General features: G+C 41.5%; 4 protein-coding genes across 5 annotated transcripts in view; 3 read left to right on the forward strand and 1 right to left on the reverse strand.

Annotated features, from left to right (window-relative positions):
• Window positions 1-36,426: 36,426 nt before the first annotated feature.
• On the forward strand, window positions 36,427-83,924 carry pus3 (pseudouridylate synthase 3). Of its 2 annotated transcripts, none has more exons than XM_061909729.1 (7): window positions 36,427-36,583; window positions 36,654-37,080; window positions 37,143-37,417; window positions 39,988-40,165; window positions 40,242-40,351; window positions 83,422-83,597; window positions 83,664-83,924. In XM_061909729.1, exons 1-7 carry the CDS (start codon window positions 36,576-36,578, stop codon window positions 83,909-83,911), a joined length of 1,422 nt encoding a protein of 473 aa, XP_061765713.1. In that variant the 5' UTR covers window positions 36,427-36,575; the 3' UTR covers window positions 83,912-83,924. The 2 variants fall into 2 exon arrangements, with proteins under 2 accessions (XP_061765713.1, XP_061765712.1); XM_061909728.1 differs by lacking the exons at window positions 83,422-83,597; window positions 83,664-83,924 and adding exons at window positions 45,574-45,749; window positions 45,816-46,076.
• On the forward strand, window positions 48,276-61,593 carry LOC133558381 (dephospho-CoA kinase domain-containing protein-like). The gene is made up of 5 exons (XM_061909726.1): window positions 48,276-48,565; window positions 53,889-54,003; window positions 54,083-54,286; window positions 57,898-57,985; window positions 59,541-61,593. Exons 2-5 carry the CDS (start codon window positions 53,892-53,894, stop codon window positions 59,824-59,826), a joined length of 690 nt encoding a protein of 229 aa, XP_061765710.1. The 5' UTR covers window positions 48,276-48,565; window positions 53,889-53,891; the 3' UTR covers window positions 59,827-61,593.
• Window positions 83,925-86,135: 2,211 nt separating the features above from the next.
• LOC133558382 (dephospho-CoA kinase domain-containing protein-like) lies at window positions 86,136-99,491 on the forward strand. The gene is made up of 5 exons (XM_061909727.1): window positions 86,136-86,406; window positions 91,726-91,840; window positions 91,920-92,123; window positions 95,781-95,868; window positions 97,428-99,491. The coding sequence occupies exons 2-5, from the start codon at window positions 91,729-91,731 to the stop codon at window positions 97,711-97,713; spliced, it is 690 nt and encodes a 229-aa protein (XP_061765711.1). The 5' UTR covers window positions 86,136-86,406; window positions 91,726-91,728; the 3' UTR covers window positions 97,714-99,491.
• Window positions 99,492-130,921: 31,430 nt separating this feature from the next.
• The window catches only part of LOC133557130 (C1q-related factor-like), a 17,195-nt gene continuing 3,937 nt past the window's right edge, over window positions 130,922-144,179 (reverse strand). Inside the window, exon 2 of the mRNA XM_061907374.1 lies at window positions 130,922-131,964. Within this exon, the coding sequence (XP_061763358.1) occupies window positions 131,785-131,964 (180 nt within the window). The 3' untranslated portion in view covers window positions 130,922-131,784. The remainder of the gene's footprint in view (window positions 131,965-144,179) is intronic.

A 144,179-nucleotide genomic window follows, 5' to 3' on the forward strand; every position in this document is an offset into this window, starting at 1 on the left:
GGGATGTTGTTACTGCTGGGGTGTTGCTTCATGCGAATACAAAAATAGAGTTGTTGTTCGACAAGGCAAAACTGTCGTCTTTTTACACGAGTCGAATCAGCGGTATCACAGACGCTCCGACAGTGGGTATTGGCGGATGGTGAAGCCCGGAGACATTCCATGGTATTGCCATTCAGACGCCGTTATGTTTCCCAAAGAAAACTATGAAAACATTTCACGGTCAGCTGGAACATTAACAGGTACTCGAGTCGCATCGAACCATTTACTGTAGCTATTCAGTCTACCATTCTCAGTTATGGTTTAGTTATGGTATCTTTGTAGTCCCACTGCTGTCTGGGGATTCAAACGGTGCCTTAAGTAACCTTGTATGTAGCTTTAGAAAGCCTAAGATCATTAAATGTTTTTATTCACAATGTGCAAAAAAAGGTCTTGTTTTTTTTTATATTCTGCAACGCAAAATGTATATCAATCAATAAATCAATGTTTACTTATATAGCCCTAAATCACTAGTGTCTCAAAGGGCTGCACAAACCACCACGACATCCTCGGTAGGCCCACATAAGGGCAAGGAAAACTCACACCCAGTGGGACGTCGGTGACAATAATGATTATGAGAACCTTGGAGAGGAGGAAAGCAATGGATGTCGAGCGGGTCTAACATGATACTGTGAAAGTTCAATCCACAATGGATCCAACACAGTCGCAAGAGTCCAGTCCAAAGCGGGTCCAACTCAGCAGCGAGAGTCCCGTTCACAGCGGAGCCACCAGGAAACCATCCCAAGCGGAGGCGGATCAGCAGCGCAGAGATGTCCCCAGCCGATACACAGGCAAGCAGTACATGGCCATTGGAATATAATATGAATTAGGGATGTCCCGATCCAGGTTTTGGCACTTCCGATCCGATACCGATACTGGCCTATCCGAGCATGTATTGAAGTTTAAAGTTATTTAGCCTACTTAGTTGTCAGATTGGGGCTTCACGGTGGCAGAGGGGTTAGTGCGTCTGCCTCACAATACGAAGTTCCTGCAGTCCCGGGTTCAAATCCAGGCTCGGGATCTTTCTGTGTGGAGTTTGCATGTTCTCCCCGTGAATGCGTGGGTTCCCTCCGGGTACTCCGGCTTCCTCCCACTTCCAAAGACATGCACCCGGGGATAGGTTGATTGGCAACACTAAATTGGCCCTAGTGTGTGAATGTGAGTGTGAATGTTGTCTGTCTATCTGTGTTGGCCCTGCGATGAGGTGGCGACTTGTCCAGGGTGTACCCTGCCTTCCGCCCGATTGTAGCTGAGATAGGGAATAAGGGCTAGAAAATGGATGGATGGATGGAGTTGTCAGATTCATGCTGAAAAAGAATTTTAGTACTCTTGATAACAACTAGCCAGCTGAATTAGGCGAGTTTGGATAATACACAATAGTTGGTATTCAAGGATAAACACAAAATATCAAAAAATTATACATGACAAACAGAAATGGCATCATTAAACAGTAAAAAAGTGAACAGTATAAAGTGCAAATAATGTGAAGTGAATTGTATTTATATAGCGCTTTTCCTCTAGTGACTCAAAGCGCTTTACATAGTGAAACCCAATATCTAAGTTACATTCAAACCAGTGTGGGTGGCACTGGAAGCAGGTGGGTAAAGTGTCTTGCCCAAGGACACAACGGCAGTGACTAGGATGGCGGAAGCGGGAATCGAACCTGCAACCCTCAAGTTGCTGGCACGGCCACTCTACCAACCGAGCTATGCCGCTGTAAACATTCAATCAATCAATCAATGTTTATTTATATAGCCCCAAATCACAAATGTCTCAAAGGACTGTACAAATCATTACGACTACAACATCCTCGGAAGAACCCACAAAAGGGCAAGGAAAACTCACACCCAGTGGGCAGGGAGAATTCACATCCAGTGGGACACCAGTGACAATGCTGACTATGAGAAACCTTGGAGAGGACTTCAGATGTGGGCAACCCCCCCCCTCTAGGGGACCGAAAGCAATGGATGTCGAGCGGGTCTAACATGATACTGTGAAAGTTCAATCCATAGTGGCTCCAAGACAGCAGCGAGAGTCCCGTCCACAGGAAACCATCTCAAGCGGATCAGCAGCGTAGAGATGTCCCCAACCGATACAGGCGAGCGGTCCATCCTGGGTCCCGAGGAGCGGTCCATCCTGGGTCTCGACTCTGGACAGTCAGTACTTCATCCATGGTCATCGGACCGGACCCCCTCCACAAGGGAGGGGGGGGACATAGGAGAAAGAAAAGAAGCGGCAGATCAACTGGTCTAAAAAGGAGGTCTATTTAAAGGCTAGAGTATACAGATGAGTTTTAAGATGAGACATTAAAAAAAAAAAGCAAAACACACAAACAACCTGAGTGGGATAAAATGTCTATAACCCAGCATCAATACTTGCTCTTGAACAAGTGTAAAGTTTAAAAAAAAAACTACACACTCCCTTCAATTGTTTGCCCCAGTCATGGGGGGCAAACAATCGAAGTCCAAGCATAATGGGGAGGTTCTTTCCAACAAAGACGAGCACTTCAAGATGCTCAGGTGTCAGCCTGCTCCTGTGTTCATCTATGATGAGTGCTAAAAAGCCTCTCACTCTCAAAAGTCATTAAAATGTCTTACAACTTTACCACCACGCTTGACTTAATTGTGGCATGTTTTGCACTCCACCTCTTCATCTTTTTCGTTTTGTAGGGTAAAATAATCCCACACAGCTGACATTTTTTACCGTAACTTTTAATTCACACGGCCGACTGAACGGTTAGAACGCAGACCTGTGGATGTTTCAAAGGTGTGCTGGAAAATGCGGAACGGAGTTTAGGGAGCAGCAGAAGAGTGGAATGTATTATTTAAATCGGTGCATTGGAAAACAAGGATCGGAGTTTTTTTTAAAACTGGATCTGGATCGGCATTTTACTATGCCTTGCCGATACGCATTTTTTGGCAAATATCGGCGGCCGATCCGATCCAAATATCGGATTGGGACAACCCTAATATGAATAGCTAGTTTTTTAAATGACCACATATAACAAACACAGCGCTACCAAACTAAGAATTGTCTAACATGATTCTTGTGACGGTTTGCTGGCATCGTGGTGCGGGTTCGTTCTCTCTATGATGCAGTCGGATTGGACACAGCGTGAAGGTAAGAAATTAAGATTTATTTATACTACAAAACACAGACTAGGAACATAAACACTTGCACAAGGTACTAAAGGCAAAACAAACAGAACTAGAAAGAACTAAAAGCGCTAGCATGTGAGCTGGGGAACCAACAAAGGAGTAGCGTGGAAGCTAGCAAGTACAAAACAGTTCTTTACCACAAACGGGAATCAGCGAGAGCGAATGAACAGAAAGGGCAGGCTTAAATAAGGTGATAATCATGAAGCAGGTGCGCGTAAAAAACAAGAGACAGGTAATAATAATAATAATAATAATGGATTAGATTTATATCGCGCTTTTCTATTGTTAGATACTCAAATCGCTCACAGAGAAGTGGGAACCCATCATTCATTCACACCTGGTGGTGGTAAGCTACGTCTGTAGCCACAGCTGCCCTGGGATAGACTGACGGAAGCGTGGCTGCCAGTTTGCGCCTACGGCCCCTCCGACCACCACCAATCATTCATTCATCAATCATTCACATGTGTTAGCGGCATCGGGGGCAAGGGTAAAGTGTCCTGCCCAAGGACACAACGGCAGCGATTTGGATGTTAATAGGTGGGAAGCAGACCTGCAACCCTCAGGCTTCTGGCACGGCCGCTCTACCCACTACGCCATTAGGTGACACTAATGCGTGCCTATGGCAACGGAAACAAACAGGAAGTGCCACCAGGAACTAAGGAAGACAAATACCAAACAGGATGTGATACAAAAACAGAACAAAACCAGATAATGACATGATCCGAGCAGCTGATCATGATAATTCCTAATGTTTTGTGATCATGCTTTGTTTAGTTGTGCTTTGTTACATCAAAACTCCATTAGTTCCTGTTTTTTGACTCCCTTGTTTTGTTTCCATGACAACTCATTGGTTTCACCTGTACTCCTCTGGACTCACGCACCTGATTTGTTTAGGACTCACGCACCTGTGTTAATCATGTCACTATTATTTAAGCTTGTAGTTGCCAGGCAGTCGGCCTGGCGTCATCACCCTGTTTATGATCACTCTGTTTCATGATTAGTTCACGCTGCTTGTTTCATGCAATTTTTTTAGTCCATGCTGCCCTACCCACGTCACCGCAAATAATTTTTTGTTTATTGTTGCCTCTGTTTGTATATTTTGTTTCTTGCCTATAGTTTACGTCAAAGTGCGAGTTTTGTTTCCAGGGTTAAATTTTGTGTCTCCGCTGTACACTTTTTGTAGTAAAAATTAAAAACCAAGTATTTACCTTCACGCCATGTCCCTTCACCTTCCCTTGCATTCCGGGAAAACAAACTGTTGGGAAACCGCATGACTGCCGTCTTTTTACCCCGGTGATGCGAGAACCAGGAGAGGTGAGAGCAGGTAAGATGACTTTAATACTCATCAAAAACAGAAAATAAAGTAGTCTAGCAAAATTGTTCCAAACATAGGTTTATCATCGCACACTGAGGAGTGCTCGAGTGAAAACATAAATAGACCTATGTTGATTGGCAGCAGGTGTGGACCGGCTGCCAATCCGCGGAACAAACAGGAAATATTACAAAATAAGAGCACTGAATTAAATACAAAAACCAGGAGACACACAGAAATTAAGTGACAGATCGTCACCTGAACCTGTTTCTATTTTGATTACTGCCTCATATAAGCCTGCCCCTTTTCGTTATTCCGCCTCGGATCCTAATTTGCCTTCGCGTAACAAGTGACTGTGAGGACTGGTGGGCATTGTGATGCCGGGTTCGATTCCCTCGAGGATGCGTTGACGTGAACACAACAAAGGTAGGATCTTAAAATATTTATTTAACAAAAAGGGAGCTCTGAACAGAAATACAGGAGCTAATAAAAAGGCAAACCAAAAACGCTAGTATGAAAACTAGGAAGTAAAAATAGACAAACTTAAATAGCACGTTGGCACAAAAGAGAAAACAAATCATCAGTACGTAAACTGGACAAAACAAGTGGCTTAGCGTGAGAAGCAAATGATCAAAATCCAGACGTGCAGTGGCGTGAAAGCAAACTATGAACCCAGACCGAATGAACAGAGAAGACTGGCTTAATTAGTAGCAGGTGTGCGGGGCGAGACTAGCAGGTGGACTGATGAGTGACCATGGTGACAAAGCAAACAGGAAATAAGGAGTCGGAGAAATATACAAAATGGAAAAATAAATAGTGTGGATCTGAGCAGCAGATCGCAACAGTGACGACTGTTTCAGACGTATCTTCTCGCTAGGTTACACGCTACGCCTTTGTTTTTTCCTAGCTCTCATGCTAATGGTTTTGTTTTCCCTTTTTGTGCCTTCACGCCAAATTTAGTGTATCCGTCCGTTTTTTCCTAGCTTCCATGCTAGCGCCATTTGTTTGCCTTTCTGTTTAGCTCCAGTGTTTCTGTTTCTAGTCTGTTTTATTAGTTTAATAATTCTTTAATTTCTTACCTCACGCTGTGTCCTTGCCCGACGCATCCCTGGAGGAACAAATCCGGCATCGTTATGCCGCACACAAACCACACCATAGCCCCCGTTCTGACAGATTCATTGCTTTGTTTCAAAGTTTCGCAAACCTTTTTCACATAAAAACTAAAATAGTAATATGGTCTTAAACATGCAATTGTGCCTCAAGATTGATGAAAAATATTCAGCCCAACATTTTCAGTTACAGCATCCTTGTACTCTCACTGCTACCCGGGTCTTTAAACGGTACCAGGAGTCAAAGTAACCTTGAGTATAGCTTTAAAAAGCCTAATAACTAACTATGTGCATTTGTTCCATCTCAATTGATGTTAAGTAAGGAATGATAGATAATTAGATAGCATCGATAATTTAGGAATGAGCTCCACTTTCACCTTGTCTTCTGAATGTGCTCTTGTTTATCTTCGACCCAACTCTCTCCTTTGAGGCACACATTAAAAGCGTTACTAAAACGGCCTTCTTTCATCTCCGTAATATCGCTAAAATTCGCTCCATTCTGTCCACTAAAGACGCTGAGATCATTATCCATGCGTTTGTTACGTCTCGTCTCGATTACTGTAACGTATTATTTTCGGGTCTCCCCATGTCTAGCATTAAAAGATTACAGTTGGTACAAAATGCGGCTGCTAGACTTTTGACAAGAACAAGAAAGTTTGATCACATTACGCCTGTACTGGCTCACCTGCACTGGCTTCCTGTGCACTTAAGATGTGACTTTAAGGTTTTACTACTTACGTATAAAATACTACACGGTCTAGCTCCATCCTATCTTGCCGATTGTATTGTACCATATGTCCCGGCAAGAAATCTGCCTTCAAAGGACTACGGCTTGTTAGTGATTCCCAAAGCCCAAAAAAAGTCTGCGGGCTATAGAGCGTTTTCCGTTCGGGCTCCAGTACTCTGGAATGCCCTCCCGGTAACAGTTCGAGATGCCACCTCAGTGGAAGCATTTAAGTCTCACCTTAAAACTAATTTGTATACTCTAGCCTTTAAATAGACTCCCTTTTTAGACCAGTTGATCTGCCGTTTCTTTTCTTTTTCTTCTATGTCCCACTCTCCCTTGTGGAGGGGGTCCGGTCCGATCCGGTGGCCATGTACTGCTTGCCTGTGTATCGGCTGGGGACATCGCTGCGCTGCTGATCCGCCTCCGCTTGGGATGGTTTCCTGCTGGCTCCGCTGTGAACGGGACTCTCGCTGCTGTGTTGGATCCGCTTTGGACTGGACTCTCGCAACTGTGTTGGATCCATTGTGGATTGAACTTTCACAGTATCATGTTAGACCCGCTCGACATCCATTGCTTTCCTGCTCTCCAAGGTTCTCATAGTCATTATTGTCACCGATGTCCCACTGGGTGTGAGTTTTCCTTGCCCTTATGTGGGCCTACCGAGGATGTCGTGGTGGTTTGTGCAGCCCTTTGAGACACTAGTGATTTAGGGCTATATAAGTAAACATTGATTGATTGATTGATTGTTTATGTTCCTAAACTGTTACACATATGTAGTACAGGCTGAATGTTTGGACGCAAAAACTCTTTGAGCATTCAGTGGAGCACATGTGAGCAACATCAGACGTGCACATTGAGGCCACACCTGCAGCACACCTGTGCCAAACCTGACTAAATAACAGGTTACATTTCTTATTGTTATAATCAAATGACAGCAGTCACTTCCATGTGATCATTTTCTAATAGAAGTGTTTTGGCCCATTTACAATGACAAGAACAACAAATATTGTTTTTCATGAGCTGTATACTAGTATTGTATGTCTGGGTGGGGTCCTGCTTTGGAAATCATTTATACCCCTCTCAGATATCGCATTTAGTTCCCATTAAAACATTCACATGTTGCACAATGAGATGTAAGCACTGTACATTCCTGTAACTTTCCGTTTGTAAAATATATATCTTTTTATTTGTATTTCTTTAATATAATTGCCAGGCTTGCGCCTGACAGTTTGTTTGTGTTTTAGTTTTTCCTCTGTGTGTGTTTAGTATTTCCTGTTTTTAGTTCCTGTCAGCGCTCTTATTTTGTTGGTTTCCTGTCTTTCTCCCTGAGCGCTGTTCCACACCTGGTGTCAATCAGCCCGCTCCTATTTGTACCTGCTTTTGTCCTCCAGTCAGTGCTGGATTATTGTCATGTCTTGTCGATGTCGCTCTTGTCGTGTCGTGTCGTGTCTTGTAGTTGCAGCGTATGTTGTTAGCTTACTGTTTTTTGTTCCCTGCTTTCAGTTTGTTTTATACTACACATACAACTTCTGTTTTCCTGCTCGCTACCCCCTAGCTTCCACGCTAGACCCTTTTTGTTTTTGCTAGCTTCCATGTTAAGCTCCTTTTATTTTCTAGCTCCCATGCTAGCTCCCTTAGTTTGTTATCCACCTATTTCGCGCTTTTGGTTGTACCCTTTTGGTTTGTTTCTTGTTCTGATATTTTAATTAAATCATGTTTTCCTGTTCAATGCCTGCCTCCGTCTCTGCATCTTGGGGTTCGTCACAAACCAATTCTGACAATAATAACAGAGTTTCATGATTAATATTTATAAATTAAGATTCTTAATAAATGGCAGTAGAATGAGCACACATTTAATTTGCAAATCATAGTGGAACGACCGGCTTCATGGTGGCAGAGGGGTTAGTGCGTCTGCCTCACAATACGAAGTTCCTGCAGTCCTGGGTTCAAATCCAGGCTCGGGATCTTTCTGTGTGGAGTTTGCATGTTCTCCCCGTGAATGCGTGGGTTCCCTCCGGGTACTCCGGCTTCCTCCCACTTCCAAAGACATGCACCTGGGGATAGGTTGATTGGCAACACTAAATTGGCCCTAGTGTGTGAATGTGAGTGTGAATGTTGTCTGTCTATCTGTGTTGGCCCTGCGATGAGGTGGCGACTTGTCCAGGGTGTACCCTGCCTTCCGCCCGATTGTAGCTGAGATAGGCGCCAGCGCCCCCCGCGACCCCGAAAGGGAATAAGCGGTAGAAAATGGATGGATGGATGGAGTGGAACGACCTGGAATTACACATAATGTGCGGTGTCGGAAATGTCCAACTTTTTGTGTGGTTGTAAACGCATCACAGTGACAAAATGAGGGCTGCTGCAGCCGAGTGGAGACTGTGGAGATTGAAACTTGGTAAGCTTAACAAAACAAAAAAAAATAGCTTATGGCAATAGCGCCGCCGTTATTAATGCTTTAAACTTAAATACTAGAAAAAGTACCTCATAGTACCTGCTTTAGCCAATGGAAAAGCATGGAAGCTAGGAAGCACCAGATGCTTTTGAAACATTTGCAGATTTTTGTATGCCATTTAAATACAGTACAGGCCAAAAAAATGTGGTCGCACCTTCTCATTTCAATGTTTTCTTTATTTTCATGATTATATTGTAGATAGTCACAAAAGGCATCAAAACTATGACACCTGTGAAGTGAAAACCATTTCAGGTGACTACCTCTTGAAGCTCATGGAGAGAATGCCAAGAGTGTGCAAAGCAGTAATCAGAGCAAAAGGTGGCTATTTTGAAGAAACTCCAATATAAAACATGTTTTTAGTTATATTTTTTTGTTAAGTACATAACCCCACATGTGTTCATTCATAGTTTTGATGCCTTCAGTGACAATCTACCATGTAAATAGTCATGAAAATAAAGAAAAACACATTGAATGAGTGTCACGTGTGGGTCGCATTTTACTGCGGGATCGTTCCTCCAGTGCAAACAACGTAAAGGTAAGGTGATTTAATAACAAAAACACTGGTGCAAAAACAGACGAAAAGAACAAAAGAAATGCGTGCCGAAACGCACAGAAGCTAATGCTAACATTAGCACAGGATCAGGGAACAAGAAATCCAGAACAAACCAAGGCAACAGTTGCTTACCACAAACAAGGGACCAAGACCGACTGACGGGACAAGGCAGGCTTAAATAAGAAAGTAATGAACACAAACAGGTGTGCGTCTGGAACCCGCAGCAGGTGAAATTAATACGTTACCATGGTGACCAAACTAACTCACAAGGTGCACAAACAACAAAGGGAGTCCAAACTAACAGAAAATTACTGAACTAAACATGATCCAGACCACGGATCCTGACAATGAGGAGAAGGTGTGTACTAAGTTTGGGCCTGTACTGTATGTATATCAATCAATCAATCAATCAATGATTATTTATATAGCCCTAAATCACTAGTGTCTCAAAGGGCTGCACAAACCACAACGACATCCTCGGTAGGCAAGGAAAATTCACACCCAGTGGGACGTCGGTGACAGTGACAATGATGACTATGAGATACCTTAGAGAGGACCGCATATGTGGGCAACAACCCCGCCCCCAGGGGACCGAAAGCAATGGATGACGATCGGGTCTAACATGATACTGTGAAAGTTCAATCCATACTGGATCCAACACAGCTGTGAGAGTCCAGTCCAAAGTGGATCCAACACAGTAGCGAGAGTCCCGTCCAAAGTGGAGCCAACAGGAAACCGTCCCAAGCGGAGGCGGATCAGCAGCGTAGAGATGTCTCCAGCCAATATACAAGCGAGCGGTCCATACTGGGTCCCGACTCTGGACGAGCGGTCCATCCTGGGTCCCGACTTTGGACAGCCAGTACTTTATCCATGGCCACCGGACCGGACCCCCTCCACAAGGGAGAGTGGGACAGAGGAGAAAAATATTAGAAGTGGCAGATCAACTGGTCTAAAAAGGGCTCTATTTAAAGGTTAGAGTATACAAATGAGTTTTAAGATGAGACTTAAATGCTTCTACTGAGGTAGCATCTCGAACTGTTACCGGGAGGGCATTCCAGAGTACTGGAGCCCGAACGGAAAGCGCTCTATAGCCCGCAGACTTTTTTTGGGCTGTGGGAATCACTAATAAGCCGGAGTTCTTTGAACGCAGATTTCTTGCCGGGACATATGGTACAATACAATCGGCAAGATAGGCTGGAGCTAGACCGTGTAGTATTTTATACGTAAGTAGTAAAACCTTAAAGTCACATCTCAAGTGCACAGGAAGCCAGTGCTGGTGAGCCAGTATAGGCATATATTACTAATGTTGAAATATACAATGCAACGCTAGTTTTAAAATTAATATATAGCCTATATATATCAAACATGTGCAGCACTGCCGAATAAAGAAATGTCTAATATAATCATAACTTTATTTCAATGTTTCCTAAAACTTTTGCAACAGGTACCACCTCGGAAAAATCCTTGCTTCATTTGATGTTTTTAGCTACATTCCATGGTAGAATGTGTTAGTACTTTATCGCTTTGAACAAGTTTGGTGGTTATTGTTTCACACAATTACTGTAATTTGCAACAGAGGTAGATTTCCATTATGAAGTACCAAATGTGATCTTAATGTTATCAATGCGTGTATGTAAGAGTAAACTGATTTACTCAACTCTAAACAGTATCGCATTGTGCATACTTACTTCGCACCGGGAGTTGTTTTTAATGCTTTATGTGAAGTGAAGTGAATTATATTTATATAGCGCTTTTTCTCTAGTGACTCAAAGCGCTTTACATAGGGAAACCCAATATTTCAATCAATCAATCAATCAATGTTTACTTATATAGCCCTAAAGTATGATGTCACCTAGCGGCAGCATGTAGATGCTGAAGAGTGCAGGGCCAAGGACCGAACCCTGGGGAACTCCACACGTTACCTTAATGTAGTCCGAGGTCACATTGTTATGGGAGACACACTGCATCCTATCAGTAAGATAAGAGTTAAACCAAGACAGGGCTAAGTCAGACATACCAATTCGTGTTGTGATACGTTCTAATAAAATATTATGATCGACAGTATCGAAAGCAGCGCTAAGATCGAGGAGCAGCAACATAGATGACGCATCAGAATCCATCGTTAGCAAAAGATCATTAGTCATTTTTGCGAGGGCTGTCTCCGTGGAGTGATTTGCCCTGAAACCGGATTGAAAGGTTTCACATAGATTGTTAGACGCTAAGTGTTCATTTAACTGTTCCGCAACAATTTTTTCGAGGATTTTTGAAATAAAGGGAAGGTGAGACACCGGTCGGTAGTTTACCATGAGGTCAGGATCGAGGTTAGGTCTTTTAAGAAGAGGATGAATAACCGCTTTTTTGAATGCTAGGGGAACAGTGCCCGAGGAAAGTGATAAGTTTATAATATTTAGCACTGATGGACCTAATAATACAAAGAGCTCCTTGGTCAGTTTCCCAGGAAGAGGGTCAAGTAAACATGTTGTCTGTTTTATTCCATTTACACGTTGTAACAATTCCTCTAATGTTATTTCATCAAAACGAGAGAAACTATTTTGGAGGGCAGTATCCGCCGTATATACCATCGTGGTGGGACGGCGTGGCGCAGTGGAAGAGTGGCCGTGCGCAACCCGAGGGGCCCTGGTTCAAATCCCACCTAGTACCAACCTCGTCACGTCCGTTGTGTCCTGAGCAAGACACTTCACCCTTGCTCCTGATGGGTGCTGGTTGGCGCCTTGCATGGCAGCTCCCTCCATCAGTGTGTGAATGTGTGTGTGAATGGGTAAATGTGGAAGTAGTGTCAAAGCGCTTTGAGTACCTTGAAGGTAGAAAAGCGCTATACAAGTACAACCCATTTATCATTTATCAGTGTTAATAGAACCCCGTTGTAGCTGGGACGCATTGTCTTTAATCTCCTTTCTAATGACGGAGCAGGTGGGTAAAGTGTCTTGCCCAAGGACACAACGGCAGTGACTAGGATGGCGGATGCGGGAATCGAACCTGCAACCCTCAAGTTGCTGGCACGGCCGCTCTACTAACTGAGCTAAACCGCCTCCGTCAAAAGATGACACAATGTTAAAAAATAAAGTCAGGGCAAAGTGACTCAGTAGCTTACTTACCACAATCACGGTTTCATCAATGATTGACCTAAAACTAAACATTGATAGGAAACAATCAGGTCATGTATTTTTATAAAGAAAAAAACCTTCAGTGAATTGACCCCCCAAAATTAGCTTGAGGTGCCTTTGTACTTTCTGCATTTCAACACTGGTATAATTTTAACTCGGCACCCCCAACTTCAATGCGTGGATTTTTCAATATAAAGTTAATTTTGGAATAGTGCTGTATACAGTAAAAGCCATTCATTCATCAAATTTCACTTATGTAACATGAAGCAGGTAAGTGTTGCTTCTGACTTTTTTTTAAAACTTTTTGCATCTTCAGTTCGAGCCGATTTTGCAGAAGAGGCATATGTACACACAGCTAGCCTAAATAGCATGTTAGCATTCGATTTGTCCACTAAAGACGCCGAGATCATTATCCATGCGTTTGTTACGTCTCGTCTCGACTACTGTAACGTATTATTTTCGGGTCTCCCCATGTCTAGCATTAAAAGATTACAGTTGGTACAAAATGCGGCTGCTAGACTTTTGACAAGAACAAGAAAGTTTGATCACATTACGCCTGTACTGGCTCACCTGCACTGGCTTCCTGTGCACTTAAGATGTGACTTTAAGGTTTTACTACTTACGTATAAAATACTACACGGTCTAGCTCCATCCTATCTTGCCGATTGTATTGTACCATATGTCCCGGCAAGAAATCTGCGTTCAAAGGACTCCGGCTTATTAGTGATTCCTAGAGCTCAAAAAAAGTCTGCGGGCTATAGAGCGTTTTCCGTTCGGGCTCCAGTACTCTGGAATGCCCTCCCGGTAACAGTTCGAGATGCCACCTCAGTAGAAGCATTTAAGTCTCACCTTAAAACTCATCTGTATACTCTAGCCTTTAAATAGACCTCCTTTTTAGACCAGTTGATCTGCCGCTTCTTTTCTTTCTCCTATGTCCCCCCCTCCCTTGTGGAGGGGGTCCGGTCCGATGACCATGGATGAAGTACTGGCTGTCCAGAGTCGAGACCCAGGATGGACCGCTCGTCGGGACCCAGGATGGACCGCTCGCCTGTATCGGTTGGGGACATCTCCACGCTGCTGATCCGCTTGAGATGGTTTCCTGTGGACGGGACTCTCGCTGCTGTCTTGGAGCCACTATGGATTGAACTTTCACAGTATCATGTTAGACCCGCTCGACATCCATTGCTTTCGGTCCCCTAGAGGGGGGGGTTGCCCACATCTGAGGTCCTCTCCAAGGTTTCTCATAGTCAGTTATTGTCACTGGCGTCCCACTGGATGTGAATTCTCCCTGCCCACTGGGTGTGAGTTTTCCTTGCCCTTTTGTGGGTTCTTCCGAGGATGTTGTAGTCGTAATGACTTGTGCAGTCCTTTGAGACATTTGTGATTTGGGGCTATATAAATAAACATTGATTGATTGATTGATTGATTAGCTTGCAGTCATGCAGTGACCAAATATGCCTGACTAGCACTCCAACAAGTCAATAACATCAACAAAGTTCACCTTTGTGCATTCACGCACAGCATACAAAGTTTGGTGGACAAAATGAGATAAAGAAGGAGCGGGATAAAACGCATCTTTCCGTGGCAGCATCGGAGAAAGTTGTACTTGTGAATAAACTATGGTTAGTTCATGGACCGCGAAATTAGTAGGGCAAAATGACACTCGCCAAATAGTTTTTATTAGTGAAGCATGTTTCATATAAACAGTAGGATTTCTAACAATTAAGAAGATTTGTGTCATGTTCGTCCTCCTACAGAAACCATATTGAAACAAAAATATATATTTTACCTCATCTTTTTCCATTTTCATAAAGGCAGCAAAACACCTTAAATTCATATAACATGATACTTGACGCATGCTAACTTTAAAATGCTAACTTCTTTAGCTATTTTGACAGCGGTTCACGTCAGGGTCAAAAAACTTGCTACTTGACGTATGCTAACTTTTTGTAAATAAATAAATGATTTATTTGATTTGATTTGACAACATGACTATAGAACTGTTTATCACGAAAAATTGTTCTGAAGAAAAAAGTAAATAAAAAATTAAATTTTGTTCTCATAACATTACCACCTTTTTCTAAAAAAAAAGAAAAAAATTATATTTTTTGCTTAACGTTCCAACTTTTTTCTGGGACAAATGCTACATTATTGTCATAACATAAAGACATCATGGTCAAATTAAATAATCTAGTAACATTTTGACTTTTAAATTCATATAACATGATACTTGACACATGCTATTAGCATGCTAACTTTAACATGCTAACTTGTTTAGCTATTTTGACAGCGGTTCACGTCAGGGTCAAAAAACTTGCTACTTGACGTATGCTAACTTTTTGTAAATAAATAAATGATTTATTTGATTTGATTTGACAACATGACTATAGAACTGTTTATCACGAAAAATTGTTCTGAAGAAAAAAGTAAATAAAAAATTAAATTTTGTTCTCATAACATTACCACCTTTTTCTAAAAAAAAGAAAAAAATTATATTTTTTGCTTAACGTTCCAACTTTTTTCTGGGACAAATGCTACATTATTGTCATAACATAAAGACATCATGGTCAAATTAAATAATCTAGTAACATTCTGACTTTTTATTCCAAAATATACAGTACTATTATGCTGGAAAAATGTAACCGTTTATTGAAATTATTCCTGTAACATTACCACTTTTTTTTTCTAAAAAACAAATTTTTTTTTGCTGAACATTACTAGTTTTTGGGGGGAAAAAATACTACATCATTTTCACAACATTTAACGTCATGGTCAGATAAAAAATATATTTTATGGTAATATTATAATGTTTCAACACTTTTTTAAGAAAGTATACAAAATTATGCCTGCAACACTACTAATTTTTTATAAAAAAAATAAAAAAAGAAAACAAAAAAAATAACTCAAAAGACTAACATTTTTGCTTAACATTACAACTCTTTACTTGGAAAAAAAAAAAAAACATTATGCTTTTTACATCACGTCATGTTCAAATTAAATATTCTAATGACATTACGATTTTCTGCGATGAGGTGACGAAGGAAATAAGCGGTAGAAAATTGATGGATAGATTACGATTTTTTATCATAAATTGTTCTGAAAAAAAACATGTTTTAAACCAAATTTTTCTTGTAATATAACAGGTATTTCTAAAAATAAAAAAAAAATACATAAAATAAAGTTGTCTTTTATTAATACGTTTTCTGGAAAATACTACACTATTCTAACAACATCACAACAACGACTTTTTATCACAGAGAATACAACATTGTTTTGAAAAAATTGTAACCCTTTTTTTTTTTTTAAATACAACTGTCAAAGTTAGTTGGTGACGAACCCCAAGATGCAAGGAAGGAGACAGGGATGGAGTGAGAAAACATGATTTAATCAAAATAATAGAACAAGAACGAACAAAAGGGTACTAACACAAAGCGCGCACGAGGCGGATAACAAACTAAAAGAGCTAGCATGGGAGCTAGAAAACAAAAAGAAACTTAGCATGGAAGCTAGCAAAAAACAAAAGGGGCCTAGCGTGGAAGCTAGCGGGTAGCGAACAGTAAAACAGAAGTCGGAGGCGGTATAGCTCGGTTGGTAGAGCGGCTGTGCCAACAACTTGAGGGTTGCAGGTTCGATCCCCGCTTCCGCCATCCTAGTCACTGCCGTTGTGTCCTTGGGCAAGACACTTTACCCACCTGCTCCCAGTGCCACCCACACTGGTTTAAATGTAAAAATTAGATATCGGGTTTCACTATGTAAAGCGCTTTGAGTCACTAGAGAAAAAGCGCTATATAAATATAATTCACTTCACTACTTGTAGAATGAAAACAAAACGGAAGCAGGGAACAAAAGACAGTAAGCTACAAACAAACGAATATAGCTGCAATGAAACGACACGACAGGTAGCAACGACAAGAGCGACATCGACAATACAATAATCCAGCCCTGACTGGAAGACAAAGCAGGTACAAATTGGATTGGGCTGATTGACACCAGGTGTGGCCAGGTGCCAATCAGCCGCATCTGAGGGGAAACAAAGTACTCAGGAAGCTGAACCAAAATAGGAGTGCTGACAGGAACTAAGGACAGGAAATACTAATACACACAGAGGAAAAACTAAAACACAAACAAACTGTCAGTGGCAAGCCTTTGAGACATTTGTGATTTAGGGCTATACAAATAAACATTGATTGATTGAAGCTTGAATACAACATTATTCCCACTTCATTAAGACTTAAAAAAAAACATGTTTTGATTCGCGAAACAAACTTTTTTTTGCTATTCCCTCCCCCCCCCCCCCAAATAATACTGCATTATTTAATTTCTATACAACATTTTTCGAAAAATAATTACCCAAAAAATATTTAAAAATACAATAGTATTCCTGTAACATCAGTACTTTTTTCAAAAAAAAAAAAAAAGAATATTCATTTTCCACTTAACATTACCTCCTCTCTGAGCTGCAACCTTATCGTGGTAGAGGAGTTTGCGTGTCCCAATGATCCTAGGAGCTATGTTGTCCGGGGGCATAAAGCCCCCTGGTAGGGTCTCCCAAGGCAAACAGGTTCTAGGTGAGGGATCAGACAAAGAGCAGCTCGAAGACCTTTATGAAGAAGAAACATCCTGGACCCAGATTTCCCTCGCCCGGACGTGGGTCACCGGGGCCCCCCTCTGGAGCCAGGCCCGGAGGTGGGGCACGATGGCGAGCGCCTGGTGGCCGGGCCTGTACCCATGGGGCCCGGCCGGGCACAGCCCGAAGAGGCAACGTGGGTCCCCCCTCCAATGGGCTCACCACCCATAGCAGGGGCCATAGAGGTCGGGTGCATTGTGAGCTGGGCAACAGCCGAAGGCAGGGCACTTGGCGGTCCGATCCTCGGCTACAGAAGCTAGCTCTTGGGACGTGGAACGTCACGTCACTGGGGGGGAAAGAGCCTGAGCTAGTGCGCGAAGTCGAGAAATTCCGGCTGGATATAGTCGGACTCACTTCGACGCACAGCAAGGGCTCTGGAACCACTTCTCTCGAGAGGGATTGGACCCTCTTCCACTCTGGCGTTGCCGGCAGTGAGAGGCGACGGGCTGGGGTGGCAATTCTTGTTTCCCCCCGGCTCAAAGCCTGTACGTTGGAGTTCAACCCGGTGGACGAAAGGGTAGCCTCTCTCCGCCTTCGGGTGGGGGGACGGGTCCTGACTGTTGTTTGTGCTTACGCACCAAACAGCAGTTCAGAGTACCCACCCTTTTTGGGTACACTCGAGGGAGTACTGGAAAGTGCTCCCCCAGGTGATTCCCTTGTCCTACTGGGAGACTTCAACGCTCACGTTGGCAACGACAGTGAAACCTGGAGAGGCGTGATTGGGAAGAATGGCCGCCCGGATCTGAACCCGAGTGGTGTTTTGTTATTGGACTTTTGTGCTCGTCACAGTTTGTCCATAACAAACACCATGTTCAAACATAAGGGTGTCCATATGTGCACTTGGCACCAGGACACCCTAGGCCGCAGTTCCATGATCGACTTTGTAGTTGTGTCATCGGATTTGCGGCCTCATGTTATGGACACTCGGGTGAAGAGAGGGGCGGAGCTTTCTACCGATCACCACCTGGTGGTGAGTTGGCTGCGATGGTGGGGGAGGATGCCGGACAGACCTGGGAGGCCCAAACGCATTGTGAGGGTCTGCTGGGAACGTCTGGCAGAGTCTCCTGTCAGACAAAGTTTCAATTCCCACCTCCGGAAGAACTTTGAACATGTCACGAGGGAGGTGCTGGACATTGAGTCCGAGTGGACCATGTTCCGCACCTCTATTGTCGAGGCGGCAGATCGGAGCTGTGGCCGCAAGGTAGTTGGTGCCTGTCGGGGCGGCAATCCTAAAACCCCTTGGTGGACACCAGCGGTGAGGGATGCCGTCAAGCTGAAGAAGGAGTCCTATCGGGTCCTTTTGGCTCATAGGACTCCGGAGGCAGTGGACAGGTACCGACAGGCCAAGCGGTGTGCAGCTTCAGCAGTCGCGGAGGCAAAAACTCGGACATGGGAAGAGTTCGGGGAAGCCATGGAAAACGACTTCCGGACGGCTTCGAAGCGATTCTGGACCACCGTCCGCCGCCTCAGGAAGGGGAAGCAGTGCACTATCAACACCGTGTATGGTGCGGATGGTGTTCTGCTGACCTCGACTGCGGATGTTGTGGATAGGTGGAAGGAATACTTCGAAGACCTCCTCAATCCCACCAACACGTCTTCCTATGAGGAAGCAGTGCCTGGGGAATCTGTGGTGGTCTCTCCTATTTCTGGGGCTGAGGTCGCTGAGGTAGTTAAAAAGCTCCTCGGTGGCAAGGCCCCAGGGGTGGACGAGACCCGCCCGGAGTTCCTTAAGGCTCTGGATGCTGTGGGGCTGTCTTGGTTGACAAGACTTTGCAGCATCGCGTGGACATCGGGGGCGGTACCTCTGGATTGGCAGACCGGGGTGGTGGTTCCTCTCTTTAAGAAGGGGGACCGGAGGGTGTGTTCCAACTATCGTGGGATCACACTCCTCAGCCTTCCCGGTAAGGTTTATTCAGGTGTACTGGAGAGGAGGCTACGTCGGATAGTCGAACCTCGGATTCAGGAGGAACAGTGTGGTTTTCGTCCTGGTCGTGGAACTGTGGACCAGCTCTATACTCTCGGCAGGGTTCTTGAGGGTGCATGGGAGTTTGCCCAACCAGTCTACATGTGCTTTGTGGACTTGGAGAAGGCATTCGACCGTGTCCCTCGGGAAGTCCTGTGGGGAGTGCTCAGAGAGTATGGGGTATCGGAGTGTCTTATTGTGGCGGTCCGTTCCCTGTACGATCAGTGCCAGAGCTTGGTCCGCATTGCCGGCAGTAAGTCGAACACATTTCCAGTGAGGGTTGGACTCCGCCAAGGCTGTCCTTTGTCACCGATTCTGTTCATAACTTTTATGGACAGAATTTCTAGGCGCAGTCAAGGCGTTGAGGGGTTCCGGTTTGGTAACCGCAGGATTAGGTCTCTGCTTTTTGCAGATGATGTGGTCCTGATGGCTTCATCTGACCGGGATCTTCAGCTCTCGCTGGATCGTTTCGCAGCCGAGTGTGAAGCGACCGGAATGAGAATCAGCACCTCCAAGTCCGAGTCCATGGTTCTCGCCCGGAAAAGAGTGGAGTGCCATCTCCGGGTTGGGGAGGAGACCCTGCCCCAAGTGGAGGAGTTCAAGTACCTAGGAGTCTTGTTCACGAGTGAGGGAAGAGTGGATCGTGAGATCGACAGGCGGATCGGTGCGGCGTCTTCAGTAATGCGGACATTGTACCGGTCCGTTGTGGTGAAGAAGGAGCTGAGCCGGAAGGTAAAGCTCTCAATTTACCGGTCGATCTACGTTCCCATCCTCACCTATGGTCATGAGCTTTGGGTCATGACCGAAAGGATAAGATCACGGGTACAAGCGGCCGAAATGAGTTTCCTCCGCCGTGTGGCGGGGCTCTCCCTTAGAGATAGGGTGAGAAGCTCTGCCATCCGGGAGGAGCTCAAAGTAAAGCCGCTGCTCCTTCACATCGAGAGGAGCCAGATGAGGTGGTTCGGGCATCTGGTGAGGATGCCACCCGAACGCCTCCCTAGGGATGTGTTTAGGGCACGTCCAACCGGTAGGAGGCCACGGGGAAGACCCAGGACACGTTGGGAAGACTATGTGTCCCGGCTGGCCTGGGAACGCCTCGGGATCCCCCGGGAAGAGCTAGACGAAGTGGCTGGGGAGAGGGAAGTCTGGGTTTCCCTGCTTAGGCTGTTGCCCCCGCGACCCGACCTCGGATAAGCGGAAGATGATGGATGGATGGCACTTAACATTACAACTTATTTCTCGAAATAATGAATTCTTCTTGCAACATTATGACGTCTTTTCTAAAATAAATATGATTTTTTTTTTTATTGTGACAAAAACTAAACAAATACAATTAATTTCTCATCACAATGGCACTCTTTTTTTATAATATCAAGCTTTTTTCTCCCTTTTTTTCCTCGGCATATTCCGACGATTTTGTCCACTGCTTTTTCACCGTCTTACTCCTTTTTGTAAATGTTCTGTGTGCGCTTTATAAAAAAAGTGCAGAGGGGGGGGTGGACGACACTTCTGCCATTTGATGGCGACATTTGAGAGGTAACAGGTGGTTCTTTTGATAATAATATTCATCACACTTAGCCTGCCTCCAGGTGTGGATCGCTAGAATTAATTACATTTATAAGGGAGGATAACATAACCTTTTGGACCCGTTTGCTGCAAGGTACTCATAACCTTTTGCTTCTCTATATTTATATATATAAATATATACTGTTTATATATATATATGTATATGTATGTTTATAGCAAAATATCATATATGTATTTGTAAGGGCCTGGATGACACCTATTTTTATACAGTGTGTGTGTTTTTTTAACTGTCTATCTATTTGGAGGTTTGTTTGTGTGTGTGTGTGTGTCTGAGTGTGTGTGTAATCCTATCCGTGATTGCATGTTTACACACACACACACACACACACACACACACAGTAGCCTTTTTGGCCGGGGGCCATGACAGATGGAGGAATTTGGCGGAGGAGGGTTTCCATGACAACCAGCAGCAACTTTTTTGCCCATCAGCATGTCTATCCACAGCAACCCGGTGGAGAAATGCCGAGTGGGCGTTGTGTAAGTGTGCGTTGCGGTTGTGTAACGAGTGTCTGTCATGAGGTCACGACAGAGCAGCTGGGGGGAAAAAAACTAGTGTTTACGGACATGTTGTCATTGTTTTCTCAGAAGAAGATGCTTAACCCCGCCCTTTTTGTGGCTTCTTTACAATCAGGGTGATGTCATTAATGGTGAGGCAGACTTTTATGAAGTTAAACATTAGTTTGTTGTTGTGTTTGTGCGTGCTTCACTGTTTAAATGTTTGTGTGTATATGCTTCACTGATGAGACTATTTGGCGAACGCCGTTTTGCCCTACTTATTTTGGCAGTTCTTGAACTCACCATAGTGTGGACTGTGGTGGGGAACAGTTTGTTACATGTAAAATCTTCCACTCCTTCTTCGTTTCGTTTTTTTCCACCAAACATTTTATACTGTACGTGAACCTATGGCTCCCGAGCCAGATGTGGCTCTTTTGATGACTGCATCTGGCTCTCGGATAAATCTGAGCTGACATTGCTTAACACGATACATAATGTATAATTCCACTTGTGTTAAAAAAAACGTTCAAAATATAAAACATTGTCATGCATTTTTATGTTCAAGAAGTTGGTAAGAAGTCATTTATTTATTATTGGTTAGTGTGGGGCTTGCCATCCAGGGTGTTCTTGAGACCACCAAGCACGGACATGAGAGCCTGTTTCAGGGTTACAATATTGTTTTATTTTTCAATAAGTCTCTCAGTTGCTTTCCAGCAAATGTCTTTTTCTCTTTCGTTTTCGCTCGCGCTCTGGTTTCTAGCCCCAAGCCCGTCTCTCCTCCTGGCTGCTGCTTATGACATAGCGACAGGTGATCAGATAAAAAGGCCCAGGTGGGCCTTCTACGCACCTGTCGCTGATTTCGAGGCCGGTACTAGCAACACCCCGCTTCGCTGCAGGCCCGCAGGCCACACCCCTTCACCGTTAGCTTCAGAATAATAATTTTATTTTAAAGAATAAGAGACCTCTCTAGAAATGTTGGTCTTTCTTAAAAATGCACGCGTTTTGTTGTGTTCAATGTTAAAAAAAATATTATATGGCTCTTACGGAAATACATTTTAAAATATTTGGCTTCTTGGCTCTCTCAGCCAAAAAGGTTCCCGACCCCTGTCATAGAGCGACTATGGATTGGACTTTCCCAGTATCATGTTAGCCCCGCTCGACATCCATTGCTTTCGGTCCCCTAGGGATGGGTGGGGGTTGCCCACATATGCGATCCTCTCCAAGGTTTCTCATAGTCATCATTGTCACTGTCACCGACGTCCCATTGGGTGTGAGTTTTTCCTTGCCCTTATGTGGGCTCTACCGAGGATGTCGTTGTGGTTTGAGCAGCCCTTTGAGACACTTGTGATTTAGAGCTATATAAATAAACACTGATTGATGGATAATCAGGCATATTTGGTCATTGCAAGCTAATCAATGCTAACAAGCTATTTAGGCTAGCTGTATGTACACATTGCACCATTATGCCTCTTTTGTAGGTATATTTGAGCTCATATAATATCCTTTACTATATATAATTTAGTTTTGCATGTCTCAGGTGGCACAGGGGTTAGTGCGTCTTGCCTCACAATACAAAGGTCCTGAGTAGTCCTGGGTTCAATCCCGGGCTCAGGATCTTTCTGTGTGGAGTTTTCATGTTCTCCCTGTGGTTGCGTGGGTTCCCTCCGGGTACTCCGGCTTCCTCACACCTCCAAAGACATGCACCTGGGGATAGGTTGATTGGCAACACTAAAATTGGCCCTAGTGTGTGAATGTGAATGTTGTCTGTCTATCTGTGTTGGCCCTGTGATGAGGTGGCGACTTGTCCAGGGTGTACCCCGCCTTCCAACCGATTTTAGCTGAGATAGGCACCAGCGCCCAAGGCAACCCCAAAGGGAATAAGCGATAGAAAATGGATGGATGGATGTCTCGTGACACATTGTATGTAATATTGGCTGCATTTCTGATAGTTGTTTTTGTGCCATGTTGTTCCAGACCACAGCAAACATTACCTAGCTTGCCAAAGATTGTAGTAAATCTATTAAAAGACGACAGCCTGCCGTTTCTTTTAACGTGGACACACACATCTATACCTTTGGCCATTAAAAGCCAGTGATTTCCAGGAGTTATATCACCTTCTGAGTAGCCTCAGGTTTACTAATGGTTTCTAATGTTGTAAAAATTTTGACAATTCTTTTGCGGCATGGTTGCAGGTGTTGTTTTTCCGAGGATGCGTCGAAGGCGATGAACACAACAAAGGTAATAGGTAACAGATTTATTTACAAAAGGGGAGCTCTGAACAGAAACACTGGAGCTAATAAAAAGGGAAACAAAAGATGCTAGCGTGAGAGCTAGGATAAACAACTAGGAAACTAAAACTGGCACATAGGCACAAAAGAGAAAACAAAACATTTAGCATGAGAGCTGGAATATCAAGTGGCTTAGCGTAAGAGCTAGCGAGAAAATACATACGGTCGAAGGATGAGAGTGGTCACTCTTGTGCGTTGGCAAATTAGGATCCGAGACCGGGTGAACAGAAAAGGCGAGCTTAAATAAGGAGGTAAACAACAGAGACAGGTGTGCAGGGACTGTGATTAGCAGGTGGAAATAATATGTGACCATGCTGACGGACCAAACAGGAAACAAGAGGGACAGACGGAGAATGAAAACCAAAACTGGAACAATAAACAATAGATTAGATGGATTAGATTAGATAGTACTTTATTTATTCAGTCAGGAGAGTTCCTTCAGGAAAATAAAAATTTTCAGCACAATCCCATTCAAGATCAGACAAACATTACAGGGAGACAGAACAGGATCGCTGACGGGTCTGCCGGCTTCCAAAAAAGATAGATAGATAGATAGATAGATAGATAGATGGATAGATAGATAGATAGATAGATAGATAGATAGATAGATAGATAGATAGATAGATAGATAGATAGATAGATAGATAGATAGATAGATAGATAGATAGTACTTTATTTATTCCGTCAGGAGAGTTTCTTCAGGAAAATTAAAATTTTCAGCACAATCCCATTCAAGATCAGACAAACATCACGGGGAGACAGAACAGGATCGCTGACGGGTCTGCCGGCTTCCAAAAAAGATAGATAGATAGATAGATAGATAGATAGATAGATAGATAGTACTTTATTTATTCCGTCAGGAGAGTTCCTTCAGGAAAATTACAATTTTCAGCACAATCCCATTCAAGATCAGACAAACATTACAGGGAGACAGAACAGGATCGCTGACGGGTCTGCCGGCTTCCAGCGCCCCTTACAAAAAAGATGACATACAGGTAAACAAGGGGGGGGGGAGAGAAAATAGAAGATTAAAATAAAATTTAAAAAATCGGTCTTAGCCTAGGCCCTGGATTGGGGGTGCAGACTGAGGCCAAGGGGAAAAAAAACAAAAAAAAAACAACAACTCATAGCCATAGTACACATCAAACATCAAACATCAAAGAACACAGAGGACATTAAAGACATTAAAGCAACAGATACTGTAATAAAAAGTAAAAGAAACATATCCACTGTGGTGGCTTCTGCGGTGTTCCACGCCATCGTCCGCCGGAGTGGAGGGAGCATGGCCAGAGAGAGGAGCAGACCCAACAAAGCAACCAAGACAGCCGACTCCACTCTCGGCCAGCGTCCAGTCCGCATGGATGAGCGATGATACGTCCAAGGAGACTGAGGTGTCCGACACCTGCTCACCCAGCCAAGACACCGCGAAACCTCTCCGTCCCAGCGCTCAGTGCTAGCTCCGCAGCCCTGTCCCCTCATCCACATCCGCATCCCCATCAGCTGGTCTCCATGGCCAAAAGGCTCCCGGGAGGCAGATCCAGAAGTCCACAAAAAAAGCACCACGGAGGTCACAAAAGTGACACCCCTTGTCACACAGTCCCAAAGGGTCCCGGACCAAAAGGCAAGAAAATATAATAAGACATGAAAACAAGAGGGAAACACAAAAGGATGATACAAGAGCACAGAGCTCCTGCCTACAGCAGCCACTACAGCAGCGCCATCTTGGAAAAAAATTATAATAATAAAAAAATAATAAAACAAAATAAATAATAATAATAATATGAGAAGATCCGAGTACCGATCCTAACAAAAATGTGTCGAATAAATATTACATTCCAATATTTCTGTCAACAAAGAATTGCTTCAGCCTGTGACACATAGTCATTTTGATAGTAGGCTATTATAGCTAATATAGAGACTTAAATGATAAATGGGTTGTACTTGTATAGCGCTTTTCTTTCTTCAAGGTACTCAAAGCGCTTTGACACTACTTCCACATTTACCCATTCACACACACAGATTGAGGGAGCTGCCATGCAAGGCGCCAACCAGCACCCATCAGGAGCAAGGGTGAAGTCTCTTGCTCAGGACACAACGGACGTGACGAGGTTGGTTCCAGGTGGGATTTGAACCAGTGACCCTCGGGTTGCGCACGGCCACGCCGTCCCATAACATCATGTGTTGCCTTCGTTCATTCAGGCCTCCGTCAGTTGTTACGACTATGGATACTGCGCCAGTCCAGAGGTCAAGTTTTAACTCGGCGACAACGCCTGCTGTGGCTGGTGAGTCCGATGTGGGAGAAGCAAACACGGCCGCATTTCCTGCAGATGTAGCTGGAAGGCACAACTGCAGGAGTGCTTGTCTTCCGCTTGGTTCTTTTTTCATTAGCGGTGGCATTGATCTTCAGCTGTTTGTGAATGACACCGCGCCATTTGCTGCCGTCAGCCGCTACATCTTCCCAATGTTCAGTGTTTATGTCCAGGTCTTGCAGACATCTTTGAAGCGCAGTTTCGGCCGGCCAACAAATCTCTTGCCAGAGGCAAGTTCGGGACGGGATGTCCTTTGGGATACGTCCATCCTCCATACGGCACACGTGGCCGAGCCAATGCAGCCTGCGTTGTCTGAGCAGAGTCAACATGGTAGGAAGACCAGAGCGTTGGAGGACCTGGGCATTCGTCGCCTTGTCACTCCAAAGGATGCAGAGGATGGGGCGAAGGCAGCGCATGTGGAAGGTGTTCAGTTTACGCTCCTGTTCATTTAAAGTTAAAGTACCAATGATTGTCACACACACACTAGGTGTGGTGAAATTTCCATCCATCCATCCATCTTCTTCCTCTTATCCGAGGTCGGGTCGCGGGGGCAACAGCCTAAGCAGGGAAACCCAGACTTCCCTCTCCCCAGCCACTTCGTCTAGCTCTTCCCGGGGGATCCCGAGGCGTTCCCAGGCCAGCCGGGAGACATAGTCTTCCCAACGTGTCCTGGGTCTTCCCCGTGGCCTCCTACCGGTTGGACGTGCCCTAAACACCTCCCTAGGGAGGCGTTCGGGTGGCATCCTGACCAGATGCCCGAACCACCTCATCTGGCTCCTCTCGATGTGAAGGAGCAGCGGCTTTACTTTGAGTTCCTCCCGGATGGCAGAGCTTCTCACCCTATCTCTAAGGGAGAGCCCCGCCACACGGCGGAGGAAACTAATTTCGGCCGCTTGTACCCGTGATCTTATCCTTTCGGTCATGACCCAAAGCTCATGACCATAGGTGAGGATGGGAACGTAGATCGACCGGTAAATTGAGAGCTTTGCCTTCCGGCTCAGCTCCTTCTTCACCACAACGGATCGATACAACGTCCGCATTACTGATGACGCCGCACCGATCCGCCTGTCGATCTTACGATCCACTCTTCCCCCACTCGTGAACAAGACTCCTAGGTACTTGAACTCCTCCACTTGGGGCAGGGTCTCCTCCCCAACCCGGAGATGGCACTCCACCCTTTTCCGGGCGAGAATCATGGACTCGGACTTGGAGGTGCTGATTCTCATTCCGGTCGCTTCACACTCGGCTGCGAACCGATCCAGTGGTGAAATTTGTCCTCTGCATTTGACCCATCCCCTTGATCACCCCCTGGGAAGTGAGGGGAGCAGTGGGCAGCAGCGGTGCCGCACCCGGGAATCATTTATAGTAATTTAACCCCCAATTCGAACCCTTGATTGTGAGTGCCAAGCAGGGAGGCAATGGGTCCCATTTTGTTTATAGTCTTTGGTATGACTCGGCCGGGGTTTGAACTCCCGACCTACCGATTTCAGGGCGGACACTCCAACCTCAAGGCCACTGAGTATGTTGTGATCCGATGGCCGGATCATCACCATAGTGTTGTTTTTGTTCCATTTTTATTTTCACTCTCCGTCTGATCCTATTATTTCCTGTTTAGTCGGTCACCATGGTAGCTTATCAGTTTCACCTGCTACTCACGGCCCTGCACACCTGTCCTCACTAATCACCTGCCTTATATAAGCCTGCATCTTTTGTTGTTCGGTCTGGGATCCAAGTTTGTTTTCACACAACGGTACGTCTGCATTTCTGGTTTGCTTACACGCAACTAGTTTCTTCTGATCATTCCTATATGTTTATTCACGCTAGCTTTCAGGCTATGCCCTTGTATTGTTCCAGCTCTCACGCTGAAGATTTGTTTTTCTGTTTTTGTGTGCCTTCGAGCCAGTATTAGTTTGTCTATTACTATTCGTAGCTTTTATTCTAGCGTCCTTTGTTTGTTTTTTTCTACTAGCTCCAGTATTTTTGTTATATAGCTCTTATTGTTATTTAAATAAATCTGTTTATCTTACCTGGGCTTCACGGTGGCATAGGGGTTAGTGCATCTGCCTCACAATACGAAGTTCCTGCAGTCCTGGGTTTAAATCCAGGCTCGGGATCTTTCTGTGTGGAGTTTGCATGTTCTCCCCGTGAATGCGTGGGTTCCCTCCGGGTACTCCGGCTTCCTCCCACTTCCAAAGACATGCACCTGGGGATAGGTTGATTGGCAACACTAAATTGGCCCTAGTGTGTGAATGTGAGTGTGAATGTTGTCTGTCTATCTGTGTTGGCCCTGCGATGAGGTGGCGACTTGTCCAGGGTGTACCCCGCCTTCCACCCAATTGTAGCTGAGATAGGCGCCAGTGCCCCCCGCAACCCCAGAAGGGAATAAGCGGTAGAAAATGGATGGAGGGATGGATGTTTATCTTACCTTTGCTGTGTTCAATTTCGACGCATCCTCGAGGGAATCGAACCCGGCACCACGATGCCGAACAGGCGTAACAGAGTAGGTGTTTGGAGTATGTTGTCCATGTTTCGCTGACGTAGAGAAAAGTGCTGACAATGTTGTACACTGCCATCTTGGTCGGAGTTGTCAGCTTCCGGTTCTCCCAGACACGGGTTGTGAGGCGGCCTAGGCTTGAGGCAGCTTTGCCGATATGTTTCTTGATCTCACCATCAAGGGATTGATTGTCACTGATGGTGGATCCCAGGTAAGTGAAATGGTGTACGGTTTGGAGTTGATACTTATCGATTGTGATGGCTGGTGGAGTGTCCGCTTCCGGAATCAGCACATTGGTCTTGTTTAGGCTGATGGTAAGCCCAAAGTCTTTGCAGGCCTGGGAGAATCTGTCCATAAGGCACTGGAGTTCTTGTTCAGTGTGCTAAATCAATCAATCAATCAATGTTTACTTATATAGCCCTAAATCACTAGTGTCTCAAAGGGCTGCACAAACCACCACGACATCCTCGGTAGGCCCACATAAGGGCAAGGAAAACTCACACCCAGTGGGACGTCGGTGACAATAATGACTATGAGAACCTTAGAGAGGAGGACAGCAATGGATGTCGAGCGGGTCTAACATGATACTGTGAAAGTTCAATCCACAATGGATCCAACACAGTCGCGAGAGTCCAGTCCAAAGCGGATCCAACACAGCAGCGAGAGTCCCGTTCACAGCGGAGCCAGCAGGAAACCATCCCAAGCGGAGGCAGATCAGCAGCGCAGAGATGTCCCCAGCCGATACACAGGCAAGCAGTACATGGCCACCGGATCGGACCGGACCCCCTCCACAGGGGAGAGTGGGACATAGACGAAAAAGAAAAGAAACAGCAGATCAAATGGTCTAAAAAGGGAGTCTATTTAAAGGCTAGAGTATACAAATGAGTTTTAAGGTGAGACTTAAATGCTTCTACTGAGGTGGCATCTCGAACTGTTACCGGGAGGGCATTCCAGAGTACTGGAGCCCGAACGGAAAACGCTCTATAGCCCGCAGACTTTTTTTGGGCTTTGGGAATCACTAACAAGCCGGAGTCCTTTGAACGCAGACTTCTTGCCGGGACATATGGTACAATACAATCGGCAAGATAGGATGGAGCTAGACCGTGTAGTATTTTATACGTAAGTAGTAAAACCTTAAAGTCACATCTTAAGTGCACAGGAAGCCAGTGCAGGTGAGCCAGTACAGGCGTAATGTGATCAAACTTTCTTGTTCTTGTCAAAAGTCTAGCAGCCGCATTTTGTACCAACTGTAATCTTTTAATGCTAGACATGGGGAGACCCGAAAATAATACGTTACAGTAGTCGAGGCGAGACGTAACAAACGCATGGATAATGATCTCGACGTCTTTAGTGCACAAAATGGAGCGAATTTTAGCGACATTACGGAGATGAAAGAAGGCCGTTTTAGTAACGCTTTTAATGTGTGCCTCAAAGGAGAGAGTTGGGTCGAAGATAATACCCAGATTCTTTACCGTGTCGCCTTGTTTAATTGTTTGGTTGTCAAATGTTAGAGTTGTATTATTAAATAGAGTTCGGTGTCTAGCAGGACCGATAATCAGCATTTCCGTTTTTTTGGCGTTGAGTTGCAAAAAGTTAGCGGACATCCATTGTTTAATTTCATTAAGACACGCCTCCAGCTGACTACAATCCGGTGTGTTGGTCAGCTTTAGGGGCATGTAGAGTTGGGTGTCATCAGCATAACAGTGAAAGCTAACACCGTATTTGCGTATGATGTCACCTAGCGGCAGCATGTAGATGCTGAAGAGTGCAGGGAAATGATGGTAGCATCATCAGCAAAGAGCATGTCCCGGATGATTGTCTCACGGTCTTTGCTCCTTGCTTTAAGATGGGCTGGGTTGAAAAGTCGGCCGTCAGACCTTGTACGTAGATATACCCCTTCTGTTGCAGTCCCGACAGAAGTTTGATGAGCAGGGCAAAGAAGTTGCCGAAAAGGGTAGGAACAAGGACGCAACCTTGCTTGACTCTGCTCTTAATGTCAAATGGGTTGGACATGCTACCCTGATACTGGATGGTTGCCTTCGTGTCCTCATGAAAGGATCTAATGAGACTATGGAGCTTTGGAGGGCATCCAATCATGGGTAGGATGCTGAAAAGCCCTTCTCTGCTAACCTGGTCGAAAGCCTTGGTCAGGTCAATGAAGGATATGTACAGGGGCTTCTGTTGTTCCCTGCATTTCTCCTGAAGTTGGCATAGGGAGAATATCATGTGAACTGTAGAGCGCTTGGCGCGAAAGCCGCATTGAGATTCCGGGTGAACGCGCTCAGCAAGTTTCTGAAGGCGCACAAGTACGACATGGGCATAGTTTTCCTACGATACTCAGGAGGGAGATGCCCCTATAATTGTTATAGTCGCTCCTGTCGCCCTTATTTTTGTAAAGGGTGACAATCCTGGCATCTCTCATTTCCTGCGGCACGGCTCCCTCTTTCCAGCACTGGCAGAGGTCAACAAGCAAAGGCTGCAGGAGGGTGTCTTTACAGCGCTTGATGAGGTCTGGGGGGGATGCCATCAGTACCAGGTGCTTTGCCAGTTGCTAAGCTGTCGATCGCTTTGTGAAGTTCAGCAAGTGTTGGTTCAGCACCTAATTCCTCAATGATGGGCAGCTGTTCAATGGCATCAAGGGCTGAGGCGACTACAGTGTTCTCTCTGGAGTAGAGTTCTGAATAGTGCTCTACCCATCTGTCCGTCTGCTTGCCCTTGTCAGTGATAACTTCCCCACTGGTGGTCTTCAGGGAGGCTGTTTTGCTCTGTGTTGGGCCCGGAGCAGCCTTGATGCCCTTGTACATCCCTCTGATCTTACCTGAGGTAGCTGCAGACTGGATGGATTCACTGAGTTGTTGCCAGTATTTATTGGCAAAAAGTATTGCAGTTTGTTGCACTTTGCTTCTTGTAGTTCTCAGTGCTTGCAGGAACTTCTCATTTGGGTAGCGTTTGTATTCAGTAAGGGCAGCACGCTTTACTTCAATGACGGGGGTCATCTCGCTGGACTTGGCAACAAACCAGTCGTTGTCTTTGAAGATCTTCCTCCCAAAGGTTGCAAGGGCTGTTTTCTGAATGGCATCCCTGAAGTGGCCCCATTTCTCGGAGGCGGAGTAGTGCTGGTGTTCTTCAGATAGGATGTTGTTGAGGGACTTGGGAAAACTTTTCTACTTTCTCTGGAAGATGCATGCTGGTGGAATCAATGGGGGGCTTGCCTTTCTTTTACCATGAATTGATTTACGTGCACCCCTATTTAGACAAGTTGAAAAACTTATTCGGGTTTTACCATTTAGTGGTCAATTGTACGGAATATGTACTGAACTGTGCAAACTACTCAATCAATCAATCTGTTTGGAGTTGTGAAACATTTTTGGTTGTAGCTAGATCTAGCAACGGACGAGTGAATGGTCGGTGTCGCAGTCTCCGCTGTGGTAACTACAAGTAACGAGCACAAACTTGAGGTTGGCCTGTCGGATTAGGATCATGTTAAACTGATGCCAATGCTTTGGGGGGGGGGGATGGCGCTATGTCACCTTGTGCTGTGGTTTCATCTGAAAGTAAGAGTTGGTCCCGCAAAGGTTATGGTAATAACACAACTCCAGTAGCCAATCCCCGTTCTCATTGACCTTGCCAACTCCGAAGTGTCCAAGACAGGAAGGCCATGAGTCATGGTCAGCTCCCACTCTCGCATTGAAGTCACCAAGGATGATGAGATGTTCCTTCGGGGGAATGTTCTTGATGACGTCATTAAAGTTGGCATAAAATGTACCCTTAACTTCTGCTGTAGACTGTAGAGTGGGGGGCATATGCGCAGACTAGGGTCACTGGGACATCAGAGGTGTGGAGATGGAGTTTCATCAGGCGTTCGGATTTTTTGTCTCCTGGTTCAACCATCTTTAACAAAGTGTTCCTGACTGCGAATCCAACTCCATGCCCTCTGCAATCTCCGGCACTCTTTCCTTGCCAGAAGAAGGTAAAGTCTTTCTCCTTGAGGGTTCCCAAGTCGGCTAGGCGGGTCTCTTGCTATTCAGCTATGTCTACCTGGAGTCTCAGTCGCTCATTGTTAATGGCAGGCATTTTTCTAGCATCACTGATGTCTTGGAGATCATTTGAGTGTCCGGGTGTCATAGTTCGGACATTCCAGCTTTCCAGTTTTAGGACTGGGCACCTGTTTGTCATACTTTGTGTCTTGCTTTGTGCAGGTCTTGCAGTCTGCTTGTCGGTTTTTCCTAATCCTCATGCACCCAATGAGGAAGACAGACTGTGGCTGGACAGCACCTAATTGGCTGGGGGATGCCCAGCTTAAGGTGGGCAGTAGCTGTCCAATGAAATTCAAGGATTTCTCCCACCGTCCGAAGCAACCCCTGGCGCTATGCTCTACGCCAGGGGTGTCAAACTCAAATACAGAGTGGGCCAAAATTCTAAACTGAACAAAGCCGCGGTCCAAAGTTGAACAACTCAACCTTTTAATAGGGACTCAAACAAGTTTTGCATTGAATATTGAACAAGCAAGGCTTATATAACTTTAAAGTGACATGCAAAATCGAGTTTTGTTGGTAGCGGGGGTGTATATTGTAGCGTCCTGGAAGAGTTAGTGCTGAAAGGGTTTCTGGGTATTTGTGCTGTTGTGTTTATGCTGTGTTACGGTGCGGATGTTCTCCCGAAATGTGTTCGTCATTCATGTTTGGTGTTAGTTCACAGTGTGGTGTAACAGTGTTAAAGTTGTTTATACGGCCACCCTCAGTGTGACCTGTATGGCTGTTGACCAAGTATGCGATGTATTCACTTGTGTGCGTGTAGAAGCCGCATATATTACGTGACTGGGCCTGCACGATGTTTGTATGGAGGAAAAGCGGACGTAACGACAGGTTATAGAGGATGCTAAAAGCAGTATCTTTAAGGCACACTCCCAATTTTGTTGTCCGGTTAGAAATTCGAGAGAATGGTTCCCCCGGGAGATTTTCGAGGGGGGGGGGCACTGAAATTTGGGATTCTCCTGGAAAAATCGGGAGGGTTGGGAAGTATGAGAATTAGCTTTGAATGCGGTGATACAGCGGCACCGCCACTGTATAATACCGGCGGGCCAGCTCTAATGTTAATTTATTATTGCCTCAAGGGCCAATTTAAATTACTCGGTGGGCCAAAATTCGCCCGCGGGCCAGAGTTTGACACCCATGCTCTACGCCAATCGAGCATTGTACAAATCCCGTTTCCATATGAGTTGGAAAATTGTGTTAGATATAAATATAAATGGTATACAAGGATTTGCAAATCATTTTCAACCCATTTTCGAATGAATGCACTACAAAGACAACATATTTGATGCTCAAACTGATAAACATATGTTTTATTTTGCAAATAATCATTAACTTTAGAATTTGATGCCAGCAACACGTGACAAAGAAGTTGGGAAAGGTGGCAATAAATACTGATAAAGTTGAGGAATGCTCATCAAACACTTATTTGGAACATCCCACAGGTGTGCAGGCTAATTGGGAACAGGTGGGTGCCATGATTGGGTATAAAAACAGCTTCCCCAAAAATGCTCAGTCTTTCACAAGAAAGGATGGGGCGAGGTACACCCCTTTGTCCACAACTGTGTGAGCAAATAGTCAAACAGTTTAAGAACAACGTTTCTCAAAGTGCAATTGCAAAAAATTTTGGGATTTCAACATTTACGGTCTATAATTAATCAAAAGGTTCAGAGAATCTGGAGAAATCACTCCACGTAAGCGGCATGGCTGAAAACCAACATTGCATGACCGTGACCTTTGATCCCACTGTTTCAAAAACCGACATCAATCTCTAAAGGATATCACCACATGAGGTCAGGAACACTTCAGAAAACCACTGTCACTAAAAACAGTTTGCCGCTACATCTGTAAGTGCAAGTTAAAGCTCACCTATGCAAAGCGAAAGCCATTTATCAACAACATCCAGAAACGCCGTCGGCTTCTCTGGGCCTGAGATCATCTAAGATGAACTGATGCAAAGAGGAAAAGTGTTCTGTGGTCTGACGAGTCCACATTTCAAATTTTTGGGGCAAATATTTGATATCCTGTCATCCGGACCAAAGGGGAAGCGAATCATCCAGACTGTTATCGACGCAAAGTTCAAAAGCAAGCATCTGTGATGATATGGGGGTGCATTAGTGCCCAAGGCATGGGTAACTTACACATCTGTGAAGGCACCATTAATGCTGAAAGGTACATACAGGTTTTGGAACAACATATGCTGCCATCTAAGCGCCGTCTTTTTCATGGACGCCCCTGCTTATTTCAGCAAGACAATGCCAAGCCACATTCAGCACGTGTTACAACAGCATGGCTTCATAAAAAAAGAGTGCGGGTACTTTCCCGGCCCGCCTGCAGTCCAGACCTGTCTCCCATTGAAAATGTGTGGCGCATTATGAAGCGTAAAATACGACAGCGGACACCCCGGACTGTTGAACGACTGAAGCTCTACACAAAACAAGAATGGGAAATAATTCCACTTTCCAAGCTTCATCAATTAGTTTCCTCAGTTCCCAAACGTTAATTGAGTGTTAAAAGAAAAGGTGATGTAACACAGTGGTGAACATCCCCTTTCCCAACTACTTTGGCACATGTTGCAGCCATGAAATTCTAAGTTAATTATTATGTGCAAAAAAAAAATTAAGTTTATGAGTTTTAACATCAAATATGTTGTCTTTGTAGTGCATTCAATTGAATATGGGTTGAAAAGGATTTGCAAATCCTTGTATTCCGTTTATATTTACATCTAACACAATTTCCCAACTCATATGGAAATGGGTTTGTAGATGGGTCACCTTACTGGGCTGATGGGTCCCATCTACCCATGCGGCAGGTTGTACTGGGTTACATTTTACCAGTAGCAGGGATAAGACCTGACCTGACATGTTGCCTTCATTATAAGACTTATATAAGGCTTTTAATTTTTTGTGGCTTCAGACAGATTTGTTTTTTGTATTTTTGGTCCAATATGGCTCTTTCAACATTTTTTGGTCACCAACCCCTGATCTAGTGTAAGCTAGAACAAATAAAAATAAATCTTACTGATGCATAATGGAAATGTGACTTTTAGACTCAAATGTCCCACAATATTCTTTACTTTTAGACAGTTTAAAGGTGTTTTTTATTATTAGCACAAGATTTTAGTGGCATTCACTTATTTTTTTTGTTCCAAAGCGTATTACAATTGGCTCTTTTTATTTTATTAGAAGTTGAACAAATTCTAATCATTACTATTATTTGATGAGTTTTATCTTATCACACGTTCACATATTACTCTTTTTATTTCTTTAGTTTTTTAACCAAACTATTAACTTAACATCCAAGCCAAGGTTTTGAAAGACATATTAAGTGCCGATTTGTAGGTAGCGACAAATAGTCATTAGCAACTTTTTACAATATATATTACAGGAACTGTTATAATTAATTGTGTGTTTTGCATTTTTACAGCTGAATTCTGCAATAAACGTTTTAGTCCTAAGCCTTACAAAAGTACTAAAGTGGACATATGTGCAGTTTTACGATACGTTTTTGATGACTTTAAAAAAATAACAACAACAGCGTAACAACATGAAAATAAAAACATTTCTATATATCATGTGTCCACTCTTATCTTTACATGAAAATTCCTAATACACGGAGAGTATGGATGGATGGATGGATAGATAGATAGATAGATAGATAGATAGATAGATAGATAGATGGATAGATTTCTTCAGGAGAGTTCCCTCAGAAAAATTAAAATTCCAGCAGCAGTGTACAGAGTTGAGATGGAATTTAAAAAGTAAATCATGGGTGTGTAAATGGAAACAAAATACAAAAATATTACAATACGAATATTGATTGATTGATTGATTGATTGATTGATTGAAACTTTTTATTAGTAGATTAAATAGTACAGTATATATATAATACATCTTTCAACTTGTTTAAGTCGGGATCCACGTTAATCAATTCATGGTAAATAAAAAATTAAAAGATAAAACTAAAAAGCAACAGTAAAGCTTCTTTTCTAAAAAACACCCTTTTAAATATTTGTTTGATTTAAATTGATCAATTAAAATGATGTTTCTTCGAATAAGCGGTTAAAAATGGATGGATGTTTCTTCATTTAGAAATACAATTTTCGAAAGTCTTGCTTTACTGCTAACGTGATGATATAGAACTACATTTCCCAAGAAAACCCTGTACCGGAAGTGAGCACTTGCCGTAAATGACTCCGACTCTAACGTAAAACTCGCGAACGTAAAGTATCGCGTGTGCAGCAGCAGTAGCAAACAAACTTGATTGGAATGAAGAGAAATACACGTTTTGAAACTTTTCTGAGGTCCAAATGATAAGGTAAATTTCTGTATTGTTGCTTTAGTAATAGTCATGAATGTTAATATGACCCATGATATGTTGTGTTTAGATTAAAATACGTGAACCTAGTGAAAGGTCGTGAGGTGTTGGGCAGAATGTCTGAGACTTTAGTCCAGAGAATTAAGGACTTGGAAGACGAACTGAAGGAACTCAAGTCCCAGCTGAAGCAGACAAATGGAACTCAAATGGAGAGCTGTCCATTACCAAATGAGCCTACTAAATCTTCAAAAAAGATGAAGAAAGCAGTCAAAGTGCGTCCTTTTGACTTCTCTGCACATCCTCGCCGCCATGTGGCTCTGCGCCTGGCCTACCTTGGATGGCTCTACCAAGGCTTTGCCGTCCAGGAGAACACGGACAACACGGTGGAGGCCAGAATCTTCGAAGCCCTCCTGAAGACGCGACTCATCCAGGACCGCCAGAGCTCCAACTATCACCGCTGTGGACGCACCGACAAAGGAGTCAGCGCCTTCTCCCAGGTCAGTCCACTTGTCCCTGTCCTCTCCCATCTTTTGGTCCGTCATCCTCTGCTCCTCCGCAGGTGATAACCATCGACCTGCGCTCCTCGCAGTACGGCGGAGGCTTGGGAGTCACGCTTCCCGGCGACGTTGGCGCTCAAAAGAAGGACGCCGCAGCCCCTGAGCTGCCTTACGTAAAGATGCTCAACCGAGTCCTGCCCCGGGACATTCGGATTTTGGACTGGGCTCCTGCAGCGGCGGGCTTCAGCGCACGCTTTGACTGCCGGTCCCGCACATACCGCTACTACTTCCCACGAGGATCCTTAGACATTACGTTGATGACGGAAGCTGCCAAAAAGTGAGACGCTCCCAATCATCTGCAGCAGTGGACAATTGAAAAATTTAATTATTGGGAATATGTATGGCGTCACATTAGTGCCAAAAATCCAAGCGCTATTGCGCGCTGATTCTCCATTTCGCGCACGACATCCTTCAGCGCGCGCGTCGCCTTTTTGTGTGCGTGCGGTGCCTATGTGCGTGTGCTCCGTCTCGGTCTGGCATCTCCCCTCGCGCTGTTATGTTTGTTTTGGCACTTTGGGGACGGTAATGGTTAGACGGCCCCTTCTTCCTGATTGGCTCTCTTACCTCAGGCAGCTGGCCACGCCCAGTACAGAGTTGTCAAGGAACATCCATCCATCCATCATCTTCCGCTTATCCGAGGTCGGGTCGCGGGGGCAGCAGCCTAAGCAGGGAAGCCCAGACTTCCCTCTCACCAGCCACTTCGTCTAGCTCTTCCCGGGGGATCCCGAGGCGTTCCCAGGCCAGCCGGGAGACATAGTCTTCCCAACGTGTCCTGGATCTTCCCCGTGGACTCCTACCGGTTGGACGTGCCCTAAACACCTCCCTAGGGAGGCGTTCGGGTGGCATCCTGACCAGATGCCCGAGCCACCTCATCTGGCTCCTCTCGATGTGGAGGAGCAGCGGCTTTAGTTTGAGTTCCTCCCGGATGGCAGAGCTTCTCACCCTATCTCTAAGGGAGAGCCCCGCCACCCGGCGGAGGAAACTCATTTCGGCCGTTTGTACCCGTGATCTTATCCTTTCGGTCATGACCCAAAGCTCATGACCATAGGTGAGGATGGGAACGTAGATCGACCGGTAAATTGAGAGCTTTGCCTTCCGGCTTAGCTCCTTCTTCCCCACAACGGATCGATACAACGTTCGCATCACTGAAGACGCCGCACCGATCCGCCTGTCGATCTCACGATCCACTCTTCCCCCACTCGTGAACAAGACTCCTAGGTACTTGAACTCCTCCACTTGGGGCAGGGTCTCCTCCCCAACCCGGAGATGGCACTCCACCCTTTTCCGGGCGAGAACCATGGACTCGGACTTGGAGGTGCTGATTCTCATTCCGGTCGCTTCACACTCTGCTGCGAACCGATCCAGTGAGAGCTGAAGATCCCGGTCAGATGAAGCCATCAGGACCACATCATCTGCAAAAAGCAGAGACCCAATCCCGCGGCCACCAAACCGGAACCCCTCAACGCCTTGACTGCGCCTAGAGATTCTGTCCATAAAAGTCAAGGAACATGTACTATTTAAATAACCATAACTTGCTCAATTTTCAACTAATTTCCAAACGGCTCGATTTGTTATAAATGTCACGTTTTAATGGGGCTATCATGGCTGAATTAGTAATTCTTACACTGTTATCTCTCAGATTTAATTTGCCTAATGTTTGGAGTTAGCTTTTTTTGTTGTTTTTTTAAATATATATTTTTAACTCTGCCATCTATACTGATCTGGGCTGATATCTAATTTTCCATAGTTTGAGTTGTTTGCAGAAACCTAAATACTTTTTATAGTAATATTAAAACCATATTCATTAATTGTAGTGTTAACCTGTCATTCATTATTCTACTAAAATAGTAATTGCAATCATAACATCAATAATTAGGCCCCTATGCTAATCATGTGGTCCTAATATGAAGTACGCATAGATAAGTGGGTTCGGGTAGACTCTGGTGTAAACTTAAAGTAGATAGAGCAGTGTTTCTCACGGGTCAGGCATCTATTTGTGGTGGTTTGGTCGGGCGGCGGCGATGACCAAGTAGAACGCGGAGTTGGAATATAATTACAACACTTTATGTACATAATTATATACATATTCATATCATATTTGCATATTTATATAATATATAACTACAAGCTCCATTCACAGACAGAGTCCCATTGCTTTTATGAGCGGTCGAGCGAGTCAAAAGCCGGGGAAAAAAATTTTTTAATTTTTTTTTCATTTGTGGCGGCCGTAATTCTTTTGTGGGAAACCCTGTAGAGGAAAGAAAAATAATAGATCCCCATTGTGGCATACATTCAATATTTACATATACAAATATTAAATAAATACAAATATTTTTTTAAACAGACAATTGAGGAAAGAAAACATAATTGAAGATATAATTTCCATCATTGACTGTCATCTGTCGCCTGGTTGTATGTGTATGAAAAGAGAGATATTGATCTTGACACTTCATTAACTATGTGATGTTCTCTCAACAGATGAGACATTACCTTCTTCAAAGACTTTTAGATAAAATTCGATTGGCATTTTCCACAACTCCACTAAATTTGGACTTTTTAGAATTCGTTTGTCGACAGGAGCTGTATCTTCTTGATACATTTTGACGATGACCCGCCCTGCTATACTTCTGATTGGCCCTGAGCTTTTTTCGTCTGACCAATCAGAAAGGAGGGGCCGTCTAAGCATACACACCCCCAAAGTGCCAAAACGAAAAGGGTGTCGCGCGCCCGAAGTGGAGAATCAGCGCGCGATAACAGTTTTTATGCGCTTGGATTTTTGGCACTAATGTGACGCCATAAATATGCTTCATAGTGCCCATTTCTCAACCCTTTTTACACCTCCAACAGATACGAGGGTACACATGACTTCCGAAATCTGTGCAAGATGGACGTTGGGAATGGCGTCCTGCAGTTTGAGAGGACCATCCTGTCTGCCGCAGTCAAACCTGTGCACCCTGAACGCACCGCAGACCCGTACGACGTGTTCATATTTGAGCTAAAAGGGCTCGCCTTCCTCTACCACCAGGTAGCCACACACCTGTAATCCAGTCCAAAAAAAAAACAAAAAACGTTTAATGTAAAAAGGAGCATCTTCGTTGCAGGTCCGCTGCATGATGGCCGTGCTTCTTCTGATAGGCCAGAAGTTAGAAGCTCCAGACATAATCGAAAAGCTCCTCAATGTTCAAAACAACCCCAGGAAGCCTCAATACAAGTGAGGTCCTCGCTCTCCTAAGAGTCAACTACAGGGAGTACTTGGGAATTCATACCGTTATTCAAGGGTACCAACTTTTGTGTGTTTAAAGGCCTACTGAAATGAGATTTTCTTATTTAAACGGGGATAGCAGGTCCATTCTATGTGTCATACTTGATCATTTTGCGATATTGCTATATTTTTACTGAAAGGATTTAGTAGAGAACATCGACGGTAAAGTTCGCAACTTTTGGTTACTAATAAAAAAAGCCTTGCCTGAACCGGAAGTAGCAGAAGATGTGCGCGTGACGTCACGGGTTGTGGAGCTCTTCACATCCTCACATTGTTTACAATCATAGCCACCAGCAGCAAGAGCGATTCGGGCCAAGAAAGCGACGATTTCCCCATTAATTTGAGCGAGGATGAAAGATTCATGGATAAGGAAAGTGAGAGTGAAGGACTGGAAAACAAACACAAAAAAAAATTAGACGGCAGAGCGATTCAGATGGTATTAAACAATTTTACTAGGATAATTCTAGAAAATCCCTTATCTGCTTATTGTGTTACTAGTGTTTTAGTGAGATTATATGGTCGTACCTGTACAACCTGAAAGTCAGAGGGGTGTGGTGACCGTCAGTGTCTCCGAGGGAATCCACGTTTCTCGAAGAGGCCAAGGCAGCCGTTGGGGCAGGGCTGAGATTTTTTTCCCCCCCACCTCCACGTTGGAAGCATCCGACGGTCGGGGGCGGCTGGTGGGAGGAGGCAAGATAGTCCGCAGCTGCGTCTTTGACAGGTGCAGGAGGAACGACGCAAGCTCTCCGCTCATGTCTACGGTAAGAGCCGACTTATTACCACCATTTTCTCACCGAAACCTGCCGGTTGACATATGGTAGGGAACCGTGTTCGCTTGACCGCTCTGTTACATAGTAAAGCTTCACTGTCATCTTTCGGGAATGTAAACAAGGAAACACCGGCTGTGTTTGTGTTGCTAAAGGCGGCCGCAATACACCGTTTCCCACCTACGTCTTTCTTCTTTGACGTCTCCATTTTTAATTGAACAAATTGCAAAAGATTCAGCAACACACATGTCCATAATACTGTGGAATTATGCGATGAAAAGAAACAACTTATAGCTGGGAACGTTGCTGGACCAAAATGTCCTCTACAATGCGTGACGTCACGCGCACGCGTCATCATACCGCAACGTTTTAGCATGATACTTCCGCGCAAAATTTAAATTTGCAATTTAGTAAACTAAATCGGCCATATTGGCATGTGTTGCAATGTTAATATTTCATCATTGATATATAAACTATCAGACTGTGTGGTGGGTAGTTGTGGGTTTCAGTAGGTCTTTAAATGTCGTCAATGTATGATTAGGATTCATGTTAAGCCAGCAGAGAGTGCCTTGCTGGCCCTGACGGTTCGCCACTGATGTGACGACACTTCCTGTTGAATGAAGTTAGTTTGTCTCTCTCTGTTTCAACTTGACACTGTCCAGTCCAGGGGTGCCCACACTTTTTCTGCAGGCGAGCTACTTTTCAATTGACCAACTCGAGGTGATCTACCTCATTTATATTGATTTATTTATGAAAGAGACATTTTTGTAAACAAGTTAAATGTGTTTAATGATAATACAAGCATGTGTAACACATATAGATGTCTTTCTTTCACAAAGACAAGAATATAAGTTGGTGTATTACCTGATTCTGATGACTTGCATTGATTGGAATCAGACAGTAATGATGATAACGCCCACATTTTCAAATGGAGGAGAAAAAAAGTTGTCCTTTCTGTACAATACCACATGAAAGTGGTTGGTTTTTGGCATCTAATTCATCCAGCTTCCATACACTTTACAAGAAAAACATTGGCGGCAAATTCCGTAGCTTGCTTGATTGACATTCACGGCACCCGAGGGTCTTGTGAGATGACGCTGGCTGCTGCCAGTTCATTATTATGAAAAAATGACAGAGAGGAAGGCGAGAAACACTTTTTATTTCAACAGACTCTCGCGCCGTCCCTTCCGTCAAAACTCTAAAGGCCGACTGCACATTTCCTATCTTCACAATAAAAGCCCTGCTTCATGCTGCCTGCGCTAACAAAATAAGAGTCTCAGAAAGCTGGCGTGCACAAGTGATGTGCACGCCAGCTTTCTGAGGGATCGCTTGTGCATGCCAGTTTTCCGAGACTCTGTATTTAGTTAGCGCAGGCAGCATGGAGCAGGGCTTTTATTGTGAAGATAGGAAATGTGCAGTCGGCCTTTAGAGTTTTGACGGAAGGTACGGCGCGAGAGTCTGTTGAAATAAAAAGTGTTTCTCGCCTTCCTCTCGGTCATATTTTCATAATAATGATCTTGCAGCAGCCAGCGTCATCTCACAAGACCCTCCGGTACCGTGAATGTCATTTAAGTGACGTCTTGGTGAAGATTGATGATCACTAATTTTGAGGTCTATTTTTTTTAAAAGCCTGGCTGGAGATCGACTGACACACCCCCCGTGGTCGACTGGTAGCTCGCGATCGACGTAATGGGCACCCCTGGTCCAGTCTATATCGATCACTCTGCAAAAAAACTGTACATCTTTTATGTTTAATGTGGATACTGTTGCTCACTTGTTTAAACAAGTCTTGGACAAGTTTAAATTCGGGAATGATGTTTCGCAATGGGGAAAGACGTTAACGTCTGTTGTTTAGGTGCTAGCATTTAAGCTTGCGCCAGTCTGTCCGTCTGTATCAAAGTGCAGTTATGAATGACGGTTTTTCTATCATTTTAATTTAATACGGTAATACGAACCGTCGGGGAGTTTTACAGCGTTTGTCTTTACTGCCGTTTATTTGTAGTACAAACTCCCGTCGCCGGAGAAACTGATACCAAAGAGTGACCCCTCTTGCAGACCGTCTCGCCCGCCAAACATGCACATAAAAATAACCCAGAAACTTTGATATGATGGTAAGAGCGGGATGAAAACGGGCAAAGAGCTGTGGGTTGGACAGGCAAGCACTGTGTGATGCTAGCAGGCCAAAGAGTCAAAGACACTTAATGACTTATTACAAATGTTCATTCCTCTATGGCAGTGGTTCTCAACCTTTTTTCAGTGATGTACCCCCTGTGAACATTTTTTAATTCAAGTACCCCCTAATCAGAGCAAAGCATTTTTGGTTGAAAAAAAGAGATAAAGAAGTAAAATACAGCACTATGTCATCAGTTTCTGATTTATTGAATTGTATAACAGTGCAAAATATTGCTCATTTGTAGTGGTCTTTCTTGAACTATTTGGAAAAAAAGATATAAAAATAACAAAAAACTTGTTGAAAAATAAACAAGTGATTCAATCATAAATAAAGATTTCTACACATAGAAGTAATCATCAACTTAAAGTGCCCTCTTTGGGGATTGTAATAGAGATCCATCTGGATTCATGAACTTAATTCTAAACATTTCTCCACAAAAAAATAAATCTTTAATATCAATATTTATGCAACATGTCCACAAAAAAATCTAGCTGTCAACACTGAATATTGCATTGTTGCATTTCTTTTCACAGTTTATGAACTTACATTCATATTTTGTTGAAGTATCATTCAATAAATATATTTATAAAGGATTTTAGAATTGTTGCTATTTTTAGAATACTTAAAAAAAATCTCACATACCCCTTGGCATACCTTCAAGTACTCCCAGGGGTACTCGTACCCCCATTTGAGTACCACAGCACTATGGTACAAACCTGAGCAGTTGCTAAAACCGATGAAGAGCGTGAGTGTTCTTGAAGCATGGACATGGCGATTTATCGACGCTGTGAAACTTACAGACTTAGTTTTGATTTATAGTCGGTTACTTGACTTATCAAATATCGGCCCAGGTCTAACTGTAAATATTGTGTTTATTACACACTAGCTGTTTGATTCTAATGTGCATGTCTGTGGAAAATCCCATTTAAATTAGCATCGAGCCAACGCATTTTGAAAATGGGAGCCTGAGTGTACTTTTTAGCGCTTTGTGTGCTTGACTGCTTGTTACCTGGCCAAGTGCCTGAGGCGTTTTTGAGTCTGCATTCGGACGTGACGTCTCGTGCAACACATGTATCAAATTATGGCACCAATTGATTGCACGTAAATTGGCACCCGGTAGTATCGACAGACGTTTGTCGATACTAGAGATGTCTGATAATATCGGACTGTTGATATTATTATATTTAAAGGATCGATAAATGCTTTAAAATGTAATATCGGAAATTAGCGGTATCTGTTTCAAAAAGTAAAATGTATGACTTTTTAAAACGCCGTTGTGTGCACGAACGTAAGGAGAAGTACAGAGCGCCAATAAACCTTTTAAAGGCACTGCCTTTGCGTGCTGGCCTAATCACGTGTAATCTGCGGCTCTTCACACACACACAGAAGTGAATGCAAGGCATACTTGCTCAACAGCCATACAGGTCACACTGAGGGTGGCCATATAAACAATTTTAACAATGTTATATATGCGCTACACTGTGAACCCACACCAAACAAAAATGACAAACATATTTTGGGAGAACAACCGCACCGTAACACAACATAAACACAACAGAACAAATACCCAGAACCCTTGCAGCACTAACTCTTCCGGGTTGCTACAAGATACACCCCCGCTACCCTCTCCCCACCTCACCCCCGCGCCCCCAACCCTGCCCACCTCAACCTCCTCACGCTCTCTCAGGGAGAGCATGTCCCAAATTCCAAGGTGCTGTTTTGACGCATGTTGAAAAAAAAAAAGCACTTTGTGACTTCAATAATAAATATGGAAAACCTCGTTACATTGTTTAATGCATCCAGCAGGGCATCACAACAAAATTAGACATAATAATGTGTTAATTCCACGACTGTATATATCGGTATCAGTTGATATCGGAATCGGTAATTAAGAGTTGGACAATATCGAATATCGGCAAAAAAGCCATTATCGGACATCTCTAGTTGATACTTATAAAAGTACCGGACTCGGTACCCATCTCTGTATAAATTATTTTTAACTATAAATTTCAGTCTATGAACCCCAGCTTTAAAGATGCCTTGTCTCCTGCCTCCTTTGACAATGCAAACGAATGCATTTTTTTCCTAATATTTAAACTCTAAACTCCTGTTTCATCAATTTCAGCTTTACAGATGCCATGTTGATTGGCCACTGTTTTGACTTAAAAACAACATTAATTCAATGGAATTTCTGAATACATAAACATGATTTTGTTGTTTTGCCCGTTAAGCATGGCAGTCGACTACCCGCTGGTTCTCTATGACTGCCACTTCGAGGGTTTGAGCTGGAGACGGGAGTCCGAGGAGCTGAATTACGTCCTGTCGTTCCTGCAGCACCACTGGACCCAGAGCGCTGTCAAGGCCCACGTCCTCCAGGGCATGATCCAAGGCTTGGAGGAGGCCACAGGTCAGAAGTCACAGTATAATAAACATCGAAAAAGCGAGTTATCACAGACAACATGAATGTCCACAGGCGAGTTATCGTCCAACCATTGTTGGCTGGTGGAGGGCAGCCACCAGAGAAACTACCGGCCGCTGCTGGAACGTCCTTTCTGCGAGAGCCTGGAGTCCAGGATCGAGCACTATGTCAAGAGAGGTAGACTCGAGCGAGAAGACGGTGAGGATGGAAGAAGTGAAATGATCCATAAGGGAAAACGATCCAAACATTTTCACAATTCCACTAATTCTCCTGTTGAGGTGTCCAACCCAAGTCCTGAATAAAAAGATGATTTTGCCTATTGTATCTTATTTAAGGAAGGAATATTTTTTATTTTTTGTAGGGTTTTTTTTCAGTTTAGGGTGTGTTTCTTAAAGGCCTAATGAAACCCACGACTACCGACCAAGCAGTCTGATAGTTTATATATCAATGATGAAATATTAACACTGCAACACATGCCAATACGGCCTTTTTAGTTTACTATATTTTCATTTTCGCGCGGAAGTATCGCGCTAAAACGTCGCGGTATGATGACGCGTGCGCTTGACGTCACACATTGTAGAGGACATTTTGTTCCAGCACCGTTCCCAGCTATAAGTCGTCTCTTTTTATCGCATAATTCCACAGTATTATGGACATCTGTGTTGATGAATCTTTTGCAATTTGTTCAATGAATAATGGAGACGTTAAAGAAGAAAGCTGTAGGTGGGAGGCGGTGTATTGCGGCCGCCTTTAGCAACACAAACACAGCCGGTGTTTCATTGTTTACATTCCCGTAAGATGACGGTGAAGCTTTACTATGGAACAGAGCGGTCAAGCGAACACGGTTGGATTGGACCACACACACAAAGTACAGTGTATTATGGAGCGATCATTTCGAAAGATCGTGTTTCAAAGAGGGTCCCTTGCGAAGGGCAGAGATGGGCACCGCCACCACCCGTCGACTGGTGCTGAAGAAAGGTGCGGGGCCGACCTTCAGGTTGTACAGGTACGACCATATAATCTCACTAAAACACTAGTAACACAATAAGAAGATAAGGGATTTTCCAGAAATATCCTAGTAAATTTGTCTAATAACATGTGAATCGCTCACACTGTATAGTCTTTTTTTTTTTTTTTCTAGTCCTTCACTCTCACTTTCCTCATCCTGGAATCTTTCATCCACGCTCAAATTAAAGGCCTACTGAAATGAGATTTTCTTATTCAAACGGGGATAGCAGGTCCATTCTATGTGTCATACTTGATCATTTCACGATATTGCCATATTTTTGCTGAAAGGATTTAGTAGAGAACATCGACGATAAAGTGGGCAACTTTTGGTCGCTAGTAAAAAAGCCTTCCCTGTACCGGAAGTAGCAGATGGTATGCGCGTGACGTCACTGGTTGTAGACCTCCTCACATCTGAACATTGTTTACAATCATGGCCACCAGCAGCTAGAGCGATTCGGATTGAGATAGTGACAATTTCCCCATTAAGCGAGGATGAAAGATTTGTGGATGAGGATAGTGAGAGTGAAGGACTGAAGACGAAAAAAAAGACGAGGGCAGTGAGAGCGATTCAGATGTTATTAGACACATTTACTAGGGTAATTCTGGAAAATCCCTTATCTGGTTATTGTGTTACTTGTGTTTTAGTGAGATTATATAGTCATACCTGAAAGTCGGAGGTGTGTGGTGACCGCCAGTGTCTCTGAGGGAAGCCACGGAGGAGCCAAGAAAGTCGCAGCTGCCTCTTTGACAGCTGCAGGAGGAATGACACAAGCTCCGCTCATGTTTACGGTAAAAGCCGACTTATTACCACAATTTTCTCACCGAAACCTGCCGGTTGGCATGTGGTAGAGAACCATGTTCGCTTGACCACTCTGTTTCATAGTAAAAATTCACAACAAACAAACACCGGCTGTGTTTGTGTTGCTACAGCCGGCTGCATTATACACCGCTTTCCACCTACATCTTTCTTTGTAGTCTCCATTATTAATTGAACAAATTGCAAAAGATTCAGCAACACAGTTGTCCAGAATACTGTGTAATGCTGCGATAAAAACAGACTACTTTTAGCCGTGATCGGTGCTGGCAGAACATGTCCGCTACCACCGGTGACGTCACCTGCAAGCGTCATCATTCCGCAACGTTTTCAACAGGATACTTTGTGGGAAATTTAAAATTGGCCATGTTTGTAAACAATGTTCAAACGTGAGGAGTTCCACAACCCGTGACGTCACGCGCGTATCCTCTGCTACTTCCGGTACAGGCAAGGCTTTTTTTTATTAGCGACCAAAAGTTGCCCACTTTATCGTCGATGTTCTCTACTAAATCCTTTCAGCAAAAATATGGCAATATCGCGAAATGATCAAGTATGACACATAGAATGGACCTGCTATCCCCGTTTGAATAAGAACATCTCATTTCACTAGGCCTTTAATGAAATAACCCCGCCATTGAAGACATTCATAATTGCAATTGATGTACTTTGTGTGGAACTGAATATCCAATCCACTTGCGCTAGAGGAAGCACATTGCAGTGACACGCCGTGGTCCGACATCCGGTTGTTAGCATGTGGATGACCCTGGGAGTTCTAGCTCATTATATCACAAGTGTCAAATACTTGTGTCATTTTTGCTTGACTGTTAACTTATAGAGACGGGCTGTTAAAGACAATGGCTTCGCCTGTTCGTCTATTTGTGGACGTTTTGACGCTGCCGATACTTGTGTTAGCATTCACTTCTTAGCAGGTTTCCACGGTGCTCCACTTTTACTCATTTAAAGATCGGCGCACAATAAAAAGGTAAGCTAAGTTTGACAAATATCAGAGAGGTAAAATACAAGTACTTGGGGAAATGTACATATCAAATGAAGTGAAGTAATAATGAGGGCACTTGGATAACTACCTCTTGACCCTAATAGTGACGTCATAGCGGAAGTGTCATTAAGTACATCAACATATTTTTTGTGTTTTATAATTGTTCTATTACTGCATTTCCCTATATCAGTGTTATTCATTTTTTTCTGAGCCAAGGAACATTTTTTTCTTTGAAAAAATCCCGAGGCACACCACCAGCAGCAAACAATGAAAGTCAGGAGCCGATATTGACAATAAAAAGTCCATTAATCCATCTTCTTCCGCTTACCCGATGTCGGGTCGCGGGGGCAGCAGCCTAAGCAGGAAAGCCCAGACTTTCCTCTCCCCAGCCACTTTGTCAAGATCTTCCAGGGGGATCCCGAGGTGTTCTCAGGCCAGCAGCGAGACATAGTCTTCCCAACGTGTCCTGGGTCTTCCCCGTGGCCTCGTACCGGTCAGCCGTGCCCTAAACCAGTGCTGTGGAAGACTATTTAATTTCACCTTTTTGGTTTAAAAATATTTATTAGCAAACAAGTAATTATAGTCTGCAAATGATGTGTTGTTGTTGTCTAGAGCTCTGCAGAGTAACCGTGTAATACTCTCCATACCATTAGGTGGCAGCAGGTAGCTAATTGTAGATGTTGATACAACGGGAGGCAGGATGCAGGTAAAAAGGTATTTAATGAATAAACAGGGCTTCACGGTGGCAGAGGGGTTAGTGCGTCTGCCTCACAATACGAAGGTCCTGCAGTCCTGGGTTCAATCCCAGGCTCGGGATCTTTCTGTGTGGAGTTTGTATGTCCTCCCCGTGAATGCGTGGCTTCCCTCCGGGTACTCCGGCTTCCTCCCACTTCCAAAGACATGCACCTGGGGATAGGTTGATTGGCAACACTAAATTGGCCCTAGTGTGTGAATGTTGTCTGTCTATCTGTGTTGGCCCTGCGATGAGGTGGCGACTTGTCTAGGGTGTACCCCGCCTTCCGCCCGATTGTAGCTGAGATAGGCGCCAGCGCCCCCCACGACCCCAAAAGGGAATAAGCGGTAGGAAAATGGATGGATGGATGGATGAATAAACAAGAAATAAACAAAAGGTGAGTGCCCCTAAGAAAAGGCATTGAAGCTTAGGGAAGGCCATGCAGAACAAAAATAAAACTGAACTGGCTACAAAGTAAACAAAAACAGAATGCTGGACGACAGCAAAGACTTACTGTGGAGCAAAGACAGTTTCCACAATGTACATCCGAACATGATATGCAATGTCCCCACGATGAAGGATAAAATCAAAGTAGATGCGGGAAATATCGTTCAAAGGAAGACATGTAACTGCTACAGGAAAACTCAGAGAAAAAGCCGCCAAAATAGGAGCGCAAGACAAGAACTAAAACAGTACACACAAGAAAACAGCAAACAAGTCCAAATAAGTCAGGATGTGATGTGAGAGGTGGTGACAGTACACCTTACTTTGAGACAAGAGCTATAGTGATACATGCTTGGTTATGCTTTAAAGTCATATCCAACAATTGCGGCGACGACTTTTTACTGTCAACTGAGTTTCGTTTTTTTAATGATTTCTGCTGGTGGTGTGCCTCCGCATTTTTTTTTAACTCTAAAAATGTGCCCTGGCTCAAAAAAGGTTGAAAAACACTGCCCTAAACACCTCCCTAGGGAGGCATTCGGATGGCATCCTGACCAGATGCCCGAACCACCTCATCTGGCTCCTCTCCATGTGGAGGAGTAACGGCTTTACATTGAGCTCCCCCCGGATGGCAGAGCTTCTCATCCTATCTCTAAGGGAGAACCCCGCCACCTAGCGGAGAAAACTCATTTCGGCCGCTTGTAAAATCGTTCTCGCTATTGTTGGATGTGAATTTGAACCGTAACCAAGCATGCATCACTATAGCTCTTTTCTCAAAGTATGTGTACTGTCACCACCTGTCACATCACGCCGTGACTTATTTTGAGGTTTTTTTGTGTTTTCCTGTGTGTAGTGTTTTAGTTCTTGTTTTGCGCTATTATTTTGATGGTTTTTTTTGTCATGTAAGATGTACTTTGTGGACGCCGTCTGCTCCACAAGCAGAAAGTCTTTGCTGTCGTCCAACACTATGTTTTTGTTTACTTTTCAACCAGTTCAGTTTGAGTTGGGTTTGCTTAGCCATCCCGAAGCTTCAATGCATTTTGTTTATTTTTGGTTTAAGCATGAGATATATTTTTTACCTGCACACTGCCTCCCGCTGTCGTCTGCATATTGTGATCACGACAAACATCTACAAAGCAATTAGCTACCTGATGCCACCTACTGATATGGAAGTGTTACACGGTTACTCTTCCGAGCTCTTGACAGCACAGGCAATAATTACTGTCCATCCATCCATTTCCTACCGCTTATTCCCTTTGGGGAAGGCGGGGTTTACACCCTGGACAAGTCGCGCCTCATCGCTGGGCCAACACAGATAGACAGACAACATTCACACTCACATTCACACACTAGGGCCAATTTAGTGTTGCCAATCAACCTATCTCCAGGTGCATGTTTTTGGAAGTTGGAGGAAGCCGGAGTACCCGGAGGGAACCCACGCAGTCACGGGGAGAACATGCAAACTCCACACAGAAAGATCACGACCCCGGGATTGAACCCAGGACTATTCGGGACCTTCATAAGCCCTCTTCCACTGTGATGCCCACAATAATTACTGGCTTGCAAAAAATATTTTCAACCCAATTAGGTGAAGTTACATAATTTATCACGGCACACCAAACAATATCTGGCGGTACACTCATGTGGTTGAAAAACACTGCCCTATTTACTGTAGTACATTAGCCATACGTTTTTAACAACTAATTTCTTTTATGTGCCTGTGATTACTTGGGACTCAGTAATTGTAGTATCTATCTAAACAATTATGTAACGCAGGGTTGTCAAACTCATTTTCATTGAGGGCCACATTGTAGTTATGGCTGCCCTCAGAGAGCCGCTTGTAACAACGAATGATATATGAATTTGCCGATTCATTTGATTATTATATATATTTTTGACATACACCGTAAAAAAACTGTATTTTTTTACAGTAAAAAACGAGCAACTCAATCAACACGATTTTACTATAAAATGTACAGTGTTTTTTGCAACATATGAAGTTAAAAGTTAAAGTACCAATGATTGTCACACACATACTAGATGTGGCGAAATTATTCTCTGCATTTGACCCATCACCCTTAATCACCCCCTGGGAGGTGAGGGGAGCAGCGGGCAGCAGCCGTGCCGCGCCCGGGAATCATTAATGGTGATTTAACCCCCCAATTCCAACCCTTAATGCTGAGTGCCAAGCAGGGAGGTAATGGGTCCCATTTTTATAGTCTTTGGTATGACTTGGCCGGGATTTGAACACACGACCTACCGATCTCAGGGCGGACACTCTAACCACTAGGCCACTGAAATGGAAAAATTTTACCATCGTTTTTATTTTATTCTGGCAACAGAGCTGCCAATTTCTTACCTTTAGAAAACTGATACTGTCTTACCATTAACAGTAAAAAATGATAACTATAGATCTCACAGCAACATCACTGGCAGCTCAGTCTGCAGAATTTCCCGTATAAAAACAATGGTAGAGTTTTTTTCAATTTACAGTAATATGCTGTAAAAAACGAAAATTTTGCAGTAAAATGTATTATCATTTTTACAGTGTGCAATTTGATGGATAACCTGCTCTATAACCATAAGTCAAGCAGAAATTTAAATATTTTAACAAAAGTATGATAATACACTTTTTCCTACATTAAATGAATGAATAAATGGGTTATACTTGTATAGCGCTTTTCTACCTTCAAGGTACTCAAAGAGCTTTGACACTATTTCCACATTTACCCATTCACACACTGATGGAGGGAGCTGCCATGCAAGGCGCCAACCAGCACCCATCAGGAGCAAGGGTGAAGTGTCTTGCTCAGGACACAACGGACGTGACAAAGTTGGTACTAGGTGGGATTTGAACCAGGGACCCTCGGGTTGCGCACGGCCACTCTCCCACTGCGCCACGCCGTCCCTGGTTAGATAATATTAACTGCGATAATGTGGCGACTTGTCCAGGGTGTACCCCGCCTTCCGCCCGATTGTAGCTGAGATATGCACCAGCGCCCCCCGCGACCCCTAAGGGAATAAGCGGTAGAAAATGGATGGATGGATAATATTAAAGTTTAAAAGGTATGCAATGTCATGCGGTACCTGCATTTTTTTTCCCGTCAAAATGAAAATAAATACATTTAGTCAGAAAAGATAAAGTACTTTATTGATGCATATTATTTCCAGACCTTGGTGGGCCACATATAATGATGTGGTGGCCCAGATCTGGCCCCTTGGGCCTTGAGTTTGAAATTAGTGGTGTAAGGAATACCTTTAAATATAACCTACACTTCGTCACCTTAGGTCCCACAGCGGCCGTTCTCATAAGTAATTTATACAATGTACTTATTTTTTTCCACCCTCACCACACAAAATAAAAGAAAATCCTACTGTTGGCCTAATCAACTCGGCTTGTTAGTGATTCCCAAAGCCCAAAAAAAGTCTACGGGCTATAGAGCGTTTTCCGTTCGGGCTCCAGTACTCTGGAATGCCCTCCCGGTAACAGTTCGAGATGCCACCTCAGTAGAAGCATTTAAGTCTCACCTTAAAACTCATTTGTATACTCTAGCCTTTAAATAGACTCCCTTTTTAGACCAGTTGATCTGCCGTTTCTTTTCTTTTTCTTCTATGTCCCACTCTCCCTTATGGAGGGGGTCCGGTCCGATCCGGTGGCCATGTACTGCTTGCCTGTGTATCGGCTGGGGACATCTCTGCGCTGCTAATCCGCCTCCGCTTGGGATGGTTTCCTGCTGGCTCCGCTGTGAACGGGACTCTCGCTGCTGTGTTGGATCCGCTTTGGACTGGACTCTCGCGACTGTGTTGGATCCATTGTGGATTGAACTTTCACAGTATCATGTTAGACCCGCTCGACATCCATTGCTTTCCTCCTCTCCAAGGTTCTCATAGTCATCATTGTCACCGACGTCCCACTGGGTCATTATTGTCACCGATGTCCCACTGGGTGTGAGTTTTCCTTGCCCTTATGTGGGCCTACCGAGGATGTCGTGGTGGTTTGTGCAGCCCTTTGAGACACTAGTGATTTAGGGCTATATAAGTAAACATTGATTGATTGATATGATGCCCCAAAGGTTTGGTACAAATACATCCACTTTTTTTTTTGTTTATTCAATTTATTGTTATTCCTATCAGGAGATGTACCTGGTCGGGCTGACAGGTGGTATCGCCTCAGGGAAAAGCACAGTGTCGTCGATGCTGCGGGATCTCGGGTGTCCTATCATTGATGCTGATGTCGTGGCCAGGAAAGGTACTTTACAATATATAAATAGTACATATGATTATTTTCCTTGTTTAATTAAAGATAATATTACAAAAAAAAAAAACAGTCGTGGAGGCGCACACAGCCGCCCACTCGCGCATCGTCTTCCACTTTGGGCCTGAGGTCTTGCTGGAGAGCGGCGAAATCGACCGGCAGAAGCTCGGCCGGCTCATCTTTGCCGACGAGGGGAAGAGGAAGCTGCTCAACTCCATCACTCACCCGGAGATTCATAAAGAGATGCTTAAGCAGATTGTGTTTTACTTCCTCAGAGGTGAGACTGATTCTTTGTTTTTTTTTCTCCCTGTCTCAATGCGATATTGTCGTCCCCCATTTCTCGCAATATATTGTGATAAATAGCGGTGATAAACGAATTTCGGCCAAGTAGGAATCATTCATTATAAATCAAATATTTTCAAAGTTCGAGCACGAAAAATAATATAACTATACGACCTTCAAAATAGGTTTTTTCAACATTATGACAGCACCTTAGACATGAAATAACACAATTTTAACACTATTAATCCAATAAAGTAATGAGGCCTCGAGTTAAGCCAATCAGTGGCCATGATACTGGCCTAGACTTTAAGTTTGAATACTTTTAATTCATTTAACCATTTAAACGCTTGAAAATGCTATAGACCAGGGGTGTCAAACTCAAATACAGAGTGGGCCAAAATTTAAAACTGGACAAAGCCACGGGCCAAGTTTGAACAAATTAACCTTTTAATAAATGGGTTGTACTTGTATAGCGCTTTTCTACCTTTAAGGTACTCAAAGCGCTTTGACACTACTTCCACATTTACCCATTCACACACTGATGGAGGGAGCTGCCATGCAAGGCGCCAACCAGCACCCATCAGGAGCAAGGGTGAAGTGTCTTGCTCAGGACACAACCGACGTGACGAGGTTGGTTCTAGGTGGGATTTGAACCAGTGACCCTCGGGTTGCGCACGGCCACTCTTACACTGCGCCACGCCGTCCCAATAGGGGCCCAAAAAAGTTTTGCATTGAATATTGAACAAGCAAGTCTTATATAACTTTATAGTGACATGCAAAATCGAGTTTCAAATAATAATAATAATGAAAAAATATCAATGGCATATCATATAAAATTTAAATGAAAAATTAATGCCTCTTTTCTATTTGCAGCCTTCTGAGGTAAATATCAAAATCAACTTTTTCCACAGGCTAATAATACATTTGAAAATAAAATAATAATGAATGAATCAAACATTCAAGCCTTAAAGTAGCAAGAGAAAGTGCATGAATAAAACTTTAATTATTGCTCAGTTTGCTACACTGAGTATGGAACAAGCAACAGTGCAAAATCAACTTTCAAAAGACATCAATGGTATATTAAATAAAATATAAATAAACAATTGAATGCCTCTTTTATCTTTGTAGCCTTCTGAGGTAAATATCAACATTTACTTTTTCCACAGGCTAATAAGATTTTAGATAACATAACAATGAATAAATCAACCATTCAGGCCTTTTTACTGCTCAGTTTGCGACACACTCATCTAATCTGACGTGCCCAAGCCAGATACCTGCCATCTTTTCTTGGATGGTAGATCATTAATGTCGGGGTTCAGGTTGGGGTGGTGTATATTGTAGCGTCCCGGAAGAGTTAGTGCTGCAAGGGGTTCAAGGTATTTTTATTTATGTTGTGTCACGGTGCGGATGTTCTCCTGAAATTTGTTTGTCATTCTTGTTTGGTGTGGGTTCACATTGTGGCGCATATTCGGAACAGTCTTAAAGTTGTTTATGCGGCCACCCTCAGTGTGACCTGTATGGCTGTTGATCAAGTATGCCTTGCATTTACTTACTTGTGTTTAAAAGCCACATATTATATGTGACTGGGCAGGCACGCTGTTAGTAAGGAGGAAAGGCGGACGTGACAACAGGTTGTAGGGGACGCTAAGGACAGTTCCTTTAAGACACGCCCCCATTATTGTTCAAGTGGAAATCGGGAGAAATTCTGGAGAATGGTTTCCCCGGGAGATTTTCGGGAGGGGCACTGAAATTCGGTAGTCTCCTGGGAAAATCGAGAGAGTTGGCAGGTATGTGTATTAGCGGTGAATGCAGTGTCAAAGCGGCACCGCCACTGTATAATATCGGCGGGCCAGCTCTAATGTTAATTTGATATTGCCTCAAGGGTCAAATGAAATTACATGGCGGGCCAGAGTTTGACACCCATACTGTAGACTCTTCTTTAAAGAAAACAATTTGCGATGTGAAACCATATTTGAAGCGCTATGAGGCCAGGGACGACTCCAATTGAATTTGTGCAAAGAGTTAAAGGCCTACTGAAACCCACTACTACAAACCACGCAGTCTGATAGTTTATATATCAATGATGAAATATTAACATTGCTAAACATGCCAATACGGCCTTTTTAGTTTACTAAATTGCAATTTCAAATTTCCCGCGACGTGTTGTGTTGAAAACGTCGCGATGTGAGGATGCGTGCGTTTGACGTCTTGGGTTGTAGCGGACATTATTTTCCAGCCCGATCCAAGCTATAAGTAGTCTGCTTTACTCGCATAATTACACAGTATTCTGGACATCTGTGTTGCTGAATCTTTTGCAATTTTTTTCGATTAATAATGGAGAAGTCAAAGTAGAAAGATGGAGGTGGGAAGCTTTTAGCCTTTAGCCACACAAACACAGCCGGTGTTTCCTTGTTTAAAATTCCCGAAGGTGAAGCTTTACTGTGGAACAGAGCGGTCAAGCGAACATGGATCCCGACCATATGTCAACTGGCAGTTTCCGGTGAGAAAATTGTGGTAATAAGTCGTCTCTTACCGGAGACATCAGCGGAGCTTCCGTCCTGCTGCAGCTGCGTGACTTCCCTCAGAGACACTCGTGGTCAACATACCCGTGGCCACACCCCTCCGACTTTCAGGTACTATTTAATCTCACTAAAACACTAGCAACACAATAGGCAGATAAGGGATTTTCCGGAATTATCCTATTAAATGTGTCTAATAACATCTGAATTGCTCCCACTGCAATCGCCTTTTTTTTTATTTACTTTTTTTTCTTCTAGTCCTTCACTCTAAATTTCCTCATCCACAAATCTTTCATCCTCGCTCAAATTAATAGGGAAATTGTCGCTTTCTTGGTCCGAATAGCTCTTGCTGCTGGAGGCTATGATTATAAACAATGTGAGGATGTGAGGAGCCCTACAACTCGTGATGTCACGCCCACTTTGCCTGCTACTTCCGGTACAGGCAAGGCTTTTTTACTAGCGACCAAAAGTTGCGAACTTTATCGTCGATGTTCTCTGCTAAATCCTTTCAGCAAAAATATGGCAATATCGCGAAATGATCTAGTATGACACATAGAATGGACCTGCTATCCCCGTTTAAATAAGAAAATCTCATTTCAGTAGGCCTTTAAAAAAAGCAAATAAAACAGTAACGGGTCAAATTAGCTTTACAACTTTTAATGATGAGACTAGCAGCAGATGTGTGTAATAATTCAGTTGAGTGTAGCCTGAGCTCAGTTCTGGATAAATTATTAGGTTGATGTTTTGTTACAGCTATAATTGTTTGAAATATTGCTCATGCAGTTTCCACTTATAGCATCTATCTTTTATGTGTTTTATAATTAAGGCATAGCAATTAAATATCCCCATGTAAAATCCCTTTCTCTCTTCATTTAATACACACAGTGGAACTTTTTTTTTAGTTGGCTTGTAGGGCAATTATTAATGGAGTCATCACCAATTCTGCGCAGCAAACCGAGAAAATATTCCAAGCTCTCGTACTGGTAGATAAAAATGTCACCGTGCCCATTATGTCAACATTTTGTCGTTTTTTAATGTTGCACGTATGTTTTCAGTTTGTGCCCAACAACAATGTTCCGTTTTCTAGGTTACCGCTACGTCGTGTTGGATGTGCCGCTTCTATTCGAAACCAGAAGGCTCACTCAGTTTCTCAACCACACCGTTGTGGTTTACTGGTAAGCGACCCGTTGTCCCCTCAATTCTGACCTTTTAATTATGACACATTAGCTTATGTGTCACTCCTGTTTCATTGGCCTCTGCTGTTTCCTTCAAAGAAAGCCTAGTTAGATAAATGTAGAACTAAAAACATGTACCGGTACATAAAGTACATCAAATGTTTCCCTTGTTTTTCTTTTCAACAGAGAAAATTAAAAAAAGATAAGCGAATCTCATAGCGCAATTAAATAAAATACCGTATTTGTTTATTAAAAAATAAGTGTTCTATGCTAAATGTCAAATTTTTTTCTATGTATATATAAAAACAGACACATGATTTTAATTGAGCAGCAACAATGTGAGAGGATCTCATAATGTAATAAAACATAATAAAATTGCTGCTTTCATTATTATTTTAAATCAAATTATGTAATATATTATTAGTATATATATTTTATTAATAATGTTTCTAATGACATGTAATTTAAACATATTTTTTGTTCAACGGAAAATCTGTTTTTTATCAATACAAAAATGGACACATGATTTTCATTGGGCAACAGCAATATGAGAGGATCTTATAGTGTAATAAAATATACAATTGCTGATTTTATGCATGCTAATAATTCTAATGAATATGTGTAATACAGTCAAGGTATATATTTTATTAATAACATTTCTACTAATGTTAATTAATGTTTAATGCAAAATTAATGATTTTTTATATACAAAAAAATGGGCAGCAGAGAAGCTCAGAAGATACACAACCTCTTATGGTGTAATAAATGATAAATGGGTTGTACTTGTATAGCGCTTTTCTACCTTCAAGGTACTCAAAGCGCTTTGAAACTACTTCAATATTTTCCCATTCACACACACATTCACACACTGATGGAGGGAGCTGCCATGCAGGGCGCTAACCAGCACCCATCAGGAGCAAGGGTGAAGTGTCTTTCTCAAGGACACAACAGACGTGACGTGGTTGGTACTAGGTGGGGATTGAACCAGGGACCCTCGGGTTGCGCACAGCCACTCTCCCACTGCGCCACGACATCCCCCGTCATAAAATAGAAAACAATTGCTCCTTTCAAGCATGTTATAAATTTAAATGTATGTAATATATTATTAGTACATATTTTAGAATGTTATACAGTAATAACTTTGTTTAAAATATGCATATAAATAAAAATATGATTTTGATTAGAAAGCTGCATAATAATTTGGAGTGATTAAAACAGGTACCGGTATATGTAAAATAAATACATAGATAAAAATGAAAAAAACCCTGAAAATGCCTGAAAAGTAATTTCAATTTGACAAAGAAAATGGTGCATGAAGATCCATGCGGTCCAGTGCACATTTTTCCGAATCCATGCTTTACATGCTTCATGTTTGAAACCACAACTATTCTGAAGTGTGTTTCTGACACTTTCACTGTCAATAAGGCCCAAAGTTTTGGACATCCTGGATCCTTCACACATACTCGCTGTCTGCGCCTCGTTAGCGTGACTCACCACTTAGGGATTCTTCTCACAATGTGCACTAAATAATCTGGCATTGTCTGTTCCTTTCCAGTGACCCTGCCACTCAGCTGGCGCGCCTGATGCAGAGGGACGGCCTCACCCAGGAGGAGGCCGATCAGCGCCTGGCCGCCCAGATGCCGCTGAACGAGAAGCGCGGCCTGGCCAGCCACGTCATTGAGAACTCGGGCACGCGAGAGGACACCCAGCGCCAAGTCCTGCGGCTCCACACCAAGCTGGAGGACTCCATGGACTTCCTTTTGGTCAGGGTGCTGGCTGTTGCCGCCACTGCCGGTCTGGGCGGGATCCTGCTGTACGCCGCCAAGCTGCTTTTGTCCTAGCAGAGTCCTGAGGACAAGAATGTGAGGTGAACACCAGGCGGGCAGGTTAGTTCCACAACAGCCTGGTGTCATGCTGGTAACAATGGAGCCACGCTCTCAGAATAATTTAGTAGGATTTCTTACAAAAATGCACTTTAAATAGTTGTTCAGTGACATTTTTGTGCTCTTATAAATTTGTGTTATGATTCTGTCTAATGAAAACCATAAATTTACACATACAAAAATATGGAAATACCATCTTTTGTTCAACTTAATCCAAATTGTTCGAAACGTTTCGGTGGCAATAGAGATAATCTATTGTAATCATCAACTTTAACTGTTATTTAAAACAGTACAGTAGTGAACTATTTAAACATTTTCATTGGTCATACAAGCGTAAAAAATAGGCTTAAAGTCTCTCACAATTGAATTTGAACAAAAGTTTGTGCAACTTTAGAGGTATTTTGTAGGTGTCATCTGACTTAAATACAAAGGGGTCATATTATGATTTTTTTTCTACATTTAGAACACTGCCTTGTGGTCTACATAGGATGTATTGGTAGTTATTTGGTCAAAATGTTGCATGGATTATGTTTTACAGACCGTTTTCAAGCTGCTTTCTGACCGTTTCGTCAGGCTGCTCCGTTTTTGTGGGCGGTCTTTTTTTACGTGCCTCCACTTTGACAGCGTCGTCTCCCAGTCACCTTTTTTGTAGTTTTTTTAGTCTGCTTCGAAACAAGTGAATAGAAAAAGAAGGAACTTATTGACTACAGTGTTGGACTACTATGACGGACTCGCGCAAAGCTCTTCAGGTGAACTTTTACCATGTATGGAGCTATCCGCTGACATCACAAAAGGGGAAAAACGCCACAAATGGGGCAAACTGCTCATTTGGAAAAGTATAAAGGAAGGTAAGATTGTGTTATGACTATCTCTACAATTCCTCCACGGTTTGAGTTCAAGTTTTTGGGACTTACGCAGGACCCAAATACACAAAAACATGTAGCAATAGGTAAAAAAAAAAGTAGATTTTGCATAATAGATGTAAATAGCAGAATATTGTCTGAAAAACTTCCCAATGAAAGTAGCACATTTGCAGAGGTCGTCGCTCATGTAAACACAGGTTTTTATTTTTTGTAAGATGTCCTACTAATTCTCCTGAGAACAACGTTTGAGCGCATTATTAGCACAACTTGCACTGACAGATGAATATTTAAAAGGTGTCCACATGCAATTTTCATTGGTTTACTCACATGAACGATGGATAATGATAGCGTGATGGTAACAAATAGGCTTAATATATACTTTACCACCATCATTTATAAAGAAGTTTTATAGCCACTCCTTTTGTAGCTGAGTAGCTTGATCTAACCTCCCCTCACGGAAAAATGTATGTTTATTAATAACTTTATCTTGACATGAAGATTATTATGAGAAAGAATGTATTGACAATCCAGTTTTAACTGCAAAGTGAGTGAATTTATTGTGTTTTCTTACACTCTAAAAGCTTTCTGTACATATACTGATTCTTCTTTGTCTCTCTTGTGTCTACACTCTTTGTAAAGACTGCAACGCCTCACATAAACGATCAGACTAATGTTTGAAACAAACACAAGCTGTCACATCTTCATCCTGAGCATGCTACAAACTGTACATATGGTGGTAAAAACTACAGAAGACTTTTAATTCAAGTAAATAGTTGAACAAAAAATTGTACAGAAACTTTTTCAATGGGGTTTTAAATGTGGTATTTAAACTGGTGCCGAATTAAACTCTGAATGAAATTTGTCTGGATAAAAATGTTTTTACATTTAATTTTTTGACTTTGCTTACATATTCAGCTCAGATCAGACCAAAATGTATCGGGAAGATCAGAGTTTTATGCGCACGATTCCAAGACAGATAATCCATGAGTGTGATTGACTGCTACTAATCACATGCATTAACTGTAATTTTTAAAATGTATTTAAGGCGAGTGTAATTGACATATGAACAATATCAACACAATATTTAAAGTACCGTATTTTTTGGAGTATAAGTCGCTCCGGAGTATAAGTCGCACCTGCCGAAAATGCATAATAAAGAAGGAAAAAAAGATATATAAGTCGCATTTTTTGAGGAAATGTATTTGATAAAACCCAACACCAAGAATATCAATCAATCAATCAATGTTTACTTATATAGCCCTAAATCACTAGTGTCTCAAAGGGCTGCACAAACCACCACGACATCCTCGGTAGGAAAACTCACACCCAGTGGGACATTGGTGACAATAATGACCCAGTGGGACGTCGGTGACAATGATGACTATGAGAACCTTAGAGAGGAGGAAAGCAATGGATGTCGAGCGGGTCTAACATGATACTGTGAAAGTTCAATCCACAATGGATACAACACAGTCGCGAGAGTCCAGTCCAAAGAGGATCCAAGACACAGCAGCGAGAGTCCCGTTCACAGCGGAGCCAGCAGGAAACCATCCCAAGCGTAGGCGGACCAGCAGCGCAGAGATGTCCCCAGCCGATACACAGGCGAGCAGTACATGGCCACCGGATCGGACCGGACCCCCTCCACACGGGAGAGTGGGACATAGAAGAAAAAGAAAAGAAACGGCAGATCAACTGGTCTAAAAAGGGAGTCTATTTAAAGGCTAGAGTATACAAATGAGTTTTAAGGTGAGACTTAAATGCTTCTACTGAGGTGGCATCGCGAACTGTTACCGGGAGGGCATTCCAGAGTACTGGAGCCCGAACGGAAAATGCTCTATAGCCCGCAGACTTTTTTTGGGCTTTGGGAATCACTAATAAGCCGGAGTCCTTTGAACGCAGATTTCTTGCCGGGACATATGGTACAATACAATCGGCAAGATAAGATGGAGCTAGACCGTGTAGTATTTTATACGTAAGTAGTACAACCTTAAAGTCACATCTTAAGTGCACAGGAAGCCAGTGCAGGTGAGCCAGTACAGGCGTAATGTGATCAAACTTTCTTGTTCTTGTCAAAAGTCTAGCAGCCGCATTTTGTACCAACTGTAATCTTTTAATGCTAGACATGGGGAGACCCGAAAATAATACGTTACAGTAGTCGAGGCGAGACGTAACAAACGCATGGATAATGATCTCAGCGTCTTTAGTGGACAGAATGGAGCGAATTTTAGCGATATTACGGAGATGAAAGAAGGCCGTTTTAGTAACGCTTTTAATGTGTGCCTCAAAGGAGAGAGTTGGGTCGAAGATAACACCCAGATTCTTTACCGTGTCGCCTTGTTTAATTGTTTGGTTGTCTAATGTTAGAGTTGTATTATTAAATAGAGTTCGGTGTCTAGCAGGACCGATAATCAGCATTTCCGTTTTTTTGGCGTTGAGTTGCAAAAAGTTAGCGGACATCCATTGTTTAATTTCATTAAGACACGCCTCCAGCTGACTACAATCCGGCGTGTAGGTCAGCTTTAGGGGCATGTAGAGTTGGGTGTCATCAGCATAACAGTGAAAGCTAATACCGTATTTGCGTATGATGTCACCTAACGGCAGCATGTAGATGCTGAAGAGTGCAGGGCCAAGGACCGAACCCTGGGGAACTCCACACGTTACCTTAACGTAGTCCGAGGTCACATTGTTGTGGGAGACACACTGCATCCTATCAGTAAGATAAGAGTTAAACCAAGACAGGGCTAAGTCTGACATACCAATTCGTCTTTTGATACGTTCTAATAAAATATTAAGATCGACGGTATCGAAAGCAGCGCTAAGAATAGACATTTGAAAGGCAATTTAAAATAAATAAAGAATAGTGAACAACAGGCTGAATAAGTGTACGTTATATGACGCATAAATAACCAACTGAGAAGGTGCCTGCTATGTTAACGTAACATATTATGGTAAGAGTCATTCAAATAACTATAACATATAGAACATGCTATACGTTTACCAAACAATCTGTCACTCCTAATCACTAAATCCCATGAAATCTTATACGTCTAGTCTCTTACGTGAATGATCTTAATGATATTATTGGATATTTTACGGAAATGTGTTAATAATTTCACACATAAGTCGCTCCTGAGTATAAGTCTCACCCCTGGCCAAACCATGAAAAAAACTGCGACTTATAGTCCGCAAAATACGGTAGTTCCTCTTTCCCTTTTATTAAACAAAATTCTTTAAAAAAAAAGATATCAAAACACAGCATTCAGTGGCGTCCAAAACTGAGTGCAAGCTCACGCAATGTATGAACCCTCAGATTTGATGCTTTGGCATTGTTTGACAAAAATATTCAACATTTTAACAATATAAACAAATTAGAAAAGAGGAAAGTCATTAACAAATACAACAAAAGACTGATTTTGTGAAAACATAATCTATCTAATCTCTCTTCTGTCGATCATATGCTGATACTATCGTTGGTATCGACTTTACCGACTTACGGATCGATCTGCCCTCCTTTTACATGTATGGAGGAACTCTAGAAAGGCTCGATATGGAAATTCAAGAACACTTGAGATGTCACGGTGAAGCCCAGTTCTTACAGCGAAACCTTAATAACTTCTTGAACTGGGTTAATAAATCGAACATTTTGTATAGAGAAGCACATTTCTCCAAGAGAAACAATGTAAAAAAAAATAATAATAATGGTTTCCATCCTCGACAAAAGTCTCTATTTTATTAAAGGTTTGTACACATTGTTAAGTGCTATACAGTACTGTGTATCAAACAATCATAACATGGAAATGATGAATTAACTATCTCTTCATTACCAATCTTAAACAACAATAAGCTGTATGCGCTGCTCTGCCAACACGCTTACGCATACAGAAGTCCCTTTGGTGCTCTCACAAACGACCGGAAATCACAGAAATCCTTAACTTTAACAACCATATTGTTACAATAATGACGTGAAATAGACTTATAGTTAGGGGTGTAACGGTACACTAAAATTTCGGTTCGGTACGTACCTCGGTTTAGAGGTCACGGTTCGGTTTTTTGGTTATTTATTTACCAAATTTGTAAACAATGGCATAACATAGATATACACACAGGGTCCATTGCCAGGGTTAATGTGGTCAACATATATAAAATAAAAACTAAATAAGATAAGGCTCAGAATGGTTCCTTAACAAAACCTTTCTACATATAAAGTGCTTTTTTTGATTGATTGATTAAGACTTTTATTATTAGATTGCACAGTACAGTACATATTCCGTACAATTGACCACTAAATGGTAACACCCGAATAAGTTTTTCAACTTGTTTAAGTCGGGGTCCACGTTCTTCAACATTAAACTGCCTCCAGTGGTTGCTCAGATGAAATAAAATGACGAAACTTTTCTTCTACATATAAAAAGTGCAACATTAAACAGTTTCAAGTCAACTCAGCCTCAGATTAACTTTTCTTTCCCCCCCAACCTGGCTAACTTGGTAGTAAGAGGAGATATGGGCTTATTGTTCTTCCATTATAGAAGTGGGTCAAAATCTAGTTTTAATGCAATACAGCAACCCCGAACAGAACAAGCGGTAAAAAATGGATGGATGGAAGGTCTTAAATGTGCTGCTATAAAAAACATTTGTTATTGCTTTAGCCCTGCCTGGCTAGCCGAGGAGAGGCTGTTTGAATGTGGTGTTTGCACCTTGCTCCTCTTTCGCTTCCTTAAAGCAAGCTTGACTTGGGGGTGGTGCCGCTTCAAAGGGGTGACGTGTTGGCAGAAGCATACCCTACTGCTGCTGAACAATATCGGCAAACCTCCGTCCTCCATTGTTGTATTGCACCGCGAAGCCGAAGTGTTCCCAAACGGGAGATGTTAACGAGCCAGGAGGGTCTTCCAGCTCTGGCTTTTGCACATTGTCCTAGCCCGGTCACTGCTAGCATGCCGTGTGTTGTGCTTCGCTCTGCATTGTTTACACAACGTGCGGTGCGCTACCTAATATGTCCGTGTGGAAACTCGTTCGGTACACCTCCGAACCGAACCGAAACCCCCGTACCGAAACGGTTCAATACAAATACACGTACCGTTAAACCCCTACTTATGGTACATTTATATCGTCAAAGAAGCAGCTCATAAGAGGAGAGAAAGGAGCAGACCGAGGAGGGGTATTGATTGATTGATTAATTGAAACTTTTATTAGTAGATTGCACAGTACAGTACATATTCCGTACAATTGTCCACTAAATGATAAAACCCGAATGAGTTTTTCAACTTGTAAATCAATACATGGTGTGTCTTCTCCTGGAAGAGGCGCCACTGAACAATAGGTAGTATTCTCTCCCACTGGGAAATAAGTCCACTTTGCCATGTTTTTCAAGAAAATGTCTGCTCTCATCACAATTAAAAACTTTCTGTTGCTCAAGCTCTTCACGACGAACAAGTACACAATGACTGCCAGCGGGACACAAAATGTACGAATGAAGCTTTTGTTAACAGAGGCCTATTTGGCCCGATCTAAAAGTTTTTGCAAATATAGGGGTTTGTATATTGAGGTTCTACTGTATATCACTTGGCTTTCTCTGCGCCTTTCAAGCCAAAAACGTACAATAGCAAGTTAGGAAGACTGTTGCTTCAAAGTCGGGTCACCACAGCCTGGTTTTGACGGTGAGCCTCCCCCGGGTGTCCATCTTCCCCGTGTGTCTTTTCCCTGTTTGTGTCAGAAGGACAAGAGGCCACATTTGCAGGGTGGACTTTTATCTGAACCAGCAAGAGTGAACGCTCCCTCCAGGCGACTGAAGGCTCCGTTGGAATAATAATAGGCTTTAAGAATGAAGATGTCAAGCCAAAAAAAGTGAAAGTCATCAACCGGGTTTTTAAGGCCCCTTTTTCTGGGAGAAAAACAAATTACTCCCCAATGTCAAAAGGAGGTGAAGACTTCTGTAATCTCACCATCGCGTTCAGAGATCTGGCCCGCGGCGAGGCAGCAGTGTGTCGACGCTTCGGAATCCTCTGTCTGAGCCGCTTTGCATCACCAACCGCCACCCGCCTCCTGCCATCAGAGGCAAGGTGATGCAAATAAAACCAATAACAGCCCGCCCGCAAATCATAACATTTCCCTTATTTACCAGATGACTAATTATTTTGTCTTTATCGCCACAATGGAAAAACATGTCGCCCTTGAGGAGTCTTATCTGCAAGCTCGTTATTCCTCAAGGAGATACAAGCAAATCCCGCATGCCATTTTAATGGATTATCAAGAAACACAATTAATGCTCACCAGTTTTTTTTTGCACATGGTGGAACAACGCTTAGTAAGAACTTAATGCACAAACTATCAAAATTGTGTTGTAGACACCTTAGAAACATGAGGACATGAAGGAGGAAACGGTACAGTTCATGGATAGACTGGGAAAAGATTGTTTCTTTTTAAGACAGTTATCGTCACGTTCCAAAATAATGACATTTTGGGTGTGGACTGTTATATTGTGTTCATTGTAGGGTGTTAGTGTCACGAGGGGCGCGCATAATGATGCACAAGTTGTCACCCCAAGATGCACATGGACCAGACGGGACAGGAATAGCAGGTAAGAGCTTGATTAAATATACACAAATAAAATAACATTGGTACAAAAACGGGCAAAAGAAAAGCGTGTGCCGAGCGCACGGGAAGCTAAGGTAAAACTTAGCACAAGAACTAGACATTGGAAGGTACCCACGTGAAAGTTGCTTACCGCAAACAAAGGATCAAGATCAAACGGAGGGAAAAGGCAGGCTTAAATAAGGGCAGTAATCAGGAATCACAGGTGCGCGACAAAAACCAGAGCAGGTGGAACAAATCAGAAACTATGGTAACAATGTAAATAAGGAATAGCTATCGGAAGAGTCCAAAAATAATCAAAAAACACAAAAGTACTCAAAAACCAAAATAACATATGATCCGGGCGGCGGATCATAACAGTTAGGACACATCATTTGTTTTGCTGTTATGAAATGTAAAGCAAATCAATTGAGGGGGATCGCAACACTTTAATGCAGGACTTTTTAATGTCACAAATGTTAAACATTTCAAAAATATTTTTTATCGCTAACATACTGTGCAAAAAACAACAGTAACAATTCATTTTTTTCTGATTTTGTGTTGTAATTTCTAAGCTTACTATACATACAGTCGTGGTCAAAAGTTTAAATACACAAGTCCATGTCAGAAAACCAACGCATTTAGCTGAACTGCACCAATTTTGTCAAGTGGAATGGTCAAAAATTCCACCAGAAGCTTGTGGATGGCTGTCAAAAGTGCTTTATTACAGTGAAACTTGCCAAGGGACATGTAACCAAATATTAACATTGCTGTAGATAGGCTCCAGCACCCCCCGTGACCTCAAAAAGGACAAGCGGTAGAAAATGGTTGAATGGATGGATATATACTTTTGACCCAGCAAATTTGATCACATTAAAGTTAAAGTACCAATGATTGTCACACACCCAGTTTGGAGCTGAAGTCATAGAGAAGTTCCTTAACCGCATAAATTACGACTTTAATTTTATTGACAGTTTATTTAAGAAATGTATTTATCATTATAATTAATTATTAAGCTAGAATTTATTTATTTTAGCACTGTAATTGTTTTAAATATTTTTTTACAAGTCCCTTTTTTTGCTTTATTTATTTTGTATGAGATTTATCTTAAGCCTTGATAATAATCATGATTAACACATGCTTTCATGTCATTTGACAAGGTTTATACTGTTAAACTGTAAGTAGGTTATACATAATTATAGTACGGTTTAAAATCAAGAGTATGATGACTAATGCAATGTTAATATTTGAGTGGGTTCCGAGCCCCTCTGTTGTGGAAAAGTTGGACCCCAAAGTCAAAAAGGTTTTGAACCATTGATCGAAATTATGGTCTGTGTATGACACATAAAAAAGTTATAACATCAACAAATGCTGAACAATCATAAAAATTATGGCACAAAAAGTCGTCTTTTTTTCCCCTCCATTTTTGTGTTTTTTTTGTAATTTTTATGCTAACTATAAGTAGGAGGCCATCAAGTTACGGTTGAAATGTTTGTGCTTTTATTAAAATCTTAAACTTTAAGATAAAATCAGTACTGTATTTTCCGGACCATAGGGCGCACCAGATTATAAGGCGCACTGCCGATGAATGGCCTATTTTCGTTTTTATTCATATATAAGGCGCATTAAAGGGGTCATATCATTATTTTATTTTTTTCTAATTGTAAAACACTTCTTTGTGGTCTACATAACATGTACTAGTGGTTCTTAGGTCAAAATGTTGCAGAGAATGTTTTGCAGGTCATCTTCAAGCCGCTCTCTGACAGTCGCTTCAGGGTACGCCGTTTTGTGGGCGGTCTTATTTACGTGACCCACCTTCGGGAGCGTCTTCTCCCCGTCATCTTTTTTGTAGCGGTGTAGCGTGCAAGGACGGGAGTGGAAGAAGTGTCAAAAGATGGAGCTAACTGTTTTAATGACATTCAGACTTGACTTCAATCAATATCGGAGCAGCATCTCCTCATCCGGAAGCAACAACAAGGCCGGAAATGTGTCCCGTGAAAAACCTTCCAACCGGAACTCTCTAATAACTAAAGTTCCGTGGGTGAATATTGTAAAGTCACTAAACCGGTATGTTTTAGTGCTTTCATAGTGAGTTTACTGACAGATATAAGTAAGAACTTAGCACTACTTTATATACTTGAGTGAATAATATAAAGTCACTAAACCGGTATTTTTTAGTGCTTTCATGGTGAGTTTACAGACAGATATAAGTAAGAACTTTACACTATTTTATATTAGAAATAGGCAACAGCGGAGGATGAATGTCCCATAACAAGAAGATCGAGAAAAAGAAGAAGCTTATCGACTACGTCATCGGCACGGGCTACAAAAGCGGACGCGTGCAATTTTTCAGGATTTATGCAGATTCCAAATGCAGATCAGCAGGTACCAGAAGGTAATTAAAGTTGCCTTTACATAATATTGTGAAACAAAATGCCAGATATGTCTTACATTATACACACACCGTAATAATACTTGTATGTTTAATGCGCCAACAATCCATCAAGCGGTGAGGCTCCATAGCTTACCAAAGTCGTACTAAAACATTTTGATAGATTTTTGAGCCCGTGTGTAATGTTCTATATTTTCAATGGAACATATAAAATGTTGGTGTTGTTTACTTCAGTCATATAGCCATCATACACATATCGTCTTATGTATGACTGCCATCTACTGGTCACACTTAAAACTACACCATGTACCAAATAAAATGGCTTCTAGGTCGGTAAGCAAAACCAGAATTATTCCGTACATTAGGCGAACCGGGTTATAAGGTGCACTGTCAAGTTTTGAGGGGGAAAAAAGGATTTTAAGTGCGCCTTATAGCCTGGAAAATATGGCACTTTCCCGCTCTGTTCCTGTAGGTGGTGTCAATGCGCATTACAATCTTGTAACCCACTACCAATCAAATGCAGAAAATAGAAGTGCCAAGACATAATGATTCAAGTTAGAGTGGAAATTTTGTAGGTTGTTGTCGTTAAAGTACCAATAATAGTCACACACACACTAGGTGTGGTGAAATTATCCTCTGCATTTGACCCATCCCCTTTTTCACTCCCTGGGAGGTGAGGGGAGCAGTGAGCAGCAGCGGTGGCAGTGCCCAGCCATAATTTTGTTGATTTAACCCCCAATTCCAACCCTTGGTGTTGAGTGCCAAGCAGGGAGGTAATGGCTCCCATTTTTTATAGTCCTTGGTATGACTCGGCCGGGGCTTGAACTCACGACCTACTGATCTCAGGGCGGACACTCCAGCCATAAGGCCACTGAGCAGGTGTTACTGTTCCACTCCTACTGTAGGAAGCAATAATGCGCATTTTGATCTTGTAACAGACTATTAAACAAATGCAGAAGAAACTGTTTATGTACCCAAACATTTTTTTTTTATCGATTTCAGAATTTCCGAGGTTTTTTTTCCCACTATGTGTCACATTTTTGTAAGTTTTGCACAATACGGGTTCACTACATTCCTGTAGGTGGCAATAACGTGCTTTACAGAGTATATGAAAATGCAAACCGGTTATTCCATACGGAACGTTTTCCAGAAATCGCTACTCATGTTAATGTGTAAACAGATTTAAAATAAAATGTGCTCTTTACGAAATTCTCACAACCCCGTTTCCATATGAGTTGGGAAATTGTGTTAGATGTAAATATAAACGGAATACAATGATTTGCAAATCCTTTTCAACCCATATTCAGTTGAATATGCTACAAAGACAAGATATTTGATGTTCAAACTCATAAACTTTATTTTTTTTTTGCACATAATAATTAACTTAGAATTTCATGGCTGCAGCACGTGCCAAAGTAGTTGGGAAAAGGCATGTTCACCACTGTGTTACATCACCTTTTCTTTTAACAACACTCAAACGTTTAGGAACTGAGGAAAATAATTGTTGAACCTTTGAAAGTGGAATTCTTTCCCATTCTCGTTTTATGTAGAGCTTCAGTCGTTCAACAGTCCGGGGTCTCCGCTGTCGTATTTTACGCTTCACAATGCGACACACATTTTCGTTGGGAGACATGTCTGGACTGCAGGCGGGCCAGGAAAGTACCCGCACTCTTTTTTTACGAAGCCACACTGTTGTAACACGTGCTGAATGTGGCCTGGCATTGTCTTGCTGAAATAAGCAGGGGCGTCCATAAGAAAGACGTCGCTTAGATGGCAGCATATGTTGCTCCAAAACCTGTATGTACCTTTCAGCATTAATGGTGCCTTCACAGATGTGTAAGTTACCCATGCCTTGGGCACTAATACACCCCCATACCATCACAGATGCTGGCTTTTGAACTTTGCGCCGATAACAGTCTGGATGGTTCGCTTCCCCTTTGGTCTGGATGACACGATGTCGAATATTTCCAAAAACATTTTGAAATGTGGACTCGTCAGAACACTTTTCCACTTTGCATCAGTCCATTTTAGATGATCTCGAGCCCATAGAAGTCGGCGGCGTTTCTGGATGTTGTTGATGAATGGCTTTCGCTTTGCATGGTAGAGCTTTAACTTGCACTTACAGATGTAGCGAAAAACTGTATTTAGTGACAGTGGTTTTCTGAAGTGTTCCTGAGCTCATGTGGTGATATCCTTTAGAGATTGATGTCGGTTTTTGATACAGTGCCGTCTGAGGAATCGAAGGTCACGGTCATTCAATGTTGGTTTCCGGCCATACTGCTTACGTGGAGTGATTTTCTCAAGATTCTCTGAACCTTTTAATGATATTATGGACCGTAGATGTTGAAATCCCTAAATTTCTTGCAATTGCACTTTGAAAAACGTTGTTCTTAAACTGTTTGACTATTTGCTCACGCAGTTGTGGACAAAGGGGTGTACCTCGCCTCATCCTTTCTTGTGAAAGACTGAACATTTTTTGGGAAGCTGTATTTATACCCAATCATGGCACCCACCTGTTCCCGATTAGCCTGCACACCTGTGGGATGTTCCAAATAAGTGTTTGATGAGCATTACTCAACTTTATCAGTATTTATTGCCACCTTTCCCAACTTCTTTGTCACATGTTGCTGGCATCAAATTCTAAAGTTAATGATTATATGCAAAAAAAAATGTTTATCAGTTTGAACATCAAATATGTTGTCTTTGTAGCATATTCAACTGAATATGGGTTGAAAATGATTTGCAAATAATTGTATTCCGTTTATATTTACATCAAACACAATTTCCCAACTCATATGGAAACAGGGTTTGTAAATACAAGTGTAAAAGATGGAAGACACCAAAGGCCAATGGCGTGCCCGCAGTCCAACGCGCTACAACGGGTCACAAATGCAGCTCGACACCAACGGGTAAACCCGAGCGACGGCCTCTTGTCTTTGAACTCTGGCGTCTGGTGTCATGCCACGGCCGGCGCCACCGTAGCCCGTTGTCACGCCGCATCCGCGAGACGGCGGTGAGGTTGAAGGGACAGGCAACACGCCAGCGGAGCATCCCCGATCCCCGGCCACATGACTCAACACGTCCGTGTGCGTTAGGCCCGGCTCTGTCAGGGCCATGAGGGCGCCCGGCCCGCTGGTGTTGAGTCACTGACACACTGGACTCTAGCCTGTACGGAGCATGACGAGGAGGGGAAGTGGCCAACGCTGTCATGTTCTCTGGAGGAGGGCCAAGACGTGTGGTATGCATGGATGCACACATGTACTTGGAGGCCCTCTCAGGGCTTTTTTATTGTCCTGACGAGCTTTATGCTCTATTTACCTTTTATTCCTGGCTGCACCAAACAGTATAGAAAGACTCACATGACGCCACAATATTAGGTACATAGTGTACAAGATACATCATATTGCCTAAATATGGGGCGCTCACACTTTTTCTGCAGGCGAGCTACTTTTCAATTGACCAAGTCGAGGAGATCTACCTCATTCCTATTTATATTTATTTATTTATGAAAGAGACATTTTTGTTAACAAGTTAATGGTGTTTAATGATAATACAAGCATGTTTAACACACATAGATTCCTTTCTTTCATGAAGACAAGAATATAAGTTGGTGTATTTGATTCTGATGACTTGATTTGATTGGAATTAGACAGTGGTGCTGATAACGTCCGCATTTTCAAATGGAGGAAAAAAAAAAGTCCTCCTTTCTGTCCAATACCACATGAAAGTGGTTGGATTTGGCATCTCATTTGTCCAACTTGCATACTCGTTTTTAAACACTTTGTTATGAGAGTAGCATATGTGTGTGGCCCTTTAATGTCTGGCAGCAGGTGAGTGACGTAAGTGACTGTGCGGGTGGGCAAGCAAGTGAGAAAGCGGTCGCTGAGGGCCGAGGAGAAATACATTGCCATCAAACTCCGTAGCTTGCTAGCTTTCTGAGACTCTTATTTTGTTAGCACAGGCAGGATGAAACAGGTCTTTTATGGTGAAGACAGGAACTGTGCAGTCGGTCTTTAGAGTTTTGACAGTAGGTACGGAGTCTCTAGAAATAAAATGTGTTTCTCTGCGTCTGCCCTGTTAGTGATTTTTTTCTTAAATATGAGCTCGCAGCAGCCAGCGTCATCTCACAAGATCCTCGGGTGCCGAGAATGTCAAACAACTGACGAAAGTGAAGTCTTGGTATGATTGATGATTGCTCATTTTTATGTCTATTTTTTAATGCCTGGCTTGAGATCGACTGACACACCCTCCGAGATCGACCAGTCGATCGCGATCGACGTAATGGGCACCCCTGGCCTAAAGCAGGGGTCACCAACGCGGTGCCCGCGGGCATCAGGTAGCCCGGAAGGACCAGACGAGTCGCCCGCTGGCCTGTTCTAAAAAATAGCTCAAAAAACAGCACTTACCAGTGAGCTGCCTCTATTTTTTAAATTGTATTCATTTACTAGCAAGCTGGTCTCGCTTTGCTTGACATTTTTAATTCTAAGAGAGACAAAACTCAAATAGAATTTGAAAATCAAAGAAAATATTTTAAAGACTTGGTCTTCACTTCATTTATTTTTTACTTTCCTTCTTATAACTTTCAAAAAGACACTTTTACAGAAAAAATACAACCTTAAAAATTATTTTAGAATTTTTAAACACGGGGCTTCACGGTGGGAGAGGGGTTAGTGCATCTGCCTCACAATACGAAGGTCCTGCAGTCCTGGTTTCAAATCTTTCTATGGATGGTTTGCATGTCCTCCCCGTGAATGCGTGGGTTCCCTCCGGGTACTCCGGCTTCCTCCCACTTCCAAAGACATGCACCTGGGGATAGGTTGATTGGCGACACTAAATTGGTCCTAGTGTGTGAATGTGAGTGTGAATGTTGTCTGTCTTTATGTGTTGGCCCTGCGATGAGGTGGCGACTTGTCCAGGGTGTACCCCGCCTTCTGCCCAATTGTAGCTGAGATAGGCGCCAGCGCCCCCCGCGACCCCAAAAAGGGAATAAGCGGTAGAAAATGGATGGATGGATGGATGGATTTTTAAACACATACCTTTTTACCTTTTACATTCCTTCCTCTTCTTTCCTGACAATTTAAATCAATGTTCAAGTAAAAAAAATTGTAAAGAATAATAAATACATTTTAATGTAATTCTTTATTTTAGCTTATGTTTTTTGACAAAGAATATTTGTGAAATATTTCTTCAAACTTATGATTAAAATTCAAAAAATTTATTCTGGCAATAAATTCATTTATTTTGTTACTTTGCTTCTTATGACTTTCAGAAAGACAATTTTAGAGAAAAAATACAACCTTAAAAATGATTTTAGGATTTTTAAACACATATACCTTTTTACCTTTTAAATTCCTTCCTCTTCTTTCCTGATAATTTAAATCAATGTTCAAGTAAATGTATTTATTTTATTGTAAAGAATAATAAATACATTTTAATTTAATTCTTCATTTTAGCTTCTGTTTTTTCGACGAAGAATATACTATTTCTTCAAACCTATTATGATTAAAATTCACAAAAAATACTCAGGCAAATCTACAAAATCTTTAGAATCAAATTTAAATGTTATTTCAAAGTCTTTTGAATTTCTTTTAAAATTTTTGTTCTGGAAACTGTATAAAAAATAATGATTTGTCTTTGTTAGAAATATAGCTTGGTCCAAGTTGTTATATATTCTAACACAGTGCAGATTGGATTTTAACCTATTTAAAACATGTCATCAAAATTCTAAAATTAATCTTAATCAGGAAAAATTACTAATGATGTTCCATTAATTATTTTTTTAATTTTTTCAAAAAGATTCAAATTAGCTAGTTTTTCCTCTTCTTTTTTTTTGGTTGAGTTTTGAATTTCAAAGAGTCGAAATTGAAGATAAACTATGTTTCAAAATTAAATTTTCATTTTTTTTCCTGTTTTCTCCTCTTTTAAACCATTCAATTAAGTGGTTTTTTTTTCATCATTTATTCTCTACAAAAAAACCTTCCGTAAAAGGAAAAAAAATGGACGACGGAATGACAGACAGAAATACCCATTTTTTTAATATATCCCGTTATATAGATTTATTAAAGGTAAATTGAGCAATTTAATTAAGTGTGTATCAAACTGGTAGCCCTTCGCATTAATCAGTACCCAAGAAGTAGCTCTTGGTTTCAAAAAGGTTGGTGACACCTGGCATAAAGTATTTGGCCACATATGAACTTGAAGTGCCATCCCATTCCTAACCCATAGGGTTCAATATGACGTGGGTCCACCTTTTGCAGCTATTACAGCTTCAACTCTTCTGGGAAGGCTGTCCACAAGGTTGCCGAGTGTGTTTCTAGGAATTTTCGACCGTTCTTCAAAAAGCGAATTGGTGAGGTCACACACTGATGTTGGTCGAGAAGGCCTGGCTCTTAGTCTCTGTTTTAATTCATCCCAAAGGTGAAGTGAAGTGAATTATATTTATATAGCGCTTTTTCTTTAGTGACTCAAAGCGCTTTACATAGTGAAACCCATTATCTAATTTTTACATTTAAACCAGTGTGGGTGGCACTGGGAGCAAGTGGGTAAAGTGTCTTGCCCAAGGACACAAAAGCATTGACTAGGATAACGGAAGCGGGGATCGAACCTGCAACCCTCAAGTTGCTGGCACGGCCGCTCTACCAACCGAGTTATACCGCCCCCAAAGGTGTTCTATCCATTACTTGCCAACCTTGAGACCTCCGAATTCGGGAAATTGGGTGGGGTTATTGTAGTGTCCCGCAAGGGGTTCTGAGTATTTGTTCTGTTGTGTTTATGTTGTGTTACGGTGCGGATGTTCTCCCGAAATGTGTTTGTCGTTTTTTGTTTGGTGTGGGTTCACAGTGTGGCACATATTTGTAACAGTGTTAAAGTTGTTTATACGACCACCCTCAGTGTGACCTGTATGGCTGTTGACCAAGTATGCTTGCACGCCCCCAATTTTGTTGTCCGGGTGGAAATTGGGAGAAAGTTGGGAGAATGGTTGCCCCGGGAGATTTTCGGGAGGGGCAATTAAATTCAGGTCTCCCAGGAAAATCAGGAGGGTTGGGAAGTATGGTTATATCGGGTTCAGGTCAGGACTTTGACTGGTTGTTGAGCTTTAAACAAGTCAAGAGGCTGAAGGACTGATTGTATCGGAGTTTATATCGTAGATTTTAGATGCAAGACGATATCACCCGAAACTTTTTATTTTCTTTCTGTCATCGACATTCAATCGCCGGTAGCACGGTGGTAAAGGGGTTAGAGCATGTGTTTCACAATACGAAGGTCCAGAGTAGTCCTGAATTCAATCCCGGGCTCGGGATCTTTCTGTGTGGCGTTTCCCTGTGATGAGGAGGCGTCTTGTCCAGGGTGTACTCCGCCTTCCCCCTGAATGCAGCTGAGATAGGCTCCAGCGACCCCAAAAGGGACAAGTGGTAGAAAATGGATGGATGGACATGCAATCGCGACGTCCTGAAACACTTTTTCCACATAGGCCGGTATGGTCTTTAAATAGCAACTTCCTGTGTCGGAATAGGAAAAACATCTTTGTTTTTCTCAAATCCTGCGGGTTTTTAAAAGTATAGCAAAATTACTACTTAAACATGAGCAAGTTGCTGTTTTTGGACTCGTCTACAAAAACCCTCCTCTAAGATTATTCATCTAGGAATTAATTGCAAAACGCTAGTCTATCTACCCGGAGTGATCTGCTGTTTTTATAAAGCTACAGTACAAACCCTACTCAAAGACCATTTACCCAACGGGAGTGATCTGCTGTTTTTAAGCACCTACTGCAAAATCATTACATAAACATCCTTTGTGACATCACCACTTTGCTGTTTTTAGGAATCTACTGCAAAAACAGTCAAATATTCTCGATGTACTAGAAGGTATCTGTTAGATTTTAAGGACCTCCTGCAAAATCATTACATAAACATCCTTTGTGACATCACCACTTTGCTGTTTTTAGGAATCTACTGCAAAAACAGTCAAACATTATCGATCTACTAGTAGTGATCTGTTGACTTTAAGGACCTTCTGCAAAATCATTACAAAAACATCCTTTGTGATATCACTACTTTGCTGTTTTTAGGTATCTACTGCAAAAACTGTCAAATATTTTCGACCTACTAGAAGTGATCTGTTGATTTTAAGGACCTTCTGCAAAATCATTACAAAAACATCCTTTTTGACATCACCACTATGCTGTTTTTAGGAATCTACTGCAAAAACAGTCAAACATTATCGATCTACTAGAAGTGATCTGTTGACTTTAAGGACCTTCTGCAAAATCATTACAAAAACATCCTTTGTGATATCACTACTTTGCTGTTTTTAGGAATATACTGCAAAAACAGTCAAATATTTTCGATCTACTAGAAGTGATCTGTTGATTTTAAGGACCTTCTGCAAAATCATTACAAAAACATCCTTTGTGATATCACTACTTTGCTGTTTTTAGGAATATACTGCAAAAACAGTCAAATATTCTCGATGTACTAGAGGGGATATGTTGATTTTAAGGACTTTCTGCAAAATCATTACATAAACATTGTTTGTGACATCACCACATTGCTGTTTTTAGGAATCTACTGAAAAAACTGTCAAATATTCTCGCTCTACTAGAAGTGATTTGTTGATTTTAAGGACCTTCTGCAAAATCATTACAAAAACATCCTTTTTGACATCACCACTATGCTGTTTTTAGGAATCTACTGCAAAAACAGTCAAATATTATCGATCTACTAGAAGTGATCTGTTGACTTTAAGGACCTTCTGCAAAATCATTACAAAAACATCCTTTGTGATATCACTACTTTGCTGTTTTTAGGAATATACTGCAAAAACAGTCAAATATTTTCGATCTACTAGAAGTGATCTGTTGATTTTAAGGACCTTCTGCAAAATCATTACAAAAACATCCTTTGTGATATCACTACTTTGCTGTTTTTAGGAATATACTGCAAAAACAGTCAAATATTCTCGATGTACTAGAGGGGATATGTTGATTTTAAGGACTTTCTGCAAAATCATTACATAAACATTGTTTGTGACATCACCACATTGCTGTTTTTAGGAATCTACTGAAAAAACTGTCAAATATTCTCGCTCTACTAGAAGTGATTTGTTGATTTTAAGGACCTTCTGCAAAATCATTACAAAAACATCCTTTTTGACATCACCACTATGCTGTTTTTAGGAATCTACTGCAAAAACAGTCAAATATTATCGATCTACTAGAAGTGATCTGTTGACTTTAAGGACCTTCTGCAAAATCATTACAAAAACATCCTTTGTGATATCACTACTTTGCTGTTTTTAGGAATCTACTGCAAAAACAGTCAAATATTTTCGATCTACTAGAAGTGATCTGTTGATTTTAAGGACCTTCTGCAAAATCATTACAAAAACATCCTTTGTGACATCACCACTTTGCTGTTTTTAGGAATCTACTGCAAAAACAGTCTATTATTCTCGATCTACTAGAAGTGATCTGTTGACTTTAAGGACCTTCTGCAAAATCATTACAAAAACATCCTTTGTGATATCACTACTTTGCTGTTTTTAGGAATCTACTGCAAAAACAGTCAAATATTTTCGATCTACTAGAAGTGATCTGTTGATTTTAAGGACCTTCTGCAAAATCATTACAAAAACATCCTTTGTGACATCACCACTTTGCTGTTTTTTTGGAATCTACTGCAAAAACAGTCTATTATTCTCGGTCTACTAGAAGTGATCTGTTGATTTTAAGGACCTCCTGCAAAATCATTACAAAAACATCCTTTGTGACATCACCACTATGCTGTTTTTAGGAATCTACTGCAAAAACAGTCAAATATTTTCGATCTACTAGAAGTGATCTGTTGACTTTAAGGACCTTCTGCAAAATCATTACAAAAACATCCTTTGTGATATCACTACTTTGCTGTTTTTAGGTATCTACTGCAAAACAGTCAAATATTCTCGATGTACTAGAAGGGATATGTTGATTTTAAGGACTTTCTGCAAAATCATTACATAAACATTGTTTGTGACATCACCGCATTGCTGTTTTTAGGAATCTACTGAAAAAAAACAGTCCAATATTCTTGATCTACTAGAAGTGATCTGTTGATTTTAAGGAACTACCGCAAAATCATTACATAAACATCCTTTGTGACATCATCACTTTGCTGTATTTAGGAATCTACTGAAAAAACAGTCAAATATTCTCAATCCACTAAAAGTGATCTGTTGACTTTAAGGACCTTCTGCAAAATCATTACATAAATATCCTTTGTGACATCACCACTTTGCTGTTTTTAGGAATCTACTGCAAAAACAGTCATATTGTGTGTCCACCTTAAGGGATCTGCTGCAATTGTGTTGTTCTTTGAACCTGTTCACTGCAATAATGACAATAAAACTCTATTCTATTCTAAATGAAATATATTTTTTTAAATCTAGCGATTTTTGGGTTTTTGTTTTTTTTAGACATTGTTATTGCTTTTCAACACTGAAAAAGAAAAAGGCTTTGTGTGTCAATGACCAAAATTATACACTAAACATACCTTTCACGTTTAGCTAAGGATTTCTGTTCTTGCAGGCGTATTGAACTGGTAAAATCTAACTTTGGTGGCATTTTTGTGTCCGGATCTAAGGGACAATACGAAGTGTGAGGAGGTTAGTTTGGCAACATTGTGTGGGCAGTGAAGGGCAGTTTAGTCCCTGACAGTTTCAGGCACTTACCTCTAATTTGGAGCCTTCCTGGTGGGTTAAATAGGGGTGCCGGGGGGCTCGAGACGACAAAAGAAAGTGTTCATTATCGTCACGTCGGCCCAAGCCCACCATTCATGTAGTAACACAGCGGGGGCGGGGGGACATACTGCAGAGCTTCAGGCATCTGAAGACTCTCCTATGTGGCTTGGACTGTAAATATCCAAGCCCAGGAGGTGCGTTTGTAGAAGTGAGTCAAAGGTTCAAGCGCCGCGTACAGTCCAGATGCTGTTTCATCATAAAGACTTGTCCTGGGGGGGGGGTCCTGTTGGCGAGGTTGTTCAGATGGAATCACCGTCAAGGCCAGAGAGCCTCTGGTAGCTTCTGTGAGGATTCCCTGTTCTATGGAGGGTCATGTGGCTCAAAATAAGACTTGATTGATTGATTGAGACTTTTATTAGTAGATTGCACAGTACAGTACATATTCCGTACAATTGTTCACTAAATAGTAACACCCGAATAAGTTTTTCAACTTGTTAATCAATTCATGGTACTTCGATCCATCCATCCATTTCCTACCGCTTTGTACTGTCAAACGGGTTGCTTACCTGAGATTTACTTTGACAAACTACATTCACCTCGATCTTTTGTAGTGTTCCGAATAGTGTTTTCCCAATACCAATGGTTTGGTAACGTTACCAAAATATTTTGGTACTATTCGGTACTTTTCTAACTAAAGGGGACCATAAAAAATGTAATTATTGGCTTTATTTTAACAAAAAATCTTAGGGTACATTAAACATATGTTTCTTATTGTAAGTTTGTCCTTAAATAAAATAGTGAATATACAAGACAATTTGTCTTTCAGTAGTAAGATGGTGCGTTCTTCCTAGATGCAGTTCGGGCTCGGACACAGCGTAAAGGTAAGAAATAATGGTTTAGTAAACTAAAAACAGACTAACAACAAAAACACTGGTACTAGGTAGAAAAGGCCAACCAAAAGCGCTAGCATTGAAGCTAGGGAAACAACAGACAAAACGTGTATAAGGCACAACAGGCAAAGCAAAGAGCTAGCATGAATAAAGCAGGTTACAAAAATCGGGAGTCAGCATCGTCACTTGTTGCGTAGGAACAAAAGCTAGGATGTGAGGTCGAAACAACGGAAAAGGCAGGCTTAAATCAGAGACGGTAATTACAAACAGGTGTGAGGCTAAAACCAGGGACAGGTGAAACTAATAGACAACCATGGCGACAGGAAAAAACAGGAAGTGCACAAACAAACTCCAAAACCAAATAATATATGATCCGGGCAGCGGATCATGACATAACCAAACAAAGGCTCTTAATTTGGCTGCTGTCATGTCTTTGTGATCATGTTTTCTTTTGGTTTTGTCCTGTTGGTTTTTGGACTCTTTGTGCACTCTTGTCTTGTCACCATGAAGACCATTAGTTTCACCTGTCATGTGTTCGGACTCACGCACCTGTCACTAATCATGTCTGTATTATTTAAGCTTGTAGTCGCCAGTCAGAAGCATGGACATGGCGATTTATCGACGCTGTGGAACTTACAGACTTAGTTTTGATTTATAGTCGGTTAATTGACTTATCAAATATCGGCCCAGGCCTAACTGTAAATATTGTGTTTATTACACACCAGCTGTTTGATTCTAATGTGCATCTTCGTCATAGTGTTTAACTCGCCATGTGAAATCGCTAATGCTAATCAGGAGCATGTCTGTGGAAAATCCCATTTAAATTAGCATCGAGCCAACGCATTTTGAAAATGGGAGCCTTAGTGTACTTTTGAGCGCTTTGTGTGCTTGACTGCTTGTTACCTGGCCAAGTGCCTGAGGCGTTTTTGAGTCTGCATTCGGACGTGACGTCTCGTGCAACACATGTATTAAATTATGGCACCAATTGATTGCACGTAAATTGGCACCCGGTAGTATCGACAGACGTTTGTCGATACTAGAGATGTCTGATAATATCGGACTGTTGATATTATTATATTTAAAGCATCGATAAATGCTTTAAAATGTAATATCGGAAATTAGCGGTATCTGTTTCAAAAAGTAAAATGTATGACTTTTTAAAACGCCGTTGTGTGCACGAACGTAAGGAGAAGTACAGAGCGCCAATAAACTTTTTAAAGGCACTGCCTTTGCGTGCTGGCCTAATCACGTGTAATCTGCGGCTCTTCACACACACACAGAAGTGAATGCAAGGCATACTTGCTCAACAGCCATACAGGTCACACTGAGGGTGGCCATATAAACAATTTTAACAATGTTATATATGCGCTACACTGTGAACCCACACCAAACAAAAATGACAAACATATTTTGGGAGAACAACCGCACCGTAACACAACATAAACACAACAGAACAAATACCCAGAACCCTTGCAGCACTAACTCTTCCGGGTTGCTACAAGATACACCCCCGCTACCCTCTCCCCACCTCACCCCCGCGCCCCCAACCCTGCCCACCTCAACCTCCTCATGCTCTCTCAGGGAGAGCATGTCCCAAATTCCAAGCTGCTGTTTTGAGGCATGTTGGAAAAAAAAAAGCACTTTGTGACTTAAATAATAAATATGGAAAACCTCGTTACATTGTTTAATGCATCCAGCGGAGCATCACAACAAAATTAGACATAATAATGTGTTAATTCCACGACTGTATATATCTGTATCAGTTGATATCGGAATTGGTAATTAAGAGTTGGACATTATCGGACATCGGCAAAAAAGCCATTATCGGACATCTCTAGTTGATACTTATAAAAGTACCGGATTCGGTACCCATCTCTGTATAAATTATTTTTAACTATAAATTTCAGTCTATGAACCCCAGCTTTAAAGATGCCTTGTCTCCTGCCTCCTTTGACAATGCAAACGAATGCATTTTTTTCCTAATATTTAAACTCTAAACTCCTGTTTCATCAATTTCAGCTTTACAGATGCCATGTTGATTGGCCACTGTTTTGACTTAAAAACAACATTAATTCAATGGAATTTCTGAATACGTAAATATGATTTTGTTGTTTTGCCCGTTAAGCATGGCAGTCAACTACCCGCTGGTTCTCTATGACTGCCACTTCGAGGGTTTGAGCTGGAGACGGGAGTCCGAGGAGCTGAATTACGTCCTGTCGTTCCTGCAGCAACACTGGACCCAGAGCGCTGTCAAGGCCCACGTCCTCCAGGGCATGATCCAAGGCTTGGAGGAGGCCACAGGTCAGAAGTCACAATATAATAAACATTGAAAAAGCGAGTTATCACAGACAACATGAATGTCCACAGGCGAGTTATCGTTCAACCATTGTTGGCTGGTGGAGGGCAGCCACCAGAGAAACTACCGGCCGCTGCTGGAACGTCCTTTCTGCGAGAGCCTGGAGTCCAGGATCGAGCACTATGTCAAGAGAGGTAGACTCGAGCGAGAAGACGGTGAGGACGGAAGAAGTGAAATGGTCCATAAGGGAAAACGATCCAAACATTTTCACAATTCCACTAATTCTCCTGTTGAGGTGTCCAACCCAAGTCCTGAATAAAAAGATGATTTTGCCTATTGTATCTTATTTAAGGAAGGAATATTTTTTATTTTTTGTAGGGTTTTTTTTCAGTTTAGGGTGTGTTTCTTAAAGGCCTAATGAAACCCACTACTACCGACCAAGCAGTCTGATAGTTTATATATCAATGATGAAATATTAACACTGCAACACATGCCAATACGGCCTTTTTAGTTTACTATATTTTCATTTTCGCGCGGAAGTATCGCGCTAAAACGTCGCGGTATGATGACGCGTGCGCGTGACGTCACACATTGTAGAGGACATTTTGTTCCAGCACCGTTCCCAGTTATAAGTCGTCTCTTTTTATCGCATAATTCCACAGTATTATGGACATCTGTGTTGATGAATCTTTTGCAATTTGTTCAATGAATAATGGAGACGTCAAAGAAGAAAGCTGTAGGTGGGAGGCGGTGTATTGCGGCCGCCTTTAGCAACACAAACACAGCCGGTGTTTCATTGTTTACATTCCCGTAAGATGACGGTGAAGCTTTACTATGGAACAGAGCGGTCAAGCGAACACAGTTGGATTGGACCACACACACAAAGTACAGTGTATTATGCAGCGATCATTTCGAAAGATCGTGTTTCAAAGAGGGTCCCTTGCGAAGGGCAGAGATGGGCACCGCCACCACCCGTCGACTGGTGCTGAAGAAAGGTGCGGGGCCGACCTTCAGGTTGTACAGGTATGACCATATAATCTCACTAAAACACTAGTAACACAATAAGAAGATAAGGGATTTTCCAGAAATATCCTAGTAAATTTGTCTAATAACATGTGAATCGCTCACACTGTATAGTCTTTTTTTTTTTCTAGTCCTTCACTCTCACTTTCCTCATCCTGGAATCTTTCATCCTCGCTCAAATCAAAGGCCTACTGAAATGAGATTTTCTTATTCAAACGAGGATAGCAGGTCCATTCTATGTGTCATACTTGATCATTTTGCGATATTGCCATATTTTTGCTGAAAGGATTTAGTAGAGAACATCGACGATAAAGTGGGCAACTTTTGGTCGCTAGTAAAAAAGCCTTCCCTGTACCGGAAGTAGCAGATGGTATGCGCGTGACGTCACTGGTTGTAGACCTCCTCACATCTGAACATTGTTTACAATCATGGCCACCAGCAGCTAGAGCGATTCGGATTGAGATAGTGACAATTTCCCCATTAAGCGAGGATGAAAGATTTGTGGATGAGGATAGTGAGAGTGAAGGACTGAAGAAGAAAAAAAAGACGAGGGCAGTGAGAGCGATTCAGATATTAGACACATTTACTAGGGTAATTCTGGAAAATCCCTTATCTGGTTATTGTGTTACTTGTGTTTTAGTGATATTATATAGTCATACCTGAAAGTCGGAGGTGTGTGGTGACCGCCAGTGTCTCTGAGGGAAGCCACGGAGGAGCCAAGAAAGTCGCAGCTGCCTCTTTGACAGCTGCAGGAGGAATGACACAAGCTCCGCTCATGTTTACGGTGAAAGCCGACTTATTACCACAATTTTCTCACCGAAACCTGCCGGTTGGCATGTGGTAGAGAACCATGTTCGCTTGACCACTCTGTTCCATAGTAAAGCTTCACAACAAACAAACACCGGCTGTGTTTGTGTTGCTACAGCCGGCTGCATTATACACCGCTTTCCACCTACATCTTTCTTTGTAGTCTCCATTATTAATTGAACAAATTGCAAAAGATTCAGCAACACAGTTGTCCAGAATACTGTGTAATGCTGCGATAAAAACAGACTACTTTTAGCCGTGATCGGTGCTGGCAGAACATGTCCGCTACCACCGGTGACGTCACGTGCAAGCGTCATCATTCCGCAACGTTTTCAACAGGATACTTTGTGGGAAATTTAAAATTGGCCATGTTTGTAAACAATGTTCAAATGTGAGGAGCTCCACAACCCGTGACGTCACGCGCATATCGTCTGCTACTTCCGGTACAGGCAAGGCTTTTTTTTATTAGCGACCAAAAGTTGCCCACTTTATCGTCGATGTTCTCTACTAAATCCTTTCAGCAAAAATATGGCAATATCGCGAAATGATCAAGTATGACACATAGAATGGACCTGCTATCCCCGTTTAAATAAGAACATCTCATTTCAGTAGGCCTTTAATAAAACAAACCCGCCATTGAAGACATTCATAATTGCAATTGATGTACTTTGTGTGGAACTGAATATCCAATCCACTTGCGCTAGAGGAAGCACATTGCAGTGACACGCCGTGGTCCGACATCCGGTTGTTAGCATGTGGATGACCCTGGGAGTTCTAGCTCATTATATCACAAGTGTCAAATACTTGTGTCATTTTTGCTTGACTGTTAACTTATAGAGACGGACTGTTAAAGACAATGGCTTCGCCTGTTCGTCTATTTGTGGACGTTTTGACGCTGCCGATACTTGTGTTAGCATTCACTTCTTAGCAGGTTTCCACGGTGCTCCACTTTTACTCATTTAAAGATCGGCGCACGATAAAAAGGTAAGCTAAGTTTGACAAATATCAGAGAGGTAAAATACAAGTACTTGGGGAAATGTACATATCAAATGAAGTGAAGTAATAATGAGGGCACTTGGATAACTACCTCTTGACCCTAATAGTGACGTCATAGCGGAAGTGTCATTAAGTACATCAACATATTTTTTGTGTTTTATAATTGTTCTATTACTGCATTTCCCTATATCAGTGTTATTCATTTTTTTCTGAGCCAAGGAACAGTTTTTTCTTCGAAAAAATCCCGAGGCACACCACCAGCAGAAAACAATGAAAGTCAGGAGCCGATATTGACAATAAAAAGTCAATTAATCCATCTTCTTCCGCTTACCCGAGGTCGGGTCGCGGGGGCAGCAGCCTAAGATGGAAAGCCCAGACTTTCCTCTCCCCAGCCACTTTGTCAAGATCTTCCAGGGGGATCCCGAGGTGTTCTCAGGCCAGCCGGGAGACATAGTCTTCCCAACGTGTCCTGGGTCTTCCCCGTGGCCTCGTACCGGTCAGCCGTGCCCTAAACCAGTGTTTTTCAACCACACTAGTGTGCTGTGGAAGACTATTTAATTTCACCTTTTTGGTTTAAAAATATTTATTAGCAAACAAGTAATTATAGTCTGCAAATTATGTGTTGTTGTTGTCTAGAGCTCTGCAGAGTAACCGTGTAATACTCTCCATACCATTAGGTGGCAGCAGGTAGCTAATTGTAGATGTTGATACAACGGGAGGCAGTATGCAGGTAAAAAGGTATTTAATGAATAAACAGGGCTTCACGGTGGAAGAGGGGTTAGTGCGTCTGCCTCACAATACGAAGGTCCTGCAGTCCTGGGTTCAATCCCAGGCTCGGGATCTTTCTGTGTGGAGTTTGTATGTCCTCCCCGTGAATGCGTGGCTTCCCTCCGGGTACTCCGGCTTCCTCCCACTTCCAAAGACATGCACCTGGGGATAGGTTGATTGGCAACACTAAATTGGCCCTAGTGTGTGAATGTTGTCTGTCTATCTGTGTTGGCCCTACGATGAGGTGGCGACTTGTCTAGGGTGTACCCCGCCTTCCGCCCGATTGTAGCTGAGATAGGCGCCAGCGCCCCCCACGACCCCAAAAGGGAATAAGCGGTAGAAGTGGATGGATGGATGAATAAACAAGAAATAAACAAAAGGTGAGTGCCCCTAAGAAAAGGCATTGAAGCTTAGGGAAGGCCATGCAGAACAAAAATAAAACTGAACTGGGTACAAAGTAAACAAAAACAGAATGCTGGACGACAGCAAAGACTTACTGTGGAGCAAAGACGGTTTCCACAATGTACATCTGAACATGATATGACAATGTCCCCACGATGAAGGATAAAATCAAAGTAGATGCGGGAAATATCGTTCAAAGGAAGACATGAAACTGCTACAGGAAAACTCAGAGAAAAAGCCGCCAAAATAGGAGCGCAAGACAAGAACTAAAACAGTACACACAAGAAAACAGCACACAAGTCCAAATAAGTCAGGATGTGATGTGAGAGGTGGTGACAGTACACCTTACTTTGAGACAAGAGCCATAGTGATACATGCTTGGTTATGCTTTAAAGTCATATCCAACAATTGCGGCGACGACTTTTTACTGTCAACTGAGTTTCGCTTTTTTAATGATTTCTGCTGGTGGTGTGCCTCCGCATTTTTTTTTAACTCCAAAAATGTGCCCTGGCTCAAAAAAGGTTGAAAAACACTGCCCTAAACACCTCCCTAGGGAGGCATTCGGGTGGCATCCTGACCAGATGCCCGAACCACCTCATCTGGCTCCTCTCGACGTGGAGGAGTAACGGCTTTACTTTGAGCTCCCCCCGGATGGCAGAGCTTCTCATCCTATCTCTAAGGGAGAACCCCGCCACCTAGCGGAGAAAACTCATTTCGGCCGCTTGTAAAATCGTTCTCGCTATTGTTGGATGTGAATTTGAACCGTAACCAAGCATGCATCACTATAGCTCTTTTCTCAAAGTATGTGTACTGTCACCACCTGTCACATCACGCCGTGACTTATTTTGAGTTTTTTTTGTGTTTTCCTGTGTGTAGTGTTTTAGTTCTTGTTTTGCGCTATTATTTTGATGTTTTTTTTTTGTCATGTAAGATGTACTTTGTGGACGCCGTCTGCTCCACAAGCAGAAAGTCTTTGCTGTCGTCCAACACTATGTTTTTGTTTACTTTTCAACCAGTTCAGTTTGAGTTGGGTTTGCTTAGCCATCCCGAAGCTTCAATGCATTTTGTTTATTTTTGGTTTAAGCATGAGATATATTTTTTACCTGCACACTGCCTCCCGCTGTCGTCTGCATATTGTGATCACGACAAACATCTACAAAGCAATTAGCTACGAGGTTGCCACCTACTGATATGGAAGTGTTACACGGTTACTCTTCCGAGCTCTTGACAGCACAGGCAATAATTACTGTCCATCCATCCATTTCCTACCGCTTATTCCCTTTGGGGAAGGCGGGGTTTACACCCTGGACAAGTCGCCACCTCATCGCAGGGCCAACACAGATAGACAGACAACATTCACACTCACATTCACACACTAGGGCCAATTTAGTGTTGCCAATCAACCCATCTCCAGGTGCATGTTTTTGGAAGTTGGAGGAAGCCGGAGTACCCGGAGGGAACCCACGCAGTCACGGGGAGAACATGCAAACTCCACGCAGAAAGATCCCGAGCCCGGGATTGAACCCAGGACTATTCGGGACCTTCGTAAGCCCTCTTCCACTGTGATGCCCACAATAATTACTGGCTTGCAAAAAATATTTTTAACCCAATTAGGTGAAGTTACATAATTTATCACGGCACACCAAACAATATCTGGCGGTACACTCATGTCGTTGAAAAACACTGCCCTATTTACTGTAGTACATTAGCCATACCTTTTTAACAACTAATTTCTTTTATGTGCCTGTGATTACTTGGGACTCAGTAATTGTAGTATCTATCTAAACAATTATGTAACGCAGGGTTGTCAAACTCATTTTCATTGAGGGCCACATTGTAGTTATGGCTGCCCTCAGAGAGCCGCTTGTAACAACGAATGATATATGAATTTGCCGATTCATTTGATTATTATATATATTTTTGACATACAGTACAGTATTTTTTTACAGTAAAAAACAAGCAACTCAATCAACACAATTTTACTATAAAATGTACAGTGTTTTTTGCAACATATGAAGTTAAAAGTTAAAGTACCAATGATTGTCACACACATACTAGATGTGGCGAAATTATTCTCTGCATTTGACCCATCACACTTGATCACCCCCTGGGAGGTGAGGGGAGCAGCGGGCAGCAGCGGTGCCGCGCCCGGGAATCATTAATGGTGATTTAACCCCCCAATTCCAACCCTTAATGCTGAGTGCCAAGCAGGGAGGTAATGGGTCCCATTTTTATAGTCTTTGGTATGACTTGGCCGGGATTTGAACACACGACCTACCGATCTCAGGGCGGACACTCTAACCACTAGGCCACTGAAATAGAAAAATTTTACCATCGTTTTTATTTTATTCTGGCAACCGAGCTGCCAATTTTTTACCTTTAGAAAACTGATACTGTCTTACCATTAACAGTAAAAAATGATAACTATAGATCTCACAGCAACATCACTGGCAGCTCAGTCTGCAGAATTTCCCGTATAAAAACAATGGTAGAGTTTTTTTCAATTTACAGTAATATGCTGTAAAAAACGTTGAACATTTTGCAGTAAAATGTATTATCATTTTTACAGTGTGCAATTTGATGGATAACCTGCTCTATAACCATAAGTCAAGCAGAAATTTAAATATTTTAACAAAAGTATGATAATACACTTTTTCCTACATTAAATGAATAAATAAATGGGTTGTACTTGTATAGCGCTTTTCTACCTTCAAGGTACTCAAAGCGCTTTGACACTACTTCCACATTTACCCATTCACACACACATTCACACACTGATGGAGGGAGCTGCCATGCAAGGCGCCAACCAGCACCCATCAGGAGCAAGGGTGAAGTGTCTTGCTCAGGACACAACGGACGTGACAAAGTTGGTACTACGTGGGATTTGAACCAGGGACCCTCGGGTTGCGCACGGCCACTCTCCCACTGCGCCACGCCGTCCCTGGTTAGATAATATTAACTGCGATAATGTGGCGACTTGTCCAGGGTGTACCCCGCCTTCCGCCCGATTGTAGCTGAGATATGCACCAGCGCCCCCCGCGACCCCTAAGGGAATAAGCGGTAGAAAATGGATGGATGGATAATATTAAAGTTTAAAAGGTATGCAATGTCATGCGGTACCTGCATTTTTTTTCCGTCAAAATGAAAATAAATACATTTAGTCAGAAAAGATAAAGTACTTTATTGATGCATATTATTTCCAGACCTTGGTGGGCCACATATAATGATGTGGTGGCCCAGATCTGGCCCCTCGGGCCTTGAGTTTGAAATTAGTGGTGTAAGGAATACCTTTAAATATAACCTACACTTCGTCACCTTAGGTCCCACAGCGGCCGTTCTCATAAGTAATTTAAACAATGTACTTATTTTTTTCCACGCTCACCACACAAAATAAAAGAAATCCTACTGTTGGCCTAATCAACTCGGCTTGTTAGTGATTCCCAAAGCCCAAAAAAAGTCTGCGGGCTATAGAGCGTTTTCCGTTCGGGCTCCAGTACTCTGGAATGCCCTCCCGGTAACAGTTCGAGATGCCACCTCAGTAGAAGCATTTAAGTCTCACCTTAAAACTCATTTGTATACTCTAGCCTTTAAATAGACTCCCTTTTTAGACCAGTTGATCTGCCGTTTCTTTTCTTTTTCTTCTATGTCCCACTCTCCCTTATGGAGGGGGTCCGGTCCGATCCGGTGGCCATGTACTGCTTGCCTGTGTATCGGCTGGGGACATCTCTGCGCTGCTGATCCGCCTCCGCTTGGGATGGTTTCCTGCTGGCTCCGCTGTGAACGGGACTCTCGCTGCTGTGTTGGATCCGCTTTGGACTGGACTCTCGCGACTGTGTTGGATCCATTGTGGATTGAACTTTCACAGTATCATGTTAGACCCGCTCGACATCCATTGCTTTCCTCCTCTCTAAGGTTCTCATAGTCATCATTGTCACCGATGTCCCACTGGATGTGAGTTTTCCTTGCCCTTATGTGGGCCTACCGAGGATGTCGTGGTGGTTTGTGCAGCCCTTTGAGACACTAGTGATTTAGGGCTATATAAGTAAACATTGATTGATTGATATGATGCCCCAAAGGTTTGGTACAAATACATCCACTTTTTTTTTTGTTTATTCAATTTATTGTTATTCCTATCAGGAGATGTACCTGGTCGGGCTGACAGGTGGTATCGCCTCAGGGAAAAGCACAGTGTCGTCGATGCTGCGGGATCTCGGGTGTCCTATCATTGATGCTGATGTCGTGGCCAGGAAAGGTACTTTACAATATATAAATAGTACATATGATTATTTTCCTTGTTTAATTAAAGCTGATATTACAAAAAAAAAAAACAGTCGTGGAGGCGCACACAGCCGCCCACTCGCGCATCGTCTTCCACTTTGGGCCTGAGGTCTTGCTGGAGAGCGGCGAAATCGACCGGCAGAAGCTCGGCCGGCTCATCTTTGCCGACGAGGGGAAGAGGAAGCTGCTCAACTCCATCACTCACCCGGAGATTCATAAAGAGATGCTTAAGCAGATTGTGTTTTACTTCCTCAGAGGTGAGACTGATTCTTTGTTTTTTTTCTCGCTGTCTCAATGCGATATTGTCGTCCCCCATTTCTCGCAATATATTGTGATAAATAGCGGTGATAAACGAATTTCAGCCAAGTAGGAATCCTTCATTATAAATCAAATATTTTCAAAGTTCGAGCACGAAAAATAATATAACTATACGACCTTCAAAATAGGTTTTTTCAACATTATGACAGCACCTTAGACATGAAATAACACAATTTTAACACTATTAATCCAATAAAGTAATGAGGCCTCAAGTTAAGCCAATCAGTGGCCATGATACTGGCCTAGACTTTAAGTTTGAATACTTTTAATTCATTTAACCATTTAAACGCTTGAAAATGCTATAGACCAGGGGTGTCAAACTCAAATAAAGAGTGGGCCAAAATTTAAAACTGGACAAAGCCACGGGCCAAGTTTGAACAAATTAACCTTTTAATAAATGGGTTGTACTCGTATAGCGCTTTTCTACCTTTAAGGTACTCAAAGTGCTTTGACACTACTTCCACATTTACCCATTCACACACACATTCACACACTGATGGAGGGAGCTGCCATGCAAGGCGCCAACCAGCAACCATCAGGAGCAAGGGTGAAGTGTCTTGCTCAGGACACAACGGACGTGACGAGGTTGGTTCTAGGTGGGATTTGAACCAGTGACCCTCGGGTTGCGCACGGCCACTCTTCCACTGCGCCACGCCGTCCCAATAGGGGCCCAAAAAAGTTTTGCATTGAATATTGAACAAGCAAGTCTTATATAACTTTATAGTGACATGTAAAATCGAGTTTCAAATAATAATAATAATGAAAAAATATCAATGGCATATCATATAAAATTTAAATGAAAAATTAATGCCTCCTTTCTATTTGCAGCCTTCTGAGGTAAATATCAAAATCAACTTTTTCCACAGGCTAATAATACATTTGAAAATAAAATAACAATAATGAATGAATCAAACATTCAAGCCTTAAAGTAGCAAGAGAAAGTGCATGAATAAAACTTTAATTATTGCTCAGTTTGCTACACTGAGTATGGAACAAGCAACGCTTATATGACTTAACAGTGCAAAATCAACTTTCAAAAGACATCAATGGTATATTAAATAAAATATAAATAAACAATTGAATGCCTCTTTTATATTTGTAGCCTTCTGAGGTAAATATCAACATTAACTTTTTCCACAGGCTAATACAATTTTAGATAACATAACAATGAATAAATCAACCATTCAGGCCTTTTTACTGCTCAGTTTGCGACACACTCATCTAATCTGACGTGCCCAAGCCAGATACCTGGCATCTTTTCTTGGATGGTAGATCATTAATATCAGGGTTCAGGTTGGGGTGGTGTATATTGTAGCGTCCCGGAAGAGTTAGTGCTGCAAGGGGTTCAAGGTATTTTTATTTATGTTGTGTCACGGTGCGGATGTTCTCCTGAAATTCGTTTGTCATTCTTGTTTGGTGTGGGTTCACATTGTAGCGCATATTTGGAACAGTGTTAAAGTTGTTTATGCGGCCACCCTCAGTGTGACCTGTATGGCTGTTGATCAAGTATGCCTTGCATTTACTTGCTTGTGTTTAAAAGCCACATATTATATGTGACTGGGCAGGCACGCTGTTAGTAAGGAGGAAAGGCGGACGTGACAACAGGTTGTAGGGGACGCTAAGGACAGTTCCTTTAAGACACGCCCCCATTATTGTTGTCCAAGTGGAAATCGGGAGAAATTCTGGAGAATGGTTTCCCCGGGAGATTTTCGGGAGGGGCACTGAAATTCGGTAGTCTCCTGGGAAAATCGAGAGAGTTGGCAGGTATGTGTATTAGCGGTGAATGCAGTGTCAAAGCGGCACCGCCACTGTATAATATCGGCGGGCCAGCTCTAATGTTAATTTGATATTGCCTCAAGGGTCAAATGAAATTACATGGCGGGCCAAAGTTTGACACCCATACTGTAGACTCTTCTTTAAAGAAAACAATTTGCGATGTGAAACCATATTTGAAGCGCTATGAGCCCAGGGACGACTCCAATTGAATTTGTGCGAAGAGTTAAAGGCCTACTGAAACCCACTACTACAAACCACGCAGTCTGATAGTTTATATATCAATGATGAAATATTAACATTGCTAAACATGCCAATACGGCCTTTTTAGTTTACTACATTGCAATTTCAAATTTCCCGCGACGTGTTGTGTTGAAAACGTCGCGATGTGAGGATGCGTGCGTTTGACGTCTTGGGTTGTATCGGACATTATTTTCCAGCCCGATCCAAGCTATAAGTAGTCTGCTTTACTCGCATAATTACACAGTATTCTGGACATCTGTGTTGCTGAATCTTTTGCAATTTTTTTCGATTAATAATGGAGAAGTCAAAGTAGAAAGATGGAGGTGGGAAGCTTTTAGCCTTTAGCCACACAAACACAGCCGGTGTTTCCTTGTTTAAAATTCCCGAAGGTGAAGCTTTACTGTGGAACAGAGCGGTCAAGCGAACATGGATCCCGACCATATGTCAACTGGCAGTTTCCGGTGAGAAAATTGTGGTAATAAGTCGTCTCTTACCGGAGACATCAGCGGAGCTTCCGTCCTGCTGCAGCTGCGTGACTTCCCTCAGAGACACTCGCAGTCAACATACCCGTGGCCACACTCCTCCGACTTTCAGGTACTATTTAATCTCACTAAAACACTAGCAACACAATAGGCAGATAAGGGATTTTCCGGAATTATCCTAGTAAATGTGTCTAATAACATCTGAATTGCTCCCACTGCAATCGCCTTTTTTTTATTTACTTTTTTTTCTTCTAGTCCTTCACTCTAAATTTCCTCATCCACAAATCTTTCATCCTCGCTCAAATTAATAGGGAAATTGTCGCTTTCTTGGTCCGAATAGCTCTTGCTGCTGGAGGCTGTGATTATAAACAATGTGAGGATGTGAGGAGCCCTACAACTCGTGACGTCACGCCCACTTTGCCTGCTACTTCCGGTACAGGCAAGGCTTTTTTACTAGCGACCAAAAGTTGCGAACTTTATCGTCGATGTTCTCTGCTAAATCCTTTCAGCAAAAATATGGCAATATCGCGAAATGATCTAGTATGACACATAGAATGGACCTGCTATCCCCGTTTAAATAAGAAAATCTCATTTCAGTAGGCAAATAAAAAAAAGCAAAATAAAAAAGCAAATAAAACAGTAACGGGTCAAATTAGCTTTACAACTTTTAATGATGAGACTAGCAGCAGATGTGTGTAATAATTCAGTTGAGTGTAGCCTGAGCTCAGTTCTGGATAAATTATTAGGTTGATGTTTTGTTACAGCTATAATTGTTTGAAATATTGCTCATGCAGTTTCCACTTATAGCATCTATCTTTTATGTGTTTTATAATCAAGGCATAGCAATTAAATATCCCCATGTAAAATCCCTTTCTCTCTTCATTTAATACACACAGTGGAACTTTTTTTTTAGTTGGCTTGTAGGGCAATTATTAATGGAGTCATCACCAATTCTGCGCAGCAAACCGGGAAAATATTCCAAGCTCTCGTACTGGTAGATAAAAATGTCACCGTGCCCATCATGTCAACATTTTGTCGTTTTTTAATGTTGCACGTATGTTTTCAGTTTGTGCCCAACAACAATGTTCCGTTTTCTAGGTTACCGCTACGTCGTGTTGGATGTGCCGCTTCTATTCGAAACCAGAAGGCTCACTCAGTTTCTCAACCACACCGTTGTGGTTTACTGGTAAGCGACCCGTTGTCCCCTCAATTCTGACCTTTTAATTATGACACATTAGCTTATGTGTCACTCCTGTTTCATTGGCCTCTGCTGTTTCCTTCAAAGAAAGCCTAGTTAGATAAATGTAGAACTAAAAACATGTACCGGTACATAAAGTACATCAAATGTTTCCCTTGTTTTTCTTTTCAACAGAGAAAATTAAAAAAAGATAAGCGAATCTCATAGCGCAATTAAATAAAATACCGTATTTGTTTATTAAAAAATAAGTGTTCTATGCTAAATGTCAAATTTTTTTCTATGTATATATAAAAACAGACACATGATTTTAATTGAGCAGCAACAATGTGAGAGGATCTCATAATGTAATAAAACATATTAAAATTGCTGCTTTCATTATTATTTTAAATCAAATTATGTAATATATTATTAGTATATATATTTTATTAATAATGTTTCTAATGACATGTATGTAATTTAAACATATTTTTTGTTCAACGGAAAATCTGTTTTTTATCAATACAAAAATGGACACATGATTTTCATTGGGCAACAGCAATATGAGAGGATCTTATAGTGTAATAAAATATACAATTGCTGATTTTATGCATGCTAATAATTCTAATGAATATGTGTAATACAGTCAAGGTATATATTTTATTAATAACATTTCTACTAATGTTAATTAATGTTTAATGCAAAATTAATGATTTTTTATATACAAAAAAATGGGCAGCAGAGAAGCTCAGAAGATACACAACCTCTTATGGTGTAATAAATGATAAATGGGTTGTACTTGTATAGCGCTTTTCTACCTTCAAGTTACTCAAAGCGCTTTGACACTACTTCCATATTTTCCCATTCACACACACATTCACACACTGATGGAGGGAGCTGCCATGCAGGGCGCTAACCAGCACCCATCAGGAGCAAGGGTGAAGTGTCTTTCTCAAGGACACAACAGACGTGACGTGGTTGGTACTAGGTGGGGATTGAACCAGGGACCCTCGGGTTGCGCACGGCCACTCTACCACTGCGCCACGACATCCCCCGTCATAAAATAGAAAAGAATTGCTCCTTTCAAGCATGTTATACATTTAAATGTATATAATATAGTATAAGTACATATTTTAGAATGTTATACAGTAATAACTTTGTTTAAAATATGCATATAAATAAAAATATGATTTTGATTAGAAAGCTGCATAATAATTTGGAGTGATTAAAACAGGTACCGGTATATGTAAAATAAATACATAAATAAAAATGAAAAAAACCCTGAAAATGCCTGAAAAGTCATTTCAATTTGACAAACAAAATGGTGCATGAAGATCCATGCGGTCCAGTGCACATTTTTCCGAATCCATGCTTTACATGCTTCATGTTTGAAACCACAACTATTCTGAAGTGTGTTTCTGACACTTTCACTGTCAATAAGGCCCAAAGTTTTGGACATCCTGGATCCTTCACACATACTCGCTGTCTGCGCCTCGTTAGCGTGACTCACCACTTAGGGATTTTTCTCACAATGTGCACTAAATAATCTGGCATTGTCTGTTCCTTTCCAGTGACCCTGCCACTCAGCTGGCGCGCCTGATGCAGAGGGACGGCCTCACCCAGGAGGAGGCCGATCAGCGCCTGGCCGCCCAGATGCCGCTGAACGAGAAGCGCGGCCTAGCCAGCCACGTCATTGAGAACTCGGGCACGCGAGAGGACACCCAGCGCCAAGTCCTGCGGCTCCACACCAAGCTGGAGGACTCCATGGACTTCCTTTTGGTCAGGGTGCTGGCTGTTGCCGCCACTGCCGGTCTGGGCGGGATCCTGCTGTACGCCGCCAAGCTGCTTATGTCCTAGCAGAGTCCTGAGGACAAGAATGTGAGGTGAACACCAGGCGGGCAGGTTAGTTCCACAACAGCCTGGTGTCATGCTGGTAACAATGGAGCCATGCTCTCAGAATAATTTAGTAGGATTTCTTACAAAAATGCACTTTAAATAGTTGTTCAGTGACATTTTTGTGCTCTTATAAATTAGTGTTATGATTCTGTCTAATGAAAACCATAAATTTACACATACAAAAATATGGAAATACCATCTTTTGTTCAACTTAATCCAAATTGTTCGAAACGGTTTGGTGGCAATAGAGATAATCTATTGTAATCATCAACTTTAACTGTTATTTAAAACAGTACAGTAGTGAACTATTTAAACATTTTCATTAGTCATACAAGCGTAAAAAATAGGCTTAAAGTCTCTCACAATTGAATTTGAACAAAAGTTTGTGCAACTTTAGAGGTATTTTGTAAGTGTCATCTGACTTAAATACAAAGGGGTCATATTCTGATTTTTTTTCTACATTTAAAACACTGCCTTATGGTCTACATAGCATGTATTGGTAGTTATTTGGTCAAAATGTTGCATGGATTATGTTTTACAGACCGTTTTCAAGCTGCTTTCTGACCGTTTCGTCAGGCTGCTCCGTTTTGTGGGCGGTCTTTTTTTACGTGCCTCCACTTCGACAGCCTCGTCTCCCCGTCACCTATATTGTAGTTTTTTTAGTCTGCTTCGAAACAAGTGAATAGAAAAAGAAAGAACTTATTGACTACAGCGTTGGACTACTATGACGGACTCGCGCAAAGCTCTTCAGGTGAACTTTTACCATGTATGGAGCTATCCGCTGACATCACAAAAGGGGAAAAACGCCACAAATGGGGCAAACTGCTCATTTGGAAAAGTATAAAGGAAGGTAAGATTGTGTTATGACTATCTCTACAATTCCTCCACGGTTTGAGTTCAAGTTTTTGGGACTTACGCAGGACCCAAATACACAAAAACATGTAGCAATAGGTAAAAAAAAAAGTAGATTTTGCATAATAGATGTAAATAGCAGAATATTGTCTGAAAAACTTCCCAATGAAAGTAGCACATTTGCAGAGGTCGTCGCTCATGTAAACACAGGTTTTTATTTTTTGTAAGATGTCCTACTAATTCTCCTGAGAACAACGTTTGAGCGCATTATTAGCACAACTTGCACTGACAGATGAATATTTAAAAGGTGTCCACATGCAATTTTCATTGGTTTACTCACATGAACGATGGATAATGATAGCGTGATGGTAACAAATAGATTTAATATATACTTTACCACCATCATTTATAAAGAAGTTTTATAGCCACTCCTTTTGTAGCTGAGTAGCTTGATCTAACCTCCCCTCACGGAAAAATGTATGTTTATTAATAACTTTATCTTGACATGAAGATTATTATGAGAAAGAATGTATTGACAATCCAGTTTTAACTGCAAAGTGAGTGAATTTATTGTGTTTTCTTACACTCTAAAAGCTTTCTGTACATATACTGATTCTTCTTTGTCTCTCTTGTGTCAACACTCTTTGTAAAGACTGCAACGCCTCACATAAACGATCAGACTAATGTTTGAAACAAACACAAGCTGTCACATCTTCATCCTGAGCATGCTACAAACTGTACATATGGTGGTAAAAACTACAGAAGACTTTTAATTCAAGTAAATAGTTGAACAAAAAATTGTACAGAAACTTTTTCAATGGGGTTTTAAATGTGGTATTTAAACTGGTGCCAAATTAAACTCTGAATGAAATTTGTCTGGATAAAAATGTTTTTACATTTAATTTTTTGACTTTGCTTACATATTCAGCTCAGATCAGACCAAAATGTATCGGGAAGATCAGAGTTTTATGCGCACGATTCCAAGACAGATAATCCATGAGTGTGATTGACTGCTACTAATTACATGTATTAACTGTAATTTTTAAAATGTAATTAAGGCGAGTGTAATTGACATATGAACAATATCAACACAATATTTAAAGTACCGTATTTTTTGGAGTATAAGTCGCTCCGGAGTATAAGTCGCACCTGCCGAAAATGCATAATAAAGAAGGAAAAAAACATATATAAGTCGCATTTTTTGAGGAAATGTATTTGATAAAACCCAACACCAAGAATAGACATTTGAAAGGCAATTTAAAATAAATAAAGAATAGTGAACAACAGGCTGAATAAGTGTACGTTATATGACACATAACATAGCAGGCACCTTCTCAGTTGGTTATTTAACGTAACATATTATGGTAAGAGTCATTCTAATAACTATAACATATAGAACATGCTATACGTTAACCAAACAATCTGTCACTCCTAATCACAAAATCCCATGAAATCTTATACGTCTAGTCTCTTACGTGAAAGATCTTAATGATATTATTGGATATTTTACGGGAATGTGTTAATAATTTCACACATAAGTCGCTCCTGAGTATAAGTCGCACCCCTGGCCAAACCATGAAAAAAACTGCGACTTATAGTCCGCAAAATACAGTAGTTCCTCTTTCCCTTTTATTAAACAAAATTCTTAAAAAAAAAAGATATCAAAACACAGCATTCAGTGGCGTCCAAAACTGAGTGCAAGCTCACGCAATGTATGAACCCTCAGATTTGATGCTTTGGCATTGTTTAACAAAAATATTCAACATTTTAACAATATAAACAAATTAGAAAAGAGGAAAGTCATTAACAAATACAACAAAAGACTGATTTTGTGAAAACATAATCTATCTAATCTCTCTTCTGTCGATCATATGCTGATACTATCGTTGGTATCGACTTTACCGACTTACGGCTCGATCTGCCCTCCTTTTACATGTATGGAGGAACTCTAGAAAGGCTCGATATGGAAATTCAAGAACACTTGAGATGTCACGGTGAAGCCCAGTTCTTACAGCGAAACCTTAATAACTTCTTGAACTGGGTTAATAAATCGAACATTTTGTATAGAGAAGCACATTTCTCCAAGAGAAACAATGTAAAAAAAAATAATAATAATGGTTTCCATCCTCGACAAAAGTCTCTATTTTATTAAAGGTTTGTACACATTGTTAAGTGCTATACAGTACTGTGTATCAAACAATCATAACATGGAAATGATGAATTAACTCTCTCTTCATTACCAATCTTAAACAACAATAAGCTGTATGCGCTGCTCTGCCAACACGCTTACGCATACAGAAGTCCCTTTGGTGCTCTCACAAACGACCAGAAATCACAGAAATCCTTAACTTTAACAACCATATTGTTACAATAATGACGTGAAATAGACTTATAGTTAGGGGTGTAACGGTACACTAAAATTTCGGTTCGGTACGTACCTCGGTTTAGAGGTCACGGTTCGGTTTTTTGGTTATTTATTTACCAAATTTGTAAACAATGGCATAACATAGATATACACACAGGGTCCATTGCCAGGGTTAATGTGGTCAACATATATAAAATAAAAACTAAATAAGATAAGGTTCAGAACGGTTCCTTAACAAAACCTTTCTACATATAAAGTGCTTTTTTTGATTGATTGATTAAGACTTTTATTAGTAGATTGCACAGTACAGTACATATTCCGTACAATTGACCACTAAATGGTAACACCCGAATAAGTTTTTCAACTTGTTTAAGTCGGGGTCCACGTTCTTCAACATTAAACTGCCCCCAGTGGTTGCTCAGATGAAATAAAATGACGAAACTTTTCTTCTACATATAAAAAGTGCAACATTAAACAGTTTCAAGTCAACTCGGCCTCAGATTAACTTTTCTTTCCCCCCCAACCTGGCTAACTTGGTAGTAAGAGGAGATATGGGCTTATTGTTCTTCCATTATAGAAGTGGGTCAAAATCTAGTTTTAATGCAATACAGCAACCCCGAACAGAACAAGCGGTAAAAAATGGATGGATGGAAGGTCTTAAATGTGCTGCTATAAAAAACATTTGTTATTGCTTTAGCCCTGCCTGGCTAGCCGAGGAGAGGCTGTTTGAATGTGGTGTTTGCACCATGCTCCTCTTTCGCTTCCTTAAAGCAAGCTTGACTTGGGGGTGGTGCCGCTTCAAAGGGGTGACGTGTTGGCAGAAGCATACCCTACTGCTGCTGAACAATATCGGCAAACCTCCGTCCTCCATTGTTGTATTGCACCGCGAAGCCGAAGTGTTCCCAAACGGGAGATGTTAACGAGCCAGGAGGGTCTTCCAGCTCTGGCTTTTGCACATTGTCCTAGCCCGGTCGCTGCTAGCATGCCGTGTGTTGTGCTTCGCTCTGCATTGTTTACACAACGTGCGGTGCGCTACCTAATATGTCCGTGTGGAAACTCGTTCGGTACACCTCCGAACCGAACCGAAACCCCCGTACCGAAATGGTTCAATACAAATACATGTACCGTTAAACCCCTACTTATGGTACATTTATATCGTCAAAGAAGCAGCTCATAAGAGGAGAGAAAGGAGCAGACCGAGGAGGGGTATTGATTGATTGATTAATTGAAACTTTTATTAGTAGATTGCACAGTACAGTACATATTCCGTACAATTGTCCACTAAATGATAAAACCCGAATGAGTTTTTCAACTTGTAAATCAATTCATGGTGTGTCTTCTCCTGGAAGAGGCGCCACTGAACAATAGGTAGTATTCTCTCCCACTGGGAAATAAGTCCACTTTGCCATGTTTTTCAAGAAAATGTCTGCTCTCATCACAATTAAAAACTTTCTGTTGCTCAAGCTCTTCACGACGAACAAGTACACAATGACTGCCAGCGGGACACAAAATGAACGAATGAAGCTTTTGTTAACAGAGGCCTATTTGGCCCGATCTAAAAGTTTTTGCAAATATAGGGGTTTGTATATTGAGGTTCTACTGTATATAACTTGGCTTTCTCTGCGCCTTTCAAGCCAAAAACGTACAATAGCAAGTTAGGAAGACTGTTGCTTCAAAGTCGGGTCACCACAGCCTGTTTTTGACGGTGAGCCTCCCCCGGGTGTCCATCTTCCCCGTGTGTCTTTTCCCTGTTTGTGTCAGAAGGACAAGAGGCCACATTTGCAGGGTGGACTTTTATCTGAACCAGCAAGAGTGAACGCTCCCTCCAGGCGACTGAAGGCTCCGTTGGAATAATAATAGGCTTTAAGAATGAAGATGTCAAGCCAAAAAAAGTGAAAGTCCTCAACCGGGTTTTTAAGGCCCCTTTTTCTGGGAGAAAAACAAATTACTCCCCAATGTCAAAAGGAGGTGAAGACTTCTGTAATCTCACCATCGCGTTCAGAGATCTGGCCCGCGGCGAGGCAGCAGTGTGTCGACGCTTCGGAATCCTCTGTCTGAGCCGCTTTGCATCACCAACCGCCACCCGCCTCCTGCCATCAGAGGCAAGGTGATGCAAATAAAACCAATAACAGCCCGCCCGCAAATCATAACATTTCCCTTATTTACCAGATGACTAATTATTTTGTCTTTATCGCCACAATGGAAAAACATGTCGCCCTTGAGGAGTCTTATCTGCAAGCTCGTTATTCCTCAAGGAGATACAAGCAAATCCCGCATGCCATTTTAATGGATTATCAAGAAACACAATTAATGCTCACCAGTTTTTTTTTGCACATGGTGGAACAACGCTTAGTAAGAACTTAATGCACAAACTATCAAAATTGTGTTGTAGACACCTTAGAAACATGAGGACATGAAGGAGGAAACGGTACAGTTCATGGATAGACTGGGAAAAGATTGTTTCTTTTTAATACAGTTATCGTCACGTTCCAAAATAATGACATTTTGGGTGTGGACTGTTATATTGTGTTCATTGTAGGGTGTTAGTGTCACGAGGGGCGCGCATAATGATGCACAAGTTGTCACCCCAAGATGCACATGGACCAGACGGGACAGGAATAGCAGGTAAGAGCTTGATTAAATATACACAAATAAAATAACATTGGTACAAAAACGGGCAAAAGAAAAGCGTGTGCCGAGCGCACGGGAAGCTAAGGTAAAACTTAGCACAAGAACTAGACATTGGAAGGTACCCACGTGAAAGTTGCTTACCGCAAACAAAGGATCAAGATCAAACGGAGGAAAAAGGCAGGCTTAAATAAGGGCAGTAATCAGGAATCACAGGTGCGCGACAAAAACCAGAGCAGGTGGAACAAATCAGAAACTATGGTAACAATGTAAATAAGGAATAGCTATCGGAAGAGTCCAAAAATAATCAAAAAACACAAAAGTACTCAAAAACCAAAATAACATATGATCCGGGCGGCGGATCATAACAGTTAGGACACATCATTTGTTTTGCTGTTATGAAATGTAAAGCAAATCAATTGAGGGTGATCGCAACTCTTTAATGCAGGACTTTTTAATGTCACAAATGTTAAACATTTCAAAAATATTTTTTATCGCTAACATACTGTGCAAAAAACAACAGTAACAATTCATTTTTTTCTGATTTTGTGTTGTAATTTCTAAGCTTACTATACATACAGTCGTGGTCAAAAGTTTAAATACACAAGTCCATGTCAGAAAACCAACGCATTTAGCTGAACTGCACCAATTTTGTCAAGTGGAATGGTCAAAAATTCCACCAGAAGCTTGTGGATGGCTGTCAAAAGTGCTTTATTACAGTGAAACTTGCCAAGGGACATGTAACCAAATATTAACATTGCTGTAGATAGGCTCCAGCACCCCCCGTGACCTCAAAAAGGACAAGCGGTAGAAAATGGTTGAATGGATGGATATATACTTTTGACCCAGCAAATTTGATCACATTAAAGTTAAAGTACCAATGATTGTCACACACCCAGTTTGGAGCTGAAGTCATAGAGAAGTTCCTTAACCGCATAAATTACGACTTTAATTTTATTGACAGTTTATTTAAGAAATGTATTTATCATTATAATTAATTATTAAGCTAGAATTTATTTATTTTAGCACTGTGTATGTAATTGTTTTAAATATTTTTTTACAAGTCCCTTTTTTTGCTTTATTTATTTTGTATGAGATTTATCTTAAGCCTTGATAATAATCATGATTAACACATGCTTTCATGTCATTTGACAAGGTTTATACTGTTAAACTGTAAGTAGGTTATACATAATTATAGTACGGTTTAAAATCAAGAGTATGATGACTAATGCAATGTTAATATTGGAGTGGGTTCCGAGCCCCTCTGTTGTGGAAAAGTTGGACCCCAAAGTCAAAAAGGGTTTGAACCATTGATCGAAATTATGGTCTGTGTATGACACATAAAAAAAGTTATAACATCAACAAATGCTGAACAATCATAAAAATTATGGCACAAAAAGTCGTCTTTTTTTCCCTCCATTTTTGTGTTTTTTTTGTAATTTTCATGCTAACTATAAGTAGGAGGCCATCAAGTTACGGTTTAAATGTTTGTGCTTTTATTAAAATCTTAAACTTTAAGATAAAATCATTACTGTATTTTCCGGACCATAGGGCGCACCAGATTATAAGGCGCACTGCCGATGAATGGCCTATTTTCGTTTTTATTCATATATAAGGCGCATTAAAGGGGTCATATCATTATTTTATTTTTTTCTAATTGTAAAACACTTCCTTGTGGTCTACATAACATGTACTAGTGGTTCTTAGGTCAAAATGTTGCAGAGATTGTTTTGCAGGTCATCTTCAAGCCGCTCTCTGACAGTCGCTTCAGGATACGCCGTTTTGTGGGCGGTCTTATTTACGTGACCCACCTTCGGGAGCGTCTTCTCCCCGTCATCTTTTTTGTAGCGGTGTAGCGTGCAAGGACGGGAGTGGAAGAAGTGTCAAAAGATGGAGCTAACTGTTTTAATGACATTCAGACTTGACTTCAATCAATATCGGAGCAGCATCTCCTCATCCGGAAGCAACAACAAGGCCGGAAATGTGTCCCGTGAAAAACCTTCCAACCGGAACTCTCTAATAACTAAAGTTCCGTGGGTGAATATTGTAAAGTCACTAAACCGGTATGTTTTAGTGCTTTCATAGTGAGTTTACTGACAGATATAAGTAAGAACTTAGCACTACTTTATATACTTGAGTGAATAATATAAAGTCACTAAACCGGTATTTTTTAGTGCTTTCATGGTGAGTTTACAGACAGATATAAGTAAGAACTTTACACTATTTTATATTAGAAATAGGCAACAGCGGAGGATGAATGTCCCATAACAAGAAGATCGAGAAAAAGAAGAAGCTTATCGACTATGTCATCGGCACGGGCTACAAAAGCGGACGCGTGCAATTTTTCAGGATTTATGCAGATTCCAAATGCAGATCAGCAGGTACCAGAAGGTAATTAAAGTTGCCTTTACATAATATTGTGAAACAAAACGCCAGCTATGTCTTACATTATACACACACCGTAATAATACTTGTATGTTTAATGCGCCAACAATCCATCAAGCGGTGAGGCTCCATAGCTTACCAAAGTCGTACTAAAACATTTTGATAGATTTTTGAGCCCGTGTGTAATGTTCTATATTTTCAATGGAACATATAAAATGTTGGTGTTGTTTACTTCAGTCATATAGCCATCATACACATATCGTCTTATGTATGACTGCCATCTACTGGTCACACTTAAAACTACACCATGTACCAAATAAAATGGCTTCTAGGTCGGTAAGCAAAACCAGAATTATTCCGTACATTAGGCGAACCGGGTTATAAGGTGCACTGTCAAGTTTTGAGGGGGAAAAAAGGATTTTAAGTGCGCCTTATAGCCTGGAAAATATGGCACTTTCCCGCTCTGTTCCTGTAGGTGGTGTCAATGCGCATTACAATCTTGTAACCCACTACCAATCAAATGCAGAAAATAGAAGTGCCAAGACATAATGATTCAAGTTAGAGTGGAAATTTTGTAGGTTGTTGTCGTTAAAGTACCAATAATAGTCACACACACACTAGGTGTGGTGAAATTATCCTCTGCATTTGACCCATCCCCTTTTTCACTCCCTGGGAGGTGAGGGGAGCAGTGAGCAGCAGCGGTGGCAGTGCCCAGCAATCATTTTGTTGATTTAACCCCCAATTCCAACCCTTGGTGTTGAGTGCCAAGCAGGGAGGTAATGGCTCCCATTTTTTATAGTCCTTGGTATGACTCGGCCGGGGCTTGAACTCACAACCTACCGATCTCAGGGCGGACACTCCAACCATAAGACCACTGAGCAGGTGTTGCTGTTCCACTCCTACTGTAGGAAGCAATAATGCGCATTTTGATCTTGTAACAGACTATTAAACAAATGCAGAAGAAACTGTTTATGTACCCAAACATTTTTTTTTATCGATTTCAGAATTTCCGAGGTTTTTTTTCCCACTATGTGTCACATTTTTGTAAGTTTTGCACAATACGGGTTCACTACATTCCTGTAGGTGGCAATAACGTGCTTTACAGAGTATATGAAAATGCAAACCGGTTATTCCATACGGAACGTTTTCCAGAAATCGCTACTCATGTTAATGTGTAAACAGATTTAAAATAAAATGTGCTCTTTACGAAATTCTCACAACCCCGTTTCCATATGAGTTGGGAAATTGTGTTAGATGTAAATATAAACGGAATACAATGATTTGCAAATCCTTTTCAACCCATATTCAATTGAATGCACTACAAAGACAAGATATTTGATGTTCAAACTCATAAACTTTATTTTTTTTTTGCACATAATAAATAACTTAGAATTTCATGGCTGCAGCACGTGCCAAAGTAGTTGGGAAAGGGCATGTTCACCACTGTGTTACATCACCTTTTCTTTTAACAACACTCAAACGTTTAGGAACTGAGGAAAATAATTGTTGAACCTTTGAAAGTGGAATTCTTTACCATTCTTGTTTTATGTAGAGCTTCAGTCGTTCAACAGTCCGGGGTCTACGCTGTCGTATTTTACGCTTCACAATGCGCCACACATTTTCGTTGGGAGACATGTCTGGACTGCAGGCGGGCCACGAAAGTACCCGCACTCTTTTTTTACGAAGCCACACTGTTGTAACACGTGCTGAATGTGGCCTGGCATTGTCTTGCTGAAATAAGCAGGGGTGTCCATAAGAAAAACGCCGCTTAGATGGCAGCATATGTTGCTCCAAAACCTGTATGTACCTTTCAGCATTAATGGTGCCTTCACAGATGTGTAAGTTACCCATGCCTTGGGCACTAATACACCCCCATACCATCACAGATGCTGGCTTTTGAACTTTGCGCCGATAACAGTCTGGATGGTTCGCTTCCCCTTTGGTCTGGATGACACGATGTCGAATATTTCCAAAAACATTTTGAAATGTGGACTCGTCAGAACACTTTTCCACTTTGCATCAGTCCATTTTAGATGATCTCGAGCCCATAGAAGTCGGCGGCGTTTCTGGATGTTGTTGATTAATGGCTTTCGCTTTGCATGGTAGAGCTTTAACTTGCACTTACAGATGTAGCGAAAAACTGTATTTAGTGACAGTGGTTTTCTGAAGTGTTCCTGAGCTCATGTGGTGATATCCTTTAGAGATTGATGTCGGTTTTTGATACAGTGCCCCGTCTGAGGGATCGAAGGTCACGGTCATTCAATGTTGGTTTCCGGCCATACTGCTTACGTGGAGTGATTTTCTCCAGATTCTCTGAACCTTTTAATGATATTATGGACCGTAGATGTTGAAATCCCTAAATTTCTTGCAATTGCACTTTGAAAAACGTTGTTCTTAAACGCAGTTGTGGACAAAGTGGTGTACCTCGCCCCATCCTTGTGAAAGACTGAACATTTTTTGGGAAGCTGTATTTATACCCAATCATGGCACCCACCTGTTCCCCATTAGCCTGCACACCTGTGGGATGTGCCATATAAGTGTTTGATGAGCATTCCTCAACTTTATCAGTATTTATTGCCACCTTTCCCAACTTCTTTGTCACGTGTTGCTGGCATCAAATTCTAAAGTTAATGATTATATGCAAAAAAAAATGTTTATCAGTTTGAACATCAAATATGTTGTCTTTGCAGCATATTCAACCGAATTTGGGTTGAAAATGATTTGCAAATAATTGTATTCCGTTTATATTTACATCTAACACAATTTCCCAACTCATATGGAAACGGGGTTTGTAAATACAAGTGTAAAAGATGGAAGACACCAAAGGCCAATGCGCTACAACGGGTCACAAATGCAGCTCGACACCAACGGGTAAACCCGAGCGACGGCCTCTTGTCTTTGAACTCTGGCGTCTGGTGTCATGCCACGGCCGGCGCCACCGTAGCCCGTTGTCACGCCGCATCCGCGAGACGGCGGTGAGGTTGAAGGGACAGGCAACACGCCAGCGGAGCATCCCCGATCCCCGGCCACATGACTCAACACGTCCGTGTGCGTTAGGCCCGGCTCCGTCAGGGCCATGAGGGCGCCCGGCCCGCTGGTGTTGAGTCACTGACACACTGGACTCTAGCCTGTACGGAGCATGACGAGGAGGGGAAGTGGCCAACGCTGTCATGTTCTCTGGAGGAGGGCCAAGACGTGTGGTATGCATGGATGCACACATGTACTTGGAGGCCCTCTCAGGGCTTTTTTATTGTCCTGACGAGCTTTATGCTCTATTTACCTTTTATTCCTGGCTGCACCAAACAGTATAGAAAGACTCACATGACGCCACAATATTAGGTACATAGTGTACAAGATACATCATATTGCCTAAATATGGGGCGCTCACACTTTTTCTGCAGGCGAGCTACTTTTCAATTGACCAAGTCGAGGAGATCTACCTCATTCCTATTTATATTTATTTATTTATGAAAGAGACATTTTTGTTAACAAGTTAATGGTGTTTAATGATAATACAAGCATGTTTAACACACATAGATTCCTTTCTTTCATGAAGACAAGAATATAAGTTGGTGTATTTGATTCTGATGACTTGATTTGATTGGAATTAGACAGTGGTGCTGATAACGTCCGCATTTTCAAATGGAGGAAAAAAAAAAGTCCTCCTTTCTGTCCAATACCACATGAAAGTGGTTGGATTTGGCATCTCATTTGTCCAACTTGCATACTCGTTTTTAAACACTTTGTTATGAGAGTAGCATATGTGTGTGGCCCTTTAATGTCTGGCAGCAGGTGAGTGACGTAAGTGACTGTGCGGGTGGGCAAGCAAGTGAGAAAGCGGTCGCTGAGGGCCGAGGAGAAATACATTGCCATCAAACTCCGTAGCTTGCTAGCTTTCTGAGACTCTTATTTTGTTAGCACAGGCAGGATGAAACAGGTCTTTTATGGTGAAGACAGGAACTGTGCAGTCGGTCTTTAGAGTTTTGACAGTAGGTACGGAGTCTCTAGAAATAAAATGTGTTTCTCTGCGTCTGCCCTGTTAGTGATTTTTTTCTTAAATATGAGCTCGCAGCAGCCAGCGTCATCTCACAAGATCCTCGGGTGCCGAGAATGTCAAACAACTGACGAAAGTGAAGTCTTGGTATGATTGATGATTGCTCATTTTTATGTCTATTTTTTAATGCCTGGCTTGAGATCGACTGACACACCCTCCGAGATCGACCAGTCGATCGCGATCGACGTAATGGGCACCCCTGGCCTAAAGCAGGGGTCACCAACGCGGTGCCCGCGGGCATCAGGTAGCCCGGAAGGACCAGACGAGTCGCCCGCTGGCCTGTTCTAAAAAATAGCTCAAAAAACAGCACTTACCAGTGAGCTGCCTCTATTTTTTAAATTGTATTCATTTACTAGCAAGCTGGTCTCGCTTTGCTTGACATTTTTAATTCTAAGAGAGACAAAACTCAAATAGAATTTGAAAATCAAAGAAAATATTTTAAAGACTTGGTCTTCACTTCATTTATTTTTTACTTTCCTTCTTATAACTTTCAAAAAGACACTTTTACAGAAAAAATACAACCTTAAAAATTATTTTAGAATTTTTAAACACGGGGCTTCACGGTGGGAGAGGGGTTAGTGCATCTGCCTCACAATACGAAGGTCCTGCAGTCCTGGTTTCAAATCTTTCTATGGATGGTTTGCATGTCCTCCCCGTGAATGCGTGGGTTCCCTCCGGGTACTCCGGCTTCCTCCCACTTCCAAAGACATGCACCTGGGGATAGGTTGATTGGCGACACTAAATTGGTCCTAGTGTGTGAATGTGAGTGTGAATGTTGTCTGTCTTTATGTGTTGGCCCTGCGATGAGGTGGCGACTTGTCCAGGGTGTACCCCGCCTTCTGCCCAATTGTAGCTGAGATAGGCGCCAGCGCCCCCCGCGACCCCAAAAAGGGAATAAGCGGTAGAAAATGGATGGATGGATGGATGGATTTTTAAACACATACCTTTTTACCTTTTACATTCCTTCCTCTTCTTTCCTGACAATTTAAATCAATGTTCAAGTAAAAAAAATTGTAAAGAATAATAAATACATTTTAATGTAATTCTTTATTTTAGCTTATGTTTTTTGACAAAGAATATTTGTGAAATATTTCTTCAAACTTATGATTAAAATTCAAAAAATTTATTCTGGCAATAAATTCATTTATTTTGTTACTTTGCTTCTTATGACTTTCAGAAAGACAATTTTAGAGAAAAAATACAACCTTAAAAATGATTTTAGGATTTTTAAACACATATACCTTTTTACCTTTTAAATTCCTTCCTCTTCTTTCCTGATAATTTAAATCAATGTTCAAGTAAATGTATTTATTTTATTGTAAAGAATAATAAATACATTTTAATTTAATTCTTCATTTTAGCTTCTGTTTTTTCGACGAAGAATATACTATTTCTTCAAACCTATTATGATTAAAATTCACAAAAAATACTCAGGCAAATCTACAAAATCTTTAGAATCAAATTTAAATGTTATTTCAAAGTCTTTTGAATTTCTTTTAAAATTTTTGTTCTGGAAACTGTATAAAAAATAATGATTTGTCTTTGTTAGAAATATAGCTTGGTCCAAGTTGTTATATATTCTAACACAGTGCAGATTGGATTTTAACCTATTTAAAACATGTCATCAAAATTCTAAAATTAATCTTAATCAGGAAAAATTACTAATGATGTTCCATTAATTATTTTTTTAATTTTTTCAAAAAGATTCAAATTAGCTAGTTTTTCCTCTTCTTTTTTTTTGGTTGAGTTTTGAATTTCAAAGAATCGAAATTGAAGATAAAACTATGTTTTCAATTTTAAATTTTCATTTTTTTTCCTGTTTTCTCCTCTTTTAAACCATTCAATTAAGTGTTTTTTTTTTCATAATTTATTCTCTACAAAAAAACCTTCCGTAAAAGGAAAAAAAATACAGAAATACCCATTTTTTTAATATATCCCGTTATATAGATTTATTAAAGGTAAATTGAGCAAATTGGTTATTTCTGGCAATTTAATTAAGTGTGTATCAAACTGGTACCCTTCGCATTAATCAGTACCCAAGAAGTAGCTCTTGGTTTCAAAAAGGTTGGTGACACCTGGCCTAAAGTGTTTGGCCACATATGAACTTGAAGTGTCATCCCATTCCTAACCCACAGGGTTCAATATGACGTGGGTCCACCTTTTGCAGCTATTACAGCTTCAACTCTTCTGGGAAGGCTGTCCACAAGGTTGCCGAGTGTGTTTCTAGGAATTTTCGACCGTTCTTCAAAAAGCGAATTGGTGAGGTCACACACTGATGTTGGTCGAGAAGGCCTGGCTCTTAGTCTCTGTTTTAATTCATCCCAAAGGTGAAGTGAAGTGAATTATATTTATATAGCGCTTTTTCTTTAGTGACTCAAAGCGCTTTACATAGTGAAACCCAATATCTAATTTTTACATTTAAACCAGTGTGGGTGGCACTGGGAGCAGGTGGGTAAAGTGTCTTGCCCAAGGACACAAAGGCATTGACTAGGATAACGGAAGCGGGGATCGAACCTGCAACCCTCAAGTTGCTGGCACGGCCGCTCTACCAACCGAGTTATACCGCCCCCAAAGGTGTTCTATCCATTACTTGCCAACCTTGAGACCCCCGAATTCGGGAAATTGGGGGGGGGTTATTGTAGTGTCCCGCAAGAGGTTCTGAGTATTTGTTCTGTTGTGTTTATGTTGTGTTACGGTGCGGATGTTCTCCCGAAATGTGTTTGTCGTTTTTTGTTTGGTGTGGGTTCACAGTGTGGCACATATTTGTAACAGTGTTAAAGTTGTTTATACGACCACCCTCAGTGTGACCTGTATGGCTGTTGACCAAGTATGCTTGCACGCCCCCAATTTTGTTGTCCGGGTGGAAATTGGGAGAATGGTTGCCCCGGGAGATTTTCGGGAAAGGCAATTAAATTCAGGAAAATCAGGAGGGTTGGGAAGTATGGTTATATCGGGTTCAGGTCAGGACTTTGACTGGTTGTTGAGCTTTAAACAAGTCAAGAGGCTGAAGGACTGATTGTATCGGAGTTTATATCGTAGATTTTAGATGCAAGACGATATCACCCGAAACTTTTTTTTTTTCTTTCTGTCATCGACATTCAATCGCCGGCAGCACGGTGGAAAAGGGGTTAGAGCATGTGTTTCACAATACGAAGGTCCAGAGTAGTCCTGAATTCAATCCCGGGCTCGGGATCTTTCTGTGTGGCGTTTCCCTGTGATGAGGAGGCGACTTGTCCAGGGTGTACACCGCCTTCCCCCTGAATGCAGCTGAGATAGGCTCCAGCGACCCCAAAAGGGACAAGTGGTAGAAAATGGATGGATGGACATGCAATCGCGACGTCCTGAAACACTTTTTCCACATAGGCCGGTATGGTCTTTAAATAGCAACTTCCTGTGTCGGAATAGGAAAAACATCTTTGTTTTTCTCAAATCCTGCGGGTTTTTTAAAGAATATAAAGCAAAATTACTACTTAAACATGAGCAAGTTGCTGTTTTTGGACTTGTTTACAAAAACCCTCCTCTAAGATTATTCATCTAGGAATTAATTGCAAAACGCTAGTCTATCTACCCGGAGTGATCTGCTGTTTTTATAAAGCTACAGTACAAACCCTACTCAAAGACCATTTACCCAACGGGAGTGATCTGCTGTTTTTAAGCACCTACTGCAAAATCATTACATAAACATCCTTTGTGACATCACCACTTTGCTGTTTTTAGGAATCTACTGCAAAAACAGTCAAATATTCTCGATGTACTAGAAGGGATCTGTTAGATTTTAAGGACCTCCTGCAAAATCATTACATAAACATCCTTTGTGACATCACCACTTTGCTGTTTTTAGGAATCTACTGCAAAAACAGTCAAATATTCTCGCTCTACGAGAAATGATCTGTTGATTTTAAGGACCTACTGCAAAATCATTACATAAACATCCTTTGTGACATCACCACTTTGCTGTTTTTAGGAATCTACTGCAAAAACAGTCAAACATTATCGATCTACTAGAAGTGATCTGTTGACTTTAAGGACCTTCTGCAAAATCATTACAAAAACATCCTTTGTGATATCACTACTTTGCTGTTTTTAGGTATCTACTGCAAAAACTGTCAAATATTTTCGATCTACTAGAAGTGATCTGTTGATTTTAAGGACCTTCTGCAAAATCATTACAAAAACATCCTTTGCGATATCACTACTTTGCTGTTTTTAGGAATATACTGCAAAAACAGTCAAATATTCTCGATGTACTAGAGGGGATATGTTGATTTTAAGGACTTTCTGCAAAATCATTACATAAACATTGTTTGTGACATCACCACATTGCTGTTTTTAGGAATCTACTGAAAAAACTGTCAAATATTCTCGCTCTACTAGAAGTGATTTGTTGATTTTAAGGACCTTCTGCAAAATCATTACAAAAACATCCTTTTTGACATCACCACTATGCTGTTTTTAGGAATCTACTGCAAAAACAGTCAAACATTATCGATCTACTAGAAGTGATCTGTTGACTTTAAGGACCTTCTGCAAAATCATTACAAAAACATCCTTTGTGATATCACTACTTTGCTGTTTTTAGGTATCTACTGCAAAAACTGTCAAATATTTTCGATCTACTAGAAGTGATCTGTTGATTTTAAGGACCTTCTGCAAAATCATTACAAAAACATCCTTTGTGATATCACTACTTTGCTGTTTTTAGGAATATACTGCAAAAACAGTCAAATATTCTCGATGTACTAGAGGGGATATGTTAATTTTAAGGACTTTCTGCAAAATCATTACATAAACATTGTTTGTGACATCACCACATTGCTGTTTTTAGGAATCTACTGAAAAAACTGTCAAATATTCTCGCTCTACTAGAAGTGATCTGTTGATTTTAAGGACCTTCTGCAAAATCATTACAAAAACATCCTTTGTGATATCACTACTTTGCTGTTTTTAGGTATCTACTGCAAAACAGTCAAATATTCTCGATGTACTAGAAGGGATATGTTGATTTTAAGGACTTTCTGCAAAATCATTACATAAACATTGTTTGTGACATCACCGCATTGCTGTTTTTAGGAATCTACTGAAAAAAAACAGTCCAATATTCTTGATCTACTAGAAGTGATCTGTTGATTTTAAGGACCTTCTGCAAAATCATTACAAAAACATCCTTTGTGACATCACGACTTTGCTGTTTTTAGGAATCTACTGCAAAAACAGTCTATTATTCTCGATCTACTAAAAGTGATCTGTTGTTTTTAAGGATCTACTGCAAAATCTTTACATAAATATCCTTTGTGACATCATCACTTTGCTGTATTTAGGAATCTACTGAAAAAACAGTCAAATATTCTCAATCCACTAAAAGTGATCCGTTGATTTTAAGGACCTTCTGCAAAATCATTACATAAATATCCTTTGTGACATCACCACTTTGCTGTTTTTAGGAATCTACTGCAAAAAAAGTCAAATTGTGTGTCCACCTTAAGGGATCTGCTCCAATTGTGTTGTTCTTTGAACCTGTTCACTGCAATAATGACAATAAAACTCTATTCTATTCTATTCTAAATGAAATATATTTTTTTAAATCTAGCGATTTTTGGGTTTTTGTTTTTTTTAGACATTGTTATTGCTTTTCAACACTGAAAAAGAAAAAGGCTTTGTGTGTCAATGACCAAAATTATACACTAAACATACCTTTCACGTTTAGCTAAGGATTTCTGTTCTTGCAGGCGTATTGAACTGGTAAAATCTAACTCTGGTGGCATTTTTGTGTCCGGATCTAAGGGACAATACGAAGTGTGAGGAGGTTAGTTTGGCAACATTGTGTGGGCAGTGAAGGGCAGTTTAGTCCCTGACAGTTTCAGGCACTTACCTCTAATTTGGAGCCTTCCTGGTGGGTTAAATAGGGGTGCCGGGGCGCTCGAGACGACAAAAGAAAGTGTTCATTATTGTCACGTCGGCCCAAGCCCACCATTCTCGTGTAGCAACACAGCGGGGGCGGGGGGACATACTGCAGAGCTTCAGGCATCTGAAGACTCTCCTATGTGGCTTGGACTGTAAATATCCAAGCCCAGGAGGTGCGTTTGTAGAAGTGAGTCAAAGGTTCAAGCGCCGCGTACAGTCCAGATGCTGTTTCATCATAAAGACTTGTACCAGGGGGGGGGGTCCTGTTGGCGAGGTTGTTCAGATGGTATCACCGTCAAGGCCAGAGAGCCTCTGGTAGCTTCTGTGAGGATTCCCTGTTCTATGGAGGGTCATGTGGCTCAAAATAAGACTTGATTGATTGATTGAGACTTTTATTAGTAGATTGCACAGTACAGTACATATTCCGTACAATTGTTCACTAAATAGTAACACCCGAATAAATTTTTCAACTTGTTAATCAATTCATGGTACTTCGATCCATCCATCCATTTCCTACCGCTTTGTACTGTCAAACGGGTTGCTTACCTGAGATCTACTTTGACAAACTACATTCACCTCGATCTTTTGTAGTGTTCCGAATAGTGTTTTCCCAATACCAATGGTTTGGTACCGTTAGCAAAATATTTTGGTACTATTCGGTACTTTTCTAACTAAAGGGGACCACAAAAAATGTAATTATTGGCTTTATTTTAACAAAAAATCTTAGGGTACATTAAACATATGTTTCTTATTGTAAGTTTGTCCTTAAATAAAATTGTGAATATACAAGACAATTTGTCTTTCAGTAGTAAGATGGTGCGTTCTTCCTAGATGCAGTTCGGGCTCGGACACAGCGTAAAGGTAAGAAATAATGGTTTATTAAACTAAAAACAGACTAACAACAAAAACACTGGTACTAGGTAGAAAAGGCCAACCAAAAGCGCTAGCATTGAAGCTAGGGAAACAACAGACAAAACGTGTATAAGGCACTATCTTGCCGATTGTATTGTACCATATGTCCCGGCAAGAAATCTGCGTTCAAAGGACTCCGGCTTGTTAGTGATTCCCAAAGCCCAAAAAAAGTCTGCGGGCTATAGAGCGTTTTCCGTTCGGGCTCCAGTACTCTGGAATGCTCTCCCGGTAACAGTTCGAGATGCCACCTCAGTAGAAGCATTTAAGTCTCACCTTAAAACTCATTTGTATACTGTAGCCTTTAAATAGACTCCCTTTTTAGACCAGTTGATCTGCTGTTTCTTTTCTTTTTCTTCTATGTCCCACCCTCCCCTGTGGAGGGGGTCCGGTCCGATCCGGTGGCCATGTACTGCTTGCCTGTGTATCGGCTGGGGACATCTCTGCGCTGCTGATCCGCCTCCGCTTGGGATGGTTTCCTGCTGGCTCCGCTGTGAACGGGACTCTCGCTGCTGAGTTGGATCCGCTTTGGACTGGACTCTCGCGACTGTGTTGGATCCATTGTGGATTGAACTTTCACAGTATCATGTTAGACCCGCTCGACATCCATTGCTTTCCTCCTCTCTAAGGTTCTCATAGTCATTATTGTCACAGACGTCCCACTGGGTGTGAGTTTTCCTTGCCCTTATGTGGGCTTACCGAGGATGTCGTGGTGGTTTGTGCAGCCCTTTGAGACACTAGTGATTTAGGGCTATATAAGTAAACATTGATTGATTGATTGATTGACAACAGGCAAAGCAAAGAGCTAGCATGAATAAAGCAGGTTACAAAAATCGGGAGTCAGCATCGTCACTTGTTGCGTAGGAACAAAAGCTAGGATGCGAGGTCGAAACAACGGAAAAGGCAGGCTTAAATCAGAGACGGTAATTACAAACAGGTGTGAGGCTAAAACCAGGGACAGGTGAAACTAATAGACAACCATGGCGACAGAAAAAAACAGGAAGTGCACAAACAAACTCCAAAACCAAATAATATATGATCCGGGCAGCGGATCATGACATAACCAAACAAAGGCTCTTAATTTGGCTGCTGTCATGTCTTTGTGATCATGTTTTCTTTTGGTTTTGTCCTGTTGGTTTTTGGACTCTTTGTGCACTCTTGTCTTGTCACCATGAAGACCATTAGTTTCACCTGTCATGTGTTCGGACTCACGCACCTGTCACTAATCATGTCTGTATTATTTAAGCTTGTAGTCGCCAGTCAGTCGGCCTGGCGTCATACTCAACACTCCGGGTTATGACTATTCTCAGTACTCTTATTTTGCCTAGTAAGTTTTGTTTCTTGTCCATAGTTTCTGCCCATGTGTAAGTTTTGTTTTCAAGCCACAGTTAGAGAGGTTTGTTTTTCCATCGAAACGAGGACTGTGGTGTGGTTTATTTTCCTGGAATGCAAAGGAAGGCGTGAAGGTAAATACATATTTTAATTTCTCTATAAAAAAAAAAGTGCAAACTAAAGGCGCACACAAGGCGGAGAACAAACCGAGGACATGAAACATGAACTTAAAAAAAAACGACATGATTAGTGACAGGTGCGTGAGTCCAAACACATGACAGGTGAAACTAATGGTTGTCATGGTGACAAAACAAGAGTGCACAAGAGTCCAAAAACCAACAGAACAAAGCCAAACAAAACATGACCACAAAGACATGATAGCTGCTAACTAATGCAGTAATATATTGTGTTTGGTTGATTGATTGATTGAAACTTTTATTAGTAGATTGCATATTCCGTACAATTGACCACTAAATGGTAACACCCGAATAAGTTTTTCAACTTGTTTAAGTCGGGGTCCACGTTAATCAATTCATGGTAATTACCATTATTTATCATGTTAATTATCATTCTATTATTTTGTTAACATTATTAAGGACAAGTGGTAGAAAATGAATTATTAATCTACTTGTTCATTTACAGTTAATATATGCTTACTTTCTCTTTCAACATGTTCTATCTATACTTTTGTTCAAATGTAATAATCACTTATTCTTCTCTTGTTAGATACTGTACATTAGTTTTGGATGATACCACAAATTTGGGTATTGATCCGATACCGAGTCATTACAGGATCATACTTTGGTCAATTTTCATATTTGGTCATTTGTCCAGGAACAGATTTCCTGAGTTTATGAACGAAATATACATTTTTTAAAACCAAAGAAGATTTTGTGATACTAAAAAATATAGTAGTGTCAACTAGATACGCTATTGTACTTTGTATCATTACAGTGGATGTTAGGTGTAGATCCACCAATGGCGTTTGTTTATATAGTAGCGTCCTAGAAGACTTGGTGCTGCTGGGAATTCTGGGAATTTGTTCTGTAGTGTTTATGTTGTGTTGCGGTGCAAATATTCTCCCAAAATGTGTTTGTCATTGTTGTTTAGTACGGTTTCAGTATATGGCACATATTTATGACAGTGTTGGCGTTGTTCATACGGCCACCCTAAGTGTGACATGTGTGGCTTCTGACTAAGTATGCCTTCATTCACATGTCATAAGTGTGTTCAAAGTTAATATAATCGACTTAATGGTTAATGATTGGACACAATGAAATCTTGTGTTGACAATTTAGGCAAGTTTTACTCATCCATTATTATGGTCCCAATGAGTGTAACATGTATCAACAGGGTTGATACTTGAACCTTACAGGGTTGATACTTGAAATGATCGTACTTGAAGGATTAGTAATATCGTAGTTACCACACTGCGGTCAGACATTAGCCGCTAGCTAGCTAGCCATGTCTTAAAGAACCGCTTCCTGACGGTACCCTTTAGAGGCGGTATAGTACCGAATAGGAATCATTAGTATCGCGGTACTATACTAATACTGGTCTACCGTACAACCCTACAATGTTTCTTCAATGTTGATTTGACAATTGAAATTTGGTTATTTCCCAACCAACATTGTGGATCTAACGTTAGACATCAACATTGTCTCAAGTTAGTAATCTAGTTCCGAACACCATAGCTGTGCTGCTTGCGGGTTCAATACCTGCCGATTGGAGACGTCCAGGGCCAGTCCGAAAGGGGAGTTAACAGCTCGCCGGTTTAGATAGCGGTTCATGGCAGTTCTCAAAGCACTGTTAACATTTTCCAACGATACTCAAAGCCTTTCTCGAAGACCGGTGCGGTTGTTCCACGGTATTCCCTGAAAGGCGGCGCATTGACCGTAGTACCTCTGTGTAAATCCTTGACGAGACCATGATACCTCAGTGTAGTTACCGTGTTTACGTGGTAAGGGTCCAGTAGGACAACGATTAGGTAGGTAGGTAAGTCTTTATTGTCATTGCACTAGGAGAAGTACAACAAAACGTTTTTAGCACAAACCTGTTCAAGATTAGACAAACAAACAGTTGTACAGGGTTACAGAACAGGAACGCTGATGGGTCGCCACAAAGCGCCCAGTAAAAGATGAGAAAAAGGTCAACGCTGGGGGAGGATGACTAAGGGGGCCCAGTCTGGAGTGGGGGAAAAAAAACTCCATCGCAAATCACATATTACAACATACATCTCGAGACTTGCAACAGAAGGGTTGGGGTGTGGGGGCTACGGTCGCAGGCTGCAGCTCTTCAGGCACTGCCCAGTTGTCCATCACCCTTAAGGGATTCGCGTCAAGGGCGTTGGATGGAGGGTGGGGAATGTCTGTGTAGCGTATATTTTTTGTGGATGCAGTGTGTGTGTAAGCCTGCCGCGTGTCTCCGTTCCGTGTCGTGCAACCGCTAGTCTGCCAAAAGTCAACAAGGTGTGTGTCCAGGAGAGTCAAGAAGGGATTTTGTTGCGTCTTCGCCGCATTGTCCTTCGGGAGAGTCTCGAAGCCAGGGAAGCAATCTTAGTTAGAATGTTTTGATTGCGAGTGAAAATTAAATTTGCTTTTCAATCTAAATTGTCTATGACTGATCCTCAAATTCATCCTGCGGGGCAGACAGTCCGATGTTATCCAAATCACAAGAGTGTCCACAGTTCTTCCCGCATCCTCCAATCGTTTGTGGGAGATTAGCAGTTCTTTACCCGGTGAAAGGCGTTTTGAACAAGGTCTATTTCAAATCGCCGAGGCCGCCTCAAAAAGGTCAACGTATTTTATCTTTTTGGGACGGCTTCCTGCGGTTATCAGGATTCATGGCGAATGAGTGAGTAACCAATATGAACCGCTATCGAACAGATACAGTCGTGGTCAAAAGTTTACATACACTTGTAAAGAACATAATGTCATGGCTGTCTTGAGTTTCCAATCATCTCTACAACTCTTATTTTTTTGTGATAGAGTGATTGGAGCACATACTTGTTGGTCACAAATAAACATTCATGAAATTTGGGGCTTCACGGTGGCAGAGGGGTTAGTGCGTCTGCCTCACAATACGAAGGTCCTGCAGTCCTGGGTTCAAATCCAGACTCGGGATCTTTCTGTGTGGAGTTTGCATGTTCTCCCCGTGAATGCGTGGGTTCCCTCCGGGTACTCCGGCTTCCTCCCACTTCCAAAGACATGCACCTGGGGAACTCATCTGTACTACTCTAGCCTTTAAATAGACTCCCTTTTTAGACCAGTTGATCTGCCGTTTCTTTTCTTTTTCTTCTATGTCCCACTCTCCTTTGTGGAGGGAGTCCGGTCCGATCCGGTGGCCATGTACTGCTCGCCTGTGTATCGGCTGGGGACATCTCTGTGCTGCTGATCAGCCTCCGCTTGGGATGGTTTCCTGCTGGCTCCGCTGTGAACGGGACTCTCGCTGCTGTGTTGGATCCGCTTTGGACTGGACTCTCGCGACTGTGTTGGATCCATTATGGATTGATCTTTCACAGTATCATGTTCTCATATGTTCTCATAGTCATCAGTATCATCAGTATGTGGTTTGTGCAGCCCTTTGAGACACTAGTGATTTAGGGCTATATAAGTAAACATTGATTGATTGATTGATTGATAGGTTGATTGGCAACACTAAATGGTCCCTAGTGTGTGAATGTTGTCTGTCTATATGTGTTGGCCCTGCGATGAGTTGGCGACTTGTCCAGAGTGTACCCTGCCTTCCGCCAGATTGTAGCTGATATAGGCGCCAGCGCCCCCCGCGACCTCAAAAAAGGGAACAAGCGGTAGAAAATGGATGGATGGATGGAAATTTGGTTCTTTAATGAATTTATTATGGGTCTACTGAAAATGTGAGCAAATCTGCTGGGTCAAAAGTAAACATACAGCAATGTTAATATTTGGTTACAAGTTTCACTGTAATAAGGCAATTTTGGTAGCCATCCACAAGCTTCTGGTTGAATTTTTGACCACTCCTCTTGACAAAATTGGTGCAGTTCAGCTAAATTTCTTGGTTTTCTGTCATGGACTTGTTTCTTCAGCATTGTCCACACGTTTAAGTCCGGACTTTGGAAAGGCCATTATAAAACCTTAATTCTAGCCTGATTTAGCCATTCCTTTACCACTTTTGACATCTGTTTGGGGTCATTGTCCTGTTGGAACACCCAACTGTGCCCAAGACCCGACCTCCGGGCTGCTGATTTTAGGTTGTCCTGAAGAATTTGGAGGTAATCCTCTTTTTATCCCGGCAAGAAATCTGCGTTCAAAAGACTCGGGCTTATTAGTGATTCCTAAAGCCCAAAAAAAGTCTGCGAGCTATAGAGCGTTTTCCGTTCGGGCTCCAGTACTCTGGAATGCCCTCCCGGTAACAGTTCGAGATGATACCTCAGTAGCAGCATTTAAGTTTCACCTAACAACTCATTTGTATACTCTAGCCTTTAAATAAACCTCGTTTTTAGACCAGTTGATCTGCCACTTCTTTCCTTTTTCTCCTCTGTCCCCCCCTCCCTTGTGGAGGGGGTCCGGTCCGATGACCATGGATGAAGTACTGGCTGTCCAGAGTCGGGACCCAGGATGGACCGCTCGCCTGTGTATCGGTTGGGGACATCTCTACGCTGCTGATCCGACTCCGCTTGGGATGGTTTCCTGTGGACGGGACTCTCGCTGCTGTCTTGGATCCGCTTTGAACTGAACTCTCGCGGCTGTGTTAGAGCCACTATGGAATTGAACTTTCACAGTATCATGTCAGACCCGCTCGACATCCATTGCTTTCGGTCCCCTAGAGGGGGGGGTTGACCACATTTGAGGTCCTCTCCAAGGTTCTCATAGTCATCATTGTCACTGGCGTCCCACTGGGTGTGAGTTTTCCTTGCCCTTATGTGGGTTCTTCCGAGGATGTCGTGGTCGTAGTGGTTTGTACAGTCCTTTGAGACATTTGTGATTTAGGGCTATATAAATAAACATTGATTGATTGATTATCATTGTCCCATTTACTCTCTGTAAAGCACCAGTTCCATCGGCAACAAAACAGGCCCAGAGCATTATTAATACCACCACCATGCTTGACGGTGGGTATGGTGTTCCTGGGATTAAAGGCCTCACCTTTTCTCCTCCAAACACATTGCTGGGTATTGTGGCCAAACAGTTCCATTTTTGTTTCATCTGACCACAGAACTTTCCTCCAGAAAGTCTTATCTTTGTCCATGTGATGTCAGACATGTAACCAAATATTAACATTGCTGTATGTATACTTTTGACTCCGCAGATTTGGTCTCATTTTCAGTAGACCCATAATAAATTCATTAAAGAACCAAACTTCATGAATGTTTTTTGTGACCAACAAGTATGTGCTCCAATCACAAAAAAATAAGAGTTGAAGAAATGATTGGAAACTCAAGACAGCCATGACATTATGTTCTTGACAAGTGTATGTAAACTTTTGTCTATGACTGTAAATTGTCGTGTTAAATCAGGAAAGCCGAAAGATACCAACCAACCTTTTCACAGTTGCTATTTAGGGAAGGTTTCCTAAAGAACCGATGTCACGTTGTCTATTGCCAGCAAGGCGTCGGGATGCTTTCTCACACTCCAAGGGAGCGTTCGTCTTTGACATTGTGACATGAAGTCTCTTAATTTGACGATGCTCTCATAGCGCCCGAGAGGAAAAGGAGAAAAAAAGAAAAAAAAGCAGCCTGCGCTAGTTTCTCGGCTATCCCCGTGGCTCGGGTGACCTCTGCTTGGGCACAGAGCCTCACTTTTAATTGTGTCTGGAGGAAGTGAGCTGTCTCAGGACAATGAGGGCTTCAGTTTGGGAGCCGTGGGGCGTCCGAGCGGCGCTGCAACGCAATCCACTCACTGCGGTTTGACCAAAGTGACATTTTGGACTCCGTCTCATAACATACTGTACACTCACGGGCTGCAACAGAGCTGCGTTTGCACTGAGCAACTTCTTGACGCCCGCAAAACTTGGTTTCGGAGGCTCGGATGTCTCAACTTGGTTAGGAGACTCTGATGTCTCAACTTGGTTAGGAGACTCGGATGTATAAACTTGGTCCGGAGACTCTGATGTCTCAACTTGGTCCGGAGACTCTGATGTCTCAACTTGTTCCGGAGACTCGGATGTCTCAACTTGTTCCGGAGACTCGGATGTATAAACTTGGTCCGGAGACTCTGATGTCTCAACTTGTTCCGGAGACTTGGTTGTCTCAACTTGGTTCGGAGACTCTGATGTCTCAACTTGTTCCGGAGACTTTGATGTATAAACTTGGTCCGGAGACTCTGATGTCTCAACTTGTTCCGGAGACTCGGTTGTCTCAACTTGGTCCGGAGACTCTGATGTCTCAACTTGTTCCGGAGACTCGGTTGTCTCAACTTGGTTCGGAGACTCTGATGTCTCAACTTGTTCCGGAGACTCTGATGTCTCAACTTGGTTAGGAGACTCTGATGTCTCAACTTGTTCCGGAGACTCGGATGTCTCAACTTGGTCCGGAGACTCTGATGTCTCAACTTGTTCCGGAGACTCTGTTGTCTCAACTTGGTTCGGAGACTCTGATGTCTCAACTTGTTCCGGAGATTCGGATGTATAAACTTGGTCCGGAGACTCTGATGTCTCAACTTGTTCCGGAGACTCGGATGTCTCAACTTGGTCCGGAGACTCTGATGTCTCAACTTGTTCCGGAGACTCTGTTGTCTCAACTTGGTTCGGAGACTCTGATGTCTCAACTTGTTCCGGAGACTCGGATGTATAAACTTGGTCCGGAGACTCTGATGTCTCAACTTGTTCCGGAGACTCGGTTGTCTCAACTTGGTCCGGAGACTCTGATGTCTCAACTTGTTCCGGAGACTCGGTTGTCCCAACTTGGTTCGGAGACTCTGATGTCTCAACTTGTTCCGGAGACTCTGATGTCTCAACTTGTTCCGGAGACTCGGATGTATAAACTTGGTCCGGAGACTCTGATGTCTCAACTTGTTCCGGAGACTCGGATGTATAAACTTGGTCCGGAGACTCTGATGTCTCAACTTCTTCCGGAGACTCGGTTGTCTTAACTTGGTCCGGAGACTCTGATGTCTCAACTTGTTCCGGAGACTCTGTTGTCTCAACTTGGTTCGGAGACTCTGATGTCTCAACTTGTTCCGGAGACTCGGATGTCCCAACTTGGTCCAGAGACTCTGATGTCTCAACTTGTTCCGGAGACTTGGATGTCTCAACTTGGTCCGGAGACTCTGATTTCTCAACTTGTTCCGGAGACTCGATTGTCTCAACTTGGTTCGGAGACTTTGATGTCTCAACTTTGTCCGGAGACTCTGATGTCTCAACTTGTTCCGGAGACTCGATTGTACAACTTGGTTCGGAGACTTGGGTGTCCCAACTTTGTCCGGAGACTCGGATGTCTCAACTTGGTCCGGAAAATCGGATGTTTAAACTTGGTCCGGAGACTCTGATGTCTCAACTTAGTTCGGAGACTCGGATGTCTCAATAATAATAATAATAATGGATTAGATTTATATCGCGCTTTTCTATTGTTAGATACTCAAAGCGCTCACAGAGAAGTGGGAACCCATCATTCATTCACACCTGGTGGTGGTAAGCTACATCAGTAGCCACAGCTGCCCTGGGGTGGACTGACGGAAGCGTGGCTGCCAGTTTGCGCCTACAGCCCCTCTGACCACCACCAATCATTCATTCATCATTCATTCACCAGTGTGAGCGGCACCGGGGGCGGGGGTGAAGTGTCCTGCCCAAGGACACAACGGCAGCGATTTGGATGGTAATAGATGGGAAGCGAACCTGCAACCCTCAGGATTCTGGCACGGCTGCTCTACCCACTACGCCATGCCGCCCCTAACTTGGCCCGGAGACTCGGATGTCTCAACTTGTTCCGGAGATTCGGATGTCTCAACTTGGTTCGGAGATTCGGATGTCTCAACTTGGTTCGGAGATTCGGATGTCTCAACTTGGTTTGGAGACTCGGATGTATCAACTTGGTCTGGAGACTCGGATGTCTCAACTTGGTCTGGAGACTCTGATGTCTCAACTTTGTCCGGAGACTCGGATATCTCAACTTGGTCTGGAGACTCTAATGTCTCAACTTGGTCTGGAGACCCGGATGTCTCAACTTGGTCTGGAGACTCGGATGTCTCAACTTGGTCTGGAGACTCGGGTGTCTCAACTTGGTCTGGAGACTCGGATGTCTCAACTTGGTCTGGAGACTCGGATGTCTCAACTTGGTCTGGAGACTCGGAGGTCTCAACTTGGTCCGGAGACTCAGATGTCTTAACTTGTTCCGGAGTGTAACTCCCTCCACATAGCACTGACACAATGGCTTTCTTGAACTGATTTATTGAAGGCTTTCTTTCCCTTCAATTCACCGTGAAAACTGTTAATAAAATAAAGCACGTTGCAAACGTAAAAATAACATGCACAGCATGTGGCTCAAACATTTACCGAAGTAAAATACAAACAGAAATGACAAATACCTCGTTGGCCTGCATGCTTCTTTTAGGAGGAAATTGTGATCTTCTGGCTGTCATAGCCCAAACGCTGAAAGTCCTTGTGACACTTTTTAGTCCTTGTAACCATCAGTCGCTCTCTTTATCCCTTCTCATTGCATCAAACAGATGTTCCTCATACCCGGAAGTAGCTTCCTTATATCCGTTCACAGACCAATCGAGACACTTCAAAACAAACACATGCCCACAAACCCAACAAAAAGGCATGAAATTACATTTTTAACCATAGTAACTTAAATAAAGCTTTCTTATGAACTTTTATACATTTTGATTTAAATTCCCTTTTATGAACTTAACTTATTCTGTTTTTAGAGAAATAAAACAAATTATAATAATTACTAGTAGCAACAGTTACACGGAGACACGGATGTCTCAACTTGGTCCGGAGACTCGGATGTCTCAACTTGGTCCGGAGACTCGGATGCCTCAACTTGGTTCGGAGACTCGGATGTCTCAACTTGGTCCGGAGACTCGGATGCCTCAACTTGGTTCGGAGACTCGGATGTCTCAACTTGGTCCGGAGACTCGGATGTCTCAACTTGTTTCGGAGACTCGGATGTCTCAACTTGGTCCGGAGACTCGGATGTCTCAAATTGTTTTGGAGACTCGGATGTCTCAACTTGGTCCGGAGACTGATGTCTCAACTTGGTACGGCGACTCGGATGTCTCAACTTGGTCTGGAGACTCGGATGTCTCAACTTGTTTTGGAGACTCGGATGTCTCAGCTTGGTCTGGAGACTCGGATGTCTCAACTTGTTTCGGAGACTCGGATGTCTCAACTTGGTCCGGAGACTCGGATGTCTCAACTTGGTCCGGAGACTCGGATGTCTCAAATTGTTTTGGAGACTCGGATGTCTCAACTTGGTCCGGAGACTGATGTCTCAACTTGGTACGGCGACTCGGATGTCTCAACTTGGTCTGGAGACTCGGATGTCTCAACTTGTTTTGGAGACTCGGATGTCTCAGCTTGGTCTGGAGACTCGGATGTCTCAACTTGTTTCGGAGACTCGGATGTCTCAACTTGGTCCGGAGACTCGGTTGTCTAAACTTGGTTCGGAGACTTGGATGTTTCAACTTGGTCCGGAGACTCGGTTGTCTAAACTTGGTTCGGAGACTCGGATGTCTCAACTTGGTCCGGAGACTCGGATGTCTCAACTTGTTTCGGAGACTCGGATGTCTCAACTTGGTCCGGAGACTCGGATGTCTCAACTTGTTTTGGAGACTCGGATGTCTCAACTTGGTCCGGAGACTGATGTCTCAACTTGGTACGGCGACTCGGTTGTCTCAACTTGGTCTGGAGACTCGGATGTCTCAACTTGTTTTGGAGACTCGGATGTCTCAGCTTGGTCTGGAGACTCGGATGTCTCAGCTTGGTCTGGAGACTCGGATGTCTCAACTTGTTTTGGAGACTCGGATGTCTCAACTTGTTTCGGAGACTCGGATGTCTCAACTTGGTCCGGAGACTCGGTTGTCTAAACTTGGTTCGGAGACTTGGATGTTTCAACTTGGTCCGGAGACTCTGATGTCTCAACTTGGCTCGGAAGCTCGGATGTCTCAACTTGGTTCGGAAGCTCGGATGTCTCAACTTGATTTGGAGACTCGGATGTCTCAACTCTAAAGATGTTTGAAAACTCTGAAGGAAAAGTATCACTTCTTTTACAGCTGAGCTCTCCCAGCTGCTGTCTTCTTGTTGAAAGTTCAAGACTGCAAGAGGATGCCAATAAACCAGACAAAAACATTGAACCACCTTTTTCTTTAATGCAAAAAAAATATCATTAATTATGCATTCTAAAAAAAACACAAGATCTTAAAGGTCCCATATTATACTATTTTGATAGGTGTGGTCCCACAAAGTGTAGTCTTGATGCTACCATTTTAACCCTTTAAATGTGCTTTTTGTATGCAGGGCCGAGGGCCGGATCAGGCCCGCGGGATGACTTTGCTAAATATGAAAATTAACCTGAAATTTTTCAATGAAAGAAACAGCTGTTTGTCGGAAGTCGGAAGTTAGTGTATTAGTACGGAAAAACGTGGATTGTACGTGGTTTTTACGTTATCTTAGATTTTTGTCAAGTCGAGAGAGAGCATTCCTTTGGTTTTTTTGGCAGTTGTTAGATAGCTAGATAGATAGTACTTTGTTACCAAATTGTATGGACGTTTTATGCTGAAATCCGCGACATTTGTCAAGTATTTTCCAATTTGAGATATTGCCATGACAACCAGCATCCTCCGAAGTGGACATTTTATATGCCTGGCAGTTGTTACCAGTTTATACGGACCTTTGGTACTAAAATCTGAAAAATTGGCAAATAGATTACAAATTTTGCAGGTGTCGGAAGTTAGCGTATAGTACAGAGAAACATGGATCGTACGTGGTTTTTTACGTAATCTTACATTTTTCTCAAGCCGAGCGAGAGCGTTCCTTGGGGTTTTTTTGGTACTTGTGACCAGTCTATACGGACCTTTGGTACTAAAATCTGTAAATTTGGCAGATAAATTACAAATTTTGCAGGTGTCAGAAGTTAGCGTATTAGTACAGAGAAACATCGATCCTATGTGGTTTTTACGTGTTTTTTTACGTAATCCTACATTTTTCTCAAGCCGAGCGAGAGCGTTCCTTGGGTTTTTTTTGGTACTTCTTACCAGTTTATACGCACCTTTGGTACTAAAATCTGCAAAATTGGCAGATAAATTACAAATTTTGCAGGTGTCGGAAGTTAGCGTATTAGTACAGAGAAACATGGATCATACATGGTTTTTACGTAATCTTACATTTTTCTCAAACCGAGCGAGAGCGTTCCTTGGGTTTTTTTTGGTACTTGTTACCAGTTTATACGGACCTTTGGTACTAAAATCTGCTAAATTGGCAGATAGATTAAAAATTTTGCAGTTGTCGGAAGTTAGCGTATTAGTACAGGGAAACATGGATCATACGTGGTTTTTACGTAATCTTACATATTTCTCAAGCCGAGCGAGAGCGTTCCTTGGGTTTTTTTTTACCGTTTTATGCTGAAATCCGCAACATTTGTAAGCATTTTCCAATTTGGGATATTATCATAACAACCAGCATCTAACGCAGCGGACATTTTTTTTGTTAGTCAATTTCTTTTGTGGAAAAAAAAATTGCCATCTTCAGAAAAACATAAATGTCCATTGTCACAAAGCCCATAAATCTTACTGTTAGAACGTCATCAAGTGCAATACAACCCTTTGAGTGCAATACTTCCGACACTGATTAAAAAGGGGTAGAAAAGCGCTATACAAGTACAAACATTTACCATTTTTACTGATTGTTATTTATTGCTTCGGTACTCTTATCTTGTTCTGTATGTTGTACAGTATTTTGTAGTTCTATAGCAAGGGTGCCCACACTTTTTCTGCAGGCGAGCTACTTTTCAATTGACCAACTCGAGGGGATCTACCTCATTTATATATATCATTTATATTTATTTATTTATGAAAGAGACATTTTTGTAAACAAGTTAAATGTGTTTAATGATAATACAAGCATGTGTAACACATATAGATGTCTTTCTTTCATGAAGACAAGAATATAAGTTGGTGTATTACCTGATTCTGATGACTTGCATTGATTGGAATCAGACAGTAATGATGATAACGCCCACATTTTCAAATGGAGGAGAAAAAAAGTTGTCCTTTCTGTACAATACCACATGAAAGTGGTTGGTTTTTGGCATCTAATTCATCCAGCTTCCATACACTTTACAAGAAAAACATTGGCGGCAAACTCCGTAGCTTGCTTGATTGACATTCACGGCACCCGAGGGTCTTGTGAGATGACGCTGGCTGCTGCCAGTTCATTATTATGAAAAAATGACAGAGAGGAAGGCGATAAACACTTTTTATTTCAACAGACTTTCGCGCCGTCCCTTCCGTCAAAACTCTAAAGGCCGACTGCACATTTCCTATCTTCACAATAAAAGCCCTGCTTCATGCTGCCTGCGCTAACAAAATAAGAGTCTCAGAAAGCTGGCGTGCACAAGTGATGTGCACGCCAGCTTTCTGAGGGATCGCTTGTGCACGCCAGTTTTCCGAGACTCTGTATTTAGTTAGCGCAGGCAGCATGGAGCAGGGCTTTTATTGTGAAGATAGGAAATGTGTAGTCGGCCTTTAGAGTTTTGACGGAAGGTACGGCGCGAGAGTCTGTTGAAATAAAAAGTGTTTCTCGCCTTCCTCTCGGTCATATTTTAATAATAATGATCTTGCAGCAGCCAGCGTCATCTCACAAGACCCTCCGGTACCGTGAATGTCATTTAAGTGACGTCTTGGTGAAGATTGATGATCACTAATTTTTAGGTCTATTTTTTTTAAAAGCCTGGCTCGAGATCGACTGACACACCCCCCGCGGTGGACTGGTAGCTCGCGATCGACGTAATGGGCACCCCTGGTCTATAGTGTTTTGTATATTTCACAGGATTGCTTATTATTTTATTGGATATTAGTCTGTTTATTTCAATCGTTAGATTTTTCCTGTATTACCTCTTGTGTTGTTTATTTTACCCCATATTTGTTCCCACTACCGCACCTTAAATTGGAGTCTTTAATCTCGTTATATGCAAATATAATGACAATAAAGTCCATTCTATTCTGTTCTATCAGGAAAATGGCATAATAGTGGACCTTTAATTACTCTTTGTAACGACAGGTGCTGCATGCTTGAGTTCAACAGACGCTCACAAGTTGGCACGTCACATGGTAGAATGGCACAAATATTTCATCAAGGTCTTGAACAGACAGGACTCGGACTGACAAAATTCAATATCAGAGCTTATTCACTAAAACGATAATCTCATTCCGACGCCTGAGTTGACATCTTAGCGTGCTAACAGGAAGGATGCAAGAACACCAGCAAACGAGATGACGCTGTCGGAATCGTCGCCGCCATGACGCGTCGGTTCGGGGTTGTCGGAAGTGCGGCATAGGCACCCTGAATGGACAAAGAGGTAGACCCGTTTCCCGTAACCGCCAATCCGCCCGCCCGACCGCAGATCGGTGGCTACGGGCAACGTCGTCCTGGCTGCAAGTGAAATCCAAGCCACCCGCCGTGGTCCCGGCTAGTCGGCGTAGAGAATGAAGCCCGAAAAGGTGCTGTACTTGTTGCTGTTGCCGCCGTGGGCCTTTCCCCCGTCCAGTTTGATGAAGACCTCGTCGCCCGCGTCCAGGTGCAGAATGACGTTGTTGCTGGCGTAGTCGTAACTCTGGTCCTGGTCCTGGGCGATTGCGCTGGCCCTCACCTAAGGCGGGGGAAAAACATCGGCATTACAGTTGTGATCAAAATTATTCAACCTCCACACAATTTTGGTGTTTTAGCAAGTTGGACATTTATTCCGTATTTTGTTTATAGTCATATCAAATAAAGATGCATTAAATAGACAAATGCAACTTGAATTACAACATTATATTTTGTAACATACCAAACTGTGTCATTTCTCTTAATATCTCATTGACAAAATGATTCAACCTTTTGAAGATCATAACTCTTAAGAACAGAATTTGTAGATGTGATTAGAACCATAACGAGCAACAATTAAACTGATTGAAAAAGACTGTGACGCTCAGCTTCTTGTAGATGGTCAATGGTGTATTTGCAACATGGTGAAGTCCAGGGAGTGGTCAAAGAAGTCAAGAGAGGAGGTAATTACTATTCATAAGAAAGGATATGGATATAAGAAAATAGCAAAGACATTACACATTCCAAGAGACACAGTCGGGAGCATAATTTGCAAGTTTAAAGCTAAAGGCACAGTGGAAACACTACCTGGGCGTGGTAGAAAGAGGATGCTGTGTGTGTACAGTGGTGAAAAACCCCCGGGTAACAGCTGAGGAACTACAACAGGACATTGCAGAGGGGGGAACGTAGGTTTCGTCCCAGACAGTAAGGCGCGCACTACGAGATGAAGACTTCCATGCCAGAACTCCCAGGCACACCCCACTTCTGACTACCAGGCACAAGAAAATAGACTCCAGTATGCCAAAAATCATCTGGACAAACCCCAAAGGTTTTGGGAAACTGTTCTATGGAGTGATGAGACAAAACTGGAACTCTTTGGGCCTATGAATCAACTTTATGTCTGGAGTAGAAAAAATGAAGCTTACAAAGAGAAGAACACCTTGCCTACTGTTAAGCATGGTGGGGGTCAATCATGCTCTGGGGCTGTTTCTCTGCCTCAGGTACCGGGAATCTCCAGCGCGTTCAAGGCATTATGAATTCTATTTCCTAGCAGGATATATTAGCTGCAAATGTCATGAAGTCAGTGATGAAGCTGAGGCTTGGGAGACGTTGGACCTTCCAACAGGACAAGGATCCCAAACATACCTCCAAATCAACATCAGAGTGGTTGCAGAAGAAGGGCTGGAAGACTCTGGAGTGGCCTTCACAGTCGCCAGACCTAAATCCTCTAGAAAAGCTGTGGTGGGACTTGAAGAAGGCAGTTGCAGCACGCAAGCCCAAGAATATGAATGAACTGGAGGCCTTTGCCCAAGAGGAATGGGCTAAAATACCTGTAGATGGTTGCAAGAAGCTTGTGTCCGGTTATGTATCACGTTTGAAGGATGTCATTACTGCCAAAGGGTGTTCTACTAAGTACTAAAGATGCATGTAACTAGGGGGTTGAATCATTTTGTCAATGAGATATTAAGAAAAATGTCCTTTTTTGGTATTTTGTAAAATACAGTGTTACAATTGAAGTTGCATTTGTCTATTTGACACATCTTTATTTGATATGACTATAAACAAAATACGTAATAAATGTCCAACTTGCTAAAACACCAAAATTGTGTGGGGGTTGAATATTTTTGATCACAACTATAACTCCGGAGTCAGAATCGGAAGTACTTTAATAATCCCCAAGGGGAAATGAAGATTTTCAGCACGATCCCATTCAAGATCAGACAAACATTACAGGGAGACAGAACAGGAATCGCTGACGGGTCTCCCAAATTCTGGCACTCCTTACAAAAAAGGTGAGAAACAGGTATACACTGGGGGGGGGTCCAAGCATACTTGCCAACCTTGAGACTTCCAAATTCATTCTCAAGTATCATCGAAACCTAACGAAAATTTGCATACTAAAAACCAAAAAACCGCATACAGTATTTTGTGTTTTTACGATATTTTTTTACTTTGTTTATTTCTCAAAGTCACCGGAGCGATCTTTTTGATTTGTTTGCCAGTTAATATTATCTTACGTTATAATCAGCAACATGTGTAAACTAGTAATCAAATGACCCATAACTCAAAATTGATCTTCATTATTTTAAGTTACAGGAAGTTAATATATTAATACTGAGAAACACTGATCATTATTTGTTGTTTTTACGTTTTTTTCAGTTTTTAGCGAGAAAGCTCTTCTTGATTTTTACGCAGTTATTGTGTAACCAATTTATACGGACATTGTATGCTAAAATCTGCAAAACGATTGTACCATTTTCCGAGTTAGTCACAAACCTTTTGACAGAATGAGCTTAAAATTATGTTTGCTTCTAAAGTTATCGGAATTTAGCGTACTTGTTAGTGTACTAGTACAGAAAATTAATAATCGTACTATACATCGATTTTACGTTATCTTAGGTTTTGCCTCAAAACCGAGATTTGTTCGGCGGTTATAACTAGGTTACATGGAGGTGTCATGCTAAAATCTGCAAAATGTGTCAACTATTGGCCAAGTAAGTTACAAACCTTTTGACGATGTCAACCTAAAAATTGTCTTTATCTTTTCCGGAGTTACTGTACAGTACTGTACTGTACTGTACATTTTGCAGGTGTATACCTGTAAAGTTAGCAAAAAAGCTAGCATGTGAAAATGTTAAATGTAACGTATCAAATACCAAACTATATTACTGAGAAGTGTGTACCTGAAAGTTTTGCAAAAAAAAAAAACTAGTATACTAATGTTAACATGCTAACAGGTCTCATTTGTCCAGTAACAAAATGTTTGCCACTAAGGTGTATACCTGCAAAATGAGCAAAAAAAGTTAGCATGCTAATGTTAGCATGTGAAAATGCTAAATGTAACGTGTCAAATACCAAACTATATTATCCATCCATCCATTTTTCTAACGCTTATTCCCTTTGGGGTCGCGGGGGGCGCTGGTGCCTATCTCAGCTACAATCGGGCGGGAGGCGGGGTACACCCTGGACAAGTCGCCACCTCATCGCAGTAAAAAAAAATAGTACACCTATGTTAACATGCTAACAGGTATCATTCGTGCAGTAAAAAAATGTTTGCTTATAAGGTGTATACCTGCAAAATTTGCAAAAAAAGCTACCATGCTAATGTTAGCATGCGAAAATGTTAAATATAACTTGTCAAATACCAAACTATATTACTCTGAAGTGGTGTACCTGAAAGATTTGTTATATAAAAATAAAATTGTATACTAACATTAACATGCTAACAGGTATTTGTCCAGCAACAAAATGTTTGCAGCTAAGGTGTATACTTGCAAAATGAGCAAATAAAAGCTAGCATGCTAATGTTAGCATGCGAAAATGCTGAATGTAATGTGTCAAATACCAAACTATATTACTCTGAAAGATTTGCTAAAAAACAACAACAACTAGTATACTAATTTTAACATGCTAACAGGTATCAAAACTGCTCAGTGGCCTTGTGGTTAGAGTGTCCGCCCTGAGATCGGTAGGTTGTGAGTTCAAATCCCGCCCGAGTCATAGCAAAGACTACAAAAATGTAACACATTAACTCCCTGCTTGGCACTCAGCGTTAAGAGTTAGAATTGGGGTTAGATCACCAAAAATGATTCCCGAGCGCGGCCACCGCTGCTGCTCACTGCTCCCCTCACCTCCCAGGGGAAAATGCAGAGAGTAACTGTGACTCTCAGTGGTACTTTGACTTTTTTAACCTTAATATACAGTTATTGTGATTGGTTGTGGTGGTTATTTTGTCACTTACAATACATATTAATATTTAATCTAATAAAAAATATGATCCATCCATTTTCTACCGCTTGTCCCTTTTGGGGGTAGCTGCATTCGGTATATTTTGGGGACCTGTTTGATATTTTTAATAATTGTTTAATATTCTGTTTTTGGGCTAGGGAGTGTATCAAAAAGGGGCATTTGCACAGCATGGCGTGGCTCCCAATGACTCGTTTTTGAGACGTTCGTAGCAAGATACCAGACAGTGTAAATCAGGGATGGCAAACTTACAGCCCGAGGGCCAGATCAGGTTTTATCTGGCCCACCGGATGAGTTTTCTAAGGATAAAAATGAGCCGGAATTTTTGAATGAAAGAAACTGCTGTTCTAAATGTATCCACTAGATGTCACAATACCAATTATTTGTATCTTTGTAGATGATGCTATATATGTACAAAAACTGTAACGACCTGGTCGCATCGTGGTGCGGATTTCGTTCTCCCAGGGATGCAGACGGGCTTCGGACACAGCGTGCAGGTAGGACAAATGATTTATTAAGAAATAAATCAGACTTTGACAAAACTAAAAGAGCTAGCATGAGAGCTAGGAAACAAATAGCCTAGCGTGGAAGCGAGCAGGAAAACAGAAGTTGTTGTACGAAAACAAATTACGAAGCCAGGCAGACTGACGGGAGAAGGCAGGCTTAAATAATGACAGTGATTACAAAACAGGTGTGCGTCCGGAACAAGCGGCAGGGGAAAATAATGAGTAACTATGGAAACCAACTGAGAGGTGCACAAGCAGGAACCGAAGGAATCCAAAACCAACAGAAAACACAAAAAGACTCAAAAGTCTAAATTATAATATGATCCGGGCAGCGGATCATAACATAAACCACATGATATATAGGAAAATGAGCAAACTACATAAATAACATCCTGTTTAATTTTTTTATTTTGTTAGATTGAAAATGAACACTTATGAGTTGACTGAATTAATTCTGAATGTATAAATAGAGACAAATAAAGGTAGAATACTATCAACCGCAACATGTAAGAGTAAAAAGAAAAGCCAACAACTTTATGATTTGTACATTTTCAGAATGTGCTTGTTTTATTTTTAAACAAAGAAAACCATCTGAGCTTGTCTTTATTTTTAAGTTATCGTGCCGTGATTTTACCAGTCTGGCCCACTTGGGGGTAGATTTTTCCTCCATGTATCTAAAATGAGTTTGACACCCCTGCTCTGAAACAAAGTTTGTCGTCTTTCGGGTTTGAACCGGTCACAACCGGGGGCCACGTTGTGACGTGTCGCCGAGTCGCGGGCCGCGGAATGTGCACACGTACGCAGTCTGGCAGCCTGCCACTGTGTGTTGTTGTTATTCTGGGCTAAACACCGAGTCGCAGCTCGGGATCACGACACACATGAACGCATGACTTGGCGCGCTGGTGGGTTCATGCTCCTGTGACTCCATGTCCCGCTCGGTGGCCTTGTGGTTAGCGTGTCCGCCCTGAGATCGGTAGGTCGTGAGTTCGAACTCCGACCGAGTCATACCAAAGATTATAAAAATGGGAGCCATTACCTCCCTTCTTGGCACTCAGCATCAAGGGTTGGAATTGGGGGTTAAATCACCCAAAAATATTCCCGAGCATGCTAATGTTACCATGCAAAAATGCTAAATGTTACGTGTCGAATACCAAACTATATTACTTTGAAGTGAGTACCTGAAAGATTTGCTAAAAAAAAAAAATACTGTATTAATGTTAACATGTTATCATTCGTCCAGTAACAAAATGTTTGCCCGCTAAGGTGTATACCTGCAAAATGAGCAAAAAAGCTAGCCTGCTAATGTTAGCATGCGAAAATTTTTATATGTAACGTGTCAAATACCAAACTATATTACTTTGAAGTGAGTACCTGAAAGATTTGCTAAAAAAAAAAAATACTGTATTAATGTTAACATGTTATCATTCGTCCAGTAACAAAATGTTTGCCCGCTAAGGTGTATACCTGCAAAATGAGCAAAAAAGCTAGCCTGCTAATGTTAGCATGCGAAAATTTTTATATGTAACGTGTCAAATACCTAACTATATTACTCTGAAGTGGTGTACCTAAAATTTGCTAAAAAACAAACAAAAAAAAAACTAGTATACTAACGTTAACATGCTAACAGGTCTTATTCGCCCAGTAACAAAATGTTTCCCGCTAAGGTGTATACCTGCAAAATGAACAAAAAAGCTAGCCTGCTAATGTTAGCATGCGAAAATTTTATATGTAACGTGTCAAATACCTAACTATATTACTTTGAAGTGAGTACCTGAAAGATTTGCTAAAAAAAAAAACTACTGTATTAATGTTAACATGTTATCATTCGTCCAGTAACAAAATGTTTGCCCGCTAAGGTGTATACCTGCAAAATGAGCAAAAAAGCTAGCCTGCTAATGTTAGCATGCGAAAATTTTATATGTAACGTGTCAAATACCTAACTATATTACTCTGAAGTGGTGTACCTAAAATTTGCTAAAAAACAAACAAAAAAAAACTAGTATACTAACGTTAACATGCTAACAGGTCTTATTCGCCCAGTAACAAAATGTTTGCCCGCTAAGGTGTATACCTGCAAAATGAGCAAAAAAGCTAACCTGCTAATGTTAGCATGCGAAAATTTTATATGTAATGTGTCAAATACCTAACTATATTACTTTGAAGTGAGTACCTGAAAGATTTGCTAAAAAAAAAAATACTGTATTAATGTTAACATGTTATCATTCGTCCAGTGACAAAATGTTTGCCCGCTAAGGTGTATACCTGCAAAATGAGCAAAAAAGCTAGCCTGCTAATGTTAGCATGCGAAAATTTTATATGTAACGTGTCAAATACCTAACTATATTACTTTGAAGTGAGTACCTGAAAGATTTGCTAAAAAAAAAATACTGTATTAATGTTAACATGTTATCATTCGTCCAGTAACAAAATGTTTGCCCGCTAAGGTGCATACCTGCAAAATGAGCAAAAAAGCTAGCCTGCTAATGTTAGCATGCGAAAATTTTTATATGTAACGTGTCAAATACCTAACTATATTACTCTGAAGTGGTGTACCTAAAATTAGCTAAAAAACAAACAAAAAAAAACTAGTATACTAACGTTAACATGCTAACAGGTCTTATTCGCCCAGTAACAAAATATTTGCCCGCTAAGGTGTATACCTGCAAAATGAGCAAAAAAGCTAGCCTGCTAATGTTAGCATGCGAAAATTTTATATGTAACGTGTCAAATACCTAACTATATTACTCTGAAGTGGTGTACCTAAAATTTGCTAAAAAAAAAACTAGTATACTAACGTTAACATGCTAACAGGTCTTATTCGCCCAGTAACAAAATGTTTCCCGCTAAGGTGTATACCTGCAAAATGAGCAAAAAAGCTATCATGCTAATGTTAGCATGCGAAAATGTTAAATGTAACGTGTCAAATACCAGACTATAGTACTCTGACCTGAAAGATTTGAAAAAATATATATATATATTAATGTTAACATGCTAACAGGTATCATTCGTCCAGTAACAAAATGTTTGCCACTAAGTTTTATACCTGCAAAATGATCAAAAAAGCTAGCATGCTAATGTTAGCATGTGAAAATGTTAAATTTAACATGTAAAATATCAAACTACAGTATATTACTCTGAAGTGTGTACCTAAAAGATTTGCTGGGAAAAAAAAACTAGTATACTAATTTAACATGCTAACAGGTATCATTCGTCCAGTAACAAAATGTTTCCTGCTAAGGTTTAAACCTGCAAAATGAACAAAAAAGCTAGCATGCTAATGTTAGCATGTGAAAATGTTAAATTTAACAAGTAAAATACCAAACTACAGTATATTACTCTGAAGTGTGTACCTGAAAGATTTGCTGGAAAAAAAAAACTACTATACTAATGTTGACATGCTAACAGGTATCATTCGTCCAGTCACAAAATGTTTGCTGCTCAGGTTTATACCTGCAAAATAAGCAGAAAAGCTAGCATGCAAAAATGTTAAATGTAACGTGTGAAATACCAAACTATATTACTTTGAAGTGGTGTGCCTAAAAGATTTGCAACAAAAAAAATGGTATACCAATGCTAACATGCTAACAGGTATCATTTGTCCAGTAACAAAATGTTTGCCGCTCAGGTTTATACCTGCAAAATGAGCAAAAAAGATAGCATGCTAATGTTAACATGCAAAAAGTGTTAAATGTAACGTGTCAAATACTCTGAAGTGGTGTACCTGAAAGATTTGTTAAAAAAAATAGTTTACTAATGTTAACATGCTAACAGGTATCATTCGTCCAGTGACAAAATATTTTCCGCTAAGGTGTACACCTGTAAAATGAGCAAAAAAGCTAGAATGCTAATGTTAGCATGCAAAAATGTTATAGGTAACGTGTCAAATATCAAACTATATTACTCTGAAGTGGTGTACCTATAATTTGCTAAAAAAAACAAAAACCTAGTATACTAACGTTAACATGCTAACAGGTCTTATTCGCCCTGTAACAAAATGTTTCCCGCTGAGGTGTATACCTGCAAATTGAGCAAAAAAGCTATCATGCTAATGTTAGCATGCGAAAATGTTAAATGTAACGTGTCAAAAAAGCTAGCATGCTAATTTTAGCATGCAAAAATTTAAAATTTAACGTGTCAAATAGCAATACTATGTTACTCTAAAGTGGTGCGACAGAAATATTTGAAAATAAAAATAGTATAACAACGTTAACATGCTAACAGGTATCATTCGTCCAGTGACAAAATATTTTCCGTTAAGGTGTATACCTGTGAACTGAGCAAAAAAGCTAGCATGCTAATGTTCGCATGTAAGAATTTTATATGTAACGTGTCAAATACCAAACTATATTACCTGGAAGTGGTGTACCTGAAAGCGTTTCTAAAAGAACAACTAGTATACTAATGTCAACATGCTAACAGGTATCATTTGTCTAGTAACAAAATGTTTGTCGCTAGGGTTTATACCTGCAAAATGAGCAAAAAAGCTAGCATGCTAATAGTAGCATGCGAAAATTTTCTATGAAACATGTCTAATACCAAACTATATTACCTGGAAGTGGTGTACCTAAAAGATTTGCACAAAACAAAAAAATAGTATACCAATGTTAACGTGCTAACGGGTATCATTCGTCCAGGAGCAAAATGTTTGCCGCTAAGGATTATACCTGCAAAATGAGAAAAAATTAGCATGCTAATGTTAGCATGCGAAAATGTTAAATGTAACATGTCAAATACCAAACTATACAACTCTAAAGTGTTGTACTTTGCTAAAAAAAAAAAAAAAAAAAAAATTGTATACAAACTTTAAAATGCAAACAGGTATCTTTCGTCCAGTAACAAAATGTTTGCCGCTAAGGTGTATACCTGCAAAATAAGCAGAAAAGCTAGCATGCTAATGTTATCATGCGAAAATGTTAAATGTAACTTGTCAAATACCAAACTATATTACTTTGAAGTGGTGTACCTAAAATTTTCTATAAAAAAAAAAATAAACTAGTATACTAACGTTAAAATGCAAACAGGTATCTTTCGTCCAGTAACAAAATGTTTGCCCCTAAGGTGTATACCTGCAAAATAGGCAAAAATTCTAGCATGCTAATGTTAGCATGCACAAATGTTATGTGTAACGTGTCAAATACCAAAGTATATTACTCTGAAGTGATGTCCCTAAAATGTTCTAAAAAAAAAAAAAACTAGTATACTAACGTTAAAATGCAAACAGGTATCTTTCGTCCAGTAACAAAATGTTTGCCGCTAAGGTGTATACCTGCAAAATAAGCATAAAAGCTAGCATGCGAAAATGTTAAATGTAACGTGTCAAATACCAAAATATATTACTTTGAAGTGGTGTGCCTAAAAGATTTGCCAAAAAAAAAATAATAATATACCAATGTTAACATGCTAACAGGTATCATTCGTCTAGGAACAAAATGTTTCCCGCTAAGGTGTATACCTGCCAAATGAGCAAAAAAGCTAGCATGCTAATGTTAGCATGCAAAAATTTTATACGTAACGTGTCAAATACCAAACTATATTACTCTGAAGTGGTGTACCTAAAATGTTCTAAAAAAACAACTAGTATCTTTCGTCCAGTAACAAAATGTTTGCCGCTAAGGTGTATACCTGCAAAATAAGCAGAAAAGCTAGCATGCTAATGTTAGCATGCGAAAATGTTAAATGTAACTTGTCAAATACCAAACTATATTACTTTGAAGTGGTGTACCTAAAAAAAATTTAAAAAGACAAAAAACTAGTATACTAACGTTTAAATGCAAACAGGTATCTTTCGTCCAGTAACAAAATGTTTGCCGCTAGGGATTATATCTGCAAAATGAGAAAAAAAAGCTAGCATGCTAATGTTAGCATGCGAAAATGTTAAATGGAACATGTCAAATACCAAACTATATTACTCTGGAAGTGGTGTACCTGAAAGATTTTCTAAAAGAACAACTAGTATACTAATGTCAACATGCTAACAAATATCATTTGTCCAGTAACAAAAAGTTTGCCGCTAGGGTTTATACCTGCAAAATGAGTAAAAAAGCTAGTATGGTAATGTTAGCATGCGAAAATTTTGTATGAAACATGTCAAATACCAAACTATATTACCTGGAAGTGGTGTACCTAAAAGATTTGCAAAAAACAAAAAAATAGTATACCAATGTTAACGTGCTAACGGGTATCATTTGTCCAGGAGCAAAATGTTTGCCGCTAAGGATTGTACCTGCAAAATGAGAAAAAATTAGCATGCTAATCTTAGCATGCGAAAATGTTAAATGTAACATGTCAAATACCAAACTATATAACTCTGAAGTGTTGTACTTTGCTAAAAAAAAAAAAAAATTGTATACAAACTTTAAAATGCAAACAGGTATCTTTCGTCCAGTAACAAAATGTTTGCCGCTAAGGTGTATACGTACAAAATAAGCAGAAAAGCAAGCATGCTAATGTTAGCATGCAAAAATTTTATATGCAACGTGTTAAATACCAAACTATATAACTCTGAAGTGGTGTACCTAAAATTTTCTACAAAAAAACAAACTAGTATACTAACGTTAAAATGCAAACAGGTATCTTTCGTCCAGTAACAAAATGTTTGCCCCTAAAGTGTATACCTTCAAAATAAGCATAAAAGCTAGCATGCTTATGTTAACATGCGAAAATGTTAGATGTAACTTGTCAAATACCAACCTATATTATTTTGAAGTCGTATACCTAAAATTTTCTAAAAAAAAAACAAAAAACTAGTATACTAACGTTAAAATGCAAACAGGTATCTTTCGTCCAGTAACAAAATGTTTGCCCCTAAGGTGTATACCTGCAAAATAAGCAAAAATTCTAGCATGCTGATGTTAGCATGCAAAAATGTTATGTGTAACGTGTCAAATACCAAAGTATATTACTCTGAAGTGGTGTCCCTAAAATGTTCTAAAAAAAAACAAACTAGTATACTAACGTTAAAATGCAAACAGGTATCTTTCGTCCAGTAACAAAATGTTTGCCGCTAAGGTGTATACCTGCAAAATAAGCAGAAAAGCTAGCATGCGAAAATGTTAAATGTAACGTGTCAAATACCAAAATATATTACTTTGAAGTGGTGTGCCTAAAAGATTTGCCAAAAAAATAATAATAATATACCAATGTTAGCATGCTAACAGGTATCATTCGTCTAGGAACAAAATGTTTTCCGCTAGGGTGTATACCTTCAAAATGAGCAAAAAAGCTAGCATGCTAATGTTAGCATGCAAAAATTTTATACTTAACGTGTCAAATACCAAACTGTATTACTCTGAAGTGGTGTACCTAAAATGTTCTAAAAAAACAACTAGTATCTTTCGTCCAGTAACAAAATGTTTGCCGCTAAGGTGTATACCTGCAAAATAAGCAGAAAAGATAGCATGCTAATGTTAGCTTGCGAAAATGTTAAATGTAACGTGTCAAATACCAAACTATATTACTTCGAAGTGGTGTACCTAAAATTTTCTAAAAAAGAATTCAAACTAGTATACTAATGTTAAAATGCAAACAGGTATCTTTCGTCCAGGAACAAAATGTTTGCCGCTAGGGATTATATCTGCAAAATGAGAAAAAAAAGCTCGCATGCTAATGTTAGCATGCGAAAATGTTAAATGTAACATGTCAAATACCAAACTGTATTACTCTGGAAGTGGTGTACCTGAAAGATTTTCTAAAAGAACAACTAGTATACTAATGTCAACATGCTAACAGGTATTATTTGTCCAGTAACAAAATGTTTGCCGCTAGGGTTTATACCTGCAAAATGAGTAAAAAAGCTAGTATGGTAATGTTAGCATGCGAAAATTTTGTATGAAACATGTCAAATACCAAACTATATTACCTGGAAGTGGTGTACCTAAAAGATTTGCAAAAAAAAATAAAAAAAAGTATACCAATGTTAACATGCTAACAGGTATCATTCGTCCAGGAACAAAATGTTTGCCGCTAAGGATTATACCTGCAAAATGAGAACAAAAATTAGCCTGCTAATGTTAGCTTGCGAAAATGT

This window comes from Nerophis ophidion, linkage group LG08 (assembly GCF_033978795.1).
Source record: "Nerophis ophidion isolate RoL-2023_Sa linkage group LG08, RoL_Noph_v1.0, whole genome shotgun sequence".
In the NCBI taxonomy this organism is placed as follows: domain Eukaryota; kingdom Metazoa; phylum Chordata; class Actinopteri; order Syngnathiformes; family Syngnathidae; genus Nerophis; species Nerophis ophidion.

What these genes read in the sequence shown, in the direction of transcription:
- LOC133558381 (XM_061909726.1), top strand. Translation starts at nt 53,892, where the DNA reads ATGTACCTGGTCGGGCTGACAGGTGGTATCGCCTCAGGGAAAAGCACA. An exon ending in TGATGTCGTGGCCAGGAAAG is followed by an intron (nt 54,004 to 54,082) that starts GTACTTTACAAT and finishes AAAAAAAAACAG; the next exon opens with TCGTGGAGGCGCACACAGCC. An exon ending in CACACCGTTGTGGTTTACTG is followed by an intron (nt 57,986 to 59,540) that starts GTAAGCGACCCG and finishes GTTCCTTTCCAG; the next exon opens with TGACCCTGCCACTCAGCTGG.
- LOC133558382 (XM_061909727.1), top strand. Translation starts at nt 91,729, where the DNA reads ATGTACCTGGTCGGGCTGACAGGTGGTATCGCCTCAGGGAAAAGCACA. An exon ending in TGTGTTTTACTTCCTCAGAG is followed by an intron (nt 92,124 to 95,780) that starts GTGAGACTGATT and finishes TCCGTTTTCTAG; the next exon opens with GTTACCGCTACGTCGTGTTG. An exon ending in CACACCGTTGTGGTTTACTG is followed by an intron (nt 95,869 to 97,427) that starts GTAAGCGACCCG and finishes GTTCCTTTCCAG; the next exon opens with TGACCCTGCCACTCAGCTGG.
- pus3 (XM_061909729.1), top strand. An exon ending in ATGACGGAAGCTGCCAAAAA is followed by an intron (nt 37,418 to 39,987) that starts GTGAGACGCTCC and finishes CACCTCCAACAG; the next exon opens with ATACGAGGGTACACATGACT. An exon ending in AGGCTTGGAGGAGGCCACAG is followed by an intron (nt 83,598 to 83,663) that starts GTCAGAAGTCAC and finishes GAATGTCCACAG; the next exon opens with GCGAGTTATCGTTCAACCAT.